Consider the following 135,951-nt stretch of genomic DNA (forward strand, 5'->3'; position numbering starts at 1 on the left):
AAGTTTCGTCTAATATATTTTAGAGGGGCGGACGTTTTCAATTTCTCTGTATATAGTCACGGTGCGAAGTACAGATTTGAGTCCTCTCCTGCCTTTGTCCTGCAGTTTCGGTGCACTATCTAAAAATTATGCTAATAATATCTGGTCTTTCAATAACTAATGACCATTTGCAAATATAAACTTAAGAAAGCCATCCAGTAATAGGGACATACCCTTTAAATTAATGGAACATTCCACATTGGAGCGCTATAGTTGATCATGTTAAGTGTACGATCGAGGATCGATACGGCGGTGCAGTCTGTTCATGAATTCCAAGTTTAATTTATGTTTTCATGTATTTTCTGACGAATCAAACACGGTCATTATTGTTGCAGCGGTTGATCAGGACACCGTGGACAAGCTCCAGAAATATGGATCAAAATCGCACCTAGTTATTGGCTGAAGATCTGAAGTGGAGTAGAGAAAAGCAAGGGGAAGGACGGTGAGAAAAGCATTCATTAATATTATTTTATCGTATCACTTGCCATTTTTGCGGTTGCAAGCAGTTCATATGCCGCTTCGTGCATGTGTCAAACAAAACCCAAATCCCAGAACCTATACTATAATCTAGGACAGGTGATACGTGCGTGAACCATGTTGATGGAGCTAAGTAGTAAGTGTCGAACCTTCCCGGCTCGGCTTTTAAAGTTTTATCCAGGAAAAAGTAAATTGTAATAATAATCCTGAATCCTGATGCCACTTTTCTGGTTGTCTTGGTCCGGTTGTGTACGAAATCTGTTAGAACTTGGAACTTGGAAGTGGTGATTTTTTTTTTCAAGTGTGCAGTCCAAAATGTATTTTTGTTTAGGCCTATCATTGCCTATATTAAATGTCAAAATTGTGTAGCTCTTTGTTTAAACTTTACTCGTTAGGCCTAGTGAACTGGTAAGGTTTTTCAACAATAATTCTTTGTATAATATAAACATGATAATTTGTATTGTTGAATGTTGTAACATGACTCGTTGTCGTTGACTGACCATTTTTGTTCCAAGTGTTTATCATTATTATTACCATGAACAGTGAAGTTGATGTGATATTCTTGAGTGAATTTTACCGACTCAACCAGAACCAGAACCGGTTGGGCATATTTTCTGTTCTTAAATGCAGGGGTGTGAAACTTCAGCTTTAAAGCTGATTTCAGCTTTTTTTGTTTTCGATTTCAGCTTTTTTCCCTCACTTGGGGTGTACAAAAGTATAGGAGATTTCCAAAGTTAAGCTTTTTTACACCTTTTTTCCCAGCTGTTTTCAGCTATTTTTATCAGTGGTCACTCACACCCCTGTAAATGGCACATTGTACAGCACCCTCAATGTGCATGTTGGCCTACACCATATGGGCCTAACATTAAATTGCCATATAAACTACAATAATACACAACCCTAAAATTCAAATCCCATTGTCTGAACTTTGTGGACTTGTGTAAATGGCAACTTTTCTGAACGTCATCTACAGTGCATTAAAATATACATAAACATGAAATCTGCTTTTGGTTTTCCATGTAGACTGGTATTTATTTTGAAAATTTCCCACAAATGGCATTCAAAACCTTTCTTTTGTTGCTGTCTGAGAAGTTACTACATGTAAGTTATTTGTAAAGTTGGTTATGGGAACCCGACCCCATAATCTAGAACCGGTTTTTGACATCAGCGGTTGGGTACTTGGGCACCCGGTTCCAATGCACGCCGGCTCCCCAAAGTTTCTCGTCCAGGCTTTTTGAAAAAAATTTTGCAAGATGGCGAAGGCAATTCTTCCATTCCCTCAACTCTCTTGCTGTCAAAAGAAGGTATCATTCTTTCTACCAGATTTTAAATATTTTGCTGGAAATAAATAGGCCTATTATAGTATAAAAAGACAAATATGATTTTAAATAAAACAATGGGCAGGGTGGGAAAATGAGGCAAATGAGGACAAGAAACTACAATGTAGTTTTTTTTTTTTTTTTTAACTTTGCTATACATTTGTACATGTGTGGCAGGCTTGACACTTCGGTGATGGTTACTCTGCTCTTAAAAAAAAAAATGGGACATAAGGCCAAAAAAAAATAAGTCACCAGTTTCTGGTATGGAGCTTGCCCAAAAAGTGGTGCGGCGACACGGCTTTTTTTTTTTTTACCTCATTTTTTTGCCTCAAATGTTGGCTGATGACTGCAAATGGTGCCCGACTAAACTTAGTGCAAAAATATATGGGAGTCCAGAGAGGCCACATAAAGCTTATTCTCGATCATAACCCCATCCAAAAACACGTTAAAATTGTACAGCAGCAGGATTCCAGTCAAACCAGTGAGTTTGGCGGTTTGAGACATCATCTTTCATTGAAAAAAAAACTTTTTCATTTTGCCGATGCGCATGGCTACGGCGACACGCGCGCATACCAGAAACCGGAGACTTTTTTTTTTGGCCTAATAGAAAAATATGAAACTGTGACTGTGACCGACAGTAGTATTTGAGGTTGTTTGGTGGAAGTTGAATCCGGATCAAAGGGCTAAAGGAAGAAGAAATCCGATATGTTTATACATGTACTGTATGTTGTTTGATTACTACTTCCTGCAAAAGGGGATGTCCACAAAAATGATCTTTTTTGTGTGTTATCCTTGAACCTGCAAGTAGAGAAAAGAAATACTGCAATTTGTTTTGTTGTAATTTAGACAGTGTTTAAAATTGTCTAATGTTTGTAATAATTACAAAATATTTGTAAATACTGCAGGTCAGGGAATAATATTTTAACCCTTTAGTAACGTTTTAGCGCTCGAAACCACCCTGCCTATTATCACTGTAGGGCCACAAAGCGCCCAATCACTGGTTCTTCAATGTAATTAATTGTTTCAAAATTCAACTGAAATACAATTGACGCAAACTGGGCATTATGAACATTTTGCATTAATGAGTTTTCTTTGTGTGTGGGTGTGTGTGTGTGGAGCTATGTGTTAGCTGCATCCATGATAGTAAATTAGAGTACTATAGTGTGCATCCATACTTTATGACTAGGGGCTATCCTTGAATTAATTATGCTAACTAGCTCTATGTCAGCTGACCATGCATGGTCAAGTATTGTAAATACCAATTAACTGCTAATTGCCCCGACAACCCGCTCGCAGCAGTACATGGAAAGGAAGTACGCAGGGAACACTGTGTCAGTGTGTGTGTAGGAAGTTGCGGTGGGGGAAAAAAAGCCCAACCCAATTACTACAAGGACCTGTTTTGTGCGTGGGATCGCAAAACCTGAAGCTGAACAACTGGCCTTCACCCTATGCCTGCATGCATGCATACAGAACCCCACGCACATGGCCAACTTGCGGTGGTGCTGCATCACACACCCAGTTTGCTCCATAGACCATAGCTCCGTGTCCAGGCTGGTTTTGTGTGTGGGGCAGGCAGAGTATAGTAAAGGGGCGTGTGCATAACAGAGCAGGGAAAGGAGCAATAAGCAGCAATTGGGGACCGTGCTGTGTGCTGTTCAAAGTACTGTGCACTGCATTGGATACTCAAGGATTGGAAGTGCTTTCTCTACGTAGTTAAACACCGTGTTTGTGTAATACCTTGTAAGTATGCTGGTACCAAAATTACGTTATTCTGGGCTTTTTCGTTTTAACTTGTTATTTATTTTCTGGTATATAAATACTGGTAACAGTTAACTGTTAAAATTTTCAGCAGCAACTGTTGCATGAGGAATTTTTTTTTGTATGAATGCAGTTGTATTATGTGCATAATTGGACTTCAATTATTTTTCTTTTATTAGTTGCTATTGAAAGCGTTCAGTGTACATTTACATGTGTGTCAATTTGTGTGTATACCTGTAAGTTGTTGTGAAAAATGGGCATGGTCTTAAATTTTTGCAGCATCAAGTAAAGTTTTAAGTATGTTGCAAGTTTACTGATTAATGTGTCAACTAATGCATCATGACCAAATTTAAAAGGCCGAAGTAAAACAATTGTGTGTTTATGGTAACACTCTAAAAAATATTCAGGTAGGAAAATAATTTCATTTTTTTTGTGTGTTTATCCGTTGGGTTTTTCTAGGATACCTTTAAACAGGTTAATGCTGTTTAATTAACCTTTTCATTACTTAAGTAACCAATTACACCTTTTTTTAATTTCCAAACTACATGAACGTACATGTACCAGAGGTTGCAGACCTCAACCTGTAAAGAGTGCCCTTTTTTACGAAGTGCCCTTTTTTCTTCTGAACAAGTGCCCTTTTCAAAAAAAAGTGGTGCCCTTTTTGTGGCATCTGTTGTTTTTGGTGCCTTTTTTTCGCACAGAATTTTGCACATGAAATGACCGTGATACGCCCCTGTTAGTTCCCACATTTTGATGAGTTTAGAACTTTTTATCCGGTACTTTAGTAGCTCCTGTGCTCAACATTTCAATATGAATGACGCCCACATCAGTTTGTCTGTGTAAGCTCAGATCTATAGGTATTGTATTCAGTGATCAAGGCACTTGGAACTAGCCAAGCATATCATCATCATGGCTAAAAAGGTCTTAAACTCAATCACCCTACATGCATGGAGTGTGCTTACAAAGTATTTCATTATAATGTGGTTAGTGCCAGTTGATGGAATGCGACAAAGGCTCTTCCCAGGGGCTAATCACAGCATGCAGCACTTTGGTACTGGATGTGCTTTCATTGTGCAAATCAGAAAATGGTTTGGCGTGCTGGGAAACTGTGCATCACACTGAAAATAAAGCAAAACCATGAAAGATCTAAAAAAAAAACCAAGGTACATAAGTGTTACATAGATCTGTACATGCTATGCTTTACTGCTACATGCACACTGCCTAGCGTCTACAGTATGTACATTATAATATGCATGTACCGCTAGTATGACCTTTTTATTTACAAGTACCGGTAACTTCTACCACAATAATAAGACTCAATCTGTCAAAAGTTGCCATTTTCACTTACCTTAAACCTTACCTTACCTAAATGCAACTCTTGAAAAAACCACTTGTCTTGTTCCACGACTGGATTGAGATTTTGTCCCCCCCCCCGCCCCCGCCCCTATGCAGCCAGTACCTCGTGCAAAATGCTGTCAAGCTGCCGCAGCAGTAGAAGTCAGTCGCTATCAACAAGATAAATCAACAGTATTGGGAATTTTGGCAGCGGTACCCAGGAACTTTTGAGCCGACCTGAATTTATAGCGCAGAAAGTGTGCCACTTTTTTTTTGACGGTAACTTTTTTGTCGACAGCTGTTCATTGTTTTCAATATCAGGTTAAGCCCTTGACAGCTATAACATACTCTGCATGCAACTATTGACTGACGTGGCACATATTTAAAGCTGGCAGTTTCGAATATCCGAATATTTGGTCAAACCCAGTTTTGAGTACTTGAACACTAAATTACTCGAAAGTGGACAGCCCTAGTGTAGGCAACATGATTGCAATGTAAAAACGCTTGTTAATTTTCTTGCAGGAAAGATTGGAAAAAACTTGTTTCCAGTTTGAAAGGCTTTTGCAATCTGATCTTGGAATTTAGCAATGTGTTAACAGTTTTAAATTGTTTTCCACTTTCCAATCAAAAAGTACATTTCATTCATAGAAACCAAATACAGTGAAATGCCACTGTAACGAACACCACTATAACAAACATTTGGCTATATAATGAACATCACCTTTGGCTCCCGAAATATTAAATTCTATTATAATGCACAAGCCCTATAACGAATGACTACTACATGGTTGTATTTAGGAACATTGTTTGTAGACCCTATCGTGTTCATTATAGTGGCGTTCGACTGCAAGTGTTACGTGTACATACATTTTATTTGTCTGTGATATGGAATACATGAATAAAAAATACATGGTTTTATACATGTAAAAAGTAAAACTCTTTACTAAAATTCTGTCCTTCCATTGTGTACTGTTTATGAATTATGCACACAGTGTTTGCACTCGACTGTAACCTGTCCTGTAACAAGTTCTGTCATTATAATTCCGTCACGCATCGTGGCATACGTGCATTCCTCAGGTCAGCCATTGATAATAGTTGACAAGTTCCTGACTCAAGGTGTTTTGAATTCCGAATTTGTTTTGGGGTCGGCGTTGTTGTGGCAAGGGACAAGCTTCAGCGGGTCCGTGGTGCACCCACGCTGGTAATCGGTGCATTTCAATGGGCCCGGTTTTGGGGAATTTGTGGGGGCTAGGGTCAGCCTGCTAAACATGGATGCCTTTCATACAGAAAAGTACAACTTTGTAATGAAAAGATAAAAAGGGAAGCCATGCAAAGAGGGTGCAATACAATTTGCCATAAAATTGTTGCTTGTTTTACCATATTTGCCTTGAAAAATGTGCTCAGTCAGTTATCAACATAAAGAACAAAACAAAAAATCTGCAGTTACTGGAGCAAACTGGGCAGACTGTTTTTAAAGAAGTTTTTGTTGTGATTGTGATGTCACCGTCTGCTATGCACGTCTGCATTGAACCATAACGGTCGCGGTTGAAAAAAAAATTACATAAATGCTCTCTTTGTTTCAACAATAGATCTTTCATTCCTAACATTTGGTGACTCATTTATTTTCAAAAAAATGTGAAAACAACAGCACTACTGCTTGATCACTGTTTACAGCAATCGAATGTTGTGTCTTCATATAAAGGATATCTCCCACAATCCTGCTTAATACTCTTTTGATTTGACGCATCTTGGTAGGGCTGTCCCGAATATTCTGAATATTTGAATATTCAATCATGAACCGAATATTTGAATAGCTTTTAACCAGTTCGAATATTCAATAGGAACAAAAACCCTATAGATGCACGTACACATCTGTGATGTTATAAATAAGTTGTGGCACTATAGTCAGATTTTGTTGATGATGACAACAAATTTTGTGTCAATGGTAATGGTGGTTCATTGTTCTCACCTGTTAAGCAGGCTAAACCCCTTGGCAGTTAAAAAAATACTTACTGCAAGGCATTCGAGCGACCCGTAACATCGATCTTTGCACACAAATTTTACCCCGGTGCACTTTGCGTGCAACATTTTACTGGCATGGCAGGCAGTTGCATCTGGCATGTGCAAACTTGATCGGCGAGTTTCGAATATTCAAATATTCGATCAAACACAGTTTCGAATAATCGAATACTAAAGTATTCGAAAATGGACAGCCCAAGATCTTTGAAGGTTTTAGGGTTAACTATCTGTGGCACGTCCTGAAAGTGTTTCTGTGATTTTCCATAGCTAAATTGCAGAAATTGGAATCAATTTAGTGACACTGATTCAAGGCATGAATTTCAAGCTTTAATTCTTGTACAATGTCAGACAAGTGCTTGAATGTTTGTGAATACTTGAGTACTTAACCGTCTTTACATTTTGTTTGAATATACAGGAGCAAGTGAAGACAAGAACATTCAAGATCTTGTGTCTTGGTTGGTACCACTTTACATTTTAGTCATCAAAGAACTTACCACAAACTGAACAATGGATAACATGACGGACGCGCCCAAGATCTGCGAAGGCCTGATCCTCCCGTTGACGGACGAGTCAGGCTGGAGCCTGTGGTTTCGAATTGTCATCTACTTAGTCGGCCTGCTCTGGAGTTTCCTTGCCGTGGCCATCATTGCCGACGTCTTCATGGTGTCCATCGAGGTCATCACGAGTCGGACTCGGGTCCTGAAGATAGCCAATCCCGACTTCCCCGGCGGGATCGAGGAGGTGGAGATCCGAATCTGGAACGACACGGTGGCCAACTTGACCCTAATGGCGCTGGGCTCCAGCGCCCCCGAGATTCTACTCTCCGTCATCGAGGTGACCGGGAAGGGTTTCAAGTCTGGCAAGCTGGGCCCCAGCACCATCGTGGGCTCGGCGGCCTTCAATCTCCTGGTCATCACGGCCGTTTGCATCATGTCTATTCCGAAGGGGGAATCCAGGGGCATCCGCATGATCAAAGTCTTCGCCACCACAACCGCCTTCTCGCTCTTCGCCTACATCTGGTTGTTTCTGGTCCTGCAGGTCATCAGCCCCAACAAGATTGAGATTTGGGAGGCGGTGGTCACGTTCATGTGTTTCCCCATCTTGGTGGTCGTCTCCTACATCTTTGACCGGGACTTCTGTGGCACCAAGAAGCACGAACCTGACATGGAACTAGGAATAGGTTGGTATATTATTATTATATATTTTCTGATTATGAAACCAAATTTAGATTCCTCAAAAAAGTACCCATGGCCCTGCAGCTTGCAAGCCTGAAGAAACCTGTTGACGATGGTTGAGAGAAGACAATAAGGAAATGTCCAGTTTGAGAGGTAGGAGGGAAAATACCCACAGAGGGGCAAAATGCACAAAATACAAGGCCAAACTCACAGAATCCGATGGGGGGCTGAAAAACCAATGCACATCTGGACCTGGGCAGGAAATCTAACTTGGGCCACAGAGGTGGAAGGCGAGGAAAAGACCAACCTGACTCCCCAGCATTTTTAGCTGGGCGAAAGCAGTTCTACAAATACTCATGTTTCTCCATTGGTTGGTTGGTTAGTAACAAACTTCACCGAATGCCTTTTTTTGGGCAATCAATCACCTTGTTTTTTAGCCCTCGCAACAACAGGTCTCCACTGACCAGAGCTGTGCCAATTTATTGCAGGTGTGGACAATTGGGTCACAAGGTCACTCATTTAGCATTGGGGCTAGCACTGTACTGCACACAAATTGGGTGTTCCACATGCAACAAAATAATGGGAATCCTTTTCAATTTACAGTCAAGACCACGTGAGTAGCTGAGCAGTATAAGAACAGACTTTTACATCATGTACATGACTTATAGGCTACAGCAGGTCTACTGTTGGGCTTCCGATATCATTTCAAGCTTGTTTCTGTGTCATATGTAGCACACTCAATCCGGTCCAATTTTTAAACAGGAAATTTTATTTAGAAAATTTTGTGTGCTAAGTAGTACAATTGGCAGAGAACCAGCCACAAGATATTTACATAAGGTAACATGAGATTTTAGCTGGTATCGGTACATGTAACCTGTTTTTGCTAAGTACTTGTAAATATTTTCCCTGCTTTTAGCAAATTTCTTCGCTCACCAGCTCCGTGAAATCATGTCTGATCATTTCATCATTGCATTTTCTTGTTTCTTTTCTTTTTCATTCATTTCATATGCTTTACATTGATACTGCTTTTGCATTTTCTCATTTCTTACAGCATACATCATTTACTGAAACTTTTATTTTCTTCTGTACGTTTGCACACAATACACTCATTGCATACGTACCTGATTTACATACCAGATTTCTCAATCCTTTCCAAAACCTTGTTAAAACATTACGTGATTTGACAACCATACGGTTGACAACCATACGGTGAACTAATTTGCATTATAAATGGGAACTTGCCTGAGTACTCCAACATACGTGTAACAATTCTTCCACAGAAACTCACTAGGAATGTTGACATCGAAGACCATTTTGGGCAAACTTACCAGCAGCTGATCTCACAAAACTTTGTGCAATGGCCTAATTAACTCCACTCGCCCAACCATTTATTGCGCAAGATATTTACAGTGTACCTGGCACATGTACAATGTACATTATGTCAATTATTTAAAATGTTGCACAGCTTCATACAATATATGCCAAGTCTCATGAAATCGATCACAAGTATATTGCGCAGCTGCGCAACATAATTGTTGCGTAATTCCTACGCTAGCGTAAGTTTTTCTATGCCAGCGCATTTTTTCGTAAAATCATCTGCAGAAGTTTGCAGTTACGTACGATATGGACCATATGGTACAGCAGGTTGCCATGGACTATCGTTATGTAGCATTTCAAAAAATATGGATTCCATAAAATTTAACGATGAATAAAGAAATATACATTAACTATCCAAAAAATATTACTATGTCACTTTTGGTGAAAATAATAATTGCACACTTATCACTAAATTCAAACAAATGTGGGTATAGATCTGTAGACCAGCTGTTACCGAAATAAGATTCCTAGACTAAATTCTCAATCATCTGGATAAAACACCTTCATGTACATGTACATAGTATGCACATGTAGGTCTACATCGTGTGAATCTGAAAGACCAAAAAGTACAAATTAACACAAAACATACATGTATGTATACATGTACAACGACGCAGAAATATTAAGGCCTATAAGTTGAGATGAGATGTTGTTAAACCAAAAACATAAAAAAATTGTATACCATTTCAATGCATGGTCAGTTTGCAATACTCTCAAGCCTACGGTAACTGTACAAATCAGTGATCAATAAAAACTTCACAGAAGGCAAAACCATCAGACTGTTAGTAATCCACAGTAATTCAATAAATGCATACAACAATACACAGCTAAAACCCATTAATATTACTGTACGTATTGATCATTCAATACAAAGAATCGATTAAATTGTGTACATTGTACACATGTTACAATAACCGTAACAGTTTGCTTTGTAAATTATGCATGTAATAGAAAAATTGTTTGGTTATCCCCCCCCCCCCAAAAAAAACAATTGCAACAACTTTCAGGGTCAATTGTTTTTGCAGTTACACATGTACTGGTATACATTCATTGTATACATAACATGTACCATATGGCAAATTCTATCCATACTACCGGTACATGTACCTACAGTGTTACATTGTGTACATGTATGCAAATTTACATGTATTTTTTTGTGATAATTTGTATGCAAATAAAAAATTGGTGACACAGACAGGATACTTCATCCAATTAGTGAAGCATAGAATTTCTTTCTTTTTTTCCCAAAGGCCTCAACATTCAGAGCGTATCAGGTGTACATAGATGCCAGTTTTTCAGCTATAGCCGGAATTCTGTTTAAAAAAAAATGGGGGGGGGGGGGAGGGGGGGGCGGGAATTGGCAGCAGCCCTTTGCAGGCCGGAAAATATATCCTCATGTTGTGCACATAGTAGACAAAAAAAGAATTTATAAGGAAACAACCATGTGTCATTTTTCATCCAAAAAAGTCTGTTACATGGTTACATACATGTACACGTGTGTTGTTTATCGTCGCTCATGAGCCAATAAGAAAATTGGTTCCATGGGATGCTGCGCATGGGATGGCGTGTGGGATGCCGCGGCCCGGGCTTGTACGCACAATCTCCGGTCAGCGTTGAAGACTTTCATGGAAGACGGTCAGAGCTTATTGTGCACTACATGTAGTTTTAAGTTAGCGCACACTGATTTTTCTGAAGATGCATTGGGGGGGGGGGGGGAATAGGTTACAACTCATCACTTGAAGAGTGACCAGAATGCATGAATGCAGTTACAGGAGAAACAACCCTGCATTAAAACAAAACAAATTCACTGACGCGGAACCAGTCAGCAAGCTGCTCCACACTTCACAATGCTTGACCGATTCTGAATTAACATAATGAGGATGGCATTTGGACCTCAACTACATGTAAAACCAGCATATTTCATCTGTATTTTATTATTTACATTGTGTAACTGATGATAAGTGATGTGGTGGTCATTCACTGTCATTCAATTCTCCTGACGGGATGACTTTAAAATGGGCATTATGCATTGATGCTTTTAAGCGGCGAGTGCTTTGTACCGTACAAATACAACTTCTGCTAAGTGCTGCAATAATTTAGATGTACTGCAGGGTGTACGTGCCGTGACATTTTCAAGCCTTCTTTTGTTGTGCGTAATCGCTTGGCTATTAGTGTGAAACAACATGTTAAATTGCACCCATGTCAAGTGTACATGTCAACAACTTTTCATAATTGTGCAAATAAACGCTTGGAGCATGGGCAATTTGTATGGTAGGCCTATACTGGAGTACTGCTAAAAATGATTTTTTTAAGCTTGAGCATAATTCTCGGTTCAAGAAATGTTTCTCTTTTCTCACGTTCTAGAATTATTTTTCTAGGAAGTGAGACTTAAGCAATGTTTTCTTGAAGGTTTTTTTTTCTAATTTTAAGAATACTATTTTTAGCAGTGTACATTTGTACAAGTACAAATCCCTTACATTTTGTACATATGTACACATGACGTAAGGGTAGTTATGATATCTAGTTGGGATAGGTAGATAAATCTAAAACATGTATGTACATGCACTCATGCAGGTCTTCATAACACTACATGTACATGTATGCATGGAGCTACTGGTATATAGCTCCACGATGTACGTGAAATACTTCTTTTTTTGTTGTCATGCATACATCAGGGCGGAGTCAGGGGGCAGTGTTTTGTATTGGTTTGATAAGCATGAGTACACCATTTGTGCATTCATTGTGACTGAATAAAAAAAAAAAAAAAAAAAACCTCCATGTAAAGGGAACACTTAATGCATGTTGGAGACCAGAGTTTATATTAACCCCTCCCCCCCCCCCTTCCCAAATTACAACCCCCCCCCCTTATCAGAAGCTATTTTGTGGTCTAATTTGTGCCTGTACTCTGGATATTTTTGGAAAAGTTGTCACAGCATTTCAAAACTCTGCTGTTAAAACATGCTGGGCAGTTTTAGTAAGTGTTGACAGACACATAGTTGAATAGGAAGTTGTTTATTAGGACAGTTAAGTCAATATGACCAGGAGACTTGGGTTGTTGAGGAAGTTTCCAATATTTTAATGTCCCGATAGGTACCTGTTTTGGCTGACTATGTACCGGTATGTATCTCAAGTTATTCATAAATATGCCAACACTTTTTCGGATGGAAACTAAAACTATGAAAGCCTTGATGAAGTCTTAATTTAGGGTTTTGTTTCGAGAATATCAGTTTTGATTAACATTTGTTTCAATTTGGGGCACTATTGGCATGCAATAAGTGGTCAATTAACAATGATTCATAAATTATACCTAAGACAAATTTTTATTACCGAAAAAATATTTATGAATGGGAATAAATATGTGCTTGGTCAGTAATGGTATTAATCACTCTGTTTAAGACTGCTTGGAGTCTGGTTGCTGATAATTACCCTCGCCTTCGGCTCAACCAAACACAATCCAACCCAACCCAGCTCAACCAAACACAATCCAACCCAACCCTTCCCATCCCGTCCCGACCCAACCCAACTCAACCCAACTCGACTCAACCCAACCCAACTGAACTCAACCCAACCCCACCCTATCCCAACCCAACCCAAACCCAGCCCAACTCAACCCAACTCGACTCAACCCAACCCAACTGAACTCAACCCAAGCCCACCCAACCCAACCCAACTCCACCCAACTCAACTTAACCCTACCCAACCCAACTCAACCCCAAGCCCAACCCTATCCCAACCCAACCCAACCCAGCCCAACTCAACCCAACCCAACTCTACTCAACCCAACCCAACTGAACTTAACCCAACCCCACCCAACCCAACCCAACTGAACTCAACCCCACCCAACTGGGCCCAACCTACCCAACCAAACCAACCAAATCCAACCCAGCCCAGCTTTTTAAAATCACAATACCCGAAATTGCATTCCGTTTTATTATTGTTGTAACATGAATTGTAGTAACATTATTCACAATGCGCTAGAAAAGGCAAATACATACTTCATCAGACATATAATAGAATTGGACAGTTTCAATTACCTCCTCATGGGAGTTATTAATCCTTACCATACCTGTTGACACTCTATCAGTCAACATGGCAACATCTTCACCAGGCACCAATCATTGTAACCTTTAATTCCCATGGATCAATCGATGGCGGTTGCTAGGAGACACTCGTCTGGCAAACTCAGACGAGACAGTGATATTTTAGAGTAGTGTGCATCGTCTGGTATTGCATGAGTCAGTAGTGGATCAAGAAGAGAAGATATTTTTGCCATGACGACAGTGCCATGACCTTTTAAAAAATTTGCCATCTTGAAGAATGTTTGTTTTAAAGCACAGGGAATTAGTGTTAAATATCAGAGATGCATGTTTCTGAATATTTTATTGTTTTTTGGCAAGGGTGTTTAGAAAAGCAGGTTTTGTGGTGTTGGATCGTTTGTTGTGAAAAAATATCAGAGGACCAAGCAGTTTTCACTGGGATGAATGTGAGAGAGATGGAATAAATTGAGAGCACCTTGCTGGGAATTTGATTTGTTTTCAAACTTATATTTAAATTATTGGGGTTCTTTTTCAGAAAAAGCAGTCGTTGGTTTTGACTCTCTAGGTACCATGCAGTCCTTGTTTTTAACTTTCCATTTGTACTATTGAAGGAAAAAAACAACAGCAGGTCTCCTGATTTCAGAGGAAACATGCAGAGGAAAAAAGCTCAACAGTGGGCATTCATGAAAACAAATTTCACCTGTGGTGTTTCTGTCTCTATCTTGGCGGGCGCGTGTGTATATTATTACAACTTGTTGGCCTCCTTGCATATTGCGTTTCATTAGGAATGCAGATGGGACTTCCCAAGAGCTGCTGCATACAGAACCCCTCTTGAGCTAGCTAATCACACCCACTCAAGTCTTTCCTGTGGGGAGTATGAATAACCATAGAGGGCCCATAAACAAGCTACATGTACTTGCAGTCCTTAAACAACCCATAAAGAGCTTTATGTGCTATTTATGGGGAGGATATTACATTAACTACTGTCCCCTTGAGATCTTGGAAGTGAAATGGCTAATTCTTCTATGAAATTTGGTACACTAGTAGAAAATGTAATATTGCCGATTATGGTACGAACGATTTAAGTGCCTGTGGAGAACAGCTGGGCAAAAAAAAAGATAGCAGAGCTGCCTCATTAAAAAAAAAGCCGAATGAAACCAAGGGAAAACTAATTATCTTACGAAAATAATGTAAATCCCTTAAGACACAAGCTCACTCTGTGATCACAGACAGTTTTAATATTAATTTTTTAATTATTAATTCCTGGCGAGCTGTCAATTTTAGGCATGAAAAAATAACGCAAGTTGCGGTAGCATCTGAAATGTACCATTTTTTTTGTTCTTGACGTTCTTCGTCTACTCCGCAATAAGAGGGGAGTGAAAATCCTGTTCATGTTTTGGTTCTCGTCATTCGAAATCCCGTTCTGGTGTTTATTCAAAACGAGAACGGGGTGTCAAATACGCCCAATGAGTCCACAAAATTAAGTCCGCAAAACTGTTGTTTGGGCGGCAAAAACGTGTGTCTGTTGGCGAATATGAAGAGCGCCCCACTATTGTCCAAAAATATCCAAAATCATCTATTTTGAGCACACCCAATTGTCAGATAGTGTCTCCCTCCCCCCCCCCCCCCCCCCACCCCTGCGGTTTTAGATTTTGCAATGGCCGGCTAGCCAGGGGAAAAAATGTCCAGGCTATCTTTTAGACTTTTGAGGGTACATGTAGAAATGTAGGTTTTCGGCAAAGTTTTTGTCAAACCCCCCCCCCCCATAAATTGGTAATTGCTTCGCCCCTGAAGATCAGTCGTCCAATTCATAAAGGCTCAGTACAATTTAATCCAATTGCATGGTTATGATATTCGATAATATGTACAGGTGTAGGGCTAACAGGGAGAGGGCATGGGACCATACTGTAGTAGGCGTTGGATGGGGAACTCCAGTTTAAAGCACATGCAGACACATGGCTCACATCTCAAATCTTCTATTTAGCAGACATTAGCTGTAGAGATAATCTAGGCTTTCCACACAGGCCTTGGGGTAATTTTTATTTTACGTTTACCGTTACCACGGTTGCATGTCGCATCCTGACTGTCGCGCCTACTCCAGTCCGGTCAATGCCTTCGGGATCTCCTTAATTGGGTTATTCACTCCAAAAACGGCTGCCGCGAAGGTCGCAAAAGGTCAAGCCCTCCAGTTCAGTCGGTTGCTCAGGAAATTACTTAACGTCACGAGCGTCCCTCGGCTTTTTTTGGTATCACTTGGGAGGTTTTTGTTTTGGCGTTGTTGCTACGAGACCATGGGTGTTGCCTTTGCCAAATGTGGTTCCATGGTTTCTTTAAATAGTAAGTTGAAGTTTAGTTCACTTCCTGATCATATGAGTCTGGACTTGGTCAATGACGTCAAGTTGTTTGCTTTGGCAAATACAGACTTTACAGGGCCAAGCTTGGCTTTAGTCACTGAGTCAGACCAAACCTACGTGGTTGTAGACATGGAAAATTAATTGGGCTTATGAAGAGTGATATATAACTATATTATAAAAAAACAGGAAAAGGTGTGCAAAGAATACAGAGTACCAAAGTGTGACGTCATTTTGAACCGGGAAGTGTAATGCAAACGAATGGTGTAGGGGTGCGTGTTGGTTCACAGGCTGAATTGCGCGCTAATGTCTTTTACACACATTATTGTGCGCGTGATGTGTTCACTTCGATACTCCATACAGATCACAAACATTTGACTAAGTTCCATTTTGCATTTAGGACACTTTATGGTTTCAACTGAATAAAAAAGTACTTATGGTTTGAATTTAGATTCATACTATATATTTTTAAGTGCTGGTACATGTATTTGTTTACATGCAAGTATTTGATTTGATTTTTTGAAATAAAGTAAGCTTTGTATCCCCTTTGAGTTATTCCTGACTAATTTGTCTATAGTTTTGTGACATAATTGTCTATTGTATTATAATTATATAATAATTGTCTATTGTATTATAATTTTTACCATACCACATTTAAATGTGGTATGTGTGTTTTTAAGGACCCCGATAGGTGTGTTTTTAAGGACCCGATGGAATTAAGCCGTCTTATAAACAGCTTTTCGGGTTTTCCTTGGCTTTGTATTTACATGAAATACGTTCGTTTTTTATATTATTGTATGTTTGTTTGTTTGTTTTTGCCAAAATAAATAAATAAATTAAATAAATAAAAATTAAATGGTCTTTTGCAATAGCCCCCCTTGAAAAAAAATCATTGCCAACTTAACGGCCTAAGTTGAGTTGGAAAGAACTGTCATTCCGGGACATGTAGATTGACGGTCCCCTGTTCAAGTCCCACCAAAACTGGATTAAAAATCAAACCTTTTAAGTTCAGCCATGTGATTTGTATAAGTGCTGAAAGTAAAGTTTACAAGAAACATCTCAATTCTATCTGTCCTTTCTTTGCTTTTATTTTCTCTCTCTTTTTTATTTAATGTCACTTCATTTGTTTTTCATTTTCAAAATGCATTCATTTTCAGCTCTGCTTGACATGCTAGAAATATCCATTGCTGCTTAATCTGCTTCCATCATTTTCTGTCACTTATTTTCTAAATTTATTTTGTTGCTTGGAATGCACCATGACTTGACGATGCCTTTCTAGAGCCTTCAAGAAATATACTCTCGACTCCCGAGCATGCCGAGAGTCCATGCTCAGATCAGTGTCAAGGTGATGGTCTTATTTTGTAAATCCCCTACCCCCCACCCACGTCATCAATTTCAGCACATGCTGCACTGCACATTTCGTCACCGTTTTCACGAAGAGATGTAAAAAAAATATTTTTTTTTATTTCATTTTTTTCTCGCTATTTTGCTTTAAAACATTGTACTTAACCGTTTGACATGTTTCTGTAAGCAAAACATCATTAGTTTCCAAATTAAATTAATGATGCAAGGGGCAGACATCTCGCTAATGGCATTTTGCGTTTTCACGAAGAGACACAAACATTTCGGCCCCTTGAACACGTACAAAACCTATTGCATGGACAGTCATAAAAGTACTGTAGGTCAACTGAGATTTTCGTTTCATCTTATTTTTATTTACACTTTAACACGAATTGTACTTAGTACACAGTTTTATCACGCACAGGTGTGATACAAATCTATGGAATTGACTTGCACTTACATGTATCCCCTTAGGGAGAATAAACATAACATTTGTGTGCTTATTAATATATGTTTATTCATTAACCCCTCATTTCTAGGCATTTTGCCAGGAGCTATCCCAAATCTGATCAAATTCACCCCACACCCCAATCCTCCGCTGCAAAGGGACTGAATGATACTTTTATTGAACATATACCTTAACTTTTCAGCTGAAACTTACTGCAAATTTGTTTGTCAAGAGCCAATACAAGTGTTATCAATTCCATGGAACAATCGCTATAAAATAAGGTTTCTGTGAGTTTGTGGCTGTCAGTGCAGCAGTTTTTGTCTTTTGTAAAGCTCTTTGATTTCCTAATTCCTACCCAATGCACTGAAGTGATATCAGTAGACTGTCTGTAATGACAAATGTAGATATATTGGATTTAAAAGTCTGCGTCTCTGATGTCACAGAATATAAAACCAAAAACACAGTACTTGCCATGGACGGACACATGTATGCACACCCAGTCGTGTTTTACTATACGCCTGAGGACAACCTATTGTGTTTCCCTTTGTCCCTGTACTTTAACACTTTCCCGTAGACTAAGCACGTAAACGTATGATCGAGGACAGTTTCGAACAAAAGCATCATCGTCGTTCGAGGACTGAAAGGATTTTTGTTCACCATTTGTGTGTCTGTCCTCGAGCGTAATACAAGACAGGAACATGTATACGTGTTCATGTATTCATATGGTGCAGACTTCCGGTACATGCGACTACATGTAATAGAGCATGCTAGTTTTGCCAGCGTTTATTTATGGTGTAAATCGAGGACACACAAGTGCAACATCATCAATGAATTGAGGACAGGAACCAAATCGAGGACTCCTCAATTAGAAAATGTGCACAAACTAATGAGAACTGTTGCATGAAAGGGAAGAGGAATCAGTCCATGATTTACACCATAAACAAACGTATATGTTTGTGTGAATGTCTTGGAACCAAACCCTGATTACACAAAGTCCAGTACGTCACAGAATCCCATTTTTTCCATAGTAATGTGCGTGATTGACTGGAAGTCAGGGCAAACTTGTTTACATTGTGTTCGTACAATTTGCAGTGCATGTATTTTCAAAATGTTTTGAAATCAGTATACACATTTTTTTGGCAGAACTTATCAGGGGTGTGAAATCTCAACTCTAAAGCTGATTTCAGCTTTTTTGTCTTGGATTTCAGTTTTTTTTATCCCTCAGTTGCTGTGTACAAAAGTATAGGAGATTTCCAAAGTTCAGCTTTTTTTAACACCTTTTTCGGCAGTTTCTGCTACTTTTATCAGTGGTCACTCACACCCCTAACTATTGCTCGTTATTGCCCAATCAGCATGCTCAGGGAACACAATAAAACAAATAAAAACTAGGACATTACACATGTTCCTCCTTAAATTAAAATATGAGGGTGAAAAACATTTTTTACGACCCGTAATATTTATCAGCCTGAGAAATAAATTCTTAATAAATGTTTAATCAGTCTTCCCGTAATTCCTCCCGACAGCCGAGGGCTCCCCGTTCCTCACCTCTGGCCATGTGGACAAGAAAGCCGTGGCCGAGTTCATGCGCGAGGTGGGCAAGCACCCGGACCTGGACGAGTCCACCATCGCCCAGCTCATCGCCTTGGAGGCCCAGAAGCACGAGGTCCACTCGCGCAGCTGGTACCGCGTCAACGCCTCCCGCGCCCTGCTGGGTCAGAAGAAGATCGAGCAGGAAGTCGAGCCTCATGTCTTGGATGTAAGAATCTTAGAGAGTTTTTCCATTTTTTTTTTTTTTTTTGGCCAGTGACAATTAATAAATGTGTGATCCGGAGGTTTTTATCACTCTGTTTAAGACCACTTAGAGTCTGGGTGCTGATAATTACCCGAGCTGGAGGCGAGGGTAATTATCAGCACCCAGACTCTAAGCGGTATTAAACAGAGTGATAAATACCGACCGAGCACATATTTATTCCCATTCATAAAAACCTTATCCGTAAAAAAATATCAAATAATTCGTTCCAAAAATCCCGATTTTGTTCAACAAGTTCACTTCATGCTTTTTGAAACATCCCTTTAGCAAAATAATGGAGTGTTCAGCTGGCGAGTAAGATGTAAACAACCCTTTTATGGAGATTGACGCGTGCGTAGCATGTTCTGCGCGATGTCACGCAGAATGCACCTCGGGCGTTGCGTTTTGAATTTAGAACTATAAAATTCTGACTCGCATGTAGTATTGCGCATGCCTATGTGAGGATTGTGAACGTTCAACCAATGAAACGGTAAGAGGCACTGGATTTTTAGGAGTCCACATTTTATTGTGACACTGGAAAAGTGTTTAAGACCAGCTAAGTAAGATTTGAGGCTTTGCATGGTGAAGATACTAAATAATGAAAGGTTTAGCCATGTCTTTATCATCCGTTTAAGACCGGCCACGTGACGGGCTCTCGACCAATAGGAATAGCTAAACTGTCTGAGGTATTTATGAATTGATATTAAAAGTGCATTCTTTTGTCGAATGTCATCCTAACACAGATTCCTTTTCTTGAATTTTTTTCAACAACACAAAAGTTATGCACTTTTGAATGCGAAATTGACTGAATAATTTCTGCCCACGCTTATTTATTGGTTTTTATCAAATACCATGCGGTGGGGTAATCTGGTTCCCTCCCTACAATCAGTATTGATATTGTACAGACGGGGAACCAGTCTCCTCGTAAGGCAGCCGTGTGGCCAAAATATAACAGTATTTTTTTCAGAGGGTTGCAGACACACAAAAAACAGCCAAGTTTTTAAAAAGGTTGGAATAAGTTGAAAGTTTTTACGAGGGAAAAAAAGTTGTTGAAGAGCGCAGGTGATGCAACTTTAAACGAAATAATTGCTGTGTCGGTTATTTGGTTGTATATAACACCGAAATAGATCCTTGTCATTTGATTGGTGGAATTTAGTCACATGACATTGAAACAATTGCCCAATTTCACTGAAAAATATTCCATTGCACCGGTATGATTTTTTTCATACATTATGCAGTTTGGTTCCATTTACTGTGCATTTTGGTTCCATTCATTTTGCTCCATTGCACGCCCTCCTCGATATCGATCGTAGAGCGTGAACTTTGCTATTGCTACTATGCAGCGTTACGCGTTGACCGTACATGACCGACCGTACCGACACTGTTGTGTGTACGACTGTTTGGATTGGAACCTTTACTACCTGTTGGATTTATAACATGCTGTGGATCGATGGCCATGGAAATGAAGTAAAATTGTAAAATTCAACTCTGCTACGCCTCTTTGAATGGAACAGTGAATCTTTCACCTCATGAAAATATTCCTTCCATTGCACTCATAAACATTCATTATTTGTATAATATTTTTCAGTTTGATTTAAAAAAAAAAAAAAATTGAAGGCTTCCTTTCTGAAGGGTTCAAGAGAAGTGCCCAAAAAAATTCCAAGGCCAAAACGTAAACAAAATAAATCCACCCACAAAACTTTTTTCCAAAGAATTGGGACAAACACAAAGAGAGACGTACATGTGTATGTACATGTATGTACTTTGTGAAAATACTGTGAAGATCAATGTTGTGAAAGGTGAGCGAAGGGTTGGTTATGGAATGTTGCATTGTTGGCATCACTGCCAAGTGACTTCAGCACAGCTGCTCAGGCTAGATAGTTAAACCATGGAGCTATAAATCCAGAAAATTATCATACATGTTCTTGCCGGTCTACCATTTCTATGTCATCAAGTTTGTGCATTCAGATAAATTGTCTAGTATGAGGAGAATCCACTGATAAAGTTCGTTCTTTGCAAACTTCAAAGAATTAATGTACCCCAAGCATTCTTGTCATAACATTACGTTTATGATTCAGAACTCAGTACTGAACTTGTGAACATCTGCACATGTATGCGTTATGCACCACTGCAACATGCTAGGGCTGTCCCAGTTATAGCGAATACTTGAATATTCAATCATCAACAGATTATTCGAATAGCTTTTGCGCGCTTGAACAAATGTTGAATATTCGGGGGAAAAAACAAATATATGCAGACACACGCAACTGTCATGTATTTTATTGTAAAGTTGTGGCCTTTTATTGTCAGGTGCCACTTTTTTGTCGATGGTAACTTTTGGCTGACGGTGGTTCATTGTTCACATGGTTGCAGCAGGCAGTTTTGAATAACCGAATATTCAGTCCAACACAGTTTTGATTAATCGTATACTAAATTATTCGAAAATGGACAGCCCTACAACCTTCATTTGTAATTCATGCATGATATTATAGTAAATGACACGGTTAATGGCGGTTGACTTGACTTGTTTAAATTTTCATTTTTTAATTTCCACTTTAAACTTTAAAGTAGTTATGGCTCGGCTCCTTAATGGGAGCTTACCGGTACGTGCCAAGGACAACACAGATTGCACTTTTTCTCTTGGAAAACATCAAGCACATTATCATGTAAAATACCAGAAGCTATTATTACCATATTATGTACATAAATGTGTAGTTGAAAATATGAAGATAAAACAGTGCGCACCCATGAAAGTTGCCTACATGTACATGTTAAAGGGAATATATATCATTTGCTTTTGCTGTAATTTTCAGAAATGGATGGAATTGGGGGGTTGGAAATATAAAGCAAATATAGTTACACTGACTTTTTGGAGGTTTTGGGTTCGAAAATGCTATAAAAACCAAGAAAAACGATCATTTTCCTGTAGTCTGGTTCCCTGACTCCATATAAGAAGAAACAGAGCAGTTTACATACATTGGGGAATTGTAAGGTCAGGGAACCAGTCTAGCTGGCTCGTAACCGTTCATAGGTTTGTAATCGATTGCAAACAAGTGCAATGGTCAATTGGGGCCAGTATTTGAAAAAAAAGCCAGTTGTTTCCAACGCTGATCGGCCGATCAGCGTTGGAAATTGATACAAAAATACCTCTTTTCTTGAAAATGACAGTATACCAGGTGCCATAATTTTACAGGATGCTTTAGACTGTCATTTACCAACATCCTGTTAAGGTATTTCGCAAAAACTTGGTAGTTTTATTTTTCGATGTTTGCAAATGTTGTATATTCCCTTTAACATGTATAGGCCTACATAAAATGGTTCTCTTCTACAACAGTTTCATGTATGTCATGCATATGAACAAAGGTCCCCCCCCCATGTACATGTACCGGTATACTTCTATCACGGAGGCCCCCATTTATGGTGAAAGCATTGTGTTAGCTATTGTTCAGGATAAATGTACCGTAACTGTCACGAAACATTTCATAAGGTTAGGTGAAGATAACATTTTGCGTCGGGGTGTAAATTCAATATTATGTTCTGCCCTTCAACGACGTAATATAAAAACTGTATACTCAGTGTGCTACCGGTACCTCCCGAGTGAAAGTTGGAAAAAAATCACTCATGAAAGTTGGAAAAAATCAACTCATGAAACAGTTGATCTTTACAATACCCGGTAGCTAGCCGAAATAGCTACAATATCTAGTGATCAGTGCTGGGATTCGTCTTCAAGGTGCTCAATCATCCGTGGCTGAAGAAATGCAATTAAGATATAAATGAAAAGCTGATGAACTACCCTTTAAGTTGGAGCCACTTTTGACAGTCTTCAAGTTCATAACTTTTACATATTAACCCATTATTTTTTTACCTTAAAAAAAATATATATACAGGTACCCTACGGTATATAGCAATTTCTACATTGTATCAGGTTTGCAGGTATACCCTACCAGACTGACACAGAACAAAATACTGACTGTGTGGCAAACTATATGGTGCATTACACTGAGCGCATCATCCTCATAAAATATTGATCATCATGGGGATAGTCTTGGCTACGGCCCTGCAAGGAATCGTAGCAGCTGAGTCAAAGTCCATCCTGGCTTACGGCACTGTCGTTGCATTTTTAATTATCGTACACTTATACATGATGTTAGGCTTGGCTATGATGTTGAAGCTCGTAAATTGTTACATCGACATTTGGGAAATTCCACACTAATGGGCCAATTAGATAAGTTTATGGATGTTGCATATATACAGGGTAAAGATGAGCCAGTGTTTTCTTTAGTTTTTTCCTGTAGCTTGCTAAGTTGACTTAGACAAGAAAATACAAGAGATGACATCTTTTTTATTTGAGAAAATAACAGGTCATTTTTCTGTGTTATACCTACGTAACTTGGACAGACACACTGCAAAGAAAAGGGTGCTTAGGACAATTCAGTTTGTAACAGGCACTTTCATTTGACATTATCAACGCATTAATTAACATTGCTGTCAAGCGAGAAAAATAACAATTTCGTGTTGGCTTCAAAGTTATGATTTGTTTAGGGTTACATACGCATATACAGCGGACAGACATTTTGTGACAAATGTCCAGTTTGTTTGTATAAAACCTGATGACAAAATATCAAATAATTCTTCACATTGACTCTGAGTTTTCTAGGTTTTGACTGATGGCAATCCTCCAGGGTACCGGTACATCTTCTTAAATCAGACAACATTAGGGGATCATTAAATGTAAATTGTAATGCTTACTTTGTGACTTTATCGAAAATGTCTGTAAACATGGTAAATGTATGTAATACTTTTAAAAACAATATCTGGACCCCATATTTTCTAAACTACAAAACCAATTATTTTCTTTTGCAGGTGAGGATATTTGTTCAAAGCTTGCAATGTTTACAGCAAAAATTGAGAGACAAAGATCCTGTTATCAATGCTCAAAAGGTCTTCTCAAATGTCACATTTTTGAGCCCATTAGTGTTGAATTGCCCATATTCCCTTTAATTAAAGTGTGGGTCTCGCTATATGTACGAGCACGCATCAGTTACCACACGTATGGTGCAGCGTATGCATGGCCAATTTCCATCTAACTGTTCACAAACCCATAGCATCTTCACAGAGGAGTGCACCTACCGTATATCATATCTCGGCAATGCATATATGTACGACATTCATTTATTGCACTCTAATTTTGCACCATAAGGTGTGTCATTTGTGTGTGCATAAGGCAACACATCAGTACCAATAATTATTTTTTTAAAGCGCTCTCTATATCAAATGTCTACCAACCACCCCCCACCTTTTTCATGTACATGTACCGGGTACTGGTATAAGTTGCAATGGCTGGCCGGTCACAGCAATCAGTCAGTCCCCTTAAGGGCATGTAGGAACATTTGCAATTACTCAGAAACTTACCTACCGATTTTAATAACAAGAAAATCCTTGCTCAATGTGGAGATCAGTTTGAGGATCAGGCATTCACGTGCGCAGAGTCACGTTCGAATGTCTGATATATCCTAACACGCAAATTGTATGCGACCGCGCGCCAGCCAATCGGAGTCGATTTTAGAAGTGGGAGAGTCATTTCGATCAGAAATGCGGACTAAGCCTTAATGTGGACTATAAGCTTGATTGGTCAATTTGGCTGTCTTGTTTTTGTAATTACAACAACGGCTTAACGCAGACCCGATACAGAAGGCGCTCGCTGAATGGTCAGAATCTCGAGGTCAAGATGCAGTCTTGTTCAAGTGCATAATTAATCGCCGAATCTGCTCACATAAATCTGATCATCGACCTTGCTGTGCAAGGGGACATTCCATTAGTGAAGAGAGGACTGGTACCAAATACCCTCTGAAATTATCCGCCTGAAATGGTATCATTCAGAAGAAAACAATCATTGAAAGTTGTTTAAGAAAATGTACCAAAGGGCACAGTTTAGTAATTTACATGCATTAGCAGCGGAATCAAGTTATCTATCCAAAAACATTGTGCACACATTTTCTCTGTTTTCTCAAAATGTGTAGTATACGTGCTTGCTGAAACTTCCCATGGTTAGTTTTTTTATGCGGCCTTCTTAAGATTTTGAGCAACTTTATTGCTTCAAACGAAACAAATACACGTTACACTACATGGACCTGGACAAATAAGAAACCAATAGGACAAAAGATTATTTAGAATATCAAAATTTGTTTCTGTTTGTCTGAATACATACCAGTAAGAATATTAAAAGCTTTGAACAGATCCGAGTTCATGGATGTATAGTTAACAGACTACATGTACATGTAAATGTACAGTGTACTGGTACATGTACCAGTCCATGCAGGAGACTCTTAAGTTGAAATTAATGCCAGAATATTTTTTGCATCACATTGAGAAAGGCAATTTGATACAGTCATTATAATGTAGAGTGCCATGGTCCAGTGGTATGTGGGTAAACCCTGACGGGAGCATGATGTTTGTGTTCTTGAGCAAGACACTTTACTACAATTGCCTCTCTCCATCCAGGAATATTAGCGGGAACCCTGTGAGGGTAGAGGCTGGGGCTAATTTCACGGCGCTCCTAAGCACACAAATTTGCTTAGCACAAGAAGAGTCTGGCTATTATTAAAGCAGTTTACCAGCCAAAACTCCATGTGATACAGAAGCAAACAGCAGAGATACCAATCACAAGCAATATGTACCGGTATACACATCACATGGACATTTGGCCGGTAACCTGCTTTTATGAGCCAGACTTTTTTTGTGCTAAGCACATTTTTGTGCTTAGCTGCTGCTGAAAACTGGTTTGATGGCCCGATTAAATTAATAGGGGTAATAATTGTGAAGCGCTGTACATACCGGTACATGTACGGGGTACATGCATGTACGTATTAAAGGGAATGTACATCATTGGCTTTTGCTGTAATTTTCAGAAATGAACTATTTGAGGGGTTAGTATCATAGATCAAATATTGTTACACTGACATGTTTGAAGTTTTGTGTTCGAAAATGCTGGAAAAACCAAGAAAAACAAAAATGTTCAAGTAGTCTGGTTCCCTGACTCCACTAAAGATAAAATGGATCAATTTACAGATGCCGGAAAATTGTAAGATATTACTAAGGGAACCAGTCTAGCTGGCCTGCACCCGTTTATGAACATGTAACCAATACCAAACAAAATTTCGACTGAAAAAAAAAAGAGGTAAATGTGGAGCAGTAGTTGACAAATAGTTAGGTTTTTCCAACGGTGGTCGGCTGACCACTGTTGGAATTTTTTACAAAAATACCATTTTCTTGAAAATGACTTCACTCCAGATGCCATAATTTTACAGGATGCTTTAAACTGTCATTTTCCAACATCCTAGTAAGGTATTTCGTAAACATTTGGCAGTTTTATTTTTCGATGTTTGCAAATGTTGTATATTCCCTTTAAGCACCACATTATTACGAGTATACTGTGCTGTGAGTCTAATCGTAGACCTGCAATTTGTTGCACTGATATGCGAAGAAGTTATGCAGTTTGCTTTCAAGCTTCAGTAGACAATGCATATTTTATTACAATTTACACTCGATAGCTACAGTGCTGTATACAGATCGATAAATACCGTTATATGTCCTTTGTAATTTGATCATGCAGTAAATCAATCATTTGGCTGAACTGCTTCTGTTTGTTTGGTTGCAATATTGGGTGTGTGCGTGAGTGTAGGCCTATGTGCGAAGGGGTGTGTGTAATTTTCACCTGTTCAATTTTAACAGATTTTGAGTGATCTTATTATTTATTGACCATGAATTTTTGTATTATTATGCAAAGGGCCCTTTTTGGGGGTGGTTTTAATACACAAATGTTATATAGCTACAATGTATGTTGCCAAAAAGTTTAATTGTAAAGTATTCAATGTTTATTTACCGGTTCATTATTAATTCAAGTCACTTTATTACAAGCCAGAAAGAATGTGATAAAACATGGCACAGATTTGCATGTTCAAAGAACTGGGCATTTATGGAACGAACATTCCGAGTCCTGCAAATGAAATGATCGGGCTGACTGATACGCTAGAAATGCAGGGGCATTGGACCCTAGAGACTTCCACAGCCTTTGGTATGTTTATAAATACCACTAATTGGACCAGCAGATGTGCAGATGCCTATCATTCTGCATGTGTGACTAGTCCTTATTGAGATTTTGGATATATCCCGTTACAGTGTACATGTAGTTTGCAGACACGCTGAGTAGCTTGGAGCATGCTTGGAGGGTGTGTCCGCTGGGTACTATAGTTATTTTTTAACTGGGGAACAACTGCACATTTTAACCTACCGGGAACCGTACGTTTTTTATGTTAATCTAATTGATAAGTTCATAGCAAATTAAAGTGAGACTTTTTTTTTTAATTTCTAGATCAAATCACTTCACATGGTCAACATGTTTTTAGTAATTAAAAAATAACCCAGCGATAAACACACTGATTTCCAAACCATAGGGTAGTTGAACATTCATTCTGAAATTACTTATAAAATATGTTGTTTCATGATTGGGTTATAATATTCATGTGAAATGACAAGCTTATTTTTTTAATTTTATTTTAAAGACACTCAGCGGCATGCCAACCCCACATTATTGACTGACATTCCATTCCATTGCTAATTATTGAAGAGAAAAGAAAAGATAAATATGTACATGTGAATATGCAAAGAGTCAAAAAAAAATTTTGATAATAATTTTCTCATAGAGACTTCCATGTGCAAGTATGTTTTCCAGTTAAAAAAAGTAGGAAAAATGTACATGTACTGGTACGGTACATGCACATGTATGCACACATACTTGTTCCCGGAAATTGGCAAATGCATCAAAGTGGGGTTTTTTTAGCCGCTTTTTTTTCTGATCAAAGTATCAAACGTTTGTTTACAGGTAAATATGCAATCGAATTTGGCCTGTTTTTGCAATGCAGTCAGTAAATGTGACATGTGCCCTCAGCTGGATGTGCCCACTGTCGTGCATTTCAGCTCAAGCACAAAGCGCAGTCTTTTTTTGGACACTATTGGTCACGCCTCCAAAACCTAGCTATTTGTTTATATTTTTTTTCTGAGCAATTTTTGCATCTAACTTCACCTTGGGGATGAATACCCATCCTTTTTTTCTCAATGAAGAAAAAAATCACAGACGGGGTCCATATTGCATTGACCATAGATACCGGTACACAGTGAGACTTCGAAACACGAAGCTTGTAAAGTTTTTTTTTATTCTCACGTTCTCATTCAACTTTACAAAGGATGGGAAAGTGATGGGAGTACATGTACCGGGTGAGTCAGAAAAAAAAAAGAAACCCAAATGGCAGGACCCATGAGTTTTTATAACATTTTTAAAAAACATTTTAGCCCTCCTATGCAAACATACACTATGTGCCAAGTTGTCCTTGAAGCAAGAAATCAACCAAGTGACTGTTTTCAACCCGTAAGAATTCCCAGCCCACATAAAGCAGGATTGTCTGCCTTGGACTGATTAAGTAACTTGATACAGCTACCCGGTTTGCTTTGACTCCGGGTGAGTGATAAAACAGCTGTGACCACAACTTGCCAGCTTTGTCTGTTGACCCAATTTGACTAGACACAGTGCTTGCTGGACACATGATCTGACTGCTGGTGACTAACCTTTGTTAAAAGTATAGCAGGGGAAGTGGACGTGAATTTTGACTGTCTGTGACTGCTTAAAGAGCAGGAGGGTTAAAGCAGCACATATAATTTTGGCCTCTATCTTCCCATTTTGTTGCACATCAGCTGTACCAGAAGATCAAGAACAAAGAGATGCCGACCAACATCCCCACGGCAGACCATTCGGCTGGAGGCACCAAGGCCGTGGTGGAGTTTCGGGCCTCGTCATGCGCCGTCTACGAGAACGAGAAGAAAGTGCACATTGTGGTGGAACGCCAAGGGCTCATGAGTGTTCAAGCAGTTGTAAGGTAAGAACACGAGCGTTGAACGGAATGTATTTGAGTCCATCACAAGTCCCCACACTGCACACTCAAGTCCTCAAAAGTCTCCTTCTTCTTCCTTGTAAAAGTGCTGCCTTCATATTGTTGAAGATAAATGCACTGCGTCCTCACCAATCCTAAAATGTCAATCAGAATCACAGGGAGCCCTCACAAGTAAAAATCAGAAGTCCTCACAAGTCCAACATACATCTTCACAAGTCCTCACAAAGCCCAACACAAGTCCATCACAAGTCCTCATGGGTCAATCACAAGTCCTGACAAGTACTCACAAGTCCATTACAAGTCCTTACAAGTCCAACACAAGTCGGCACAAGTCCAACACAAGTGTACACAAGTCCTCGCAAGTCGCCACAAGTCCTCACAAGTCCATCAGAAGTCATCACAAGTCCAACACAAGTCCTCACAAATCAATCACAAGTCCTCACATGTCGAGCCCAAGTCATTGGCTCTGCCTCAACATATTGACACTGATCAATTCCCGGGGACAATTTTGCAGGATTGAGGCAGTGATCACCCCTCCAAGGACCACATTCAAGAAATAACTAAGGATTTTGGAGGATTGATGCTGTATGCAATTTTTACATGGAGGCAGCGCAGTTGGAGGATTTTGCAGGATTGAGGTTGCATCCTAGCAAAAATGCTTGGAGAGTTTAGGGTTTATGACTCAGTCTTGTAGCTGTAGTGAGATAACGTTGTGTCAACCGCCATGCGACTGTCTGGTTTTCATTTTAGATGTGTTTACCCATCAAGCCAACGCAATCAATGCTGTCCTTGCTTTTAATTGGGTTGGCTTTGACTCGGTCGAATATGTCAGTATATGTAAATGCCATCAAAGGCATCTCCAAACATTGACAGGCCTAAAAGTAATGGAATATATAGATTGATTATATCTGCACATGTAAAAATATGCAGATAATTACAAAAACATAACAACAATGAAAATTGTATGTGTTTATATCAAGAATACTTAAAAAAATAGATGATGTCATTTGGGAATTTAGTAAGTTGTATTTAAACCATTAACACCTTTGTAAAGGCCCATAAACACATTCGCGATTTTTTTTCGCAACGACTTTGTCGCGCAGCAATGTTGTAGATGCTCATGTATGTATAAATACGCGATACTGGTATGTCGCATGATTTTTACAAACAAATCACTTTTCAGGTGCAGGGTATTTGTGAAATACACGTATGCGACGTTTTGTGTCTCACGACAAAATCACTTGGAATTTGATTCCAAAAAGTCACGCGATAAGTCGCACAATTTTGTCTCGTAAATGAGAACACACTCATTTGTTTGTGTGTATTTATAAAAACACGCAGCAGTAATTGGCCTTAACGTTGTACATGTACATTTTTTGTACATACGGTACGTAAGATAGATAGATACATGTACATGTAGATAGATAGATTGGTTTATTGATCCACAAATCGTGGCCCGAAGGCCAAATTGCATGTGAATTTACAATATTAATTTAGAATTAAAATCATTAAGTAAATCCTTCTGTTAAAACGTTGACAACAATACTTAAATAAAATTATATAATTATACACAGAAAAAAGAAACACATACGGAGATAACTGACATAAACATTTTCTAAAAAAGTGGAGGTGCATTTATGCTGTACGTACCGGTACTGCAAATTTTAAAGATTATTGACACTGTACTGACATGGTACATGTAGCAAAATGTAAATGACCACGAGTCAAGAAATGCTGGCTTACTTGTTTTATTTATCTATACATATTTACCCATGTACTTTCAAATGAAACACACACATGAAATGTAAATCCAGGGCCACTTTCCAAATCCAGACATCATTGCTTGGCTTTGCCATCATTCAGGTGCCTGAATCAATTGAAACATTCACTGCTGCAATCAAATTAAACGATTCCCATATTTGGCTACACATTTAGACATTTTGCCTTCAAATTTTTAAAGAAGCTCTGTTGTAAAGGGTAAAAAAGGCAATGGTGTTGCACGCAACTGGGTAAAAAAATAAAACGTTTGTCTTAACTGAAACGTTGTACTCTCTGTGTTCATGTGGGTACCAGGCTCAGACAAGTAGACGGTGTTCTTTATCCGATCGCATTTGGGAGCCCAGTGGCCAGGACACACTGCGTGTGTGTACTGGTTGGCGTGCGTATGGCATTACGTATTTTATTCTGAATGTGCACACTATGATCTTTGCATGAGCAGCAGGTGTTGCGGCAATGCCTTCGAATGTCTCTCCCAGTGCTCTTGCCCGACTCTCCATTTGTTACTGTCAAGGGTGTACATGTGCACAGAACCCATTGCCATAAGCAATTCATAATAACACGAGTTGACTAGTCAAGTGTACCTCACTTCCGTTGGTTGATTCATCCCCGCAGGTACGAGACGGTCAATGGCACAGCCGAGGCCGGCTCGGACTACATCGCTCAGCGCAGCACCCTGGTCTTTGAGCCCGGCGAGACGGAGAAGATCATCGAGATTGAGATCATCGACGACAACGAGTGGGAGCCGGACGAGACGTTCTTCGTCAAGCTGGCCATGGATCCCAACGAAGAGACCTGCCTGGGTCACCGTTCCGTCATGCAGGTCGTCATCATGAACGACGACGGTGAGAATCAAGTCCAGAGCCAGCTCTGGGCAGTATTGTACAAATACTGACTGACAAAGGGGATCTGTGGAAAGTAAAAAAGTGAAGAGAAAATAGACCACTTCTCAGATCACTGAGGGAGGCTATAGTTGTAATGTACCACGAGTTATAAGCAGTCAATATTTTTATAACACCTCAGCCACAAAATCTACCTGGTTTTTGGTTTTAGATATTTGTGTAATTATACCCAATTCCAATTCAAATGCACTCTTCAGATCACCAAGGAAAGCTATAGTTTTATTGTACCATGGGTAATAAGTAGTCAATACTTTTATATAACACCTCTTCCACAGAATGAACCTGGGATTTAGTTTTAGATATCTGTGTAATGATACCCAATGCCAATTCAAATGCACTCCTCGGATCACCAAGGGAGGCTATAGTTTTACGGTACCATGAGTTATAAGCAGTCAATATTTTTTATAGAACACCTCTACCTGGGTTACTTTTTGCATTGATCAATTACTCTTTAGAGCAAGGCAGCCATTGTGTAGTCCTATTTGACCGTGCACGGCAAGATGGTAAAAATATGGAGAACCAAGTGATGCCCTCTTGGCCAATCAAGAGACAGAATCTGTGGATAAGGATGATATAATATCCATTATAACTCCTCACCCACAGATTCTGTGTCTTGATTGGCCGAGAGAGAGTCACATGGTACTTTCTATTTTTGCTATCTTTCAGTGCACGGCTATACCCACAGCAACCAAAGTACTATACCCATAGCAACCAAAGTACTATACCCATAGCAACCAAAGTACTATATGGACTTTTTGTGTGCAAAATGCATAGGGGTGTGTGTGTTGCTCGTTGCCCGTATTGTTTCCAAGCGCGAGCACTACTAGAGCTGGGTTCAAACATTTCGTGAAGGGGTTGTTTGAAAAAGTGCAAGTTAATTTTCAGCTTATTTCGTATTCAAATAGAAGTAAATTTTTATTGTATTCGGATTAAATTACTCAGTTATCGCTTAAAATCAAGCAGAATCTGTGGCAGAGGTGTTATAAAACAAATATTGACTGCTTTATCTCGTGGTGTAGTAAAACTATGCTCCCTCGGTGATCCATGGAGCATTCTATTTTCCATCGGCTTCGCCTCAGGAAAAATAGAATGCTTCATGGATCACCTCGGGAGGCTAGTTTTACTACACCACTCGAAGCAGTCAATATTTGTATACTTCCATTTCCCGGTAGTATCCAAAACGAAGCCAAAAGTTATGGTAAAACCTCAGGAACTTTGTGTGTGTGTGTGTGTGTGTGTGTAATCCTCTACACAAACAAGAAGCTGACGCCCTTTGTTTTTAAGCTAATTAGAAATTCATCCATCTTTGCTTGCAGAGCCCGGAATGTTGGAGTTCACCAAGACCAGCTTCCTGGTCAAGGAGAGCGCCGGCAGCGTCTTCGTTCCCGTCAGCCGCAACCAGGGCGTGGACGGCCGCATTGAGGTCCAGTGGCGCACCAAGGACATGGAAGCACTCAACGGCTCGGACTACATCGGCGGGGAGGGCACGCTGGTCTTCGAGCACAACGAGAAGGAGAAGGAAATTGAGATTCCGATCATCGACGACCAGGAGTATGAGAAGGATGAGAGTTTCCAGATCGAGCTGTTTGAGCCGACGGGCGGGGCCCAGCTGGGCCGGCTCAAGAAGACGGTGGTGACCATCATCAACGACGATGGTGAGCCCTCTCTCTGAGTCTTATGATCCAGTTTTGTAGTTGAGTCCATCACAAGTCAGTCACAAATAAATCTAAACGGTGCAGACCAGTAAATTGACCCAAAATTGCCTAAGCAGGCCAAATCACGATTTGAATGCCCTCATTTTTTTTGCTATTAGAGCATTTTGTGGGCCAGAAACTTGAAGGTTTGTAAAAAAAAAAGATGGATGGAAGCCATGCACAGGATGTGAGCTCGTATTTCTATGAAATTCGCATGAAACTGGGCCCTAAAATTGCTCTATGTTGCAATGGAGCGCAGGCATCATTTTTCAAAATGGCGATGGGCCACAGGACTACTTTTAGGGGTGATCGTCTTTGGATGGAATTTTCTCCCAAAAGTCATTGGATGACCATCCGAAAATTTAACAGAAAAAGGAAGACGATGAAATGAGCTTTAATTTGATGGGTGTCTGAAACGCCTTGGAGAGTTTAGGAGTATTAAATAATTTTTTGAAGTGTGCGTAATTATCACTGAGGTCTACTGGTCTGCACCCACAAGTTTTCGAGCAAGTCCGGTTGTTAATTATTAAAGTTGCGTTGAACAAATTCAATTGTACTTTTTCTGGGTGTTTTTTTTTACGTCTGCAACCTTCTGAATAGGGGTTTTTGTTTTAAGCACAAACAGATCCACTTAGCGAGCAGACTGGCTCCCAGTCCGTACATTATCGACATTGATTGTGTGGCGGGAACCAGCCTAACCCACGAGGAACAGAATTATTGTCTGGCTGCCAGTAATTCAAAAATGAAAATTTAGAATTCAGAATCCAAAACATGGGCAATTTTTTTTTCAGTCAATATCTCATTCACTAGTGAATAACTTTTGTATTGATAGAAAAAAAAGCAATTTAAATATGGACCTTTTTAGGTGTGAAACTGAGAAAAAAAAGCACGGGGAACGGGGAACGGACTTTTAACACAGAGTGAACAATGGCACAGGAATGCTACTAGGGAGGTTTCGCAAGCGAACGGATACGCTTACACTTACGTTTATCTATCCGTATCCGTTTTTTACTTACGTGTAGCGAGCGAGGTATGCGTGTCGTCTGCACGTATGACGTCATACGCCATTCACTATCCGCTAAACGTGCAGACGACACGCATATCTCGCTCGCTACACGTAAGTAAAAAACGGATACGGATAGCTAAACGTAAGTGTAAGCGTATCCGTTCGCTTGCGAAACCTCCCTATTGTCACAATTCATACATGTAGGAATAGATTGTGACTTGACTTGAGATTGGAGGACTTGTGATGGACTTGTGGAAACTTTTGAAGATTTCGTGATGGACTCAACAACACTGTTGCTATCATTTGTGACAATTTCTGTCCAAACCAGGGGCCAATTTCACGCAGCTGCTCAGCACAAAAATGTGCTTAGCACAATACAAGTTTGGCTTATAAAAGCAGGTTACCAGCCAAAACTCCATGTGATGTATATACAGAGATGAAACTTTTTCGATTTTAATCGGAAATCCGACTTTTTGAATTTTCCAACGAAATTTCCGATTTTTTTACAGTGCGTCCCAAAAAATTTGATTTTCTAACGATTTTTTCACAAAATGTCATTTTATTTCAACCATAATTTTGAAGAAAAGTCGATGGAAGTGGCACGTTAAAATCATCGCGAACGTAGTTTTAATCTCTTTCACCAGTCGTTATTGGAGTGTTTCAACGGTAGAAACACAGGGCATAACACTGATCGGAGCCTTCTCCGGCTGAACAAAAGGTTAAACATTGACAGGCGACATGGAAAAATCACTGTGTCGCACGTGCGTGCGAATATGCAATGGTACCAGCGTACGTACCGCACCGTACCGTCTGCTAGCACATGGCCGGTCGGGAACGGGTAGCCTTGTGAACGATCCAGTGCCAGTGGATAAAATCATTATGTTGTGCGATTTTTGGAGGTTTCAGATTTAGTTGCACAAAATGCAATGCTTTAAAAATCATGATGATTATCTCGAGGATAGCAAAGAGAGCATTATCGAAACATTTCACTGGCATTTGTTGGAAGAGAAAGACGATAATGCCTGATTTTTTTATCCCATGTATGAATGCAAGTGGAGTAGTGGAGTTGTGTGGTTGAATCGTGGACATGATTGAAGCACTATGAAAGGTGCCCTTGTCTTTCAGACTTTTCCCTCGACTTTCTCAAGTAAGAGGTGAACTTCTTTATTGATGACTCCATTACTCTAACCGGAATTCAGGCATTTTATGCAATGAAAACACTGACCATTTTTTTTTGCATCGTAAAATTTTGTTTGAATCGAAAATAAAGCAGGAGTTGGTGTCCGGAAATTGGGCATTTAGTGTATTGTACATGCATGTACATGTGTGTAACTGCAGTGCGGCCCAGATTTCGGACACGTATTTGTTCGGCCTATTTTCTGATTTTTTTGCCATATGCCAGTTTCATCTCTGTATATAGCTCGTGATTAGTATTCAGCTGTTGTTTGCTATAGCATGAAATTTACATGGAGTTTTGGCTGGTAAACTGCTTTAATAAGCCAGGCTATTTTTGTACTAAGCAAATTTTTGTGCTGAGCTGCGCCGTGAAATTGGGCCAATACTTTTGGGCAGGGCTTGAAACGAACAAATAAAATGACATTCGTGTGATTTGGGGTGGGTCTTTTTCTTCAGGTTTTTGGGGTCAAATTCCTGCCTGTCCCCGAAACAGTCACATTGACCAATGAAGTCACAACTTTTAGTCAGGTGACCACATACACTCAGGCAAACAAGCACTCTGAGAAATGTATGCTATAAACCCAAGGTGGGCGGGGGCTAACAACAAATTTAGGGGGTACTTTTAGTCTATCTTTTTAAAATAGATTCTCTTCAAAACTGTTTTTAGACAAAACAGAATACCGGTATATAAAATGGTCATTTTTTGTGTCTGAGCACAGATTACGCTGGTATCCTGGACCGAGTGGTTGCCATCACCCATGTCAACATGGACCGACTGAAGATGGGCAACGCTTCCTACGCTGACCAATTCAAAGATGCCATGAATGTGAATGGTGGCGACTTGGAGGGAGCCGGGGCACTAGACTACTTCATGCACTTCATGACTTTTGCATTCAAGGTAATGTTACAAAAGGCCCCCTCTTTTGAATTTTATTCATGAAAAACGAAACTTTCCTGATTAAGCGGGATTCCGACTTTTTCGAAGTTTTTGATTTGAATTTCTCATTGTTATTTCCAAAAGTCCGAATTGTCTGACGATCTTTGCCCCGCAAAGTTTGATTTTATTGAATTAACTTTTAATGAATTTGATGAAAACACTACTGCGACATCTGCATTGCGAGAGCAATTTTAATCTTTTCTACCAGTCGTCTGCGCACAGAGTGTACTGTAGGCACGCATACGTAAGCCTGGATTGGAGTTGCTTAAGGCTGGAAATTTTTTTCCACGTACCTTCGACGTGAATTGTGCACTTGTCTTGGACCATTCTTGGACTTTTTTCCACAATTTTCTCAAGTAAGAAAAGTAGTGAACTTCTTGGTTGACGAGTCAGTCACTCCATAGAGCAAGGAACAGAAATGCAAACTTTTTAATTAAGGAAACACTGAACATTTGAGGGCAGATGTGTTTAGTGTGTTTGATTTGCTGTGAGCTTGAGGTGTATACTCCTTTGGGAGCTCAGATGGCTGTACATGTATGAGCCCATTGAGTAGGGGTCGTGATTATGTATCGCCTTGAGCATTAATACATGCAGAGATGTGCGTTTATGAATAGGCATTGTTGTTCTCATTGTTGCTTTAGTACATAATCTCATTAAACTTCTCTACTGCTGTTGCAATGCAGGTCATCTTCGCCCTGGTCCCGCCCCCAGGATTCCTCAACAGCGGCGGCTGGATAACGTTCTTCTGTGCGCTGGGCATGATTGGGCTTCTGACCGCCATCGTCGGGGACCTCGCCTCCATCTTTGGCTGCCTTATCAATCTGGATGACAGCATAACGGCCATCACCTTTGTAGCCCTGGGCACCAGTCTGCCCGATCTCTTCGCGAGCAAGTCGGCGGCGTTGAACGAAAAGTACGCTGATAACTCCATCGGCAACGTGACAGGCAGCAACTCGGTTAACGTCTTTCTGGGTCTCGGCTTGCCATGGTTGATGGCGTCTCTCTACTGGGCCGTTAGGGTGAGGGATTTCGCTATTATAGACTCCGTGCGTGTGCCCTTGGGCAAGGCACTTTGTCACTGATTGCTTCTCTCCACCCAGGAGTAAATGGGTACCTGTGAGGGTAGAGATGGTTACTGTGGTTGATTTAGCTGCTTTGCGCTGAAATGGCAGCATCGAGCTGAATACTCCCCTGGGAGCTGAGATGGTATTTGGAATGTTTCATGGGCCCAATGAGCAGGGGTAATAATGATGTGGGCCTTGAATACCAGTCCTGGTGGATACGTGCGCTTTATGAATACCCACTTTTATTATTATTATGCATGAAATGTAAATGGCATTGCATACCGGTACTAGCACTAGTTTGCATGCACATGGTGTGATGGACCACAATTAAAGGCACGCAGGACCATTGAATTCAGTGAGAAAAGCTTGCTCAAGGCGAAGATAGGAATGACATCAGACAAACTTCTTGTATGCTTTTCAGAAGTGATTTTGTCGGTTACTTTTTGGATAACTGCAAATGATATACTCTACCTTTTAATCTACAACGTTTTAACTCTGTGTGAATGGTGGGCCGATATATCTGCTTGAATTAAGTCATTTTACGTTGTTTTGACTTAAATTTGCAACCAGCTTGGCTTCTCATTAATGCAATGCCAGTGTTCCTTCCCTGCCCAGGTCCGACCTTCTAATATTAAAAATGTTGCGCAAGTGTCCAGAATAGTTTGGAAATAAAGAAAGAAAATGACATCATCTTGTCACAGATAGTTGCAACATTAGGAAGCAACGTTTTGTGTGTGTGAGCACAAAGTCCATATTCGATCAGCAACTCAATGGTGCAGCAAAAACTATGGCTTAGTCAATGAAGTAATTTTCAGGGTCCAATTAAAGGCTGTTTCTCTTGTTTCCTCTTCCATAGGACGATGAGTTCATCGTGCCGGCCGGTGACCTAGCCTTCAGCGTCAGTGTCTACACCATCTGTGCCGTGGTCTGCATCTGCGTGCTCATGCTGCGAAGAGTTCTGGCCGTTTTCGGCAAGAGTGAGCTGGGCGGGCCCTTCGGACCCAAGATCGGCTGCGGCGTGTTCCTGATCTTTCTCTGGATCTTGTATGTCCTGTTGTCATCCCTGAAAGTCACCCGTCTCATTTTTTAAATTTTGAATAGAAAGTTTTCAACTTAAGTTTTCAACTTAAAAGTTCAACCTAAATACCTTCTGTAGCTTTTGGGGGCCTGGAATTCCAGGGGGGGGGGGGGGGGGCAGGTTTGGGGTAGCATTGTCCAATTTCACCGAATTGCTAAGTACACGAAGTTGCTAGACACAGATAATACAAGCTTGGCAAAAACAGCGGCCATTTTCATGGAGCAAAAAAACAACAAAAACACTCACTTAGTATCTGGTTACCAGTCAAAATATCATGTGCTTCATAATGACTTAGACTGGTTCCCCGCTGATGTTTGCTTGCCTCTGTCTTCTGCTTAGCAGTCTCATGATATTTCGGCCTCGGTTACCAGCTGAAAAGTGAAACGATGTCAGTTGCTTTTGACTGGTGTCCGGTTCGTTTTTGCTCAGCACATAAACTTGCGAAGTGGCTCTATAGAATTGGGCTGTGGGTTGTGTTCTAGTAATGAAGATGTGTTTACCTTTGCGATCTAGGCCATGCGAATGGCCAAACCCCCCTCCCCCAAGTGGAAGGATAAGTCCTCCAAAAACTGTTGTCAAAATGGCGGCACCCTATATGCCAATCCTAAAAGTGTTTGGATGGCAGCTCTTAAAAATCAACAACAAAAAAATGATCAATACTGGGAAGTTTAAATTTTGCCAGTAATATATGAAATGTAATACTCAGGATGTAGAAACCGAAAATTTCGGCTCGGACAGAATCATTACATTGGGTTGGCCATTTTAGGTAAACATAGAAAATTACTTGGAAGATCGCTCGCCTTGGTTGCTGACGTCCGCCAACTTTGGTGGCAAACAGTCAGTCCCACCAGGCCCGGATTATCCAACAGACAAAGTAGGCACTGTGCCTAGGGCCTACGAAAAATTTGGGCACCTACAAAAAAAATGGGGGCATACCAAAATACCACAGTGTGCCAAAAGGCCTGTAGAGCTACCAGTGTGGCCTGGCTTGCTCAGTGCAGCTTAGCATCAACATAAAATTAACCCCTGTGCCTAGGGCAGAGTAGGGCCTACAGAACACTGGCGCCTAGGGCCTACGGAACATGTAATCCGGCCCTGAGTCGCACTTGCGCTAACTTTGCTAAATATAGTATTAATAACTTTTACTCTCTTGTAAATGTATTTATAACTGCTCCTATAACCTTATACGCCATGAAAGCACTAATTTCTTATCAGTCAATAGTCAACTTGGGAAGATTTTCCCGGCGATGGAGTTTTTGTCGTAGAATCAGTGTCAGTTGATAGTTTAATCATTTGTATCCTAACTTTTTTAATGAACTGCAACGTTAATCTCGTCCACATGTTACGCATGGTGTACACATTACATGCAAGAGTTGGTGTAGCGGGTATAATATCTGTAGGTAGTTATTAAAATTAAAAATTCGCTCATTGATAACTTCAACTTCGTTGTTTTTGTTTCTCCAAACACCTTTCCTGTAAAGGTGCCTCTCAGAAGTCAGAACAGTCTGAACATTTTTAGTGGAACAGTGGTTTTTTGTACTGGAACATTCTGCTGTTCCACTGAGAATGACGAGAGTCCATTTTTCTCAGAGCATTGTGGGTTGACAAATTTGCCATGGTCGACCAAAATCGGAACCCTTAAAATTGTTAGTTTGTCAGATCAGTGATTTCATAAGCGTATCATTCGAGTATCTCTTTTTGTTCTTGTCATTAAGATGGCTTTTTTTAAAAAGGCAGCAGAATGCTGTGCCCCAATCTATCAACAATTTCCTCATCAAGTTGTCTACTGACGTTCATTCAAATCGCGGCAGTCAGCCATATTTTTGTGGACCGTAAAGTTGAAAAATGGACTCTCCGTGGCAAACTCTCGGTGATGCACTGTATCGGGAAATGTCCATTTTACCCGGAGTTCGATACCACATGTACATACAAAAGTTAAAACCGATGCTTTTTTATTTATTTATTTATTTTTGCTGGTCCCAGAGCGCCAGCCTGCAGTCCTCTGTGTACCAATCTCACTGGCGGACCATAGAGCTTTATTAAATTACTCGAGCGCTAACTCCTCATTCTTGCGCGCGGAGACGCTTTGAAGCCGTCCTGGGCGCAGACAGTTTGAATTCATGCGCGTGCTTGTAGAACATAATGAAATTAGATGGATTGAATTTTGAAAGTGTACTCTAAATGCAACGCGCACATAGAACGTACGCACACTTCCTACACGTGTTACGGTAAAAAAAAAACACGGTTAATCAAGGCTGCAGCAGATACGCACACATGTTGCACTGTTTGCATAGAGCAAAATGACATGCTCATTTCCTGATCGTGGGTTTCTGTGTTGGGCGTATCGGCTTCGATGACTTACCGGTATGGAATACAAACGCAGATATGCAAAAAGATGTACAAAATAAGACGTACAAAATACGTACCAAAATTTCTCCATGAGGTTTGTGTACAAACTTGGATGCGCCCAGCAGGCATCACTTTGTACATGAGTTAACGCTCTTGTAATGTAATATAGCTCTATGTAGCTCTTTCATACATTTCAAACTGCACAAACTAAACGTCTTTCATTGCAAAACTTATAGAATGCTTGTTATGTTGTCTTTCTAAGCTTTTTAGAGTGAGTCAACTTTGGGTTTATGTCCTGAAATGAAGATTGAAAACTGATACATGCATTTGTATTTGTATTTTTATTTTTTCTACTTTTTGAAACTTTGCCTTGGAACTTTTTTATTTGTATAAAGCACATATAACTTCACCAACTGGAAAGTATTTAAGATTTAGAGATGAGCTTTTGCATTTTTAGTGTCAAGGTATTTAGGTACGGTATTAAGTGGTATTTAACATTCAGGATTTCAGTCTGCAATTTTTTTAATTTAAAAAAAAAACTTTTTACAGGTGGATGACAAAATACATGTATTTTTCCCCCAGAAACTTGAAACATGCCCAAATTCTATTATCTACAAGCAGAATAGAATCCTCGATCCTGATTGGTCAATTCATGGTAACAACAGTGTGATATTATACCTAATAAGCACGGTCGATATCGCACTCTGCGTATCCGTGCTATTCCAAGATGCGCGCACCAGTCCTTCTGCACACATAATGGGATAATCGCTGAAATGTCTGTATACCGCATGCATGTTTCATCTTTTCTGGGCATCAAGTTTGCTTGAAAATAAATGTGTTATTCCACTCGCGCTCTTGGAACATGGAAGATGTATTGCATCCTGTGTCCCACATACCACTCGGCCTTCGGCCTCGTGGTATGTGGGACACAGACGCACTACATTATTCCGTGTTCCTCTCGCGCTCGCAGGATAACTTATATTATACTGTTAGAATAGAGTTAAGAATAGAACTTGGCAAATTTGGGGCTTGGGTACGTAGCTCCGTTGGTAGAGCGACGGTAAAGCGTTCCAGAGTTTCCGGAGTTAAACTTTGTTCAAGTTTAAAAGTTGTGTATTTCAGTGTGATATACGGTACATGTTAATTTGAACTTTTTTAAGTGCTTTATTCACCCCTGTGACCCAAGATGACCCAGGGGTCAAGTTGGTGATACAGGGGTGGTCAACCTAAGTCATTACATATCATGTAATTACCTTTTTTTGTTAAGTAGATGTCTTTGGGGATATTTGCAATATTAGAGTAGTTGGAATGGTTTTAATACCGGTAGGAACATGCTATATATCTGTACAAGAGGGCATTGTAAGTCTATGTGCCAGCAAGGTGGTACGCGTGGTAGTATATCTAATAACAAAAATATTAAGATGTACATAAATCATGTAGCTAGCATAGAACTCATTAGGCAATCGATGAGATTTAGATTAATAGAGTAACTTTATTAAATTTCTCTCTGTAAATAGGCATGTGGGTATTTGTCTTGTGAATTATTTTATTTTTAACTGTGTGCCCAGCGCTAATATTTGTGAGGTTAATGGGTGTTTTAAAGATATTTGAAAACTTTCCTATAAAAACTGATGGATCGTTTACTGCTTTGCTGTAAAGCATGTAGGACAGAAAAAAAATCGCTTATACTTGCAAGCGAATGTTAAACTTCTGTTAGTGTTGAATGATTTCTGCATGTGGAAGGTGGGTTGGTTAAACATCATTATATAACTAACATACAGATCCTTGTCATTTGATTGGTGGAACTCACATCACGTGACTCCCATTCACACCGGGACTCAGAACGTCCCATTCGCCCATGACAAATGGATTTACTAATCAACACAGTTAGCATGGTTAGGATCATCCTTGTTCCATGGTGCGGTATTTGTATGCAAATGCATTCTGGTATGCGTGTTGAGCTTTACGCGTAGCACGTATTGTTTGTGAAGGGGTGGTTAGGACGAGAGAAATACATTTGAAATAGGAGTTCAAGGATCTGTATGTCAGTTGTATAAAACAGATATCAAGTGGCTTTAAAATTGTGGAATGGGAGGAATGTTATCGCTCAGTAAAATCTGGACTTTTCAATTTCACTCGGCTTTGCCTCATGAATTAAAAAAAAGTCCAGATTTTACCTTGCGATAATATTCCTCACATTCCACTCTGAGCTTCTCAATATTAGCATAATGAATATTCATTGTTTTTACATGTACTTGCCTTTGTTGTGTACCCTTTTTTTAGTACACATGTATACAGCGACTTTAAGGGAGTTGTACTGCAGTCAATCACAAGCCAGTTCACATATAACAGCTCACCAGAAAAACGGATTTCCTTAAATTTCTCAATGTAAGAAAATAATTTGTATTAAGAAATATTTTCTTGTCCCACTTCCTACAATGTTTTTTTCCTGGGAGAGAGATGAGAATTTTAATCGAAATAACATTTTAAAAAACAACAACTTTATTTGGGAAAAAAAAGCAGTACAGCTGTAAGGGGATGGTGACCAAAGAATGTCTTCGTCACAATTCATTAACATCTTGTCACTTTAGACACGATAACATTTGAATGACTTATGATTGACTTAAGTACCTAATGTTAAACCAGAATCAAGAACAATTGTCACCTTCCACGAGACAAATCAGATGTAATAAAAGAAGCATTTTTTCTCTTTCTGAAAATTGTGACTGAACAAAAATTGAAAACTGGACTTCTGAATTATGTCAGTGTTTTCATACTTGTTCAATGCGGTGCAATTTCAGCTGTAAATATTGAGCTATTGTCCTTGGTCGATGCAGATTTTGTGGGTTTTTTTTCAAAATAATGACTGCTGCAAAAAGCTCTTAAAAAATATTTATCACCATACATAAATATGGCGTAGTTACGGGAAGAATTGTAAAACTAATGTGTATTTATATAATACGTCTGCAAGTATTTTGTACTCAAAGCATTGTTCAGTATTACCTCTGTTGTTTTAGGCCATTAATTTTGCTATTAATTGTAAGGGCATAATTTTGTGATGAATATTCATCTGGAATTCTATCATACCATTAAGAAGCTGCATGCTTGTCTCTGATCCTGTTTGTGTATATGTTTGTTGAAAAGGTTTTGATATATAAACATTTGCATCATGTTGGGGTAATTGGATTTTTGTCTGACTGACAGAGGGCGCTTTGATTTTTGGTTGCAAACAAAAAGTGAATAAATTATTCACCCATCATGTTAAAAGGATAGATCTACGAACAGAATGTATGTTACTTTAAATTGAATACGGCGATGAAAAATGTTCTTTTGAGTTTTAATACATATCTGCTTATTATCCATTACTCTAATCTACAAATTAATGGATGGACATGTGTATGTATTGCTTGCATTTTTTGTGAAATGTGCGATGGTAATTTTGCTTTTTTTCCCCTGGACAAAACTCTAGTAATTTTGTTTGCATAAGGAGGATTATTTACTGCTCAGTGTCTGTAAAGTGTCCGTCATTTATGTAAATAATAAATTATGCATTGAGAAACCATATCAGATGTACTTTGAGTAACTTTTGGTCTCCTGTTGATTAAAATGATGTCTTTGCCCGACATATTAAGTGTCGATATTAAGTGACGAAAAGACCCGCCCCCCCAAAAAAAACCTCTTTGATATTAGGAGCAAAAAAAATCGGGCATCTTTAGACCATAGAATGTATATGGCTTTTTTAAAACAAAAATGAGTGTTGAGCTGGGAATCGAACCTCGGTCGCCTGATTGGTAATCCTGTGCCGTGCCACTCGAGCAAACCCATTCTTATTGAATCTGTCGTTCTACATAGTTATATTTGCAACTGTAGCTTTACACGTTGCCATTATGTACACTTGGACGTAATGTACAGTCTGATAATGTTAACACGAGTTTGATTCCGAGATTTTAGTAAATAATAACTGATTCACCTGATCAGAATTCGATTGCAAAAGGGTAGAGGGTTGAAATTGAATTAAAATCGTAACATACTACGCACTCAAACAGATTCAATACGTGTTTTCTACACGAAACACACGTGTTCAACGGATGCAGGGAAGCCCATTTCTTTTGTCAATTTCCTTTGTTGAATCTGGCGTTAACAATAAAATGTTTCCATTGAGGCGAAAGGATTAAACGCCGCGATCTTTTTTCACGCTTGAGTGCCTCTGAATGGGGAATATTGAAGCGGAAAATCACGAAATACAGCACTTAGAAAGCATTTTAACCCACATAATGATACTTTTTGAAGAGGAAATTGCATACTGAATCCAACTGTAGTTTCAAAATGCAAAAATTCGCCGTATTTACAAAGTCGAGGAAAGTTTTTTGGAAAAATTTGGCCCAAACTTTCCTCTTTCCAACGTAGGTGGCGCTATATATATTTCATTCTCGCATGTGCCGTTGGTTAGCGCCATGGCGCTATATATGATTTTATTTCTCAGTGCGTGCTAGCCACCTGATCTTACTTCCAAGCATATTTTATAAGAAAACTTAAGAATAAGTTGAATGGGTCTTCAACTAAAACAATAGCATGAGGTCAGCGAGAAAATGCGATCCGAATAGAAGTCAACTTTAAACGGAACAAAACAGGCGCGTATACAAAGGCTTATTTATAATTTAGCCAATTGGGCTAGAAGCGACCAATAACGGTCGCCCCTACAGGAAATTCCGCTAGAGGCGACCACTATTGTCGCCCCTAGCGGTATAACGCTTGTATCGCTGGGGGCGCCCTTTGTCGCCTCTAGCGGTATATATTAACGCGCGTACCGCTGGGGGCGACCACTATATTGTCGCCCGTAGCGGTATACCGCTGGGGGCGACCGATATTGATCGCCCCCAGAGGAACTTCCGCTAGGGGCGACCTTTCTTGTCGCCCCTAGCGGTATATAATAACGCACGTACCGCTGGGGGCGACCACCATTGTCGCCCCTAGCGGTACCCGTACCGCTAGGGGCGACGTCGCCTCTAGCGGTACGTCGCCTCTAGCGGTACGTCGCCTCTAGCGGTACGTCGCCTCTAGCGGTACCCGTACCGCTAGGGGCGACGTCGCCTCTAGCGGTATACCGCTGGGGGCGACCGATATTGATCGCCCCCAGAGGAACTTCCGCTAGGGGCGACCTTTCTTGTCGCCCCTAGCGGTATATATTAACGCGCGTACCGCTGGGGGCGACCACTATTGTCGCCCCTAGCGGTATAACGCTTGTACCGCTGGGGGCGCCCTTTGTCGCCTCTAGCGGTTTATATTAACGCGCGTACCGCTGAGGGCGACCACTATTGTCGCTCCTAGCGGTATACCGCTGGGGGCGACCGATATTGTCGCCCATAGCGGTATATATTAACGCACGTACCGCTGGGGGCGACCGTTATTGTCGCCCCTAGCGGTATATTGCTGGGGGCGACCGATATTGATCGCCCCCAGGGGAACTTCCGCTAGGGGCGACCAATAATTGTCGCCCCTAGAGGAACGAGCGTTTCTGTATAGAATTGAAGGATGGAATATATATAGCGCCACCTACGTTGGAAACAGGAAAGTTTGGGTCAAATTTTTCCAAAAATTTTACCTCGACTTTTTAAATAGGGCGAATTTTTGCATTTTGAAACTATAGTTGTTTTCAGTATGCAATTTCCTCTTCAAAAAGTATCATTATGTGGGTTAAAATGCTTCCTAAGTGCTGTAATTCGTGATTTTCCGCTTCAATATTCCCCATTCAGAGGCACTCAAGCGTGAAAAAAGATAGCGGCGTTTAATCCTTTCGCCTCAATGGAAACATTTTATTGTTAACGCAAGATTCAACAAAGGAAATTGACAAAAGAAATGGGCTTCCCTGCATCCGTTGAACACGTGTGTTTCGTGTACAAAACACGTATTAAATCTGTTTGAGTGCGTACAATTTCACGATTTTAATTCAATTTAGACCCTCGACCCTTTTGCAATCAAATTCTGAATAAGTAAATCAGTAATTATTTACTGAAATCTCGGAATCAAACTCGTGTTAACATTATCAGACTGAACGTTACGTCTAAGCGTGGATAATGGCAACGTGTACAGCTAGAGTTACATATATAATTATGCAGAACAACGAATTAAACAAGGATGGGTTTGCTCGAGTGGTAAGGCTCCGGATTCCCAATCAAGCGACCGAGGTTCGATTCCCAGTCCCAGCAGTGACAGTCACTTTTGTTAAAAAAAATAAAATAAAATTTGGAATTGTTTAACTAAGATGCCTGATTTGTTATGTTCCCGAAATCAAAGAGGTTTTTTTTTTTCGGGAGGAGGGGAGGGGTCTTTTCGACACTCTTAAAGGCATAGACATGTTGGGCAAAGACATCATTTTAATCAACAGGAGACCAAAAGATACTCAAAGTACATCTGATATGGTTTCTCAATGCATAATTTATTATTTACATAAATGACGGATACTTTACAGACACTGAGCAGTAAATAATATACAAAAATCAAGCCAGCCCCACCCCCATGATGCATACCCGCCCATATTGCCGTACACACACGCTATAGCTAATGCGCTAACATACTTAGTGCACTGAATCCGGTGCGAGAATGAAATATTATATAGCGCCACCTACGTTGGAAAGAGGAAAGTTTTGGCAAAATTTTTCCAAAAATCTTACATCGACTTTTTAAATAGGGCGAATTTTTGCATTTTGAAACTACAGTTGTTTTCAGTATGTAATTTCCTCTTCAAAAAGTATCATTATGTGGGATAAAACGCTGCCTAAGTGCTGTATTTTGTGATTTTCCGCTTCAATATTCCCCATTCAGAGGCACTCAAACGTGAAAAAAGATAGCGGCGTTTAATCCTTTCGCCTCAATTGAAACATTTTATTGTTAACGCAAGATTCAACAAAGGAAATTGACAAAAGAAATGGGCTTCCCTGCATCCGTTGAACACGTGTGTTTCGTGTTGAAAACACGTATTGAACCTGTTTGAGTGCGTAGACAATCACGATTTTAATTCAATGTACACCCTCTACCATTTTGCGAGCAAATTCTGATCAGGTGAATCAGTTATTATTTACTGAAATCTCGGAATCAAACTCGTGTTAACGTTATCAGACTGTATGTTACGTCTAAGCGTACATAATGGGCAACGTGCGCAGCTACAGAAGCCTATATCTTACAGTTATAATTATGTACAACAACGAAATAAGTAAGAATGGTTTTGCTTGAGTGGTACGGCACTGGATTCTTAATCAGACAACCAGGGATCGAATCCCAGCTGGAAAATTTTTTTTCTTCAAAAAAACCAACCCACTACACATTGAAATTTTGAAATTGTCTAACTCTGATTTGTTTTGCTCCCGAAATCAAAGAGGTTTTTTTTGTTTTGTTTTTTTGTTTTTGTTTTTGTTTTTGTTTTGTTTTGTTTGTTGTTGTTGTTTTTTGTTTTGTTTTTTTGGGAGGGGGTTCTTTTCGACACTCTTAATGGGAGAGAATAGGGCAAAGACATCAATGCAATAAACAGGAGACCAAAAGTTACTCAAAGTACATGTGAAATGGTTTCTCAATGCATAATTTATTATTTACATAAATGACGGATATTTTACAGACACTGAACAGTAAATAATCCTCAAACAAAATTCCCAGAGTTTTGTCCAGGAAAAAAGGGCAAAATTACCATCGCACATTTCACAAAAATTCAAGCAATACATATCCATCCATTAATGTGTGTATTTGGAGTAGACATTATACAGAATAAAGCATGTTGGATATGTAATCAGGAGATATATGTCATCAAACTCAAAAGAATATTTTTTGTTCATCGCCGTATCCAATTTAAGGCAACATACATTCTGTTCGTAGATCTATCTTTTTAACATGACGGGTGTATTTTATTCACTTTTTGTTTGCACCCAAAAGTCACAGCGCCCTCTGTCGGTCAGACAAAAATCCAATTACCCCAACATGATGCAGATTTTATCAAAACCTTTTCAACAAACATACACACTAACTGGATAACGACAACAAAGTGTGTCAGAAAAAGACTCAAATTCGGAATGAAGTTTTTGTGATTAATTAAACGCTTAGGCCTATTTTGTTTAAATAATATTAAATGTATTCTTTCTTGGTTCACGTCAATTTTCAAATGGGTTGTGTCACATTTTATAGTTAATAATATGACGCAATTTCAATCCGAAACAATATGTTGTTCTTGAGTTATCGTCTCAACAAAAAGTGTCAAAAGAGACTAAAATTCAGAATGAAGTTTTTGTGATTAAGTTAAACGCTTAGGCCTATTTTTTTAAAATCATATTAAATGTATTCTTTCTTGGTTCTTGGGTGTCGGGGGTTTCGCCTTTTTTTCAAGATTTTCTATGGCAAAATTTTCTTTGACAGGGCTCCCCCTATGGATCCGGGCCTGTTCTGGTTTCAAGCATTCCTGGCTGGGATATATTCTTTCACTGCCGGTATTTCAAAAGAAATTTCGGGGCCACCGATATGACTAAAGAAAGCACCTTACAACACAACGTTCCCCTTGTTCGGAAAGAATTAAAGAAAACTAATCAATCAACATCAGTTTGGCCTGCTCTTTTGCTTGGAAGATATTTGATTTATTGACGCTCTCAATACTAAAAGTTCACAAACGCAAGCTGAAAAGTATGCATCAACGTATTATGGTTTTTAGATATATCCCCAAACCTCTATTATTATATGTATACCCAGATAGTAATAACCGATTACAAGAATTATATACGAAGAACCAGTTAAGGTAGAGATTAAAAAACCAGGAATCAGAAAAATTGAAATGATGTATTTGATCTTAAGTGAGGTGTTTGTAGATATCGAATACTGCAGTCTGGCACATTAAAGAATCCTTTCGTATCAAATAACAAAAACCCTGAAAAAGTACACAATGTTTAGCCTTTGCTTAACCTGTTTTGACATATTACGTCTCATAGAATACGTATTCTTTAATTAAATCAACGTCGTTGCAATAATTATGACTCGATGTATCTCCAAAGTCAATGTCAATATTGGTACGAATAATTCAATGACATGTGATCAACGATCCACCCATCAGATGACGGGGATTTATTCAGGTGTTGTATAATATAGAATATACATAATTCGCGCGTTTTATAAGCAGCAGCATAGAAACGGAGGTTTTGGCCTGGTGTGAAACCTCACTGAATTGTGCTATTTTTGATGAAATATAACTATCCGACGCACAGAGGTTGTCTTAGAAGAGGATTACAAGAATATAGACTAAAGGTACAAATTACTGCAAATCCTTGAGTTCGATTTGGGATCTTGTACTCCACGGTAGATCGGTGGATCCCAATCTGAAAACGAAAACCAGGAGAGAATGCTTTGAAATGAGTATATTTTGCAGAAAGTAAATTAGAAGGCTGTATTTGATGTTTGGTATTGTTTCAAGGTTTGTTTATCTGTTCATCTATTAGGTTTTGACGATGTTGACGATTAACAACTGATAAACAAGACAATTTGTGACCTGCATTAACGAATTGAGAGTGAATCAATTATCACTTGTTGTAAAACAGGGTTTTTTTTAAAACGTTTTACTAAATGAGCCATTGTACTCGAAATTTTTGAAAGAGTTGAATTGACACCAACTATACATGTAATCACAGATAATATTTATAGCCTACCTAAGAACTAATAAGGGTAGACCCAAGTTCAATCGGCCTTTTGGTATGGACGCGATCCGCCTTAAGAATAAAAAAAAATGTAATAATTTTAATACACATCAGCTGCCAGATTATGAATAGAAAGCTTGCAAAGAACGCCCTTACTGTGGACAGGCTTTGTTACTGAAATTCAGTGACATGAGACTACAAAGCGTCGACTCCAGCGTAGTATCAAAGAGGCACATATAAACCTGTCATATTTATCTTCGTTCGTCCCCACGTCCGCTCTAACCCTTTCCAGGTGCCAGACTGCAGACCAGTAAATAGGCCCAAAATTGCCCACGCAGGCCAAATCACGATTTGTGTGCCCTCAATTTTTGCTATTCGAGCATTTTAAGGCCATGAACTTGAAGATTTGTAAAAAAAAAAAAGGATGGGTGGAAGCCGTGCACAGGGCTGTGAGCTCTAGCTTATACTTCTGGGAAATTCGGAGGAAATTGATCCCTACAAGTGCTCTATTTTGCAATGGAGCGCAGGCTCGGATTACGATAAATATTAACAAAAAATGACAGATGATGGAAAAAAACCTCACTGTCTCAAACACCTGGGAGAGTTGTGAGTATTTGTAAATAATTTTTGGAAGTGTACGCAATTACCACTGAGGTCTATGGCAGTCTATTTATTTGTCTGCACCCTAAAAATTTCAAAATGGACGCGGCCACGCACACCTCGGCAGTGTTTTTTTTTTCAGTGGGCGGGACCTTTTGGGGGCACTAGCATTTCAACAGTCACCAGGGGGCGGATCCACAACAAATGCCCCTCACCAATTTCGCCTTGATGGAAGCGCTTTATCCTCAGCACAGCCTGGGAAAGCGCATATTTTTATACAAGCTGCACATGCATGTTTAGGTCTGATATCGATCTCTAATAATTTTTTTCTACCGAAATATCAATTAAGGATCCTTCCTCTTGACGTGAAAGTGTTTTTCTTTAGGGGATAGCAAAATGTCGGGTATATTTCACACAAAAACATGTGGAGGAAACGCAGATGCCGCAAAGCATGTTGGGTAGGTCACTTCCCACGTTCGACGTACATACAATCTGTGCGCACGGGTCATGCTCCCCCGGAACTTGCCCGGGTCAACTCATAATGGTAAAGAAAAGCTGTCAAAAAAGTTCGAATGTGGTTTTTCCCTGGTGAAGGGACTGATGAACAACAACTGTCCAAAATATTTTTGAGGTTTTTATGGCCCTTGCAATTCGGGGTTTGTAAAAGTCGAGGGGCCGGCTCAAAGCATGAAGTACGTCGATATCGAGCTGGTATTTTTTTCGAAAAAGATTCTCCTCCTTTAATTCTTACCTGGGTCACGCCTATCCAAGCCGCGTTCGTAGCCTTTAAAAAAAGAGAAAATTACAAATAAATATTCAGTAAAAATATTCTTCAAACATTATCTTATAATAGTGATGAATCCAGTCTACTTCAAACACCAGGGACGTGTATTGTAAATGCCTTTGACAAAGCTGACAGCTTATGATTTGAATTGGGACCGGAGGATTATAAATAGACTTGCAGGGACGTACTTGTAAGGGTCTTGAGATAGATTCGACTACATCCCTGGTATCTTATAATTATGGTACAGGCCTATACTGTAAACAATTTGCCCGTAATTTTACGATTAAAGCACTGTCAAACGGGTTGGCAACGTAACAAAAAAAACCCGTAAAATTACGGTCAGTTATAGGTTTCCTAAAATGACGGTGACCGCAATTTCAACACGAATTTCCCGTGAATTTATCGGCCGTTTCTAATTTGTAAAACAGATCGAACAACCATTGCTATTTCACAGACTTGCACCAATACTAACTCTGATTACGAAGAATCTTACCTGCCTTGCGCTCCTCCATTTTTTCCAGTTACTCACTCAGCAAGGCACGAACAGTCTCATCTAAAAACAATTCAAGAGGGAAAATGTACGTGAAAATGGGCTGACATCATGCTTTTGTTGTAGGTCTTTAGCGTTCAGTGTATCTGCTGTTGGAGACACCCACTTGGCCTACACTTTTTAGCCTCAATAAAATCTAAAAGCGGGGGGGGGGGGGGGGGGGGTACTCTTCCAAATTGGGGCGCTCTTGACCATTATTATGCATACTGGAAAATATGTGCCGAATGTAACGGCGCATTGTATTGCTTTTGGAACTTGATTTTTGTTTCATGTCAGAACTTTCTAACCATTTATGAAAATAGTTACTGGAATTTTTATTTTTTTTTACAAACATCTGCCGGGGGGGGGGGGGGAGATCCCCCCACACTGGTTTGGTGGCTGGAGGCAACATGTGCAGATCTTCAATAAGTCACCCGAATATATATATTTTTGGGGTAAAAGAAATTATGAAACGGCAATAATAGTGTAAATAATTATTTATATTCGAATGGAACTTTGGACGGTTGTATTGACCGATATCACATAATCCGTCCTCGATAATGCGTTCCACAACCATCTTAAAAAGAAAGTTACAAAGAAAGTAACCGAATTAGAATGTAGTCTTTTTTTAATTATGTGTCTCTCTCCATTTTATAAAAAAAAGCCTACAGATAAAGTACATGTTATTGACTGGTTACTTTGAAAATTTCATGTAATTTGCATTGTTTTCCCCAAGTTAGGCCTATGTGTATTTTAATAAAAAAAGATCATACCATTCGGCTGTCCACCACCGTTCTACGAACTGATGACTACCCATTATTGAATACAATGAAACTTTGGACGTTTTCGTAGCTCCATGAATGAACGAAAAGTTGCAAAGGAAAACGACCAAAATCGCCACCATATTTCAGAGAAAACAAGTTGACTTGTTCCTCATATTCAAACACGACATCTGACAGTAAGAAGAATGTTTTAGTCTTGACTCAAATTATTAAAATCTCAATTGTAATTTATCAGTGCCTGTGTGCAGTCTGCAATTCTCACTCAGCTCGATAACTTCCAATGGAATTGCATAGACAGCTATAAGGACAGCTTCTATAAACAGGCATAACTTCTAATAGCGTGGATCAATTTCAGTAATTATTTTTTTTTTATCCAGGTGCCAGTGGAAGAACCTGCTCTTTTATGAAATACAGTAGCCTACAGCGGTGTATCAAATCTGACTGCTTCCTAAGAAAAAACATTAATCCGGGTCACTTTCTTTTTGATTCACCCTGTATATATGCGTTTACTAAGAACATATTTATTGTGGAAACATCGACTAAACCCTCTCACCTTTCTCCTCCATGTAGCCATGGACCTGGGCCAGGGCAAGGCACATCACACAAAGAACAGCAACAATCCAAACCTTCATCTTGAAGCCGTAGATTCAACTGCGAAGAAAAACAAACAAAATGTATCTCGACTTGTTCTGTGTACTTGAACTGATTTCCATTATTCGCCGGAAACGCTAGTACGCTATTAATGAAAAGCTTGTTTTGATCGTTGTATTAAAGCTTTTGACATTATATTTTTTGCAATAATTTATTAAACCTTTACCTGTTGATTTGTTTCAGTTCGTAAAAAGAGATACAGTGACTGTTGCACCAAGCTGCTTTCGATGAAGTCCGAACACAAACTTTCAGAAATTGCTGCAGCCCCCGGTTTATATAGGCCCTTTTTCGCATAGAATTAGGCGGTACACAGGGGTCAACTATCTATATGCCATCCATGGTCAAGTACAAAAAGTAAGAATCTGTCTCGATTATTATTTAAATCACACCTGAGCATAAAATAGGGGTCCTAGTATATTATGATGGGTGGGGACAATGGAGTGGCGTGACTTTCATCCAGGTCAGAGGTTCTATTATCATGGGATGGAGCAGTGGCTACGCCGGCCACTGGGATGGAGGGGTCGGCACAGAGAACAGTAGCATCCAGTAATAAAATCGCAGCTTTGTCAGACTTTGTGTGAGTTTTGAGGACAATGGGAACTTTCAACGAATACGCTTCCACCGCTCAGGCATAAAGGGTCTATAAATTATAAGTGAACTTCTTTCACTGCCGGTATTTCAAAAGAAATTCCTGGGCGATATGACAAAAGAAAGATTTCCATTATTCGCCGGAAACGCTAGTACGATATTAATGAAATTAGCTTGTTTTGATCTACGTATTCAAGCTTTTGACATTATATTTTTTTGCAATAATTTATTAAACCTTTACCTGTTGATTTGTTTCAGTTCGTAAAAAGAGATACAGTGACTGTTGCACCAAGCTGCTTTCGATGAAATCCGAACACAAACTTTCAGAAATTGCTGCAGCCCCCGGTTTATATAGGCCCCTTTTCGCATAGAATTAGGCGGTACACAGGGGGCAACTATCTATAATATGCCATCCATGGACAAGCCTACAAAAAGTAAGAATCTGTCTCGATTACTATTTAAATCACGCCTGAGCATAAAATAGGGGTCCTACTATATTATAATGGATGGGGCCAATGGAGTGGCGCGACTTTCCTCCAGGTCAAAACCAAAATCAAAATCAAACAATCAAAATCAAACAATGGCCACTTCAGATTCTATTAAAATACTTTTCTGATACGTTTCATGCCAGTTTGACACACTCCCCAAATATGCACCCGCTGTAATGAAATATTTAAATTCATGTTAGTTATGTAACCGAACGCGGAACAATTACACATTATGTGCATGTTCTCAACTTTAGGCTTTGAATACAGAAAAAACTTCATAGGAGCAAGAGTGTATAGGCCTATATGCATTTGAAACAAATGAAACAAAATATCCCCTCATAATTTTAAAAGCTTTTGCTAAAAAATAATCAGGGGAAAGTGGCCAGGAAACGCCTCAGACTGCACCACAGAGCATCTACGATCCAAAATTTCCCGGGGCCCTTAAGCGGGCCCCGGACCCCACGCCGTAAGGGCTTCGCGCTCCGGGCTCGCATTAGTCCTCCGGCCAAATTTCCTCTATGCTATTATTTCACCCTAGCGGTGCATGCCCCCACCTTTTTGGTACCTTCAGCAGCGAATGGCTGAGGCTCGGACCATGGGCGTCGCCAGGATTTTTTCTAGAGGGGGGCAACATTTTTTTTTGCCAAAAAATGCTTGTATTTCTCAACACATTCTCGATTTATCAGTTTCAGAGGGGGGCAGGGACATTTTGCCCCCCCCCCAAACTCATTAAATGTACACCACTTTGTCTTCGCGCCTCTTTTTCTTTTCTTTTTTCCCCTTTTTTTTCTTCCTTTTTTTTCTTCTTTTTTTGCTTTTCCAGGGGGGGGGGGCAAGTGCCCCCCCCCCTTGCCCCCCCCCCCTCGCGACGCCCATGGCTCGGACTACAAGTGGCCCGAATCCCATTCCAAAATAAAAAGTTGTGAAAAAATACGAACATGGCCCATGGTTCTCAACTTTGAGTACATAACAAACTTTATAAAGAACAAAAAAATAACAAATTCCAATGGAATTTTCGATGTTTAAAACATTTTCTAAACGGTGGAAAGTGGCAAGTAATCGCCTCAGATTGCACCACACAGCATCTATAATCCAAATTTTTCCGGGGCCCTAATGCGGGCCCCGGACCCCACGCCGTAAGGGCTTCGCGCTGCGCGCTCGCAGGTCCTGGACCCTTCATTACAATTCGAATACGCTTCCACCGCCCAGGCATAAAGGGTCTATAAATTGTAAGTGGACTTCTTTCACTGCCGGTATTTCAAAAGAAATTCCTGGGCGATATGACAAAAAGAAAGCACCTGACTAAAGGGGCACTGGGTACCGGAATGCATTAATTAACGACAACTAATCAATCAACATCAGTTTGGCCTGCTCTTTTGCTTGGAAGATATTTGATTTATTGACGCTCTCGATACTAAAAGTCCAAAAGTAAATTAAGCTGAAAGTATGCATCAACGTATAATGGTTTTTAGATATACATGTATCCCCCAAGACCTCTATTATTATCATATGTATAGGCTATACCCAGACAGTAAAAGCCGATAACAACACCTATATACCTAGAACCAGTTAAGGTAGAGACAGAAAATACAGGAACAGACAAATCGAAATGATGTCTTTGATCTTAAGTGAGGTGTTTGTAGATTTCGAGTACTGCAGTCTGGCACATTAATAAGAAATAAGAATCCTTTCGTATCGAATGAAACCATAGCCTTTGCTTAACCTGTTTTGACAGAGTATTACGCATTCTTTAATAGAATCAACGTCGTTGCAATAATTATGACTCGCTGTATCTCCAAAGTCAATGTCAATATAAACGAATACCAACTAATAAACTATATACTATAGTATAGAATATCCATAATTCGCGCGTTTTATAAGAAGCAGCATAGAAACGGAGGTTTTGGCCTAGTGTGAAACCTCACCGTCCAGAATTGTGGTATTTTTGATGGAATTTAAAACGTGTGTTTTTATACTATCCGACGCATAGAGGTTGTCTCAGAAGAGGATTACAAAAATATAGACTAAAAGTACAAATCACTGCAAATCCGTGAGTTCGGTTTGGGATCTTGTATTCCACGGTAGATCGGTGGGTCCCAATCTGAAAACGAAAACCAGGAGAGAATGCTTTGAAAATTGATTTATTTTGCCGAATGTAAATTAGAAGGTTGTATTTCATGTTTGGTATCACGGTTCCAAGGTTTGTTGATCTGTTCATCTATTACGGTAGGTTTTGACGATGTTGATGATCAACAACGAGATGAGAGTGAAGTAATCGTTACTTAGCTTAAACATGGGTGTAAATATTTTAATAACAGTGTTTAAACTTTTTTTCACAATGAGTGATTGAACTCGAAATTTTTGACAAGATTTCAATTGACGTTCCATCCTAAATGATATTTTATAGCTTACCTAAACAGGGTAGACCTCAACTCCATCTGCGTTTATGTATGGACGCTGTCCGCCTTAAACAAAACAAAACACATAAGCCGTCAAAAACGAGTAGAAAGCTTGCACAGGGCGCCCTCATTGTTGACAAGCTTTGTTACTGAATTCAGTGACATGAAATACAATGTGTCGACTCATGCGTACTCCACAGTGATGGCGTGCTATGCAAACTTAATATTTTCGTTCGACCTAACAGTATAACTATCTTTTCAAAGAAACATGTGGACGAAACGCACACACCGTTATCATTGTGGGTAGGTCACTTATTATGCGATCGATGATACAATCCGCGCGCACGGGTCATGCGCACGCGGAAGTGTTGACCAGGGTCAACTGGTCAAGACAATCTGTCCAATGAGAGCTCGAATGTGGTTCGCCCCCCCCCCCCCGGTGAAGAGATATGATGAACAAAATCTGTCCAAAGATTTCTGAGGGTTTTTTTGGCCCTTGCATTTCGGGGTTTGTAAAAAATCAAGGGGCCGGCTCAAAGCATGTGACGTCGAGCTTATATTTTTTTCGAAAAAAATTAAAAATCTCGTTTGATTCTTACCTCGGTCACGTCTATCGAATAAGCCGCGTTCATGGGCTTTAAAAAAAGGAGAAAATTATAAATAAACATTAATACAAATATTCTTCACGCTATATATCTTGGGATGTATGGTACGTCCACACCACCAATTCACCATGCATGTGTCCAAGAACGTGCGGTACTATTGTAATGTTTGTCAAAGCTGACAGCTTATGATTTGAATTGGGACCGGAGGACTTGTAACGGACTTGCAGGGACGTACTTGTAAGGAAGGGTCTTGTGATAGATTCGACTACATCCCTGATATCTTATTATAGATAGGCCTATACAATCTATTTCAAAAGGTAAAATTCGTATAAAGCTTCACTCCGTCCGACTGAATCGTTTGAGAAGAGAGGGAGTTACAATGATTCAATCGGGAAGATGGAATTAACGCTCGAGTTTTGACTGAAGTAAGTGCGAATAAATAAAAGTGATTTTCAATCTCAATATTCTAGTTATAGTGTTATTCTTAATTGCGAAATTCTTGGGGCTTCGATCCAGGTTGTTTTTTGTTCTCATTAGGACCCTGATATAGAATAACTCTCTTACTTTTTAAATTTGCATCAATTCAGTAACTCAGTTTACAGTAAGTAATAGTGTTGTTATCTCCCGAGTCAGAAAGGTTTCTGTTGAGGTTATACTACTGGAATTGGGGCAAATGATGTTTAAACATAATAGGAAAAACGTTCTAATTTGAAAAACAGATCGAATAACCATTGCAGACTTGCACCAATATTAACGTTGATTATGAGGGATCTTACCTTCCTTGCGCTCCTCCATTTTTTCCAGCAATTCACTCATCAAGGCACGGACAGTCTCATCTAAAGACAATTCAAGAGGGGAAATGTACCTGAAATTGATGAGCTTATATGCTTTTGTCAAGAACTCAATCCCATTGATGTGTATTTACTCCGAAACCCGAACGTGTTCAGTCCATCTGCTTTGGTTGGGTGACGGAAGGTAAAGTTGTGCAGAGCGCTTCTTCATTAAGTCACCCGAATAAATAGTTTGTTTGTAAAAGAAATAATGAAACGGCTGATAGTGAAAATAATAATTAATATTCGAATGGAACTTTGGACGGTTGTATTGACCCATATCACATACTCCGTATAGAAAAAGTTGGATAAAACACCGCTGGGCACTGTAATTTACCCGGCATTGGTATGAAATTACCTATTGGGTTGAACTTGGGTAAAATCTGTCAAAATATTCGGAAGAATTTGCCCAAGAGTTTCGGCAGAGACAAAGTACATGTTATAGTAACTGTGAAAAGTTCATGTAATTTGCATACTATATTCCCATGCACGTAAAAAGATTCCAGCTGTCCACCACTGATCATTTACCCCTTAATACAATGATGAAACATAGACGGTTTCCTTCCTTCCTAACACCATGAATGAACGAAAACTTGCAAAGGAAAACAGCGAAAACCACTACCAATATAATATATCAGAGAAATAAAAGTTGACTTGTTCCTCATACTTGAACTAAGAACGTATTTTTGTGTGTGGAAACATCGAATGCTTTAATTGCGACTAAAACCCTCTCACCTTTCTCCTCCATGTAGCCATGGACCTGGGCCAGGGCAAGGCACATCACACAAAGAACGGCAACAACCCAAACCTTCATCTTGAAGCCGTAGATTCAACTGCGAAGAAAAGCAAACACAAAGTTCCTTGACTTGTTGATTTCCGTTATTCTTTCGAAACGCCAATTTAATACAGACATAATAATGCAAGCCTGTTGTGATCATTGTATTAACCTTTTGACATCGTACTTTTGCAATAACTTATCAAACCTACCTGTTGACTTTTCAGTTGGTGAAGAGAGATTCAGTGACTGTTGCGCCGAGCTGCTTTGGATGTAGACCAACCCAAACTTCCAGAAATCGCTGCATCCCCCTGTTTTTATAGGCCTTGTCCCCATAGAAATGAGCGCGGCACATGGGACAACTATCTATTGTGCCCTCCATAGACACGTACAAAAACCCAAATGTCTCGATTATTATTCAAATCAAGTTTGATCACAAAACAGCGTCGCTACCTAGTCCATTATGATGATGGATCCATGATCCACCATAACAGACTATGTTTCAACCATAGAGCAAGGACCCAAGGAGTCAGAACTCTTGGGCGATTTACATTTTGACCATTAACATACCAATCCCTCGGGAATGTCTATAGCTACAGCACTGTGACCGCAAGCCTCGACCATTCAAAGCGTGAATGCCAGCGGCCTTTGAACACGATGATCGTCGCCGCCTTTTTAGTTGGTAACCAACAACCTCCCTGTATGCTGCATAATAAGTCATGTCACGTCGCTGCTCTTTTTTGAAAAATATATTTTACGACAAGATAGGTTTTTACAACTGCGCAGTTGTTAGATGTGAGTTATGAACTCAAGTTAGCAATGTGCAGTTGTTGGTGCTTAAAAGCGTTATCTGTCCCTGTAATTTGGAGATAAATTGGATTTCTTTCAGATAAGCTTTCATGTATTTTCAGACATTTTAATTGGCAATATATCATTGATGAAATGTGTTTTCACACTAAAGGTACAGAGCATTTTGTTCTTCATGAAATGATTGTTCCAGTGATGTTGACCACATTTATATACAGTATCATCCAACTGCGAACAAACACTTCAAAATCATTCATTTTTAGCGATGTATGACAACTGCGCATGCGTATTTACCATGGTACTGTCTACGAAGCCATGCAAACTCCTTTTTTTTGGCATTAGTGAGCGCGGATCTCTATTGTGTCGAGATTAGCGTAGTGAGCAACTGAGCAAGCTGGCGCCAGGTGCTTTCTATTGTAGCTTTCGAGCGCGGCGACCATCATTTTACTTTTGAAGTCTTGGAGTACGAACTCCTTGGGTCCTTGCTCTATGGTAGGACCCCTGTTGGAGTATTGGGGGGGGGGGGGGGAGAGTGGTGTGGCATTTCATCCAGGGGTAACCAAGATTCTATTATTATGGGATGGACAGGGTGCTGATGTGAGCACAGGGAACAGAAGCATCCAGCTTTTTATTGCGAGGGTGGGGGCAAAATTAAGGCGTTGTTATCGATGTCTGAACCGTCTTAAACCCACCAAAGTTCTGTCGAGGGGAGGGGCGACGGACCCCCCCCCCCCCAACTGGATACGCCACAAAATATTTTCGTTGGTTATATGGTTCCGGGTCCCCACATTATCGATACCAAATTGTAGGCGGGAACCAGTCTGCCCTCACCTGCGATAACTCAATAAGGGCCGCAAAAAATGTAATTTGTGAAGTAATTACTCCATTAAACTAAATATTAGCTAACCGATGTTTTTTGCGTTCAAATATCTCATTCAAACTGAATAAAACTGGGTTTTGCTAGTAAAAAACTAGCACCTGAATGTATATCTTTTGTGGTGAAACTCGGAAAAAGCACGGATCATTTTAGTACAACTTTCAAGTCAGCCTCCCTCCATTTTGATTTCTGCAGTAAAGTAGCACGTGCCTGCTGCCCCCCCCCCCTCGGCAAAGCTGGCTCCGCCCCAGTTCTAAATCCACCCGTGGGTGCACCACGCTAGTATAGGGCATACAGCAAGGAAAAGATAGGCCATAATCCGACAAAAACAAATATGAGAGAAATACATATCTAAATCAACGTCTGATTGGAATACGACTCAGTGTGCTTCCAAAGCCGATATGTCAATGAAAGCGAATATCAGCTAACAAGACGACGATTAACCTTGCAATTACCTAAACTACTACAGTATCAACCTCGTCCCCAGTGCTTACTTTATTTCCAACCTCATTTCCAATAGTAAGCCCTGGATAGGACACTTTTTATACACTTTAATTGTTTTCTTGTGTAAAGCGTTGTGATACCAGTTTGTGTAAGAACGCTATATAAGTGCCCTGATTATTATTATTATTATTATTATTTCTTCCTGTATCCTGATTCGATGCTGCAATCGGCTAGTAATGGATTTATACCATGTACTTGGTGTTATTATTTTCAACGTGCAGTGTGTGTTTTCACAATCATTGTAATTAAAAACGTCCACGCCTTCTCAAAAATACTCCTCTCCTTTTCCAATGTGCTCATATTAATATGAAATGTGATACTGCATAATTGGCGGGATAAGATTGTAACATTTTAACTTCGAAAACAATCGTGTTTTCGTAACTCACGGCGCGAATTGGTACGGTTAAAAACCGTTTTTATCCCAGACACCGCATACAAAAAACAAACGCTAATGTAACGCACAGGCAGGCACCGGAATATTCCTCATTTGCATACGTGTTCAAAAATCTTGCACATGCAATACCAGGGTAAGAGAGCAGGTAGTGGTGGGCGCGTACTGCTCGACACCCTGTGGACGAGGTTGCTACAGTATAGACTACATAAAGTTTGTTGATCGGTTCATCAACAGATGCCCCCCCCCCAAACTGAAATCCAGTGCAATTCAATTAGGACTTTTCCCCCCAAAAGGTAGTGGCTAATAAGATGGGGGTGTTCATGCGTTGAAGTCAACACTCTTTCTTATGAAACTCAGGAATAATGGACACAAATACTTGCTGGAGACTATGCGACATTAAGGTACTATTAGAATACACAGATTTCAGTAAAGTCTTTTGCGCGCCTGTCGCAATTACTGCACGGTCTGCAGAATCCACTCAGGAGAAGCAGCAGGCGGCTTATCAGCAAGGAACGAAAGATCAGGTAAACGACCTGCATCTACAAAAGGCTGCCTCTATAGCCTACACCTTTCATATAATAAACAAACCACTGCCCTGGATAACATACTAGGGCTTTGTCAAGACTGGATTTTTTATTCTCCTATTTTGCAGCCGGTTCCGTGAAGAACGCGATAATGAAGTTGCTGCGGGGTGGTTCCACCAACAAGATTAATCAAATCCAGTTTTGGCAATTTTGGCAGTTCTACTATTCCTGCCTCCATGGCTCTACTCGGTAAATTCCGAGCATATACAGCGCGCGTGAGAAATTTCCTGGGTAGCGCTGCCAATATTGCCAAGACCGCATAGTGATTCATCTTGTTGAGACCTCGCCTGTCACGGACCGGCTGTATAATAAGGGTAATAAAATTCAAATCCATTCTTGGACCAACTATGGATGACCCTGCTCACGGACATTATAAGCCCCACCAATAACTCAAAGGAACAACCCATGGATCAAAATGTCCAGCAAAAATTACACGGCCTATAGAAAGACCCACACACTGTTGTATAATTCAGGTTGCCCATGCAAGGAAATCAAGAGCAAAGTGACGTTTGCAGACACACAGTACTTACAAAATAGTTGAACCTTCGAAGAGAAATATTTTAGTTTGTTACACAATTTTTTAAATGGATTTATTTCTACAAATCACTAAAATTTAATCACTTTTGCAAGTTGATTAGGCCTATACTGTTTTGTTAATAAGTTTACAAGAATTTAATGTATATAAATTACACTCTCTTGTTATACGTACATGACATAAAATAGATGTAATATATGTTTTTTTTCTTCAATTCTCTGGAGAATATTTTAAGGAGTAAATATCGTGATGTCAATCATAAACAAAAGGGGCACTTGCTCAGAAAAGGGGGCAGCTTCTGTCAGTGTGAAAGTGAGAGCCTTTTGGCTTCCGCAATGGCGGATCCAGAAGACACCACCCAAACAAATTTGGTCCCCAAAAAGTGGGTTCACAAATTCTAGGCCCGCTTAGGGGCCCTGGAAAAAAAGGATTCTAGATGCTCTGTGGTGCGAATCGTACCGAGGCAATTTCTGACAGCTATAACCAATGTATTTTTAGGAAAAGATGGTGGTGTACGTTTGGCACACCGCACATGCAAACCTTCCGCCCCCGGAGGTGACCTCTCTGGGTCCGCCCATTTTGATGGCCAGCTCAGTGATCATTCTATTCGCGTGAGGAGGAGCACTATAATATTTAAGAGGGTCACAATTTTAATGTTAGGAGCGGGGAACTAATAAAATTGTGCTTTCGAGGGGCAGTTGCACATCTCGAGAAAATGCACAATCTTATTAATGCGAGAGGGGCACTTGTGTTTTTGAGGGGCAGTTTTCCATTACTTACAAGAGAGGAAACAATTTTATTTGTCGCGCGAACATATGCTTTCATGACTTTGTGTGCATTTTAGGAGCAGTTTTGTTTTCATCTCGAGGGGGCACATTTATAAACGCGAGAGGGGCACTTTTGTTGGCCTGGGATTATCTGCCCCCCCCCGGTTCCGCCGCCCCGGCCCTGTTTGTGACTGATTCTCAACTGATTTGTGCTCATCAATTTGCTAAGCGATAGTTTCTGATTGCTATTTAGTCAACAAATCTCTCAAACTTTGCTGCTCAGGGCTAATCCGGCTGCAATCGGTAAACAGATATTTTCAAGACTTCAAGGACATGAATACTTGCTGGATGCTATGCAGCAAGGTCCTACATACAATACACAGATTTCAATTACAAAAGTCTTCCGAAAACCTCGTAATTACTAGCAGTATCCATTCTGTATAGAAGCAAATACTAGACGGCTTATCAACGAAGGACGAACGATCAGGTAAATAAGGACTTTCTTGAAAGGCAGTAACTAAAATTTTGGAATCCAAGACTTTTCAAGGGGTAGGGTATTGGTGAGGTGGGAGTGGGGGTGAGGTGGGAGTGGGGGTGAGGTGGGAGTGGGGGTGAGGTGGGAGTGGGGGTGGGTGGGGGTTCGGGTGAAGTTCGGGGAGGGGTGGGAGAAGTGCTTATGTGTTTTAAGTCCACACGCTTTCTTACGAAATTCCAAATTAATAGACAAATACTTGCTGGAGGCAATGTGGCATTAATAAGGTCCTACAATACACAGATTTCAATTACAAAAGTCTTTTGCAACCCTGTCGCAATTACTGCAGTATCCAGGCGTAAGATCAGGTAAACAACATGTATCTACAAAAGGCTGCCTCTATTTGCCTATCCTTTACAATGAAAACAAAACGCTACCCTGGATAACCTCCTAGTCTTCATCCAAGACTGGAATTGTATTCCCCTATTTTGCAGCCGGTTCCGTGATGAATGCGGTTAATTAAGTTGCCGCAGGTTGGTGGAGCTCTCTACCAACAAGATGAGTCAAATCTAGTCCTGGCACTATTGGCAGCTTTACCCAGGGAATCCTGAGCATACCTCACGCACATGCATTAGCTTGAATACAGCGCGCGTGAGGAATTTCCTGGGTAGCGCTGCCAATATTGCCAAGACTGCATTTGATTCATCTTGTTGAGAACTCGCTTGACACGGACCGGTTGTGTAATTTATAAGGAGAATAAATTCAAATCCAGTCTTTGAACAAGGCTATGGATGACCCTGCTTACGGACATATAAGCCCCAAATAACTCAAAAGAAAGAACTCATGGATTTTAAGATGAATCAAAATGTCCAGCAAAAATGATAAGATCTAGAAAGACCCACACACTGTTGTGGAATTTAGGAGGCCCATGCTTTGAAACCAAAAGCAAATGATGTGTGCTGACACACAGTGCATACAAAATAGTTGAACTTTTGAATAGAAATATTTCAGTTTGTTATAAAAATGTTTTTTTGCATGGATATATTCTTACAAATCATTAACAATTAATTACTTTTGCAAGTTGATATTTTATCTACTTTTTTTGTTAATAAGTTGACAAGAATTAAATTTCATGAAAGAAGTTTTATCAGGCTGGTAAAATTTCAACTTTGTAAATGAATTTTCTATAAACACAGCCAATTAATTACGTAGTTTCGTTTACGTTTCGACTAGTTTCACTAGGATGAGGATGACTAGTGAAACTAGTTGAAACGTAAACGAAACTACTTAAGAAATTGGCTGTGTTTATAGAAAATTCATTTACAAAGTATCACACTCTTTTGTAACACGTACATTATAAATGAAATATCTGTAGCTGTAATAGTATTTCTAATTCTCTGCAAAATCTTTTTGAGGTGTAAATATCGTGATGTCTAAGCTTTGAACAAAATTAACTACAGAAACTCCATGCAGGCAAAAAGTGACAGCAAATACATGTATGAAGCATAATCACGTATTGGTTAAATGCAAGATTCCAAGACTTTTCCAGGACCTTTTGTTCTTGGAATATCATCCACAACTTCCACAACTCCTTGTAAAATAACAAAGTTCCATGCTTGTCTATGATAGCTTTAAAGCCCGCGGGATTTTGCAGTATTTTGTCCCTGGCTGTGAGAATTACACTGGCATGCAGGTGCCCTGTGGTGCCATCTTACCAGTAGTAGCTTCTGATTGTGGTCAACATATTAGTCTCCTAATAACCTAATAGTAAAGGATTCATTATTGTTTTCTTTGCAAGCACTGGCCTTCATGAAACTTGGTCTTGTGACGGGCTGCAACAGCACCCTCTGTAATTCTCGCATGGATACAATAGGTTCTTGTATCGTTCTGTGCCTTATGTGCATAAGGAAAGCGTTGCAAGTACATGTACGTATTTGTACATTAACCAGAATCAAGACCCCTCAATGTTTTTTTCTTCTTTTTCATCTTCTTTGTTTTGATATTCTTCGAGCATCTTTTTCATCCTGCGCAAACACCCTACGTTGTATGGGTCAAATGGGTCTCAATCTTCTTCATCTTCTTCATCTTCTTCATCCTCTTCATCCTCTTCATCTTCTTCTTCATCCTCTTCATCTTCTTCTTCATCTTCTTCATCTTCTACATCTTCTTCATCTACTTCATCTGATTCTGTCTGCTGTTCGGTGTTTTCGTGTGGATTGTGCCGCCCTCCACCGATCAAAGCGGCCAGCGTTTCTACGTCACGGCTGTATTGCATGCACAGACCATACGCTGAAAGGCCAGCCTTTCCGGAAAACACACAAGTTGTGTGAAAGGTTAATATGCAAGTTGCCTAATTAAACTGTTTTCCCGCTCATTTTATGAACTTGGGTTTTCTTGTATTTTCCGTGTATAGACCGAGCACACTAAAAACGGTGCACCCATGGAGGACTCAGATCCCTTTTAATGGTGGAAGTATTGTGCCAGCTATGCTTATCAAACTTGGAGGGGGGGGGGGGGTGTCACCAAAACGGTGCACTTGCTCAGAAAAAACAGGCACCTTCCATCGGTGTGAAAGAGGAGACAATTTTAAAACTATTTTCGTTCACACTGCAAGGAATACATGTAACCAGGTACACAATTCACTAACAACATTGATATATATGTGTTTTAAAAAAAATAAAATTCTTAATTCCCTTACTCAAAATATTACAGTGTAGGCCTATTCCTGAAAAAGTTTCAATATAGCCAGATTGTTCTCAAATAAGATAATTTTTTTTTCACTTGAGAGAGCCCTTCGGCCTCCTGTACAGCCCAGGCAGTAACCTCTCTGGGTTGGCCTTTGAGTTTGACTAGTTAGGCCTATGCGAAAGGACCATTTTTTTTTAAAATGAGAGGGGCACTGTTGCTTTTGATGACCAGTTCAGTGACCATTTTTTCGCGTGAGGGCCCATTTCCCATCTCGAGAGGGGCACAAGTGCGAGAGGGGTATTTGTGCTTTCGAGGGATAGATTACCATCTCGTGAATGTTCACAATCTTGTTAATGTGCGAGGGGTATTTGTATTTTTGAGGGGCACTTTTGCATCACAAGAGAGGAGAAAATTTGTAAGTGCGATCACATTGTTTTCACGTGTGCGTTTTATGGGCAGTTTTGTTTTCACATCGAGGGGGCACATTTATGACCGCGAGAGGGGCACTTTTGTTGGCCTGGGAATATCTGAGGGGATGGGGTTTGTTTTCCATCAGTAAATGTGGGCCGATTTTTTTTCATCAGATGTCTCATTCAAAAGTGAATAACTTTGGAATTGCTGGAGAAATTGACTTTAAGTTTCTGGGTGAATTTTCAAGTGCTGCATCAGAACCAATTTTTTACTGGTTAATAATAGCGCTTTTAACAAAGATCAAAGCGCTTTACATGATTATTACCCCATATCATTGGGCCAATGGGCCATGGGAGTACACAGCTTGATGCTGTCTGTTAACCCTAATCAAGCTGGGTTATTTTGACCAACTCTCAGCCGGGGGGGGGGGGGGGGGGGGCATCGGCCATCGAGTGACAAACAATTTTGAAACTCGGTACATGCATAGAGCAACTCATCATGAACATACCCAAGAAATTTCATGACTACAGATCAAAGGGTATTGGAATTATGGCTAATTAATTATTCATATGTACGAATGGTAATTGTGCTCTGTGTACATGACGTATATGAGAAAATTAAGTTTTCCTGGCGCATAGCGCCGGAAAGTTTTTCACTACGCGGAAACCCCTAGTCCAATATTTATGTTTTTAGTATCAAAAGATGCACAACGCTCGAGGCTAAAAAGTCATAACAGCTCGGGTCGCAGAAAAAATTCTTTTAAAGGCTATCGCGGAAAAAGTTGAAGGGGGGGGGTGTTGATTCTGACCCCCCACGACCCTTTTAGGGTTAAGCGCAATGAAGCTAATTCAATCACAATGGCCATCTCTACCCTCGCAGGTACCCATTTTACTCCTGGGTGGGGAGAAGCAATGAGTGACAAGGTACCTTGCCCAAGGGCACACGCACCATCAACCCAGGCTGGACTCGAACCCACAACCTGCAGAATTACCCGCAGACCACAAAATCAATGCCCCATACCACGAGGCCACGGCACTCCGCATTCCAGTTAATTATTATTTTTTTTGCAAAATGACAATTTACAGTCATTTCTTTTCGCAACTCTTCTTACATACACAAGAAGACGAAGAAGAAGAAGAAAAAAGGAAAGATAAAGAAGCATTCGCATTTTTTTGGCAAAAAGAAATAACTATAAAAAAGAAGAAATGAGTGTTTTGAGTACCTTCATTTTAATTTCTGCATTTGCACCCGCTCTGAGTAGACGTCGGACACACTCTGCATCTTTCATGACGGCATAATGGACAGCAGTCCAACCATCCTGAATAATCCCAACAAAATAAAGCATTAACTTCGGATTCATCTCAATAAATGAGTTGAATGTATACAAAGTAGTATTTGCTTGTACATGTGTACTACTTATTTTTAAGCATTACTTGCATTTATCTGACTAAAATGAAGCAAATGCTTTTACTGGAAAGCATTTGTTCAAAACAAACATATCCAGCTCCTGATTTTTTTTCGTTGCAGCATGCACCTAAAATAAAAACCAAATCTTTGGATAAACTTGTCCAGTCCACCAGAAGAATATTATGGTTCAATGTCGCTCGTTCACTTTGCTTGCAATTTGCTACAATTGTAAATACATTAGTGGACAACTTTCTTTTGTACATCAAGATGCATTAATTTATAAACATTCTCCTGTTCCGCATCGTGGACATCGTGAAAATTAAACATTTTCGCGTACCATGCAACCATCTCTTTGTGGGAAGCTGACTTGGGCGATGTTAGCGCGTGCATACTACACCCCTGCGTCAGTTCCAAGACTGCTTTGTAAAGCGCATGCGTAGTAGACTGTTGCACGGGTAACCCGTGTCACAGTCTACTACGCATGCGCATTTACCCTGTGCGTGACTCCTCACGCGTGCTTGGTAAACAGCACAAATAACGTCTGGCACGTAATTGTGAATTGACCAGTAAAAGTTCGGCTGTCGATCATGAATATGTATGAGGTATAATAATATACAAATTAAGAATGTCTACGAGTGTTCACCTCATGGAATGAAACATTCCATCTGTCACCAAATGAAATTCTTCTTTCCATTGCACTCACAAACTTTCACTATTTGTTTTACACAACACCTGAATAATCCTTGTCATCTGATTGGTCAGAGCTGCCAAAAGTGTACCCGTGCATTGGAACTTCCATTTACCGTGGAATGGACCTTCCGTTTTTACCGTGCAGCTGCGCCGTGCGTTGGGACAAATAATGCAATGACACATGATCAATGACCCACCAATCAGATGACAGAGATTTAATCAGGCGTTGTATAATGATATATATTCTCCTATACTTTAGTCTTCTGTTTAGTCTAATATTTTTTTAATGAAATGTGAGTCTTCACAAAACTTCCAAATGATTCCACTAGCTTTTGTATCTGGCCTTTAAATGTTTGAATCAAAATCTGGAAATATATTTCAACTTGAAAACAAAAACAAAAACAGAATAAGCACAAATTATTAAGTTCTAATTTAGACATATATACTCACGTCATCAACAGCATCAAGAGGAGCACCTTTGTTAATGAGATACTGCAGCGACTTGACATTGGATGATTGGGCAGCATTATGCAGGGGCAATTTACCGTTCTACAAAAAGAAAAAAAAAATGATTAACCCCTGTATTGTACCATTATTGCATTGTATTATTTCCTGATTAAAGGCACAGTCCATCATTTGCAACTATCCAAAATGTAACTGACATAATTATTGAGACTAAACTCCCTGTGAAATTATTCTGTTGGGCAAGCTGTCATTTTGCAAAAATCTATGAAAGACACATTGTTGGAAACGTCCGTTAGGCCAAAAGAAAAAAAAAGGCTCCGGTTTCTGGTATGCGCCCACGTCGCCTTATATCGGCAAATTTAAAAAGTTTTTTTTTTAATGAAATGATGATGTCTCAAAACCGCCAAACTCACTGGTTTGACTGGAATCCTGCTGCTGCACAATTTTACCATGTTTTTAGACGGGGTAACGATCGGGAATAAGCTTTATGTGGCCTCTCTGGGCTCCCATTTATTTTGCACTAAATTTAGTGGGGCACCACTTGCAGTCATCAGCCCACATTTGAAGGGAAAAAAAGGAAAAAAGAAAAAAAAAAAGGAAAAAAGCCGCATTGCCGCACCAATTTTGGGGCAAGCTCCATACCAGAAACTGAAGTGGGTTTTTTGGCCTTAGTAGTTCCTTTTTTTAAAAATTTGGCGAAGCGCGTGCAAGCATTGACACAACGCTCACGGTTGCTATAATTCGTCAGTTCAGTGCACTACATCGCGTAGCTGCAATCAGCTCAGTGAGAACATGTCTCGGACGCTGAATTCAGGCCCAATTCAAAACATAAATCAGCAACTTTGGATTTGAAATGGAGATCCTAGAATATTGTTTTCTCTGAATATGCAGCATTCACTGAGCTGAAACTTCATCAGGTTAGTTGCACAGCACCCTTTTTTAGATTTTGAAAACTTTTGTAGCTTCAAATGAACATAATGTGTACACTACAAATGCTGGACGCTACCTTTAACCCAATAAAACATATGGCATTGGGCGTTTTGGGGCGGTAAAGGCAGCAATATACAGGGGCAGTTTGAGCAGGTACACAGACTAAATCAGCCAACTAGCTTATCTGATTGGTCAAATTTGTCCATGGTGGTAACCAGTCAGAATTCACAAGACGTGGGGGAGGGGGAAATTCTTGAGTCAAGGGCCATCAAATCAGCCATCATCGTTAACAGTAATCATTTGGAACCTCTCAACTCTGTAGCAAAATGTCTTATTTGCGGGGACACTGAAAGTCAAATACCTTAGCTGCAATGTCCATTCTAGCTCCAGCGTCCAGCAGAACTTTGCACGCACGGGCGTTGTGCTGGGCGGCCACGTGCAGCGCCGTCTCTCCATCCTGCCCAAGGGCAAACAAAAGCACAGTTAGACAAGCACTGGACCCCCTGCGAGATGCCTCCTCAACGAATGCCAATAGTGCTACACTCATGTCAAGCTGCCAAAGGTTAGTGCACGTTCAGAATGAACTACGAGTAGTTGTGCATACTTTAATAGCTATCCCACGAGCCTGAGTGGAACACGGAATAATGTAGAGCCATATTAAAGTTACTAGACCGCTGACTCATGTACAAAGTGATGCCTACTGGGCGCATCCATGTTTGTACACAAACCTATGAGAAATTGAAATTTTGTACGGGCTTTGTACGGCTATTTGCATATCTGCATTTGTATTCTATACAGGTGCGTTATCAAAGCCGAAACCGAAATGCACAATTAGTAATTGAGAGCATTTTTATTTTGTGTAAGCAATGCAAACATTTGCACGTATTCGCTGCAGATAATTTTTGCTGTGATGTTTTTTTAACCGTCCTGAAGCGCTTACAATTGTTTGCGTATGTTGTTCTTGCGTGTTGCATTTAGAATACACTTTAAAAATTCACTTCATCTAATGTATGTTCTACAGACACGCACATTAATTCAAAATGTCTGTGCGCAGGACGCCTTTAAAGTATCTCTGCACATAATGAGGAGTTTAGCGCTCTAGTGATTTAATATAGCCCTATGAGTAGTGCATATTTGTGTCCCATATTTAGAAGTGCATATTTGTGTCCCATATTCAGCCTAGTGGTATGTGGGATGCAAGACATTTTCCATGTTCCACAAACGTGACTGGGATAACAAATTTATCTCCAAACAAACTGGACGCATGTTAAAGACACGCACACAATACACAAACTTTTCAGCATTTTTTTTCTATTACAAGTGTGTGCAGAAGGAACGTCGCGCGCATCTTGGAATAGCCAATACGCACAGCGTGATACAGACCGTGCTATAAGTATAATATTACACTGCTGTTGTCATGGATCGAACCAATCAGGATCCAGGATTCAAGTCGCTTGAATGTAATGTGTCATACGTGTATGAATCAATACATGCGAAAGCAAGGAGATCATGACCACAGGGTCCATACAAAAGGGTAAGACATTAAACACAAAAAATTACTTTACTCTTTATGATATGTGGACAATCTTTCATGGCGCGCAGCCGTGCACCTGAGCTCTCATCTTGCACAGAAACATGCACTGCTTCTGCACAGTGCCCACTAGCACTAATGATGAACGCTTCTTTTTCATGCAAGATTGCATTTCAGGTTCATCTTGGATTTGTACATAGACTCTGACAGTTTTGCCTAAAATTGGCTAACAATTTGAGGGGGAAAATAACCTGAAATCAGGCAATTGCAGGACTGACATCCCTGAGATACAAACCTTATCTTGAGTGTCCAGTTCACAGCCAGCCTCAATGAGAATCTTGGAATTAGTTCTGTTGATGTCTTTCTCGGCGGCTATGAAAAGTGGCGTAGCTCCATCCTGATCAACAATTAAAAAGAGAAAAAAATAAATAAATACAACATAGCTTTAGCGGCATACATTTCATAAAACGACCCATTATCACTTCCCTACTGAGCACGAGCCATGTGCACTAAATGTACATACATAGTTTCTGGCAAGGAACCCACCCACAATGCTTTGCATTTTCTTTAAAATGTTTTTTAATAAGGGAACAGGTAGCTACAAGCAGCACCCTTGTACAGGGTGGTAGGGGTGACCAACTAAAATTATCCCAAAAACCTGTTTAAATCTTGAAATTCCTGGACTTACATCTGCCTGAATTTGAACGGTGGCACCAGCTTTAATAAGCAGCTTCAGGCCCTGTGGATTGGCTTTAGATGCATTGAAGATTGGCGTCATTCCATTCTGAACACGGGAAACAAGACCGAGTCTTCAGCAATTTGATCATTGGGAAACAGAAATAGGAGAGACACTGCCTTGTCATAAGCTTGTGTTGGTAAATCTGCTAAGTGATCTGCTAAGGGCTATCATTTGTTCAGCACAACCATCGTAAATGTTTTCAGGAGAAATATAGGAGCATCTTGAATGTGCACTATTGGGATCTCAAATGCATTTCTGAATAATAATAATAGTTGGAAAGATTGCCAAGAAGTAGAATATAAATGTTCACACAACCATGACAACTATAGCTTCAAATATCCGTTTTTTTTATACTGCAGATGAATTTTGGGATGTGAACTTTTGGTTCTGGGTCATTACATAGATTAGGGGTCAAAAGTTTAGACTTTTTTGTGTCCCTGTTAAACCTTGCATTCAAACTGACTTCAGAGTAAACTGTCTCATTTCCTTGGCAGGTAATTTGCTTTACATAATCACTCTTGGAGATCAAATGCATTAAAGAGTGTATTGTGGAGTACTGTGGCCTCGTGGTTAAGGGCACTGATTCGTGGTCTGCGGGTAAAGCTGCAGGTTGTGGGTTTGAATCCTGGCGGGGTCATGGTGCGTGTGCCCTTGGGCAAGGCACTTTGTCACTCATTGCTTCTCTCCACCAAGGAGTGAATGGGTACCTGTGAGGGCAGAGATGGTTATTGTGATTGAATTAGATTCCTTGCGCTTAACAGGCTGCATCGAGCTGTATACTCCCCAGGGAGCTGAGATGGTATTTGGAATATTTCATGTGCCCAATGAGCAGGGGTAATAATGATGTAGCGCCTTGAGCACCAAACCTGGTGGATACGTGCGCTTTATAAATATCCACTATTATTATTACTATTATCATCACAAACACATAAAATATCATCAGATGTAAACAGGGTCAAAAAGAAAACTGGACCCTAAATTTGTGGAATGAGTGAACCACATTGAAAATCAACCACATATTTCTATTAATTTGTTTGAAATTGGCGTGAAAACCTCTGTGTGTTGTCATTTATTAAATGCTTCATCTGTCTTGTGTTGACAATTTGCCTCAAACTTCAAGGCTTTTTTTAGTGCAGGACGTACAAGTGGGCAAGGCAAAAAAAAACAAAACCAAAAACAAACCCTGCTATGTTAGATGTAAACAAAAAGGGTTTTGCAACTTTTCCCCCACAAATGTTCATTTTATGGATTGTCTGTGTCCTAAACTTGCAGAGAACAATAGGGCTCTTTCAATGACAGCCATTTCTGTAGGAGAACTGCAACTGCTTATTTTTACGCAATCAAGCACGCATTGCGCAGTGTGGACAAATGTTCCAAACATGCGTGCTTGTTTCTCGAAATGTGTTCAAAATACGACGCAGCTGATGCGCGTTATGGAAGTTGACGCTCAAAATGCTGATGCACGTGGCTGGTCTGTAGGAAATGACGTCATTTGAACGAGACCTATTTGAAGCCTTTAACCTGTTAACAATTGTTGCACTTGTTTAACTGCAGAATGTTTGTGCAACCTTTTGATCGCTGTAAGCCTTCCTGCCAGAAATGAGATTTAAAGGTTGCAGTTCTCTGTTGCGAGGCGCACAGGCCCTACACATGTTTCACGTACATTACAGTGTCCAATACATGATTTTCAATACATTTTGGTGGTCTCTGGATGAAAGCAAACCTTTAGTCATGACAGATGACAACTCACAATCGTTTTGGCTTCCACATCTGCTCCTTTGGCGATCAGCAACTTCATGGCAGCAGGGTGTTTCATATTGGCTGCTGAGTGCAGAGGCGTCCAGCCATGCTGTGAAGGGGGAATCATCAACACCATTTTTTGATCAAATTCTAATGTAGATGATTAGTTTCAGCTGTTTAGGCAAGTCAGCTGAAACAGCTCTTGTAAGATTCCCCCCCCCCCCCCGCAAATTTCTCAATTTCTCATTCCTGGAATGCTTCCAATTGGGATACAAAACGTCTTTTAAACAAAATGATGTTAATTGGAAAGAAAATTTAAAAGTAGGATATAAATGTCCACACAACCATTGTGTTATTCATGTTATTCGCGTTCTTGTGTTATTCATGGGAGAACATGAGAGAACAAATTTTGGGCATCAAAATTTTGACTAAAAAATCGAGCTGTTGAGTACTAGTTGTAAATCCTTGCGAACGATGCATCGCATTCTGCGGACGTGCGAGGGACAACATTTGTGTATTGGTGCTCTGTGTATTATGTGACAAAAACACAACGTAAACTGAACATTGAATGGACATGTATGGAAATGTGTATGCCACAAATGTCCGCCGCGTCCGATGTATACAACCTGGGTTTTGTCATCTTTTTTTTGGAACGGTAAGACATTAGGTTAGTTTCCTTTCAAGCAGACCTTTGAAATAGGACAATCCACAACCTATTTTGAGGGGGATTTCAGGCCGTAATAAGCTCCGTGCGCCAACGAAAGAGGGCGCCCTTTTACCTAACAACGTTCCTTGTGTGTGACGCACGTGCGCCAGGGGATTTGTACTATGTACACGCAGTGGTACGGCCACGCGTCGCGGCAAAATTGCAGTCAGGCAAGATGGCGTCGGTCGGTCACCCCAAACTGTACTTTGTTTGCCGGTGAGGGGGTACTTGTGAACGGAGCAGATACCCCTTTAAAGTCTCAGCATATGGACCGATCCAGTAAGCACCACCCCATGGTGTTCCGACCAATCACAGCCGTGATTTATGTCCGACATGCGTGCACAAAAAGTCCGACATGCGTGCACGCTCGTATGTTGCGCGCGGCAGGAAAATGCAGTGTGGCATTGGAGAGGAGCACGTGTTAATTTGCCCAGTGCGCAGTGGGCGGGGATTACTGGATCGGTCCATTATTGGCTGCCGCTTACCATATTCCTTGCATGGATGTCAGCTCCCCTTTCAATCAAAATCTTGATGACTTTTGTGCTGTTCATCACGGCTGCCATATGCAGTGGGGTTTCCCCTGTCTAACATTTAAAAGGTATAAAACAGATGTTTGTAAACAATTATAAAAATTATAATATAGTGCTTATATAGCGCTTTATACCAAAAGGTCTCAAAGCGCTTCACAATTATTCCCCCTGTTCATCAGGCCATGAGACCAGTTTCTGCAGCAGCTCAAGATCAGCACAATCTGGTCTCTACCTTCACAGGTACCCATTTATACTCCTGGGTGGAGAGAGGCAATTGTAGTAAAGGGTCTTGCCCAAGAACACACGCACCATGTTCCCCATCCGGGTTTGAATCCAGGTACCTTGGCAAGTGAGCTAAACACCATAACCATTGCACCACGGCGCTCCACGAAAAAAACAGAGTATATATATATATAAAAAAAAAAATTACGCTCAAGTCTTAACTTCTTGACTGTCATCCTGTTGCGAAGCAGCTAAAAGCAACCATAATAACCATCTCTGCCCTCACAGGTATTAAACCAGTTACCTCTGGGTTGGGAAGAATTTAGTGACTAAAGCCGTGTCTGCACTGGACTTTTTTTTGGACGGTTTTACCGAGACGATGGTCAAGTGAAAAATAGTCAAATGTGACCATTGTCTGCACTTGGACACAGGAAATTTTACCCCGTCGCGTGGGCGAAGTAACCGAGCTGTCACTGGGTCAGTATAATGACTCACCGTACCCAGAAAACAAAATGCTGATCACATTCTTCAGCCCCTGATACACACAGTAGACATGCACATGCCATTTACATGCACAATATAATTGTTACACACGATATGATTTCATCATGACACGCTAAATATTGCTTTTCCCCCAAAAAAGTCCAGTGTGGACAGGGCTAAAGTGTCTTGCCCAAATACATTCACTAAAACAGGTTTCGAATTCCCCGCTTGACTGGCACTTAATTAAGATCTTAAGTTCAATGCAGCAGACCACGAGGCTTGGAAAGGAAGGGGGAAAGTTGGGGTTGTTGAGCCAGTCACTCCATTCCACGGGGGAAGAGAAAAAGGGGGGGGGGGTTAAATCCTTTAAACCCAACTTTATCAGCCGTGGTGGTTACATGTATGCGCTTACCTCACTTGTGTCCCCAAAGTTTGCACCTTTGTCCAAGAGATGTTGAATCGCTTTGTCATTGTCCCCCAAGGCTGCAAAAAACATTGGAACTTTCCCATTCTGTTGGGAAAAAAACACCCCAACTTAATCAATTCAAATGTTAATCAGGAGTTCTTCAGGATGACGTTACAAACTAAAATACAAACAATCCTCCATCGTTGTTTCGCATTGGTGGTTACCAAGAAGTTTATGTTTTGAAACAGTTTTTCTTTTGTAACCAACAATTACTGCACCAATTGTGTCATCCCTGGGCCAAGGTCAATGTTCTATGTAGTCTTCGTCCAAGACTCGATCTGGATCATAGTTTTTGAGTAAAATCCATTTATCTATTTCGTGAAAACCTTGTGGAGACTTATTCATCTATAGAAATTACCCTGTGGAGACATATACAATTTTTTGTTCCCTGTTGTGTGCATGTCTCCAGAGGGCACGGTGTATCAGATCAAACATGTCAGTGTAACAATAGTTGCTAATAAACACAAACCCCAAATCCATCAATTTCTGAATACAAAGCAAAAGCATGTTGTATATATTCCCTTGAAAATAAACACAGATTGCTATCCTTGCCACTTACGTTATCTTTGCAGTCGTACTTGGCCCCAGCATCCAGTAGCACTTTGCACACTGCTGCATCATCCTTGACTGCATGATGCAGTGCTGTTTTACCATCCTGCATAAAAAAGTCCACTGATATACCAAGTTTGGTCTAAATACTTCAGAATGTTTAAAAAATATCTGTATATTTTTTATATATTTAGGGTTAATTCACTGTAAATCAAGAAGTCTAGATAAGTCATGTATTGCAAATCTGTACCAGCTTGAGGTGATCCACGAATCATGCATTTCGCTTTTTTTTTTCGCAGTCGATCCCTATATGTTTGGTCTTCTCAATTTTTCTGAACCTCTTCATTTTCAGTTCAGGAAATGATTGGCTCCTGGGTGTATTTGTTTTTAATACACCTCACCCACAGATTCTGTATCTTGATTGGCCGAGAGTGAGTCACATTTTGTTCGCTATTTTTGCTATCTTGCTGTGCACGACAAAAAGTACTAGACCCATAGCAACCAAAGTACTGTACGATGAGAACCGGGATTGTGTGCAAAAGCATTATGGGTGTGCGCGTTGCGCGTATTAGTCCCAAGCACGCGCTGTACTACAGAGCTGGGTTTAAACATTTTGTGAAGTGGTAGTTTGGAAAAGTACAAGTAAACTTTCACCTATTTTCGTATTCAATTTGAAGTACATTTTAATTGAATTTAGATTCAATTTTTCAGTCATCACTTAACAAGCAGAATCTGTGAGAGAGGTGATAAAAACAAATATTGACTGCTTGATCTTGTGGTGTAGTCAAAATAGCCTCCTTCAATGATCTATGGAGCATTCTATTTTCCCTCAGCTTCGCCTCAGGAAAAATTGAATGCGTCATGGATCACCCCCGCAGGCTAGTTTTACTACATCACGAGATAGAGCAGTCAACATTTGTATACTATGAAACAATAGCATTTTACATCACAAGATAGAGCAGTCAATATATGTATACTATGAAACAATAGCATTTTACATCAAGAGATAGAGCAGTCAATATTTGTATACTATGAAACAATAGCATTTTACATCAAGAGATAGAGCAGTCAATATTTGTATACTATGAAACAATAGCATTTTACATCATGAGATAGAGCAGTCAATATATGTATACTACTATGAAACAATAGCATTTTTCACATTTTTTTCCATCATGAGTTACACCTCAATTGACCCCTGCATGGCCTTTGACATTATATTGTCAAAGCAACACATTCAGCAGCCCTAAACCTTTACTCTCAGTAACGTCACTGAATGCTCATTCGTTTCTGTCGTAAACAAGTCTTTGTACACAATGACCTCAAATGATCCCTGTTGGCTTATTTGACTGTGTCTTGACCATGTTGTACATGTTTAGTATACCTCACACATTTAATTTCATTCTCAAAAGTGGAGCAAGTTCCTTGGAAAATCCATAAGAATCGTTCTTCCCTGGGACTATCAACCAGCTGGACATGTGTCGGGCACGCATGTGCAAGTTTATAGCTACTTTTACTTCCCTGATGCTTTAGAACTTTGACCAATGAAAGGAGGGCATTTGATTCAAAATGTGAATGTGGCTTGATATACTCACTTCATCAACAGCATCAATAGAAGCCCCCTTCTCAATGAGATACTGCACTGACTCAACGTTAGAAGATTGGACGGCGCGATGCAGGGGGGTCGTTCCATCCTATTTAGCAAATGTAAAAAACAAACAGCAGGTTTTATGGGTAAATCGCTGACACCTTAAAAAGAGATATGCTATTTGGGGTTCGCGGCTAGTTGGAACTGCAATAATCCAGTTCTCGCAAGACAGACTGGTCATCAAAACTGATTTGGGGGATAAGGCCATGTAGTGCCCTATCTAGCTTCACAGTCGATCACATTTCACTCTCAAGCATAATCATAAACACTTGCAGGGTTCAACTAGTTGGAACTGCAATCATCCAGTTCTTGCAAGATAGACTGGTTCCGGCCCCCTTATCAGAACTGATTTGGGGGTTTAGGCCATGTAGTGCCCTATCTAGCTGTTCTTATACACAGAGCAGTCACAGTCGACATGTCACTCTCAAGTATAATAATAAACAATTGCAGGGTTTCTTGGCCTACCTCTGAGTGAACGTTGACATTAGCACCAGCCTCAATAAGCAGCTTTAAGCACTCAACACTGGCATGGGCTGCAGGGAAGATTGGCGTCATTCCATCCTGTGTGTACACACACAAAAATACTGCAAGTAAAACTTGCGCGATCCCCCTGGCATCCTGGCAGTTTGTATACATGCACAGGCAGTTAGTAAGGACAATTTTCAGTGACGGCCTTGATTGTCCACCCGGCAGGTATCAGAGTTCTCAGTTGAATGGGGAGTTTGGGTTGAATGGGGAGTTTGGGTGAGACACGGGACTCCGTGCAGCCTAATGTCAGTGAGTCTTGGTATGTTCCCCTTGCCACTGCAGCATGTGGAGTCATTAACAGTAGACCTACTACTGACACATATTAGAGTCATTAGTAGTACTGAGCTGAGCTCTCCAGAGAACTTGTAAATATCCATATTGGAAAGAATTTTTTGTGACATCGGCCTTCTCACCACAGACCACTTTTCAAGTTTAGTTGAGATTGATGACAGAACTTACAGTGAAAAAAACAAAATGGAGCACACACACAGACACACAGAAGGAATATACGATTGCAAAATCCCCCTGTCTGGCTTGAAAGCCAGGGGGATAAAAAACAAGACAAAACTTTAATCCTCATTTTTGAAATGGCTTCTACCTGTTTGTTACAAAGTCACGACCAAATTTATTTATTGGAAGAAAGTAAGTATCAAGGAGGCCCCTATTGGCCTTATTCACAATTTGGCCATTATAATATTGAGAGTGAGGTAAAATCTTCACTTTTTGGAACTTGTGTAGAGAAATGAAAGCAATGACATTACAAATTAATACCAGTCTGCTCTGATGAATAATTTAAAATTTGTGATTAAACATACCCTAATGTTTTAAGCCACATGAAAAAAAATTGAAAGTGAGGCAAGAATGAATAAATAGTCTGGCACCATCCAATTCAACAGTTCACAATTTATTAAACGCATTCAGGGAACACAACAAAAATGGGTTCCCTGTTAATGCGGTCCATGCATGGTAGGTGCAGAGACCTTCATCGTAAAGTCTCATCAATTCCGGAGTTCAAAAGCCTTTTTTAAAAGTCATGAAATAAAGGAAAAAAGTCCTGACAAATCTTATCCCTGTATGGAGAAATTTACTCACGGTCATTTTGGCCTCGATATCAGCTCCTTTAGCCAGCAGTATCTTTGTGGCTTCGGGATGTTCAATGGCCGCGTAATGAAGAGGGGACAACCCATCCTGTGAGGGAGTAAAAAGGTCCACAAAATGCTTATTGTTCCACGTCACCTAGCCTTTGGTCAAGGCGCACAGACACGTGACGCTTCCTGGATGCTTACACAAAAAAATCTAGCACGAGCACGTCAAAATTTAGTTTAAGTTTAGTGTCATGGCCTTGCGGTTAAGAGCACTGGTCTCATGATCTGGTGTTTCAGGGGCAACAGCGGCGTGGGTCCAGCCGATGTCTGGACACTTGTGCCCTTAAGCAAGGCAATTACCATTATTGCTTCATCCTTCGGATGGCACATAAAGCCATAGGTCCCATGTGTTGTGTAATGCAATGCATGTAAAAGAACCCAGTGACATTTATCGCTAAGAGAGGGGGTTTGCCTGGGTGTTTCTGGCAAGTGCGTTTATCCTCATACATATGAGGCTTCACTTTCAAGGAAGGAAAGAAGGAAGGAGCCGAAAGCACCTTTACCATCTCGTGGAAAATGCTACTTTTTTTTTTTTTTTACATTTATCTACCAGTTTAATAGAGAAATTTCTCGTGCATAATGCATTATATGTTGTGAATACTAACCAAAAATGTAGAATTACTATAAAAGAAATATCGAAAGAAATATCACAAGAAATATTGGAGCAAAGCAAGGTGGCGACTTCAACAGCGACAGTATCATTGAAGGTTGGTCCAGAAAAGCTTAGATTCTGAACATATCTCGCAAAATTCGGGGGAAATTTCAACCTTAACAACGCCATGCAATCAAAGGCATGTTGGAAGGTAAAGATATCAGGCTCACAGCACAACGGCTGTTTGATGTCGCATTATGAGCGGTCCTCAAAAAGGCAAAGCCGAGTGGAGAATGCATGGACCTCGCTCACAGTGCCTCATCAATCAGCCGTCGTCTGGCGCGCGTGGTGTCGCTGGTAACCGCAAACCACCATTAGATTGGTTCATCCCTAATTCCCTAGTTCCTTTTACTAGGAACTGGACCAAGTCCATCACAATCCATCAATCACTGTACTTCCAATACAAAACTGTACATTCATGACATAATGGAATCCACCACTGACACACTGGTTGACATTCATGGACTTGCTACACATGGCTTTTAATACAATAGCAGTACAGCAAGCTAGAGGTAAAATCGATCCAATACCCCTAGCCAGTACTGCTTCAGGTTATTTGGCCCAAGTCCATCATACTCCATCAATATTTAGTCACGCCAGGCCTCCTCCACCAAAATGGGGGGATGGATTTTGATGGAGTTGGGGTGGTTAGGGTTAAAGACAAAACAGCCCTCCATGAAATTAGCCCCAGGAACGTGGAAACGGCTTACCTGATTTTTTGCCTGGAGGTCAGCTCCTTTATCAATCAATAATTCAATGGCTTTTGTGCTGTTCTTCATGGCTGCACAATGCAGTGGACTGTTCCCCTTCTGCAATTTCAAAATATACAAAATATGTAGGTCAGAGCTCCGAAGTCTTTCCAAAATGAAAAATAAATTCTACGTCCCGAGCAGGAGTGAACTTTGTCAATGATCGTCAGAGAAATTGCTGACTAAAGGCCCCCCCAAAAAAGTCTCCGGTTTCTGGTATAGAGCTTGCCCCAAAAGAGGTGTGGCGATGCAAATTTGTTGTTTTCCCCCTACTTTTTTCCCTTCAAATGTCCGCTGATGTTGCAGATGATGCTTCGATCTCCTTAAAACTCTAAAAAATATCCTTCAGAGCGGAGCTTGAGGTGACCTCAGTTAGGCCATTAGGCTTGAGAATTCTGCACCCACTTATGATCTCGACTGACAAGAACATTCTTCAGATAGTCAAAGACAAAAATCAGAGAAAAGGCGACGTCAGACCATACAGTGACTTTGACATCGTGCATAAGCTGCCAGGCTGGTCATTAGTCTGCTCCCTTACATATTGCGCTTATTAAAAAGCGTTTTCAGGTTGTAGATACACGACCATTGCTTCCAGATGCACAATTACAAAATTACAACACAAGCTGCAAATGGTGCCCGACTTAATTTAGTGCAAAATATATGGGAGCCCAGAGATATATACTCGATCATAACCCCATCTAAAAACACGTTAAAATTGTGCAGAAGCTGGATTCCAGTCAAACCAGTGAGTTTGGCGATTTTGAGACATCATCTTACATTGAAATTTGTTTTTTCCTTATTTTGCCGACGCACATGGCTATGGCGCACTGACAAGAAACCGGAGACTTTTTTTGGTCTAATGGTCAAGAAAGCAAATTCCAAACGAATCTGATGTAATTGGACTATCACTTTTTTTGTGAAATGTGTTAACTTTATCATGAATTTGCAGGACGGAATGCTTCACAAACCGTCTCCATATTCGCTTTGACACTGACCTTAAGAATATCTCAAAACTCTTCGAAAGTTTGGTCAAATGCAAGTACTTCCAAAACGGAATCAAGGAGCATGCTTCCCACAAATATTTGGAAAGCAAGATGACATTCTGCTTCTGACATTCTGGCCCCTCTTTTGATTATTTTTTTGGTTTGGCTGGAGAGGATCTTTACCTGAGTGACCTCATCAAGGCGTGCGCCTTTGTCCAAGAGATGTTGAATGGCCTCCACATTATCTCCCACAGCTGCCAAAATCATGGGAACATTCCCATCCTAACACAACACAAACACACTTGTAATCAAGCTATTCAATGTCATCACATGTTAATCACAAGTCATCACATGGGAATAATCACAAGTCTCTGATAATTAAGTACTGAACCCTTACTTTCAGAATCCATTTAATCACTCTGATTTTCAGAGGAATCAAGCCCCATGTCAAATAAATTGGGGGGAGTCAGGTTGGCGTAGCGGTACTTTCCTCGCCTTGCACCGCTGTGACCTGGGTTCAAATTCTGCCTGGGCCAATATGTGGATTGGGTTTTTGGTTCCTGCCTGATTCCATGGGTTTTCCCGGGAATATTCTTCTGGGGTTTTCCTCCCACCTCTAAAACTGTAATTTACTTTCAATGCCTTCCCCCTACAGGTTTCTGCAGGCTTGCGAGTTACAGTGCCGTGGACACTTTTGAGCATAATTAGAAATAAATAACAATAAAAAATTGGATTAGACTCTACCGTCCTTTATTGTCAATTCTGCAAAATCCTTGATTCTACAAAATCCTTAACCTTCAGTTACTGTTAAGTCTCAAGTGAATTACGTCACGTTACGCAAAAGACCTGCGACATTCAAACAATTATTTGTCACTCTTTATTCCCTGTTGCTATGGACACGAGATCTGAATTTTCTTGGGACAGTCTTGATGTACATGTATAATGATAGAACTTACGTCATCTTTGCAGTCATACTTGGCCCCAGCATCCAGTAGTGCTTTGCAGACTGGTGCATTTGACCTGGCTGCATAGTGTAATGCCGTGCTGCCTGTCTAAATTTGTGATAAGTCCACAGAAACCAGAAATTTCAGTCTGGAGAATCTCTGAGAATCTCTTAATGTACATCCGCCCATTTGAGTGGGATCTGAACCGCTCATACACTGCATACACCTTACCAAAAAGAGCTTGAATTCAGAAATGAATTGCCATTTTGCAGTAGAGTGGGGAAAAGCCACATTTGAGGTTTTTTTTTTTTTTTTAAAGAAACTCAATCTACAGGGTGAGTAAAAAAAACAACGAAACCCAAATGTCAGGACTATTGCTTTAGTGAAGTTCTGTAGCACTTTCAAAATCTAGGCTATGAAAGCCCAATTCATAAGCTTTCCTTTAGTACAAGAATCAATCAAATCACTTATGTACTTTTCAAGTTACGGAATTTTAAACATGTTTTACACAACCACCATTATAAAGTACTGTCCACGGATCACAAAAAAAGTGTGCGTTCTTCCAGCAAACGAAAACAATTCACAAACATCCTTATGTGATTTGTTTTCGTTTTGCTGAAAGAACACTTGCCTTTTTGTGATTCGTGGACAGAACTTTATAACGGTGGTTGCGTTTAAAATTTTGTAAGTTGATGTGAATGTGAATGATTCTTGAACAAAAAGAAAGTTTATGAACTGGGCTTTCATATCCTAGATTTTGAAAGTGCTACATGTAGAACTTCACTTAAAAAATAGTCCTGACATTTGAGTTGCATTTTTTCTTTACTCACCCTGTATAAGTCCTGTTTTATCTTTCTTTGGTTTTTTGGTTCTGTCAAACATCTCTAAAATCTATTTCATCCCGTCTATGACACAACTGCCGGATATTTAAATGCTGTTTTCTAAAGAATCAGTTTACAACTTGAAGTGAGATAGTAGTCTATATAACCGTTCCTGAACTCAGTATCCCTTACAATTGTTGTATACCATTGGAAAGCTGCAGTTCTGCAGAATTCTGATCTAAATATCTCAATTCTTAACCACTTAAGGACGGGTTTAGTTTTGCCGAAAAATTTCGAAAATTGTTAACAGCAAAATTGTCAATGGCAAAATTTTCGACGGCAAAATTTTCCAGCCAACTTCTGATACACAGCCAAACGCCACAAATATTGATTCCCAAGAGTGATTTTAACAGTATCAAGTGGCGGCCAAAACATGCTCGTTACCACATATAATTCATCTGGTAACAAGCATATTGACGGCCAATTTGAAAAAGAAATTAAAAGTAATAACACCCCAAAAATTGCCACCGCTCACACTGCAAAGCTATCACACATTTTCCAACTCTAGATGTGCATACCTTGCCAAAAATCGCTATGAGCATTGCTCCATCGATCAATTGATACCGGTGGCCCAATTTTTGGACCAAAACTGATAGCCTAAGCGTTTAGTTTGGTGCAGGTTCTTTCTGTACATACGTACATGATCTGTGGCTTCCACGTCAGCTCCAGCTTTGAGCAAAGCTTGGCAATAGCTGACATCCACTCCGGGGTCCGTGACCTCATGCAGAGGAGAACCCCCGGTTGACTGCAGGAAAAAATAAAACCCAAATAAAATTATCCCTTCACGTGCACAAATGTGAAATATTCAGTGTTTGTTTTATACAGGGTGTGTAAAAACAAGGCCCCAAAAATATTTCATCATATTTAAAAAAAAAAGAGGCACCAAAAATAATGACTGGAAAGCTAACTTCATAAACTACTTTTAGATGAAAAAATTACTAAAATTGCTCAATCCCTTCAAAGAATATCACCATTTAAATGCAATGAACCTAAAACCTGTTTCGTCCCCCCCCCCCATTATTGTGTGTTCTGACTGTTTGGAACAACAAGAATATGAAACAGAAATCTTGTTTCAGCAACTGTCAACAGCTGTAGTACACAATATCTTTATTAACAACCGTGCTTAGGCACACGGTATGATTTATAACAGCAACTTTTTTAAAAGGCGGTCCTTCAAAAGGACTTTGTTTGATATTTTTAACTTTTAAACCGAGGTTTTATAGCTGGTAATGTTTGAAGACAATTTTTACGAAGATTCTTGAAACTGCATTTTTCCAGTGCAGTAATTGCAACATTTCCATAGCAACTTATTTTTTTTTGGATAAAATACATGCCACTCACGTTGAACTGTACATTGACATTTGCTCCCGCATCGATGAGTACCTGACAGCACTGCGGAGCCTTTGAGGCAGCAACAAGTATCGCTGTTTCTGCCTCCTCACTCTAAAAAGATTACGACAGAACAAACTCAGGGTTTATAAGGGAAACACCATGTTTAAGACTGGTTGGAGTATGGATAATGACCCGAAGCAAAGGTAATTATCAGCATCCAGACTCCAACCAATCTTACACATAGTGTTTAATACCGACCAAGTACATATTTATTCCAATTCATAAATACCATTTCAGTCAAAAAACAAGTCAGGTGTGTTTACAAACACAAATGCCCCGCAACCGTGACTGTTTCCATGACATAACACCACTCTAACATCAAATTACATGTACCTTGGTCAAATGGAACGTTCATTGACAGCATTAGTGTCTTCTGTAGGTTTTATATGAATTAATCCCTAATCCCTATGATCTCAGAATAAATACAAGATTTCTATTGTTTTAGCCACTGTGACCTTGACCCTTGACCTTTCGACCCCCAATGCGATAGGCTCCTTAGGATTGCCAAGGACAATCCACAAACCAAATTTGAAGTTCATATGTAAAGTATATCTCAAGTTATCTCGCTGACAAAATTTCTTTTGTTTTTGCCACTGTGACCTTGACCCTTGACCTTTTGGCCCCAAATGCAAAAGGCTTCTTAGGATTGCCAAGGACAATCCACAAACCAAATTTGAAGTTCATATGTAAAGTATATCTCAAGTTATCGCGCTGACAAAATTTCTATTGTTTCAGCCACTGTGACCTTGACCCTTGACCTTTCGGCCCCAAATGCAATAGGCTTCTCAGGATTACCAAGAACAATACACAAACCAAATTTGAAATTCATATGTAAAGTATTTCTCAAGTTATCGCGCTGACAAAATTTCTATTGTTTCAGCCACTGTGACCTTGACCCTTGACCTTTCGGCCCCAAATGCAAAAGGCTTCTAAGGATTACCAAGGACAATCCACAAACCAAATTTGAAGTTCATATGTTAAGTATTTTTCAAGTTATCGCGCTGACAAAATTTCTATTGTTTCAGCCACTGTGACCTTGACCCTTGACCTTTCGGCCCCAAATGCAAAAGGCTTCTTAGGATTACCAAGGACAATCCACAAACCAAATTTGAAGTTCATATGTTAAGTATTTCTCAAGTTATCGCGCTGACAAGATTTGTCCGGACACACACACCCACACACCCACCCATACTTGTTTCACATGACTAGTGTGGACTTTCCATTGCTTTCGTGTAGTTAAGAAAAACCAGTGAAAAAACTCATTTTTCTCAAACTGTGAAAACTCTTTCAACCCAATTTTTTTTCTATGATTCCCTTTAGTGTTTCTCTTCATTCTGCTACAAATAAACCTAACCCAAAAATGCCTCTAAACCTGTTTTCCAGAAATGGGGAAACACTGTGTGGACGTGGGGTAAGTCCACACAACGTCGGTGCTACCTACATTATGTGGACGTCTTTTGTTCGGAAGTCCACACTGCGTATGTAAGACAAACTCACCCACCCACACACACACCCACACACCCACCCACCCACCCACCCACGGAAGGACAAGGCGGAAACAGTATGCCCCTTCGGCTTCGCCGCGGGGCATAAAAAATCTAAAGAAGGGTACTGAACAACTAACCTGATGAACTTTCAGCTCAGCTTCAGCTGTATATTCCGAGAAAAACAGCGTTCTATGATCTCGATTTCAAATCAAAAGTTGCTGAATCATGTTTTGAATTGGGTCTGAATTCAGCGTCCAAGACACGCTCTCACTGAGCCAATTGCAGCTAGGCGATGTTGCGCACTGATCTGACAAATTATAGCAACTGCGCGCGTGTGTGCGTCGTGCCAATGCTTGCGCGCTTTGCTGCGAAACGAAATTAACTACTAACTTAAATTTCCCACGGTGTGCCTTAAGAAGCACCGTTGTAAAGGCCTTCTTTTGTCAATTTCTTTAAAGTGACAGCTTTCCAGAAAGAATAATTTCACAGGGAGTTTAGTTCCCTTACTATCTTTCAACCAAGTATGTTTTTCAACAAGAATTACGTCAGTTACTTTTTGGATAGCTGCAAATGATGGACTCTAGCTTTAAAACATTCCAAAGGGATCCTTTGATGTACACTGCTTGGGACTGAATGGAAACCCTTTCAGTTCAGCAACCTTCATGGTTAGAGTAGTCCTTGGCCAATGGCAAGTGCAACAAGCCAGGGCGAAAAGAGGGTGCAATCAAAAGCATGAATGATCCAAAATCTACTTACTGAACAAGATCTTTCTTTTCCCTTCGTTGAACTGTCTTACAAATTATACCCAAGTCTTTGCAAATATTTTAAGATACTGGCTTCTTGATTTCTTATCATGTGGTCACCACCTTGGCTGGCCCTTTTTGACGGAGATTCTTGTAAAAGAAAAGCGGAGTAAGGTTGGACTCACATTGAGCGGTGCGTTGACATCGGCCCCAGCATCCAGCAGGAGTTTACAGGCCTCTGGGCTCTTCTGAGCTGCATAGTGCAGGGGCTGTCTGCCTCCCTACAACATAAACAACAGCACATATGCATGAATCATTAGACCTTTGGCATCCAGTGACCATCTTTGGGGTCACGCTGTCCACATCCCACGAGAAAGTTTCTGAGTTAGGAAGCTCGAAACACTGCTTGTTTGGGTGTCCTTTTGTTTACATTATTTATCTTGTGTCTAAAACCCTACGATATACCAGCTATGTGGTTGTGAAGGTCAACATGCACATGGACATGTGGATGTTCGCAGGCGAAATCTTTGAAAATCAATTTCTCCTGTTTGGAAGACCGTATCGTCACGCAACTTTCAGGGTTTATTTCCCTTATAAATGATCCAACTATGTGCTTAATATCGTTTTGATATGTCGCTGAAATTGGAAAAATAGGCTTGGGTACATCAATTTTTCAAAGCTATAACACATGGCACTTGCAATATCTGTCAATCTTTTCAAACCTCATGAATATTAATAAGGTTCCTATCCATTATGGTGAGCAGTAAACATTTGCAGTAGCGCCTCCTTCACAAGTTATTAATAAATATCACCCTTTTTGCCGGCTTCCATTGGTCGATACCGAGACCCACGCGAAGACATGCCGAGTCACGCTATGAATATGCCCCAAAATCGGCCAACCTGAAAACCATGCATCTATATATGAATTTGGTCGGAAAAAAGTTGAAATTTGGAATATACTTACATATGTAGATGATAGCTAGCGTTCAATTATTCGTGAAATAAATAGTTAGTTTTGGGGACCTTTAAGAACGATTTTATAATTTAACCTTTTAATTAAGACTGAACTATTTTCTGAAAAACACAGCATCCAAAAGCCATGTTTTTGGGGGTTGCATGAATTTCACTGCTCTGATGGTAGCGCACATTTACGTAATCGGATTAACTTTTTTGAACAATGGTGATGCATAGGCTTTCGCAACCACAAGGCTGTATTCCAGTGGTTTAATGGTTTAATCCTTTGTTGATTTGAATTCCAGTGTTGGAGTCGAGTTCTCAAATCTGAGTATAGAGTACTTTAGTGGCTGACTCCTGCATGGCCAACCCTTCCAGTGCACGAAAGATATCAGAGAATGAGTTTCTTCTTTGCCCCAGATTATTGACCAATGACGTGAGACGATCGGCTCATCAATATGCATGAGATGCAAATGATTGTACTACTCACTAAGTCCCGAGACTCCACTGCAGACACATCAGCTTTTGCGGCCAATAACACTGGGATGGCTGTTGGGTTTGCCATAGCCGCAGCATGCAGAGGCGTTGAACCATTCTGGAATCAAACGAAAAACAAGTGATTCACACCAACCGTAATAAGAAGATCCTTCCAAATTCAGCTGGAGGTTTGTAAGGTTCTGGATGATACAGACAACCACTTGTACAAGTCCAGGGGCTCAATTTCGCCCCTTGAAAGTTCAAGTCGAGTAAAAAGACGTGCCATTTGGTTCCTGCAGCGGAAGATTTTAAGGTATAGTAGATCATTTTGCAGCTATCTAGAAAGTGACTGACCAAATTGTTCAAAAGATTACTATGTTACAAAAAAAAGTAATGGCAATAATTAAACATGCTGTCATTTTGATGAATTTTTTTTAAAAGAAGATCATTGCCAAAGATGAGACAAGTGATGCATTTTTAGAAATTTGCATGGTTGCTTTGTAATTAGGCCAATCTGTGAATGGGTCACGCAAGCGTTGACATGATGCACGCACGCGTATGGTTGCTATTATTTGTGAGTTCAGTGTGTGACATCATGCAGCTGAAATCAGCTGAGTGAGAATATGTTCCAGAAGCTGCTTTCATGGCAAATTCAAAATATGACTTGGCAACTTTTGTAGTGCGCCCGGAACATTATAATTCTTGGAATATACAAACTTCATCAGGTAAGTTGTTAAAGCGCCTATCTTTAGATTTTGAGCACTTCTGACACTTTGAATGAGAGCATTAAATGCACAAAAAGAGAAATGATACAATAATAATACCATAGTCTTTATATGGCGCACGTATCTACCAACAATTAGGTACTCATATTATATTTTTTTGAAGACAGCTAAATGAAGTTTATGGGAAAAAAATAATTGAGATCCATTATGTAGCACGTTTTATAGAGGGTATACAAGGCTGGAATTTAAAAAAAAAACCAGTCAATTGATTGATTTTAACTGCAAGGATAACTTGGCACAGTATGCATGTTTGCATAGCCCTGGGTTCACAAGATCTTTATTGCAAACACAAAGTCCGGAGACTTCACATGCAAAATCGAGTGATGATTTAGAAATATGTCTGGGACCTACGTCATCGGCCTGGTTGACATTTGCACCCGCTTCAAGGAGAATCTTGCAGGATTCAGTGTTCCGTTCAGCAGCGGCGATCAACGCGGTGGCACCATTCTGGAAGTTGGACATAAAAATTTAAGAATTTTCAGGAGGAAAAAAAAATATAGGCAAGTTATCTGATGCTTCTGTCACACATGAGGATTTGAGGGAAAAAAGGCTCCGAGAGTGCATCTGTTTCTGTGAGGTTCCGGTGTTGTAGTCAAGAGTAACGAGTACAGCCGAGTTCTTAGACTGCAGAGAAAGATTACAAGTGCGAGTACTTCTGAAAACAAGAACAGGTCTCCGCATACAAGTCCTTGGACCACCGAATACGAGTACGAGTACTTGTATTTTCGAGTACTGGTACGAGTCCTATAACATTGTGCTTGAAGCCAAAAATTATGTGTTAAGTACTTGTGATAAAAACTACGGACAGTCTTTGTAAGCATTTTTCAATAATTTGAAATTCATTTTCTTTAATCTCCAATAGCAGTCCCAAATCAAAGTGTTTTCAAAGGAAATGAGACTAGAAAATTTAGGTCATTTAATAAAATTAAGAAGTTGAAGTTGAGTACTTTTTCCGGGTACATGGAGTTAGGTTGCCGGGTACGAGTAGGAGTACAAGCATAGGTCTCCGAGAACAAGTACTTCCGAGTACAAGAATGAGTACGAGTACTCTAGAAAAGGTACTCGAGTAGTACTCAAGTATTAGTACCAAGTACGAGTACTACAACACTGTGAGGTACAAAGTACATGTACTGACCAAATGTCATTGGTGGATTACGCAAAACGCGTAAGAGGTTAGGATAAAAGGTTGCCATAGTAACCTCGCTAAATGTCAAGTTGATGTCGGCTCCTTTGTCCAGAAGGATTCTGCACATCCCTGGGGAACTGAAAGCTGCTCGCATCAGCAATGTAAAGCCTTCAAACAGGAGCTGCCAGTGGGAAAACAAAACATACACGATTTAATATGATGGGATATTGCAATTAGAAGATGTACAGCATCAGTAAAAAAAAAACGAAACCCAAATGTCGGGACCACTGTTTAAGCGAAGTTCTGCATGTAGCACTTTCAAAATCTAGGATATGAAATCCCAATTCATAAGCTTTCTTTTAGTACAAGAATCATTCACATCACTCATGTACTTTTCAAACGGTTCTGTCCACGGATCACAAAAACGTAAGTGTTCTTTCAGCAAAACGAAAACAAATCACACAGGAATGTGTGTGAATCGTTTGGGTTTTGCTGAAAGAACGCACACCTTTTTGTGATCCGTGGACAGAACTTTAAAAATGTAGTGGTGTTTAACTTCAGTTACTTAAAGTGATTTGAATGATTCTTGTACTACAAGAAAGTGTATGAATTGGGCTTTCATATTCTAAATTTTGAAAGTGCTACATGCAGAACTTCACTAAAACAAAAGTCCCAACATTTGGGGTTTGTTTTTTTTACTTACCCCGTACATGTAAATGTAAATTTACATGTAAATTCAGAACTGGGCTTTTACCCATTACTACCATTATAACAGTGGTGTCAGTCAGCTTGTTAAAGAAAAAGAAGGGGAAAAAATATGCATCTGCCTTCCACTTCGAAATAAAATATTTAAAAAACTGTCAAATGAAAGACATATATGCACAACTAGCTATAGGGCCACGAGAATGTCCAACATGGCTTCTTCACGGAAGCAGTGCTCTACATGGGTAACATTCCCACCTGGTCAGGACCTGGGTTTACCCAGGAAGAAAATCCAAAAATGTACACCGACCCGTTTCAGTCACAAAGAAGTGTGAATGGTGGGCCTTGCTAACCTGAACCTATATTAAAATAGATCCAGTTCTGTTCATGACATCATGGTTGACTTCAATATGGGCAGGCGAAACGATAGGGTCTATTACGCATGAACAGATTTGCTGATTAATTAGGCAAGACCTCGTCTCTTGACTTCCTAGATTTTGTCCAATCAGCGAGCGCTTTCTATATCGGGTCTTCGGTCATTCACCCGTTGCACGTCATAGACAATGGATACACAAAAAAAAGTGTCACGCGCTCTGCATCATGTTACGGAATATCTTGCCCGGCTGTTGTTGTATTACAAAACACTGCATTCGAATTGACCAATCAAACCATTCAGTCCTGATTTAGGAATGGAATGACATCACAATTTAGCAAAATTGACTTTGATTGGCTGGCGCGCTGCTTGCATATATCTGCGTGTCAAGATATATCAGATGTTATACAGGAGATTGGCTCTGTGGATAAAGGGTGAAATACTCAGACGATAGCTGAATCACAAATTCAAATAAAAAAAAAACACATTACGAATCAATTTTGTACTAGACGCAAGTTTGTAAAGACAATTATCAGAAAATCTCTCCCACATGCCGCTAATTCACCTCGCCTCTGAAATTCACATCAATATCATAATTCGCCAACAGTTGTGTTCCCACGGCGACGTTGTCTTCATGGATAGCTTTCAGAAGCATGTATGGCGCCTTCTCTGCTGGTGATAATGCATTGTATTGTGCAGCCATTCTGAGACGATACCTGCAAGATACATTGAGAAAACATTATGAACTTTGTGATTATTAGAAATGAAACCAACTATGCAACAGCTAAAGTTATAACACACCTGTTGCTTGTTCTTTATCACATGTGATTCACTATTCATAAATACCCAAGACCGTTTACGCATTCCTATTGGTCAAGAGCTCGTCACGTGGCCAGTCTTAAGACGGATGATAAAGACATGCCTAGCTGGCCTTAAATACTTTTCCAGTGTCACATGGAATTTGGGCTCGGGAAAAGTTCCATACTCGGACGTCAATTTATCTGCTGCCAAACATATTAATTGTCACCTCACCTTGTCATTTGAACCAAGAGAAATCCAGGAAGCTGTGTAAAGGTGAGAAAAATTTACTCAAAATGTGTTTTTAGAGCACATTTTGGATGCATACGTCGTGCAGAACTAACTTGAAGCAGCCGGTCAAAACTGATTGTAGTGGCTGAAAGACAGCGGTACGTTATACACATGACATCAACAACCATGACGTCGCATGAGCCTGCCAATGATAGTGCAATACGTCATTATGAATATTTATTTTCTCATGAATATTTAGTTTGTTTCAATGGATACTTCAAATACGTCCAAAGATTGATTATTGCAACAGCGATCGTGCGCGGCCTAGCGGTTAAGAGTCTCGTGTATCAAGCAAGCGTCAGAGGTTCGAATCCCGATGAAGTAACTGACTGATTAATAAATAGAAATTAAGGAAAGGAGAGGGTGAGAGTAGAGGAGGGAAAGTGGAGGAATAACCATAAAAGATGTAACTTTTGGCGCTAGAAAATTAATTGAAAAAAGTGGCGCTCGAGTATGGAACTTTTTCCGTCTGATATTCACACTACACCAGCCCAGCTGCGTTTTGTGCGACATCGCGCAGTACGCGCGACCATGGAGGTGGAATGCGCAACGTGCACGCAATTGTGGAGGGGCATTCCATATTAATAGTCAGAGAGAGAGGGGTGTTTCGTAAAACATGAAGTAAAATTGTTGAACAAAATGGTTAACAACGTTTTTGAGTAATAAAAAACGGAGTAATTGCAGAATACCCCGCCACTCGGAAATACACCCCTAAATTCTCTGGCTACGAGGTGCGCTGAGAATGTTTATTGAGGTCAACCAACCGTGACCTCGTCGTAGCCGGCTACGACGTGGATAGATCGAGTGGCGGGGTATTCTGCAATTGTGCCTAAAAAACACCCTTGACTCTTATGTGATCGAAACTAAACAGGCCGGGGCCCTACATAAACAGTCGATCGAGTCATTGACAGTACACTACCTGACTACACTACATAATCGCCCATGTTGCAAGTTGCCCAATTTCCGGACACTAGCTTTAGCACACTCAGCACTGTGAGTGTCAGCATAGGCCCTAGTAAGTATTTTGTTTCCACTACTCACTAGATGTGGTTTCAGTCATTTCCCAGTTTATAAATAAGAGGGTGATCTTAACTGACTTACGGTACGGTTCTGAAAGAAGGCCGGATATGGCGGAGCTTCTTCTAACTAATAATATGTGTGGAACTGCAGCAGCCTCAGCTCAGCTCAGAACTCAGGCCCAAATTTCCGGTCATACTAAAAAGCGTCAACACAGCGTAGTATGTAACCCATAAAGTATGGACAGAAACAAGATTTTGGCTTAAAATCAAAAGGTTAAACGTCTGAAAATTGCGATTTTCAGTTCAAGAAAATTGGCTCTCCGTGCCGCTCCGAAATCGGCTGCCTTAGGGACCTGTTCGCATTGCATAATTGCATGCAATTAACACGTGTAGCTGGCAGCTGGCCGTTCAAAACATAAACAACGCTGGAGCCACGTTAACGGTGGCCCTGAAAGGACGTGAAGGATGCAATTCTGAAGTCCCCTACCTAGCGTAATCCGATACAGTGACGCTAAAAACCGTAGTAAAATCAATGCACACAAAAAACAAACAAACAAACAACCCAACAACCCACCAAACACAAATGTTTTTTTTTTCATGTTCTGTTTGTAAACATGAAAACATGCTCAGTTTGATTGAAATCATTAAACCAGTAACAGAAGATGAAATTATAAACTTCCAAAATCGCCGAATATATAAACGAAACGATATATGGTCACTGACAGCTAAAGCTAAAAATCGTGGTAAAATCGTACAAAAGGTCCCCAAATCTGTTCTCAGTTCCCTGGAATCCTCACACGGTTGTTACCGGTATTTCACGAGTATAGTTGATCGAACAATATTCCAAATTTCAGTTCAATCTGTTTTTGCCTACACGGAACTGTTCTGCCGACCAAAACAACACGTGGTTTTCATCAGTTGGCCGATTTTCCCCGCAACCGAATAACGTACGAGGTGCTCATCTATGGTTGGCCCGTGACTCGTACAATCTGTGACATCATACTAGAAACGCGCGCAAAGTTCCCTTGCCAACTGTCATTATTAGACAAGTTGCGCGTACACGGCGTACCAAACCGTAACGAGGTTTCATTGAAGCACAAACACAAACAGTGCGGTACCATTTGAAGGTAAGTCCTTTATCTTATGAAAATGATGATTTCCGATAAGAAAATATTCAAAACAAAGTTATAGAGTACGGTGGTAATCGGTTACCTTTTGTTTAGTCTAGTTTTTCATTGTTCAAGATACTGAATAAGACAGTTTTCAATTCGTAAGTTTTTTAATGCAAATTTAATAGCTATTACTAGTTCATATGGTATTATCGCCATATATCGGCCGGGCGTCTGCGAGCTGCATGCAACCCTCTCGAAAACTTTTTTAAATTCGTGTTCTTTTTGCGTATGTACGAAAAAACATTGTCCAACAGCAAATAATCGCCTACACCGTGGGTTTGTGTAGAAAATATTAGACGATTATTTATTACTCCCGTCACGCTCAACTTAAATTCAGTAGCGGCCACAAGCCCCACATTTTAAAGAATAAAGTTAAGACAGGATCAAGGTAACAAGAATACAAACGCACGTTTTGTGATGTACCCACTGAGCTAGTGGAAACCTCATCAGGTATAAAATATCTGATTGGTGTTATTATCGGAAATGAGGGAAATGCACGAAAACAAATGATCCTTAAAAGTATGGTATGCCAATTATGATTAATACCAAACGACGATACATCCCATATGATATCAGGTTTTAGTTCCAAATCCAAAGTACAAGATGCCAATACAGAGACACAGAAGTGGCAGCCAACAAATGACGTATGACGTCGAGGACGAGTATAGCGATGAATGGGAGGACAGTTTTCAAGACACAGGTAAGGTTAGGCCCAAAAAAGTCTCCGGTTTCTGGTTTGGTGGTGGATAATTATCGAGACCACTATTTATGTGGCGCGCCCTCTATTAAATAAAAGAATATTGGTGCGGATGCTGCACTGTTGAAAATAACAACTCGTTTTCCGAAACACAACTCAAGAAATACAAGATGTTTTTAACCGAAATTTCGTGCAATTATTTTCCACGATGTGTAACAGAGGGGTATTGAATATCATGAGAAACAGTCCAACGATAACAATAATATGATCGTAACAATGTAGGGTTTTAAGCACGAAAAATACACCTTGATTTTCATTCGGATTGCATTTGTCGCACTTGAAACACTGTATTGTTACGGTCAATGTTGCTTCTTTGGCGGTTTCTTATGAAATTAAATCTCGTAATGTTAAACATAATGACAAATCACTAGACGGAAATTCAATTTCAAACATCTTGTATTTCTGGAGTTGTGTAACATGTTTATTTATTTATATTTATTGTATTCCTCTCTGGTAATGAAATCAAGGATTCCTGAAAAGTACCCTAGGCGCTGTAGCTCAAAAGCCTGAAGAAACATGTAGAGAGGGGATAATGAGAGGAGTGATATGTCCATTTTCAATTGGCAGATATTATTTGCAACACTCCTCCCATTGTGAGTTCCAAAATAGTTTTAAGAACGGTTATATTCATGAGGACATGCCTATAAGCCGTTTCATCACACGACTTGACTGTTTGCTTATTAGCAGATGTTATTTGCATCACTCCTCCCGTTGGCTACAAGCCCAAGGCCAGAGATGGACACCAGCAAGTGTACCTGTCCAAAATGATCCTGCAAAGGATGAAACGGGCATCGGGCGCAAGTGAGACTCGACGGGCGAGGGAGGTCTTCAGGCGATATGAAGAGCGCCGCCACTTGGCCAGACAGATGCTGAAGCAATCTCCGGAAGAACCATCATCACCGCCTCTTCCTGGCAGCGTCATTGGGAGTCGCCTCCAAGACGATGTTGAGTACTACTCCAGTGATTTCACCGAGGATGAGGATGATGCCAAGTGGGTAGGGGATGCTGGTCGGCATATTGTCACCATAGAGACCAGCTCTGGGGGTGAAGAGGTGTTGACATCTTCCGAGGATGAGGAGATCCAGTTACTGATGGGCAAGAGTGATAAGCACACCAGGAGGAGGACTTCCTCTGTGGTTGACTTCGGGAAGCAGTGTCGCGGGGATCGTAGTCACAAAGGAAAGAATGCCTCTTCTTCTGCTACGAATAACGCAGCGAAAGATAACCTTCCAGATACAGATGGCAGGAGGTTTAATCTTCCCCACGACAGGCCCCTGGACCCCTGGAGGCTGCCACCGATTGAAAACCTGACCAAGAAGGGACCCGTAAATTTGGTCCTGAATCCAGCGACAAGCCAAGATACAGCTTGGGAAGGCCCATCAACTGCCTCCATCCCCGACCAGATGCTGATGAAATCTCTCCGGGCAAAGGCAAGAAAACTCAAGAAGCATGAGCGACAAAAGAGAAAGAGGAAACAAATGAGTGAAAAGAAATAAGTATTGGTAAAAACAAATCCTAATTTTTAAACCAGCTGCTTTATAATCAGGTGGTTATTTCCACAAGCATGGCAAGTCCAAGGGGCATTTTGGATTCCCTTCTTGTTTTTTTGAAGGGGAGATTTTTTTTTTTTTTTTAACCATGTCCTGTATTAAAGCCTGCATGATTTTCAGTTGTGTGTGTGTGTGTGTGTGTGTGTGTGTGTGTGTGGGGGGGGGGGGGGGGGGGGGGGGGTTAACACATTTTCACAGAAGTTGAGACAAGTTTATGGACCCTCTGGTTTGTATTACGATCTACTTGGATGAATCAAAATGTACACTTTCATACACTTCACTTGCCATTTAAGTTGTGGTGTCATTAAGCAAAGTGTATTCATCAAGGCAAAACATACAACTTGAATGCTCCCCACCCTTAAAGGTAGCGTCCATCATTTGTAATTTGTGCATTATGTTCATTTGAAGCAACAAAAGTGATCAAAATCTAAAGAAGGGTGCTGAACAACTAACCTGATGAAGATTCAGCTCAGTGAATGCTGTCTATTCCGAGAAAACAGTATTCTAGGATCTTCATTTCAATTCAAAAGTTGCCGAGTCAAGTTTTGAATTGGGCCTGAATTAAGCTTCCGAGACACGTTCTCACTGAGCCGATTGCGGCTATGTGATGTAGTGCACTGAACTGACAAATTATAACAACCGCGGCATGTGGGTGTCATGTCAATGCTTGCGCACGTTTCGCTGAAGTAAAAATGAACTACTAACGGAAATTTCCAAGAATACATCTTTAGAGGCATCGTTGGAAATGGCCTTCTTTCATTGATTTCTTCAAAATGACAGCTTGCCAGAAAGAACAATTTCACAGGGAGTTTATATAGTCCCATTACTGTCTCTAAACCAAGTATGCTTGTCAACAATAATTACGTCAGTTACTTTTTGGATAGCTGCAAATGATGGAATGTACCTTTAACAGTGCTGAATCCTCTAATGTAATATGCCTTTTTCACACACCGGGGGTGGGGGGGGGGGGGGGGCTGTAGGGTTAATGTATTTCAATATTTCTTTGCTGTCTTGCAGTGCTTGCACAAAGAATTCCTTGCCCAGTGTTTCGGCAGCTCATCAACCTTAGGTATATGTTTGCAATTCACTGAACAGTGATGTACTCTACAAAATCAAGAACAGTGGCAAGGATTTCAAAATACCATTTGTATAAAACCAAAAATTCCAAATTTCAGAAATTGATTTCAGTGTTTTTAATGTAGTCACTTTAGCAAATAACAAACAATGCAAATTCCCGCCTCTCTATCTTGCCATTTTTCCATAGATTCAATTTAATTCATTTAAGTAATGAAACCTGAGGTCATCATCAATGATCATTGTTATTAGTTTTTAATACAGTGGAACGTCACTATATCGAACACCGCTATACCGAACATTCGGCTACACCGAACAATTGGCTCACAATGTTTGTGTACAAAACGTACCGAAAATTGTTGGAAATGTCAACAGAAGAGCCACAAATGGCTATTATTTCCACAACGAAATGTAGGAAAAACCAGCCATGTAAACTCAAAAACTGTGTAATTACATGATTCAATAGTCGCACATGTTCGAAGTCGTCTTTCAGTTACTACTATGGCATACTTGGTGAAGTTCTGCTATGGAATTGAAAATATCAATGGACACGTTTGGCGACTAAGCGCGTGGTTTGTAAATGCAACCACACAATAACAATGATCAAAAGAGGGCGCCACTAATGTGTGAAAATCGCTATACCGAGCAATCGCTATTACGAACAATTTCTGTGGATCCCACGATGTTCGTTATAGCGACGTTCCACTGTAAAGGAACGAAGGTAAATGTATTACCTTTTTATTAAAATAAAAAAGAGTTGTAGAAAATGTCTATCACATCATTTGGCATAGATCCATGCAACTTCATGACAACCAACTAATACATGTACATTGCAAACCGGAATAAAAACTGAACAATACTATAAGTGATGTACTGTTTCATCCGTCATAATGTCTTGCCAATAAATCTTTGAAAGAAGAGTTAATCACAAGTTTTGGTTGTTTAGATATCAACTGTATATGTTAATAAAACATATCTTAGGTTTGACCTCACACAGGTCCAAACAACATGAAGGCTGGTACTGACCACAAAATCAAGAACATGATTACAGTGTATGTACACGTTTGTCAAAAAGAATTGCCATAATAGGACATCTCTAGTGATATTCTACCATTCCATTAACTTTACCTTCTTCAATTTCATCTTCACTGAAATTTCCTGTTGATAAACAGAAATCAAAAATGCAAAATAAACGCAAGCACCCCCACCGAGAAACGTTTACAGGTTAAAAATGGTGCATTAATGTTTCTTTAAATGTTTGCCAAATGAAATGTGGAATCTCATCCTTAGTTTCTTGTAACCATGCATGCCCTCTTAGGCTTTTTACAAACAACGAGATTGGGCTTTGAGGCGCCCTGTTATTGTGCCCCTTTCACATTAATTTTTGCGACCTAGATTCCCGAGGCTACAAAACCACCGTCGATTGGTAATGTGACTCCGTTGACCATGGCGCTGCGATCACTCAACAGAAACAGGATCACGTTGACCACATCGGATGGGTCTGCATTTGGTAAAAAAAAGAAAGAAGTAAAGCCATATATCAAGGGTAATACTGAATAAACGTAACCTTACAAAATGCAAAAGGCCAGTGCTGCAAAAGGCCAGTTCTGTATTTCATCTGCACAATGATATGGGTCCCAGTTTATTCGGGATAATTTATTCATACGTTCATACGTTCACATGACACTTGTGCGTTCATCACGAGCAGAATGTGCGTTCACGTAACATCGCGGTTACTAGACGCTTGATGCTGAAGTTTGGCCTGGACTATTTCATCGAGATACCAAACTGGCTTACTGTTCACGGTGATATTGTTCAACATGACAGGTTTCAATAACGCTATCCAACACAACTTTTTCCATTCATTTTATCACTTAATTGCTTGTTGAAGACTTGGCCTAATAAATTATCGTTCTTCAGAGAGTTTCACTATAAATTACAATTGGTGGTGCATTTTCTCCAAATTTTTGGATAATCCAAAATGGACCTGCACCCTTAGCCTTAAGGATTCTCTGAGAGGTCTTTCGTCTAGGGAAGAGCCTTGGTTTGGAAAGACTCCACCCCAATATGAGGAGCCAGACTTGATCCTAACAAACTTAGGCCTGGGATGTCGGCCACACTTTGCAATGGCTTGCAATTTTATGCCCCCATCTGCATTGCATGTTTTCACTTTGTTAAGTTTTGGGATTTTAAATACAAAAGCACAGGGAGTTCAAAATTTCCAGGTTAGGGTTTACATGGTCTAGCCACCAGGCAATGCTGGTAATTTTGTTGGCATACCTGCAAAGCGGCCGAGAGGGATGCGAGCTCTCATTGGGTCAGCTTTCTTTGGATCAGCCCAGCCAACCAACCCCATAGCGGTGTTGACGACGGTGGGGTTCACAGCATTCACTCGGATCTGACAAGAAAAAACAGAACAGAAGGAGGCTCACGTCAGTGTTGTAGTCCAAGTGTTGAAGTCCCCCAGGGTCATTCCACATGACCTCAATTCCTGAGATCCCATGGCAACCAACTCATTTGGATTTATAACAAGTGCCAGTGCACAATAAGCTTTGGCGAAAAATGCGATGCTAAATGGTACATATGGAACACCATACTTTTGGTCAATTTTAATTTTTTCAATCTGGATACCATCCAACCAATACACAAAATACCATGTGACTATAACATTACTGCACATATCTTGCCTCCGTTTACAAAATTCCATAAACAACTTGATGAATTGTTATGAACAATTTTTAGAGTGCATTTACTGACAACGGCATGGTATTTGGTCAATTTTTGGTCATCTATTTTTGGTCAGTTTTCCGGGGACAGATATATGCAAAATCGATCGCTCGTGCATTATCCCGATAACTTTCTGAGAGTGCATTTAAAGTTATCGGGATAATGCACAGTGACACGTCATGGCATTTGCTCAATTTGCAGGGACAGACAGACAAACCAACCGATTGACCGACCACCAAGTGATGTAACTTAAACCCTCCAGAAATAGGGTACCATACCCACTTTTTGTACCCATGAGTCGCTAACGTTTATTTATAGGGTGTGGAGGCCAATTTCTTGCAAATGAATTAAGGATTTGTTCTGAAATTTGCAACCCAGGGTAATCTGGCACCAGGCTCTCAAAATCTGCCATCAGAATCTTTTCTCATTTCAGAGTTACTGGCCCCATCTTGTCATAGGCGAAAATCTAAAATTCATTTTTCAAGGGGCTCCTGTCAGTAAACAGATCTGTCACAGAGGATTCATGATACATGTACTGGATTCCTTTTGGATTTAGGTACTGTGAGTTACCGATAATAACATATTGCCAAACCAACAGAATATAAATTTGTGTGCTTCTTTTTTGTAGTTTAGTCACTTAATTATCGGGGATCTTCTACGAACACGCTAAATGCTTTGGCTTTAAGAACAGCACAGAGTTGAAGGAAGACCCCATCTAAATGTAATGTAAGTTACCATGCAATTGCCCAGTAATATATTGAATTGAGCATCAATATCCGATGGCCCCTAGTTTTTCCTTATCAGTTGATACAATGAATGCAATTTTTTGGCAGTGCTGCTTTGGTTAAACCACACGTTGAGAAGGGCATGTGTGCTTTTGAAAATATAAATATAGCATGTCTGTTTTTTACAGTGATTAGGCCTAAAAAAACAGACATAGTTCTGCTTCTGGTTACCCTACCTACCCTACTTTTAAAGCTTTAATCCTAAATTTTTATCGACAAGTTAAAAATAAAATTATAAATAAAAAAAATAAAAAAATCCTCTTGTCTTTTTTTGTCTTCGCAAAACACCTCTCAACAACCTATTACGTCAAATACGCTTGTATTCATTTGTTTGCCTACTTACATTCACTACTTTTGAGAAAAAAACTCAATTGTTTTTATAAGTTCCCTTCGCGATTACAAGTTCCCTTCACGATTCGCTATGCTGTACTGGTTCCCGCCCTGCAGCGCACTAAAATGGGCCAAAGAAGGCATGATGGAAATGCGACAACCAGTCTATGCATATGTCCGGCCAACATATATCGTAGCACTACAGTGCATGCACTGCAGTTGCAGGTCGGATTTGACATGGTACAAATGCCAACTAAACATCAATGGAGAAAGAAGATTTCTGCAAGTTAATTCACAGAACTTGATCTCTCTTGTCTGTGTATGCATTTTCCGTGTTCATGAATTTATTTTGAGGTTTCAACCCTTGTACTTGAGTGCAGTGTATTTCCCCGAAATTTCCTGCCGCAACGCAAGCTCGTTGCCCGCCACACTGTGCATCACGCACGCCCTTACCACGCAATATACCGACGTGTTGGCCCGTTTCCCGTCGTGACTAGCGCTGTGCATATGGTGTGCAAGACTTGCATTCTCCATTATTCTTAGGAAGTTTCTTAAGAGTTATCGCCCGTAAATATTTTCGACATTAATTAAGGCAATTTTGTATCATTTTTTGTGGCCATTTAAAAACAAACTTTTGTAGCGCAAATGGCAATACTTCATGCTGAAATTCACATATAATTGAATACCCCATTCAATTAGCACAAAAAAAAATAGGCCCAAAAAAAATTTCCGACCTACCTACCCTATTTTTTGAAAGGCATGTAATCGGAAGCAGCACTATTTTTTTTTGTTCGGCCTTATCAATTCTTTTGACTTTTGACCTACCTGATGAGGTCCCAGTTCCATGGCCATGCTCCTAGTCACTGAATCTACAGCTGCTTTGGTCGCACCTGAAGAAAATCAGCACATAGCCAAAATGTGTCAGACATGCATCAAAAAGACTGCTGAGAGAATGCAGGGGTGGCGAGGGCGATCCAACCAACCTCCAACCCCAGTCTAAGTAATAGAACCCTGCGAAGCTGATTCGGCAATTAATTATGCAAAAAAAGACTGCGTCTTGACCCCGACATTCTGACCATTCAGCAGGCGCTTTCTTTATCGGGTCTTGCCATGGATATCTATGAATAAAACCTAGACACAACATCTGCTATTTTTTTTTTCACGCTGTGAATTGAGCAAAATAGTCTGCAGTCTCGCGCTCTGTAACGATATGTTTCGCAATACGGCAAGCAATAATAGAGCCATCCAATCACGGTCGTGTCTAGGTTCTGTAGATCGATGCGCCCCCGGCCGTTGTATTAAAAAACACTGCATCTGAATCGACCAATCACAATCTTTGTCCAGATTTGGGAATGGAACGACATCACGATTTAGTAAAGTTGACTTTGATTGGATGGCGCGCGGGGTCGCATAAATTTGCATTTTTAGAAATATCAGACGTTAGACCGGAGATACGGCTCCGTGAACAATGGCTGATACTCAGACTCAACCCCCCCCCCCCACTTAAAAGAGAAATCAATGCAAGTCCAAATGGAAATCTACTCACAGTACACCGTGTGGTTGGCCAGAGCAACGAGAGATGCTTGACTAGACAGGTTCACGATGGCGCCCCCACATTTCCTGGCTACCATGGTACGAGCCGCAATCTGGAGGAATCATACAAGAAAGGAAAACTAGTCTGCCTTTCATTGTCTTCAAAACCTGGACAGTTGTGTCTTTGTCAAACTTGGCATCTCATATTTAACAACGGGTGACTTTTGAGACGTTGGTGGCAGCAAACACATTGGTCTTTTTCCTTTGTTAGCATCATACTGAGCATGAGCGCTTTAGATTTAACATGACGTAAACAATTGAAAAGGACCGGTATGTTTGCTGCCTTAAACGTCTCAAAAGTCTCCCACTGTTGACTGCTATGACGCAGGATATACTGTTTTTAACACCCAAGGGGTAAATAGCACCAAAGGTGAAGCCGATGGTGCCATGTGCCCCGAAGGGGGTTAAAAATGGCATATGCCACATCGAAGCAGCCAACAATTGTTTTTCTTACATCGTGCCAATAAAATATCAAAATGATCAATGGTTGTAGCTTACAATGCAAGAAATAAATTAAATCAATGCGGTGTAACCCTTGATAACTGCAGGCTTCCCTGCCGGACATAAGACTGAGAGGTGGCGTATTGCATGCAGTTCACAGTCGCGGTGGCGTATTGCATGCAGTTCACAGTCGCACTCGTGCATTGCAGGTTCTGCAATCGTGCGTGCAAGTTCTACACGTGCGCAACGCTCATTGTATGTGGGGTTAACCATTGTATATGCATATGTACAGACTGGATACGTGACTGCTCTGAACCAATGAAATAACAATATCCAAGCAAACAATATGACAAATTTATTTCAGAACTGAACTCATCAGGGCCTTTTAACACTGAACATATTACCAAAAAAATTAGATTTTCCACTTTCGGTTTTCAATAGCACGTGCTAATTGCAAAGGTAGGCTCTCTGCAGCTCATGTGCTCGAGGGGAAAATGAATAATTTGGTCCTTATCACATGCAAAAGTCTCCCGGAAGTTACCTGTCGGCATGACATTACAGCACCATTGTCTATTACAAAACATTTTCCACAAAATATCTAGGCTTTTGTTCACACTAGATGTTTTCAGATCTCAACTTTGAACATTCTTTTCCACTTACAACTGGTTAAACCTCTCAACGATACAAACTTTACGACTCCACCCAGCTTGCAGGTGCCGCGCAAAGTGCGGCATCCTGCTAGAAATAATAAATGTTCATAAAAGAAAGTACCTACCTGAGATACTTCAATGACTGCTCGTACATTAACATCCATCATGCTAAGAAAAAATATAAGCAAATGAATGATTACTTATCGATTACTTACAAGCACCATAATGTTTGCTGGTCCCAGAGGGGAAAGCCTACAGTCCTCTTTGGAGCTGACTGACTGACCGACCCCCACCCCCCTCGACTCCCCAACTGACTGACTCCCCGACCACTGACTGACTGACTGACTTGCTGATTAATTATTAATGCAAGACAACCCCATCTTGACCTCTAGATTTTGACCAATCAGTAGGCGCTTTCTATGTCAGGTCTTCGGTCATTCACCCGATGTTGCATCTAGACTTTATAAAAACTCGCCAGACACAGAACAAAGGCTGTGGTCACCGGCTCTGATTTATGTTAACATAAGACTTTATCATTCTTATGCTCAGATACGCGGGGTATTATGTACATGTATGTATTTAATACTTTCCCAGGACAGAGCTAGCACTCGGGCACTCCTTGTGACCCATGGGTTCTATGCACAACAGATCCCACGAACTGAAACACTCTGCAATTTGACAATGGAAAATTTGAATATTTTTGTTCATGTTTATCCAGCACCAATGGACACAAAAGGTTGAACCGCTCAGTGGATGTGTGCCATAATTTAATAGTTCTTAAATTGGTCCATTTTATGAAATTTCAACAAATGCAAACAGTGTACCTTACAATTATACAAGCATGGCAGTAACTTGAGGTTGTACCTGAGGTACCCGTAAAAAACAAAAACATTGCAAAACCTCGAGGTAAACCTCAAGCTATATGTACTGCATGTTTAATTTCACATTCGCCCCTTACCATGCCAGAGGTGGGTTTACAAATACAATGAATCTGTATGATGTCGATTTCTTAATACATTTGGATCAAATGCGGTCTGTGAAGTGTCACACGCAAGACGGCCCCAAAATGGTCCATCATCACGCCTCTTTCTATTACACCGCTGAGGAGGTACTGGTGTACAGAGACTTTCCTCACCTTGTAAACTGATCATGAGAAACTTCCAGGAATGGTTGCAAGGCAGCGATAGCAGCGTTGTTGACCAGAAGGTCGATGGCTCCGATGTTCTCTATGGCTACCTTGGACGCTTGGCGATCTCCCAAATCCACACACAGTGTATGAATGGATGGCACCTGAATTACAGAATTTCAAATGTCGAATTACAGAATTTCAAATGTAAAGCCAAATACTTCACCCAAAAAACTATGTCTCATCCCCACTGGCTTTCTTTTTCTCACCTGCCTCCATTAAAAAAAAAAAATCATTAATTTACAATATATTTTGTCTTTTTAATTGGTTCCAGCTAGGCCTGGGCGAGTAATGGATTTTTTTTAAACTTAAGTACTCACAAAGAAATTACTCACGAGAGTTTGAGCTTCTCATACAAGCAGACAAATGATATACGTTAGTATGACGTGAAATAACTTACAAGCAATTAGAGTGCAAATCACACCACATTCTTCAGCACTGAGATAATATGAATACTGTTTTGGGTCAAAAACTTTTTGGACGAATGGAATCCTAACAAGAGTGAGAGGTGGATGGAGTGATTCCTTGTTTGAAGGGGAATGTATTAAGCAATGAACCCTGAACCCTAAAATTGCTACTTGCTAGCACCTGCTTCTACTCGCACCAGGACAAGTACTCGATTAGAGCAGCTTAAACTACTCACAAGTATTTCTGATACAAAAGGATAAAACAATTCTGAAAAATAAAGCTCTAGGCCACTTGAACATTTTTAAAAAATTGCAAACTGAGTACCATATGAAAATGACCTCAACTTTCAGTCCAGGGATGGGTAAAGACAAAGGCAAATCAGTTTTTAGAAGCAAGACATTCACTACTGTAACTCCTTACTATACATGCGTGCATGTACCTCTTTCTTCAAGCTGTCAAGGTCTTCTTGAGTTCTACTGAGTGCAAAGACTTCGGCCCCACACTGGGCAAGCATCTTGGCTGTATCTCTCCCAATACCTGTCAAATACAGAGGTCGACATTTAAAACAATGTAGATGAAACATTTTTTATATATATTGGCCTAGATGTCACCTAATGAAAGAACCCCTATTTTAGGGAACGTTTCTAAAGTCGGAATGCTTGGAACATTCCCCTAGGGAATGTTGCCTGTTCCAATGGGGAACATGCGTTGTTTCATTTGGGAACAGCCTGCAGGGAATGTCAGGTGTTCCTGTGTGGCAACGTTGGCCTGTGCGTGTGAACAAAAACTCAGGAACGGCATGTTCCAGTTGGGAGCATGATGGGAACACAGCTCCGTCCCGATGGGAAAACACATGTTTTTAAGAAAGTTCCATACAGAGCGGAAACTTTCCCACTTTTGAGATGTTCCTTTTATAATTCAAGATACGTGGACACAAACGACCACACAAGGATATCAATGGATCTTTCTCATGGCAGCTATCTAGGAGGCACATGAACTTCGTATATGGAAATCTTTCCAAGCTCATCATATATGTTCGAGTTTACTTGGGACCATTGACATTAACTATGGGTGGGGCCTATCTATAGTTGGGCCATGCCAATCTTTGAATTTTGCATAAAAATGTTGCTGGACTATAAAACCCAGCTGGACAACTCATCAACAAGGCAGTGCCACGTGGCCAGCCAGCCCTGCGGCGCGGCATGCATGCACGACGAATACATGGTGCCAGCGCTGCGGAACATTAACACCCTGTATCAAGCGTCCAGTTCAACTCTAGTCCTAACCATAGCTTGGCCTACCCAACTGCTGCACTATAGTTGGGACAGTCCCAACAATAGTTGGGACAGTCCCAACAATAGTTGGGACAGATAGTTGGGGCGTAACAACATCACACTCACAGGCCTATTGGAAATCCTGATGAGCATAGATAAATGACAATTGACATAGTAAGAATCATTTGTTTGAACGATAATCACACCTTTTCCTGCTCCTGTAACCAACGCTCTTTTGCCATCAAACTTGACATCCATGCTTGACTATTGGCTGAAAACGAACTTTCCTCAGCTCAGGTCGAGCCCCTTCTCTCGACTAGTAGTAGTAGTACTATTTACCAGTAGTAGTAGTAATGTTGTGCCCATTCTTGAAAATCACGCATTCTCGAGAATGGGCGCGCATTCTTAAGAATGAGCGCCCATTCTTAAGAACGAGCACGCGTTCTTAAGAATGAGCGCTCATTCTTAAGATTGGGTGGGAATATCACGTGCACAATTTATGAATTTTGCCCAATCTTAACAAACATTGCACGACATAATTATGTTAAATGAATTGTATAGCGGTTAAAAGGGAAACAATTCATATAAAGAGGAAAGAAAATGTTCTATGCTTCTGTACTCGTATAACTACGATAATTTGAATCATATTAAACCTGTTATTATTGCTTTTTCCTGCCTACTTATGGGAAGTTTTGTAATAACGGAGGACTGGGAACTAGTCTGGGAAGTGCTTTGTTTAGGCTAGACAAGTACAAGTCCCTGTATGTATCATATGCGTGCCACGAAAAAAAACGATGTCCAGAAGCTGCCAAAATTGCTCTTTTGACTAGATAGAATCCAGCTCTGCGACGTTATGGTGGGGTGTGAACAATAAATTGGTGGCAATTTAAATGGGAAATAGCATTAGCACTATGGTATGTCGCAGTATTCATTCTCATTCTTCACATTCTTCATTCTTACGTCCCCCCCCCTCTTTTATTATCCCAAAAATCTGAATTCTTTCTTATTTATTCTTATTTTTTTCCCCTGCCCCTCCCCCAATACGCGTATACTTTTCATATCCACTCTACATGTACTTTTCAGCGCCTTGCGTTGCAACAGTATAATTATTAAGAATCAGTGAACGAGGATTCAGCTAGACTTGCCAAGCGCAGCCGGTGCTCGGCATCGACAAGACCGTTATCTTGTCGCGCATTCTCAAGAATGTGCGCTCAATCTGGAAGAGTTATTTTTTGCCAAGATTGAGCAAGGATCCAGTTGCACATTCTCAAGAATGTGCATACCCATTCTCGAGAATGCGTGATTTTCAAGAATGGGCACAACAGTAATAGTAATGATACTAGGCCTAAGGCCCTAGATCCGTACGTACGTCCGTACACAAACGTTCACTGCACTATACGCGGCGCGGTGCGGACCAGGGTGACCGTAAGGTCAGAGAGCCAAATTCTGCTAAATGCACATCAAAAATCTGTCAGATTTATCAAAAATCTGCCAAATTCCCATTACTCGAAATACGCTATAAACACTTAAAATCACATGCAGATTTATAGTCGCATAAAGATGTTATGAAATTATTAACATAGGTAAATTTCGGGCAAAACGTACGTTGATCCGGCCACGACAAATTCCGTTTCCCAGTGATATAGATCGATCTATTTAGAAGTAGAACCTCTCCCATTACGCAAGGGTTTGTTTGAAAGGATTGAAGCTTTTTTTAAACAAATGTACGATTTTTGGTTCAAATTAGCTGTTTTACTGTCAGAACCATTTTTGCAGAATTCTGCCTGAAACAATTGTACCTCCATATGCTGAAACCATGGAGGAAACCTTCCAAAAAAATCCATTCTGTCAAATTTTCTGTGAAACTAATTTTTGTAAACAAAAATTCTGTCAAAGTTAGCCGAGAATCGGCTAAAACGGTCGCCCTAGCGCGGACCTTGGTTCACAGACAGCAGGTTCCCACGGATCCTGGGACCAGGGAAGTGTAGCGCGCGCCCATTGATCTCCATATACACAGACTGGATAGGACATCGCGTACGAACGTGCGTCCGCGCGCGCGTATTTTGAAAAGGGTAAAGAACACAATTTCGCATTCGAGTTGTGTACACTTTCGAACGGAGGATTAAAAATGAAGTTGGGTTTTCTTCGGTTTCGTTGTCATTTTTGAAAGAATAAAAGAAACAGAGATCTAAATTGATCAAACTCGATGAGGAGTATAGTCAAGGTGTGCGCAGCATTAGATTGCTGGAGTCGGGAAGTAAGGAGCGTTGAAGAATAGGACAATTATTCGCAAGTAAGTTGTTTTTTAACGAGGCCTATACAACATGGCATGGAGGAATATGAACATGGGAATGACAAAGCGAATTATGTCGCTCTGAGTTTGAGGGGACGGGCCTGTGTGGTAGCTAGCGAGATATTCTGTTCAAATTCCATGCGATCTAGGCCTGTCATGCTCAACGGTCGGCATCATTTTTCTTTAAAAGACATAGGCTAGGCATAAACGTGCATGATTGACCCGGCAATGGCAATGAACAAAAGTTGACTTGTTTAAGATAGTTTATTCGAATAACTTTTATATGCAAAATCTGATTGAATTATGTCTGCCTTGGCTTAACGCCTACCGAAATGTTTCTATTCTTTTCTTTATAAAGAGAAACCGAGGAGATGGTTTATGCTAACTTACTGCACAACTGGCCGATTGACCTTCATATCAAACAAAGAACTTCAGCAAAGCCATATAGCAAAAACCACCAGCTGCAGGACCGAGCCGGACGAAAATGGAGAACTTCACGGAGGGATGGAATCGACTGTATTATCCACTGAATGGAACATGCGATGTGATAAGCATCTGAGCGTTTGACTTAATCAATTTTTACGATGTGGAACTGTTAACATTGATTGATTTTTGGTTTTGGAAAGAAGCTGTGGAGTTCAACGCAAGTATTTTTATAAGCTCCCAAGATGACTGTCACATTATTGACAATTTGTATGGTGAAGAAAGCAATGAGTACTTTTACGGTTTGAAATTATGTTGTGTACGCTGTTATATAAGATTACTAGCTATAGCCATAAACACCGTCATATTCGCTCACAAAAACGATTCCCATTACACTTACAAGTAATTATATTTATTTTCAGAAGTATAGCTAAACATTTAATTGCAAGACCGTGCGTAGCTTGAATTTTTCTTTGACAAAATTAGTATAGTACTATTTTGGTTTGTGATTCATCTCCTTTCACACAATATCACAAAGAGGTAAACGATGTCATTCCCTGATCAATCTAGGGACGGGAAGAAGTTTTTACTGATTACTTTGTAAAATTAAGGGTTTTTTTTCCTTTTAGATTGTAACTGGTTTATGTTCAGGTTTTTTAATAAATATATCAATCATTTGAATGAATCTCCATACAATTTCTCGTGTGAGTGTTCAGTTAAAAAAATATGATGTCATTCCAGCATATTATTAATACAATTATTCATTTCGTTGATGGAGTAATTCAGTGTGCTCTAATGACCAATGTGCCAAAAATGAAATGGCAATTTACTTACAATCATTTTTGGGAGGGGAAGGGATTTAAAAAAAAAATAAGGGAAAAGGAAATGGGGGGTTCTTGAATTTCGAAAATGCATAATAAGAAAGTGTATATCAAGAAAGTGTGGAAAAGCTGTTTGGAGGGTAACTCTTCATCGTTCAGTGTTTTTTTAAGATTGTTTTGGAGGAGCGCTTGAACTCCCTCCTGTTTGAAAAATTTCACTAAACAATCCATTTTCCAAAGTAAACAAAGTGAAAGCACAATGCGCGTTTACCCGTCTGACAGTAAACGCGCCGCCATTGTTCGGCCGCGCATTCGTGCACAAACACGGCGCGATGTCCTATCCAGTCTGTGTATATGGAGATCAATGCGCGCGCCGGCCGTGCACATGCTGTAGGCCCACCGTACGCGTACCACCCGGCTCTTGTGGGGTCGTATCATCAGTCCGACACCGCCATAGAGTAAGGTTGCAGACCAGTAAATAGGTCCGAAATTGCCTACGCCGGCCAAATCACGATTTGCATGCCCTCAAAATCTTCAGTATTTGAGCATGCTGTGGGCCATGAACTTGAGGGTTTGTAAAAATATGGGTGGAAGCCGTGCACAGGACTGTGAGCTTGTAGTTCCGTTCAATTTTAATGAAATTGGAGCCCTTTAAAGCGCTCTATTTTACCATAACGTGTAGGCATCGTTTTTCAAAATGGAGATGGGCTTCAGGACAATTTTCAGGGGTGATCATCTTCGAATGGAAATTTCTCCTGGAAGTCATCAGTTGACCCCCCCCCAAAATAAAATGAATAGAAAATTAAAGATGACAAAATAAGCCTTAATTTGATACCGAGACTATCGTGGCCCTGAAGGGACATCGCATATCGCAAACGTGTGCGCATACGTATGCGATGTCGCGAAATTTATCGCGAATATGTGCGCACACGTATGCGATGTCGCAAAATTTATCGCGAATATGTGCGCACACGTATGCGATGTCGCGAAATTTATCGCGAATATGTGCGCACACGTATGCGATGTTGTGAAATTGATCGCGAATATGTGCGCACACGTATGCGATGTCGTGAAACAATTCGCGAATATGTGCGCACACGTATGCGAATTTGTTTGCAATGTCGTGAATTTTATTGCATACCTTGTCGCATACCTTTCAGTAAAATTCCTAATAAACTGGGGAGTTGTAGCAGCTAGTCTTGAATCTAGACGTACTGTTAGATATAAATAGGGTCTGACTAATAAACCTTCGCGCGCACGCTGTTCCGCGTGCAATCGTTACTACTAGTACTGTCGAGCGCAAACTTGCTACTTGCGCAACTTTGAAACTTGCGCGCGCAAATTTCAAACTTGCGTGCGCGCGAAGGTTTATTAGTCAGACCCTATTTATATCTAACAGTACGTCTTGATTCCAGACTAGCTGCTACAACTCCCCAGTTCATTAGGAATTTTACTGAAAGGTATGCGACAAGGTATGCAATAAAATTAACGACATTGCAAACAAATTCGCATACGTGTGCGCACATATTCGCGAATTGTTTCACGACATCGCATACGTGTGCGCACATATTCGCGATTAATTTCACGACATCGCATACGTGTGCGCATATATTCGCGATAAATTTCGCGACATCGCATACGTGTGCGCACATATTCGCGATAAATTTTGCGACATCGCATACGTGTGCGCACACATTCGCGATAAATTTCGCGACTTCGCATACGTATGCGCACAAGTTTGCGATATGCGATGTCCCTTCAGGGCCACCATACGAGACACATGAGAGCCATGTCGGCTGGCGCTGACAGCCCTTGCTATGCTATGGGACTTACTGCACAAAAACGAAACTGGGGGCATCATGTGCCTACATCTGGAGCTCACTCCAAAACTTTCAGGTCTGAAGCCTTGACGATTTGTGGGCTTGTTGGCCCATTCATCCGCTATCCAACAAGATATAGTTTGTCAAAATCCATCCATGTTAAGGTACATTTAGACCGAGACACATGAGAGCCATGTCGGCTGGCGCTGACAGCCCTTGCTATGGGACTTACTGCACAAAAACGAAACTGGGGGCATCATGTGCCTACATCTGGGGCTCACTCCAAAAGTTTCAGGTCTGAAGCCTTGACGATTTGTGGGCTTGTTGGCCCATTCATCCGCTATCCAACAAGATATAGTTTGTCAAAATCCATCCATGTTAAGGTACATTTAGACCGAGACACATGAGAGCCATGTCGGCTGGCGCTGACAGCCCTTGCTATGGGACTTACTGCACAAAAACGAAACTGGGGGCATCATGTGCCTACATCTGGGGCTCACTCCAAAAGTTTCAGGTCTGAAGCCTTGACGATTTGTGGGCTTGTTGGCCCATTCATCCGCTATCCAAAAAGATATAGTTTGTCAAAATCCATCCATGTTAAGGTACATTTAGACGGAGACACATGAGAGCCATGTCGGCTGGCGCTGACAGCCCTTGCTATGGGACTTACTGCACAAAAACGAAACTGGGGGCATCATGTGCCTACATCTGGGGCTCACTCCAAAAGTTTCAGGTCTGAAGCCTTGACGATTTGTGGGCTTGTTGGCCCATTCATCCGCTATCCAAAAAGATATAGTTTGTCAAAATCCATCCATGTTAAGGTACATTTAGACGGAGACACATGAGAGCCATGTCGGCTGGCGCTGACAGCCCTTGCTATGGGACTTACTGCACAAAAACGAAACTGGGGGCATCATGTGCCTACATCTGGAGCTCACTCCAAAACTTTCAGGTCTGAAGCCTTGACGATTTGTGGGCTTGTTGGCCCATTCATCCGCTATCCAACAAGATATAGTTTGTCAAAATCCATCCATGTTAAGGTACATTTAGACCGAGACACAAGAGAGCCATGTCGGCTGGCGCTGACAGCCCTTGCTATGGGACTTACTGCACAAAAACGAAACTGGGGGCATCATGTGCCTACATCTGGGGCTCACTCCAAAACTTTCAGGTCTGAGGCCTTGACGATTTGTGGGCTTGTTGGCCCATTCATCCGCTATCCAAAAAGATATAGTTTGTCAAAATCCATCTATGTTAAGGTACATTTAGACGGAGACACATGAGAGCCATGTCGGCTGGCGCTGACAGCCCTTGCTATGGGACTTACTGCACAAAAACGAAACTGGGGGCATCATGTGCCTACATCTGGAGCTCACTCCAAAACTTTCAGGTCTGAAGCCTTGACGATTTGTGGGCTTGTTGGCCCATTCATCCGCTATCCAACAAGATATAGTTTGTCAAAATCCATCCATGTTAAGGTACATTTAGACGGAGACACATGAGAGCCATGTCGGCTGGCGCTGACAGCCCTTGCTATGGGACTTACTGCACAAAAACGAAACTGGGGGCATCATGTGCCTACATCTGGGGCTCACTCCAAAAGTTTCAGGTCTGAAGCCTTGACGATTTGTGGGCTTGTTGGCCCATTCATCCGCTATCCAAAAAGATATAGTTTGTCAAAATCCATCCATGTTAAGGTACATTTAGACGGAGACACATGAGAGCCATGTCGGCTGGCGCTGACAGCCCTTGCTATGGGACTTACTGCACAAAAACGAAACTGGGGGCATCATGTGCCTACATCTGGGGCTCACTCCAAAAGTTTCAGGTCTGAAGCCTTGACGATTTGTGGGCTTGTTGGCCCATTCATCCGCTATCCAAAAAGATATAGTTTGTCAAAATCCATCCATGTTAAGGTACATTTAGACGGAGACACATGAGAGCCATGTCGGCTGGCGCTGACAGCCCTTGCTATGGGACTTACTGCACAAAAACGAAACTGGGGGCATCATGTGCCTACATCTGGAGCTCACTCCAAAACTTTCAGGTCTGAAGCCTTGACGATTTGTGGGCTTGTTGGCCCATTCATCCGCTATCCAACAAGATATAGTTTGTCAAAATCCATCCATGTTAAGGTACATTTAGACCGAGATACATGAGAGCCATGTCGGCTGGCGCTGACAGCCCTTGCTATGGGACTTACTGCACAAAAACGAAACTGGGGGCATCATGTGCCTACATCTGGGGCTCACTCCAAAAGTTTCAGGTCTGAAGCCTTGACGATTTGTGGGCTTGTTGGCCCATTCATCCGCTATCCAACAAGATATAGTTTGTCAAAATCCATCCATGTTAAGGTACATTTAGACCGAGACACATGAGAGCCATGTCGGCTGGCGCTGACAGCCCTTGCTATGGGACTTACTGCACAAAAACGAAACTGGGGGCATCATGTGCCTACATCTGGGGCTCACTCCAAAAGTTTCAGGTCTGAAGCCTTGACGATTTGTGGGCTTGTTGGCCCATTCATCCGCTATCCAAAAAGATATAGTTTGTCAAAATCCATCCATGTTAAGGTACATTTAGACGGAGACACATGAGAGCCATGTCGGCTGGCGCTGACAGCCCTTGCTATGGGACTTACTGCACAAAAACGAAACTGGGGGCATCATGTGCCTACATCTGGGGCTCACTCCAAAAGTTTCAGGTCTGAAGCCTTGACGATTTGTGGGCTTGTTGGCCCATTCATCCGCTATCCAAAAAGATATAGTTTGTCAAAATCCATCCATGTTAAGGTACATTTAGACGGAGACACATGAGAGCCATGTCGGCTGGCGCTGACAGCCCTTGCTATGGGACTTACTGCACAAAAACGAAACTGGGGGCATCATGTGCCTACATCTGGAGCTCACTCCAAAACTTTCAGGTCTGAAGCCTTGACGATTTGTGGGCTTGTTGGCCCATTCATCCGCTATCCAACAAGATATAGTTTGTCAAAATCCATCCATGTTAAGGTACATTTAGACCGAGACACATGAGAGCCATGTCGGCTGGCGCTGACAGCCCTTGCTATGGGACTTACTGCACAAAAACGAAACTGGGGGCATCATGTGCCTACATCTGGGGCTCACTCCAAAAGTTTCAGGTCTGAAGCCTTGACGATTTGTGGGCTTGTTGGCCCATTCATCCGCTATCCAAAAAGATATAGTTTGTCAAAATCCATCCATGTTAAGGTACATTTAGACGGAGACACATGAGAGCCATGTCGGCTGGCGCTGACAGCCGTTGCTATGGGACTTACTGCACAAAAACGAAACTGGGGGCATCATGTGCCTACATCTGGGGCTCACTCCAAAACTTTCAGGTCTGAAGCCTTGACGATTTGTGGGCTTGTTGGCCCATTCATCCGCTATCCAAAAAGATATAGTTTGTCAAAATCCATCCATGTTAAGGTACATTTAGACGGAGACACATGAGAGCCATGTCGGCTGGCGCTGACAGCCCTTGCTATGGGACTTACTGCACAAAAACGAAACTGGGGGCATCATGTGCCTACATCTGGAGCTCACTCCAAAACTTTCAGGTCTGAAGCCTTGACGATTTGTGGGCTTGTTGGCCCATTCATCCGCTATCCAACAAGATATAGTTTGTCAAAATCCATCCATGTTAAGGTACATTTAGACCGAGACACATGAGAGCCATGTCGGCTGGCGCTGACAGCCCTTGCTATGGGACTTACTGCACAAAAACGAAACTGGGGGCATCATGTGCCTACATCTGGAGCTCACTCCAAAACTTTCAGGTCTGAAGCCTTGACGATTTGTGGGCTTGTTGGCCTATTCATCCGCTATCCAAAAAGATATAGTTTGTCAAAATCCATCCATGTTAAGGTACATTTAGACGGAGACACATGAGAGCCATGTCGGCTGGCGCTGACAGCCCTTGCTATGGGACTTACTGCACAAAAACGAAACTGGGGGCATCATGTGCCTACATCTGGAGCTCACTCCAAAACTTTCAGGTCTGAAGCCTTGACGATTTGTGGGCTTGTTGGCCCATTCATCCGCTATCCAACAAGATATAGTTTGTCAAAATCCATCCATGTTAAGGTACATTTAGACCGAGACACATGAGAGCCATGTCGGCTGGCGCTGACAGCCCTTGCTATGGGACTTACTGCACAAAAACGAAACTGGGGGCATCATGTGCCTACATCTGGGGCTCACTCCAAAACTTTCAGATCTGAAGCCTTGACGATTTGTGGGCTTGTTGACCCATTCATCCGCTATCCAAAAGATATAGTTTGTCAAAATCCATCCATGTTAAGGTACATTTAGACCGAGACACATGAGAGCCATGTCGGCTGGCGCTGACAGCCCTTGCTATGGGACTTACTGCACAAAAACGAAACTGGGGGCATCATGTGCCTACATCTGGGGCTCACTCCAAAACTTTCAAGTCTGAAGCCCTGACGATTTGTGGGCTTGTTGGCCCATTCATCCGCTATCCAACAAGATATAGTTTGTCAAAATCCATCCATGTTAAGGTACATTTAGACCGAGACACATGAGAGCCATGTCGGCTGGCGCTGACAGCCCTTGCTATGGGACTTACTGCACAAAAACGAAACTGGGGGCATCATGTGCCTACATCTGGGGCTCACTCCAAAAGTTTCAGGTCTGAAGCCTTGACGATTTGTGGGCTTGTTGGCCCATTCATCCGCTATCCAAAAAGATATAGTTTGTCAAAATCCATCCATGTTAAGGTACATTTAGACCGAGACACATGAGAGCCATGTCGGCTGGCGCTGACAGCCCTTGCTATGGGACTTACTGCACAAAAACGAAACTGGGGCATCATGTGCCTACTTCTGGGGCTCACTCCAAAAGTTTCAGGCCTGAGGCCTTGACGATTTGTGGGCTTGTTGGCCCATTCATCCGCTATCCAAAAAGATATAGTTTGTCAAAATCCATCCATGTTAAGGTACATTTAGACGGAGACACATGAGAGCCATGTCGGCTGGCGCTGACAGCCCTTGCTATGGGACTTACTGCACAAAAACGAAACTGGGGGCATCATGTGCCTACATCTGGAGCTCACTCCAAAACTTTCAGGTCTGAAGCCTTGACGATTTGTGGGCTTGTTGGCCCATTCATCCGCTATCCAACAAGATATAGTTTGTCAAAATCCATCCATGTTAAGGTACATTTAGACCGAGACACATGAGAGCCATGTCGGCTGGCGCTGACAGCCCTTGCTATGGGACTTACTGCACAAAAACGAAACTGGGGGCATCATGTGCCTACATCTGGGGCTCACTCCAAAACTTTCAGATCTGAAGCCTTGACGATTTGTGGGCTTGTTGACCCATTCATCCGCTATCCAAAAAGATATAGTTTGTCAAAATCCATCCATGTTAAGGTACATTTAGACCGAGACACATGAGAGCCATGTCGGCTGGCGCTGACAGCCCTTGCTATGGGACTTACTGCACAAAAACGAAACTGGGGGCATCATGTGCCTACATCTGGGGCTCACTCCAAAACTTTCAAGTCTGAAGCCCTGACGATTTGTGGGCTTGTTGGCCCATTCATCCGCTATCCAACAAGATATAGTTTGTCAAAATCCATCCATGTTAAGGTACATTTAGACCGAGACACATGAGAGCCATGTCGGCTGGCGCTGACAGCCCTTGCTATGGGACTTACTGCACAAAAACGAAACTGGGGGCATCATGTGCCTACATCTGGGGCTCACTCCAAAAGTTTCAGGTCTGAAGCCTTGACGATTTGTGGGCTTGTTGGCCCATTCATCCGCTATCCAAAAAGATATAGTTTGTCAAAATCCATCCATGTTAAGGTACATTTAGACCGAGACACATGAGAGCCATGTCGGCTGGCGCTGACAGCCCTTGCTATGGGACTTACTGCACAAAAACGAAACTGGGGGCATCATGTGCCTACATCTGCAGCTCACTCCAAAAGTTTCAGGTCTGAAGCCTTGACGATTTGTGGGCTTGTTGGCCCATTCATCCGCTATCCAACAAGATATAGTTTGTCAAAATCCATCCATGTTAAGGTACATTTAGACCGAGACACATGAGAGCCATGTCGGCTGGCGCTGACAGCCCTTGCTATGGGACTTACTGCACAAAAACGAAACTGGGGGCATCATGTGCCTACATCTGGAGCTCACTCCAAAAGTTTCAGGTCTGAAGCCTTGACGATTTGTGGGCTTGTTGGCCCATTCATCCGATATCCAAAAAGATATAGTTTGTCAAAATCCATCTATGTTAAGGTACATTTAGACGGAGACACATGAGAGCCATGTCGGCTGGCGCTGACAGCCCTTGCTATGGGAATTACTGCACAAAAACGAAACTGGGGGCATCATGTGCCTACATCTGGGGCTCACTCCAAAACTTTCAAGTCTGAAGCCTTGACGATTTGTGGGCTTGTTGGCCCATTCATCCGCTATCCAACAAGATATAGTTTGTCAAAATCCATCCATGTTAAGGTACATTTAGACGGAGACACATGAGAGCCATGTCGGCTGGCGCTGACAGCCCTTGCTATGGGACTTACTGCACAAAAACGAAACTGGGGGCATCATGTGCCTACATCTGGAGCTCACTCCAACAGTTTCAGGTCTGAAGCCTTGACGATTTGTGGGCTTGTTGGCCCATTCATCCGCTATCCAACAAGATATAGTTTGTCAAAATCCATCCATGTTAAGGTACATTTAGACGGAGACACATGAGAGCCATGTCGGCTGGCGCTGACAGCCCTTGCTATGGGACTTACTGCACAAAAACGAAACTGGGGGCATCATGTGCCTACATCTGGAGCTCACTCCAAAACTTTCAGGTCTGAAGCCTTGACGATTTGTGGGCTTGTTGGCCCATTCATCCGCTATCCAACAAGATATAGTTTGTCAAAATCCATCCATGTTAAGGTACATTTAGACCGAGACACATGAGAGCCATGTCGGCTGGCGCTGACAGCCCTTGCTATGGGACTTACTGCACAAAAACGAAACTGGGGGCATCATGTGCCTACATCTGGAGCTCACTCCAAAAGTTTCAGGTCTGAAGCCTTGACGATTTGTGGGCTTGTTGGCCCATTCATCCGCTATCCAAAAAGATATAGTTTGTCAAAATCCATCCATGTTAAGGTACATTTAGACCGAGACACATGAGAGCCATGTCGGCTGGCGCTGACAGCCCTTGCTATGGGACTTACTGCACAAAAACGAAACTGGGGGCATCATGTGCCTACATCTGGAGCTCACTCCAAAAGTTTCAGGTCTGAAGCCTTGACGATTTGTGGGCTTGTTGGCCCATTCATCCGCTATCCAAAAAGATATAGTTTGTCAAAATCCATCTATGTTAAGGTACATTTAGACGGAGACACATGAGAGCCATGTCGGCTGGCGCTGACAGCCCTTGCTATGGGAATTACTGCACAAAAACGAAACTGGGGGCATCATGTGCCTACATCTGGGGCTCACTCCAAAACTTTCAAGTCTGAAGCCTTGACGATTTGTGGGCTTGTTGGCCCATTCATCCGCTATCCAACAAGATATAGTTTGTCAAAATCCATCCATGTTAAGGTACATTTAGACGGAGACACATGAGAGCCATGTCGGCTGGCGCTGACAGCCCTTGCTATGGGACTTACTGCACAAAAACGAAACTGGGGGCATCATGTGCCTACATCTGAAGCTCACTCCAAAAGTTTCAGGTCTGAAGCCTTGACGATTTGTGGGCTTGTTGGCCCATTCATCCGCTATCCAACAAGATATAGTTTGTCAAAATCCATCCATGTTAAGGTACATTTAGACCGAGACACATGAGAGCCATGTCGGCTGGCGCTGACAGCCCTTGCTATGGGACTTACTGCACAAAAACGAAACTGGGGGCATCATGTGCCTACATCTGGAGCTCACTCCAAAAGTTTCAGGTCTGAAGCCTTGACGATTTGTGGGCTTGTTGGCCCATTCATCCGCTATCCAAAAAGATATAGTTTGTCAAAATCCATCCATGTTAAGGTACATTTAGACCGAGACACATGAGAGCCATGTCGGCTGGCGCTGACAGCCCTTGCTATGGGACTTACTGCACAAAAACGAAACTGGGGGCATCGTGTGCCTACATCTGGGGCTCACTCCAAAAGTTTCAAGTCTGAAGCCTTGACGATTTGTGGGCTTGTTGGCCCATTCATCCGCTATCCAAAAAGATAGAGTTTGTCAAAATCCATCCATGTTAAGGTACATTTAGACGGAGACACATGAGAGCCATGTCGGCTGGCGCTGACAGCCCTTGCTATGGGACTTACTGCACAAAAAACGAAACTGGGGGCATCATGTGCCTACATCTGGGGCTCACTCCAAAAGTTTCAGGTCTGAAGCCTTGACGATTTGTGGGCTTGTTGGCCCATTCATCCGCTATCCAAAAAGATATAGTTTGTCAAAATCCATCCATGTTAAGGTACATTTAGACCGAGACACATGAGAGCCATGTCGGCTGGCGCTGACAGCCCTTGCTATGGGACTTACTGCACAAAAACGAAACTGGGGGCATCATGTGCCTACATCTGGAGCTCACTCCAAAAGTTTCAGGTCTGAAGCCTTGACGATTTGTGGGCTTGTTGGCCCATTCATCCGCTATCCAACAAGATATAGTTTGTCAAAATCCATCCATGTTAAGGTACATTTAGACGGAGACACATGAGAGCCATGTCGGCTGGCGCTGACAGCCTTGCTATGGGACTTACTGCACAAAAACGAAACTGGGGGCATCATGTGCCTACATCTGGGGCTCACTCCAAAACTTTCAGGTCTGAAGCCTTGACGATTTGTGGGCTTGTTGGCCCATTCATCCGCTATCCAAAAAGATATAGTTTGTCAAAATCCATCAATGTTAAGGTACATTTAGACGGAGACACATGAGAGCCATGTCGGCTGGCGCTGACAGCCCTTGCTATGGGACTTACTGCACAAAAACGAAACTGGGGGCATCATGTGCCTACATCTGGAGCTCACTCCAAAAGTTTCAGGTCTGAAGCCTTGACGATTTGTGGGCTTGTTGGCCCATTCATCCGCTATCCAACAAGATATAGTTTGTCAAAATCCATCCATGTTAAGGTACATTTAGACCGAGACACATGAGAGCCATGTCGGCTGGCGCTGACAGCCCTTGCTATGGGACTTACTGCACAAAAACGAAACTGGGGGCATCATGTGCCTACATCTGGAGCTCACTCCAAAAGTTTCAGGTCTGAAGCCTTGACGATTTGTGGGCTGTTGGCCCATTCATCCGCTATCCAAAAAGATATAGTTTGTCAAAATCCATCCATGTTAAGGTACATTTAGACGGAGACACATGAGAGCCATGTCGGCTGGCGCTGACAGCCCTTGCTATGGGACTTACTGCACAAAAACGAAACTGGGGGCATCATGTGCCTACATCTGGGGCTCACTCCAAAACTTTCAAGTCTGAAGCCTTGACGATTTGTGGGCTTGTTGGCCCATTCATCCGCTATCCAACAAGATATAGTTTGTCAAAATCCATCCATGTTAAGGTACATTTAGACCGAGACACATGAGAGCCATGTCGGCTGGCGCTGACAGCCCTTGCTATGGGACTTACTGCACAAAAACGAAACTGGGGGCATCATGTGCCTACATCTGGAGCTCACTCCAAATGTTTCAGGTCTGAAGCCTTGACGATTTGTGGGCTTGTTGGCCCATTCATCCGCTATCCAACAAGATATAGTTTGTCAAAATCCATCCATGTTAAGGTACATTTAGACCGAGACACATGAGAGCCATGTCGGCTGGCGCTGACAGCCCTTGCTATGGGACTTACTGCACAAAAACGAAACTGGGGGCATCATGTGCCTACATCTGGGGCTCACTCCAAAAGTTTCAGGTCTGAAGCCTTGACGATTTGTGGGCTTGTTGGCCCATTCATCCGCTATCCAAAAAGATAGAGTTTGTCAAAATCCATCCATGTTAAGGTACATTTAGACGGAGACACATGAGAGCCATGTCGGCTGGCGCTGACAGCCCTTGCTATGGGACTTACTGCACAAAAACGAAACTGGGGGCATCATGTGCCTACATCTGGGGCTCACTCCAAAACTTTCAGGTCTGAAGCCTTGACGATTTGTGGGCTTGTTGGCCCATTCATCCGCTATCCAAAAAGATATAGTTTGTCAAAATCCATCCATGTTAAGGTACATTTAGACCGAGACACATGAGAGCCATGTCGGCTGGCGCTGACAGCCCTTGCTATGGGACTTACTGCACAAAAACGAAACTGGGGGCATCATGTGCCTACATCTGGGGCTCACTCCAAAACTTTCAGGTCTGAAGCCCTGACGATTTGTGGGCTTGTTGGCCCATTCATCCGCTATCCAAAAAGATATAGTTTGTCAAAATCCATCCATGTTAAGGTACATTTAGACGGAGACACATGAGAGCCATGTCGGCTGGCGCTGACAGCCCTTGCTATGGGACTTACTGCACAAAAAACGAAACTGGGGGCATCATGTGCCTACATCTGGGGCTCACTCCAAAACTTTCAGGTCTGAAGCCTTGACGATTTGTGGGCTTGTTGGCCCATTCATCCGCTATCCAAAAAGATATAGTTTGTCAAAATCCATCCATGTTAAGGTACATTTAGACCGAGACACATGAGAGCCATGTCGGCTGGCGCTGACAGCCCTTGCTATGGGACTTACTGCACAAAAACGAAACTGGGGGCATCATGTGCCTACATCTGGAGCTCACTCCAAAAGTTTCAGGTCTGAAGCCTTGACGATTTGTGGGCTTGTTGGCCCATTCATCCGCTATCCAAAAAGATATAGTTTGTCAAAATCCATCCATGTTAAGGTACATTTAGACGGAGACACATGAGAGCCATGTCGGCTGGCGCTGACAGCCCTTGCTATGGGACTTACTGCACAAAAACGAAACTGGGGGGCATCATGTGCCTACATCTGGGGCTCACTCCAAAAGTTTCAGGTCTGAAGCCTTGACGATTTGTGGGCTTGTTGGCCCATTCATACGCTATCCAACAAGATATAGTTTGTCAAAATCCATCCATGTTAAGGTACATTTAGACCGAGACACATGAGAGCCATGTCGGCTGGCGCTGACAGCCCTTGCTATGGGACTTACTGCACAAAAACGAAACTGGGGGCATCATGTGCCTACATCTGGAGCTCACTCCAAAAGTTTCAGGTCTGAAGCCTTGACGATTTGTGGGCTTGTTGGCCCATTCATCCGCTATCCAAAAAGATATAGTTTGTCAAAATCCATCCATGTTAAGGTACATTTAGACCGAGACACATGAGAGCCATGTCGGCTGGCGCTGACAGCCCTTGCTATGGGACTTACTGCACAAAAACGAAACTGGGGGCATCATGTGCCTACATCTGGGGCTCACTCCAAAACTTTCAGGTCTGAAGCCTTGACGATTTGTGGGCTTGTTGGCCCATTCATCCGCTATCCAAAAAGATATAGTTTGTCAAAATCCATCCATGTTAAGGTACATTTAGACGGAGACACATGAGAGCCATGTCGGCTGGCGCTGACAGCCCTTGCTATGGGACTTACTGCACAAAAACGAAACTGGGGGCATCATGTGCCTACATCTGGGGCTCACTCCAAAAGTTCAGGTCTGAAGCCTTGACGATTTGTGGGCTTGTTGGCCCATTCATCCGCTATCCAAAAAGATATAGTTTGTCAAAATCCATCCATATTAAGGTACATTTAGACCGAGACACATGAGAGCCATGTCGGCTGGCGCTGACAGCCCTTGCTATGGGACTTACTGCACAAAAACGAAACTGGGGGCATCATGTGCCTACATCTGGAGCTCACTCCAAAACTTTCAGGTCTGAAGCCTTGACGATTTGTGGGCTTGTTGGCCCATTCATCCGCTATCCAACAAGATATAGTTTGTCAAAATCCATCCATGTTAAGGTACATTTAGACGGAGACACATGAGAGCCATGTCGGCTGGCGCTGACAGCCTTTGCTATGGGACTTACTGCACAAAAACGAAACTGGGGCATCATGTGCCTACATCTGGGGCTCACTCCAAAAGTTTCAGGTCTGAAGCCTTGACGATTTGTGGGCTTGTTGGCCCATTCATCCGCTATCCAAAAAGATATAGTTTGTCAAAATCCATCCATGTTAAGGTACATTTAGACGGAGACACATGAGAGCCATGTCGGCTGGCGCTGACAGCCCTTGCTATGGGACTTACTGCACAAAAACGAAACTGGGGGCATCATGTGCCTACATCTGGAGCTCACTCCAAAAGTTTCAGGTCTGAAGCCTTGACGATTTGTGGGCTTGTTGGCCCATTCATCCGCTATCCAACAAGATATAGTTTGTCAAAATCCATCCATGTTAAGGTACATTTAGACCGAGACACATGAGAGCCATGTCGGCTGGCGCTGACAGCCCTTGCTATGGGACTTACTGCACAAAAACGAAACTGGGGGCATCATGTGCCTACATCTGGGGCTCACTCCAAAAGTTTCAGGTCTGAAGCCTTGACGATTTGTGGGCTTGTTGGCCCATTCATCCGCTATCCAAAAAGATATAGTTTGTCAAAATCCATCCATGTTAAGGTACATTTAGACGGAGACACATGAGAGCCATGTCGGCTGGCGCTGACAGCCCTTGCTATGGGACTTACTGCACAAAAACGAAACTGGGGGCATCATGTGCCTACATCTGGGGCTCACTCCAAAACTTTCAGGTCTGAAGCCTTGACGATTTGTGGGCTTGTTGGCCCATTCATCCGCTATCCAAAAGATATAGTTTGTCAAAATCCATCCATGTTAAGGTACATTTAGACCGAGACACATGAGAGCCATGTCGGCTGGCGCTGACAGCCCTTGCTATGGGACTTACTGCACAAAAACGAAACTGGGGGCATCATGTGCCTACATCTGGAGCTCACTCCAAAAAGTTTCAGGTCTGAAGCCTTGACGATTTGTGGGCTTGTTGGCCCATTCATCCGCTATCCAACAAGATATAGTTGTCAAAATCCATCCATGTTAAGGTACATTTAGACGGAGACACATGAGAGCCATGTCGGCTGGCGCTGACAGCCCTTGCTATGGGACTTACTGCACAAAAACGAAACTGGGGGCATCATGTGCCTACATCTGGGGCTCACTCCAAAAGTTTCAGGTCTGAAGCCTTGACGATTTGTGGGCTTGTTGGCCCATTCATCCGCTATCCAAAAAGATATAGTTTGTCAAAATCCATCCATGTTAAGGTACATTTAGACGAGACACATGAGAGCCATGTCGGCTGGCGCTGACAGCCCTTGCTATGGGACTTACTGCACAAAAACGAAACTGGGGGCATCATGTGCCTACATCTGGAGCTCACTCCAAAGTTTCAGGTCTGAAGCCTTGACGATTTGTGGGCTTGTTGGCCCATTCATCCGCTATCCAACAAGATATAGTTTGTCAAAATCCATCCATGTTAAGGTACATTTAGACCGAGACACATGAGAGCCATGTCGGCTGGCGCTGACAGCCCTTGCTATGGGACTTACTGCACAAAAACGAAACTGGGGGCATCATGTGCCTACATCTGGAGCTCACTCCAAAAGTTTCAGGTCTGAAGCCTTGACGATTTGTGGGCTTGTTGGCCCATTCATCCGCTATCCAAAAAGATATAGTTTGTCAAAATCCATCCATGTTAAGGTACATTTAGACGAGACACATGAGAGCCATGTCGGCTGGCGCTGACAGCCCTTGCTATGGGACTTACTGCACAAAAACGAAACTGGGGGCATCATGTGCCTACATCTGGACTCACTCCAAAATTTCAGGTCTGAAGCCTTGACGATTTGTGGGCTTGTTGGCCCATTCATCCGCTATCCAAAAAGATATAGTTTGTCAAAATCCATCCATGTTAAGGTACATTTAGACCGAGACACATGAGAGCCATGTCGGCTGGCGCTGACAGCCCTTGCTATGGGACTTACTGCACAAAAACGAAACTGGGGGCATCATGTGCCTACATCTGGGGCTCACTCCAAAAGTTTCAGGTCTGAAGCCCTGACGATTTGTGGGCTTGTTGGCCCATTCATCCGCTATCCAAAAAGATATAGTTTGTCAAAATCCATCCATGTTAAGGTACATTTAGACGGAGACACATGAGAGCCATGTCGGCTGGCGCTGACAGCCCTTGCTATGGGACTTACTGCACAAAAACGAAACTGGGGGCATCATGTGCCTACATCTGGGGCTCACTCCAAAAGTTTCAGGTCTGAAGCCTTGACGATTTGTGGGCTTGTTGGCCCATTCATCCGTATCCAAAAAGATATAGTTGTCAAAATCCATCCATGTAAGGTACATTTAGACCGAGACACATGAGAGCCATGTCGGCTGGCGCTGACAGCCCTTGCTATGGGACTTACTGCACAAAAACGAAACTGGGGGCATCATGTGCCTACATCTGGAGCTCACTCCAAAAGTTCAGGTCTGAAGCCTTGACGATTTGTGGGCTTGTTGGCCCATTCATCCGCTATCCAACAAGATATAGTTTGTCAAAATCCATCCATGTTAAGGTACATTTAGACCGAGACACATGAGAGCCATGTCGGCTGGCGCTGACAGCCCTTGCTATGGGACTTACTGCACAAAAAACGAAACTGGGGGCATCATGTGCCTACATCTGGAGCTCACTCCAAAAGTTTCAGGTCTGAAGCCTTGACGATTTGTGGGCTTGTTGGCCCATTCATCCGCTATCCAACAAGATATAGTTTGTCAAAATCCATCCATGTTAAGGTACATTTAGACCGAGACACATGAGAGCCATGTCGGCTGGCGCTGACAGCCCTTGCTATGGGACTTACTGCACAAAAACGAAACTGGGGGCATCATGTGCCTACATCTGGGGCTCACTCCAAAAGTTTCAGGTCTGAAGCCTTGACGATTTGTGGGCTTGTTGGCCCATTCATCCGCTATCCAAAAAGATATAGTTTGTCAAAATCCATCCATGTTAAGGTACATTTAGACCGAGACACATGAGAGCCATGTCGGCTGGCGCTGACAGCCCTTGCTATGGGACTTACTGCACAAAAACGAAACTGGGGGCATCATGTGCCTACATCTGGGGCTCACTCCAAAACTTTCAGGTCTGAAGCCTTGACGATTTGTGGGCTTGTTGGCCCATTCATCGCTATCCAACAAGATATAGTTTGTCAAAATCATCCATGTTAAGGTACATTTAGACCGAGACACATGAGAGCCATGTCGGCTGGCGCTGACAGCCCTTGCTATGGGACTTACTGCACAAAAACGAAACTGGGGGCATCATGTGCCTACATCTGGAGCTCACTCCAAAAGTTTCAGGTCTGAAGCCCTTGACGATTTGTGGGCTTGTTGGCCCATTCATCCGCTATCCAAAGATAGATATAGTTTGTCAAAATCCATCCATGTTAAGGTACATTTAGACGGAGACACATGAGAGCCATGTCGGCTGGCGCTGACAGCCCTTGCTATGGGACTTACTGCACAAAAACGAAACTGGGGGCATCATGTGCCTACATCTGGGCTCACTCCAAAAGTTTCAGGTCTGAAGCCTTGACGATTTGTGGGCTTGTTGGCCCATTCATCCGCTATCCAAAAAGATATAGTTTGTCAAAATCCATCCATGTTAAGGTACATTTAGACCGAGACACATGAGAGCCATGTCGGCTGGCGCTGACAGCCCTTGCTATGGGACTTACTGCACAAAAACGAAACTGGGGGCATCATGTGCCTACATCTGGGGCTCACTCCAAAACTTTCAGGTCTGAAGCCTTGACGATTTGTGGGCTTGTTGGCCCATTCATCCGCTATCCAAAAAGATATAGTTTGTCAAAATTCCATGTTAAGGTACATTTAGACCGAGACACATGAGAGCCATGTCGGCTGGCGCTGACAGCCCTTGCTATGGGACTTACTGCACAAAAACGAAACTGGGGGCATCATGTGCCTACATCTGGAGCTCACTCCAAAACTTTCAGGTCTGAAGCCCTGACGATTTGTGGGCTTGTTGGCCCATTCATCCGCTATCCAAAAAGATATAGTTTGTCAAAATCCATCCATGTTAAGGTACATTTAGACCGAGACACATGAGAGCCATGTCGGCTGGCGCTGACAGCCCTTGCTATGGGACTTACTGCACAAAAACGAAACTGGGGGCATCATGTGCCTACATCTGGGCTCACTCCAAAACTTTCAGGTCTGAAGCCTTGACGATTTGTGGGCTTGTTGGCCCATTCATCCGCTATCCAAAAAGATAGAGTTTGTCAAAATCCATCCATGTTAAGGTACATTTAGACCGAGACACATGAGAGCCATGTCGGCTGGCGCTGACAGCCCTTGCTATGGACTTACTGCACAAAAACGAAAACTGGGGGCATCATGTGCCTACATCTGGGGCTCACTCCAAAACTTTCAGGTCTGAAGCCTTGACGATTTGTGGGCTTGTTGGCCCATTCATCCGCTATCCAAAAGATATAGTTTGTCAAAATCCATCCATGTTAAGGTACATTTAGACCGAGACACATGAGAGCCATGTCGGCTGGCGCTGACAGCCCTTGCTATGGGACTTACTGCACAAAAACGAAACTGGGGGCATCATGTGCCTACATCTGGAGCTCACTCCAAAACTTTCAGGTCTGAAGCCTTGACGATTTGTGGGCTTGTTGGCCCATTCATCCGCTATCCAAAAAGATATAGTTTGTCAAAATCCATCCATGTTAAGGTACATTTAGACCGAGACACATGAGAGCCATGTCGGCTGGCGCTGACAGCCTTGCTATGGGACTTACTGCACAAAAAACGAAACTGGGGGCATCATGTGCCTACATCTGGAGCTCACTCCAAAAGATTCAGGTCTGAAGCCTTGACGATTTGTGGGCTTGTTGGCCCATTCATCCGCTATCCAACAAGATATAGTTTGTCAAAATCCATCCATGTTAAGGTACATTTAGACCGGGACACATGAGAGCCATGTCGGCTGGCGCTGACAGCCCTTGCTATGGGACTTACTGCACAAAAACGAAACTGGGGGCATCATGTGCCTACATCTGGAGCTCACTCCAAAAGTTTCAGGTCTGAAGCCTTGACGATTTGTGGGCTTGTTGGCCCATTCATCCGCTATCCAAAAGATATAGTTTGTCAAAATCCATCCATGTTAAGGTACATTTAGACGGAGACACATGAGAGCCATGTCGGCTGGCGCTGACAGCCCTTGCTATGGGACTTACTGCACAAAAACGAAACTGGGGGCATCATGTGCCTACATCTGGGGCTCACTCCAAAAGTTTCAAGTCTGAAGCCTTGACGATTTGTGGGCTTGTTGGCCCATTCATCCGCTATCCAAAAGATATAGTTTGTCAAAATCCATCCATGTTAAGGTACATTTAGACCGAGACACATGAGAGCCATGTCGGCTGGCGCTGACAGCCCTTGCTATTGGACTTACTGCACAAAAACGAAAACTGGGGGCATCATGTGCCTACATCTGGGGCTCACTCCAAAACTTTCAGGTCTGAAGCCTTGACGATTTGTGGGCTTGTTGGGCCCATTCATCCGCTATCCAAAAGATATAGTTTGTCAAAATCCATCCATATTAAGGTACATTTAGACCGAGACACATGAGAGCCATGTCGGCTGGCGCTGACAGCCCTTGCTATGGGACTTACTGCACAAAAACGAAACTGGGGGCATCATGCCTACATCTGGAGCTCACTCCAAAACTTTCAGGTCTGAAGCCTTGACGATTTGTGGGCTTGTTGGCCCATTCATCCGCTATCCAACAAGATATAGTTTGTCAAAATCCATCCATGTTAAGGTACATTTAGACGGGACACATGAGAGCCATGTCGGCTGGCGCTGACAGGCCCTGCTATGGGACTTACTGCACAAAAACGAAACTGGGGGCATCATGTGCCTACATCTGGGGCTCACTCCAAAAGTTTCAGGTCTGAAGCCTTGACGATTTGTGGGCTTGTTGGCCCATTCATCCGCTATCCAAAAAGATATAGTTTGTCAAAATCCATCCATGGTAAGGTACATTTAGACGGAGACACATGAGAGCCATGTCGGCTGGCGCTGACAGCCCTTGCTATGGGACTTACTGCACAAAAACGAAACTGGGGCATCATGTGCCTACATCTGGGGCTCACTCCAAAAGTTTCAGGTCTGAAGCCTTGACGATTTGTGGGCTTGTTGGCCCATTCATCCGCTATCCAAAAAGATATAGTTTGTCAAAATCCATCCATGTTAAGGTACATTTAGACGGAGACACATGAGAGCCATGTCGGCTGGCGCTGACAGCCCTTGCTATGGGACTTACTGCACAAAAACGAAACTGGGGCATCATGTGCCTACATCTGGAGCTCACTCCAAAATTTCAGGTCTGAAGCCTTGACGATTTGTGGGCTTGTTGGCCATTCATCCGCTATCCAACAAGATATAGTTGTCAAAAATCCATCCATGTTAAGGTACATTTAGACCGAGACACATGAGAGCCATGTCGGCTGGCGCTGACAGCCCTTGCTATGGGACTTACTGCACAAAAACGAAACTGGGGGCATCATGTGCCTACATCTGGAGCTCACTCCAAAAGTTTCAGGTCTGAAGCCTTGACGATTTGTGGCTTGTTGGCCCATTCATCCGCTATCCAAAAAGATATAGTTTGTCAAAATCCATCCATGTTAAGGTACATTTAGACGGAAACACATGAGAGCCATGTCGGCTGGCGCTGACAGCCCTTGCTATGGGACTTACTGCACAAAAACGAAACTGGGGGCATCATGTGCCTACATCTGGGGCTCACTCCAAAAGTTTCAGGTCTGAAGCCTTGACGATTTGTGGGCTTGTTGGCCCATTCATCCGCTATCCAAAAAGATATAGTTTGTCAAAATCCATCCATGTTAAGGTACATTTTAGACGGAGACACATGAGAGCCATGTCGGCTGGCGCTGACAGCCCTTGCTATGGGACTTACTGCACAAAAACGAAACTGGGGGCATCATGTGCCTACATCTGGAGCTCACTCCAAAAGTTTCAGGTCTGAAGCCTTGACGATTTGTGGGCTTGTTGGCCCATTCATCCGCTATCCAAAAAGATATAGTTTGTCAAAATCCATCCATGTTAAGGTACATTTAGACCGAGACACATGAGAGCCATGTCGGCTGGCGCTGACAGCCCTTGCTATGGGACCTTACTGCACAAAAACGAAACTGGGGGCATCATGTGCCTACATCTGGAGCTCACTCCAAATGTTTCAGGTCTGAAGCCTTGACGATTTGTGGGCTTGTTGGCCCATTCATCCGCTATCAAACAAGATATAGTTTGTCAAAATCCATCCATGTTAAGGTACATTTAGACCGAGACACATGAGAGCCATGTCGGCTGGCGCTGACAGCCCTTGCTATGGGACTTACTGCACAAAAACGAAACTGGGGGCATCATGTGCCTACATCTGGGGCATCATCCAAAACTTTCAGGTCTGAAGCCTCCTTGACGATTGTGGGCTTGTTGGCCCATTCATCCGCTATCCAAAAAGATATAGTTTGTCAAAATCCATCCATGTTAAGGTACATTTAGACCGAGACACATGAGAGCCATGTCGGCTGGCGCTGACAGCCCTTGCTATGGGAATTCTTAATGCACAAAAACGAAAACTGGGGGGCATCATGTGCCTACATCTGGGGCTCACTCCAAAACTTGTCAGGTCTGAAGCCTTGACGATTTGTGGGCTTGTTGGCCCATTCATCCGCTATCCAAAAAGATATAGTTTGTCAAAATCCATCCATGTTAAGGTCACATTTAGACCGAGACACATGAGAGCCATGTCGGCTGGCGCTGACAGCCCTTTGCTATGGGACTTACTGCACAAAAAACGAAACTGGGGGCATCATTGTGCCTACATCTGGGGCCCTCACTCCCAAAACTTCAGGTCTGAAGCCTTGACGATTTCTGGGCTTGTTGGCCATTCATCCGCTATCCAAAAAAGATATAGTTTGTCAAAATCCATCTATGTTAAGGTACATTTAGACGGAGACACATGAGAGCCATGTCGGCTGGCGCTCGACAGCCCTTGCTATGGGACTATTACTGCACAAAAACGAAACTGGGGGCATCATGTGCCTACATCTGGAGCTCACTCCAAAAGTTTCAGGTCTGAATCCCTTGACGATTGTGGGCTTGTTGGCCCATTCATCGCTATCCAACACGATATAGTTTGTCAAAATCCATCCATGTAAGGTACATTTAGACCGAGACACATGAGAGCCATGTCGGCTGGCGCTGACAGCCCTTGCTATGGGACTTACTGCACAAAAAACGAAACTGGG

General features: G+C 41.4%; 4 protein-coding genes and 3 long non-coding RNA genes across 11 annotated transcripts; 2 read left to right on the top strand and 5 right to left on the bottom strand.

Moving 5' to 3' along the window:
- Positions 1 to 247: 247 nt before the first annotated feature.
- Positions 248 to 44,955, top strand: LOC119735437 (sodium/calcium exchanger 3-like). Of its 3 annotated transcripts, none has more exons than XM_038209136.1 (10): positions 248 to 481; positions 7,363 to 8,127; positions 17,167 to 17,232; positions 19,200 to 19,432; positions 29,213 to 29,394; positions 31,801 to 32,030; positions 33,404 to 33,742; positions 36,683 to 36,861; positions 37,584 to 37,919; positions 38,821 to 44,955. In XM_038209136.1, the coding sequence occupies exons 2-10, from the start codon at positions 7,455 to 7,457 to the stop codon at positions 39,052 to 39,054; spliced, it is 2,472 nt and encodes an 823-aa protein (XP_038065064.1). In that variant the 5' UTR covers positions 248 to 481; positions 7,363 to 7,454; the 3' UTR covers positions 39,055 to 44,955. The 3 variants fall into 3 exon arrangements, with proteins under 3 accessions (XP_038065064.1, XP_038065066.1, XP_038065065.1); XM_038209137.1 differs by lacking the exon at positions 248 to 481 and adding an exon at positions 3,081 to 3,575; XM_038209138.1 differs by lacking the exon at positions 17,167 to 17,232 and having other exon boundaries at positions 249 to 481.
- Positions 44,956 to 50,331: 5,376 nt separating this feature from the next.
- On the bottom strand, positions 50,332 to 52,992 carry LOC119735439. Its single transcript, XR_005272172.1, has 4 exons — positions 52,928 to 52,992; positions 52,402 to 52,434; positions 51,063 to 51,122; positions 50,332 to 50,735 (listed from the first exon to the last, which is right to left on the bottom strand). It is a non-coding gene; the product is annotated as an uncharacterized LOC119735439 (long non-coding RNA).
- Positions 52,993 to 54,298: 1,306 nt separating this feature from the next.
- On the bottom strand, positions 54,299 to 55,214 carry LOC119735441. The gene is made up of 2 exons (XR_005272173.1): positions 54,563 to 55,214; positions 54,299 to 54,396 (listed from the first exon to the last, which is right to left on the bottom strand). It is a non-coding gene; the product is annotated as an uncharacterized LOC119735441 (long non-coding RNA).
- A 1,541-nt stretch (positions 55,215 to 56,755) lies between these two features.
- LOC119735438 lies at positions 56,756 to 60,451 on the bottom strand. The gene is made up of 6 exons (XR_005272171.1): positions 60,294 to 60,451; positions 60,042 to 60,139; positions 59,253 to 59,312; positions 58,471 to 58,506; positions 57,885 to 57,937; positions 56,756 to 57,573 (listed from the first exon to the last, which is right to left on the bottom strand). It is a non-coding gene; the product is annotated as an uncharacterized LOC119735438 (long non-coding RNA).
- Positions 60,452 to 65,164: 4,713 nt separating this feature from the next.
- On the bottom strand, positions 65,165 to 97,172 carry LOC119735442 (serine/threonine-protein phosphatase 6 regulatory ankyrin repeat subunit A-like). 2 transcript variants are annotated; one of them, XM_038209140.1, is made up of 24 exons: positions 97,011 to 97,172; positions 94,713 to 94,863; positions 93,146 to 93,253; positions 92,298 to 92,393; positions 91,175 to 91,279; positions 89,916 to 90,011; positions 87,450 to 87,551; positions 86,749 to 86,853; positions 85,240 to 85,335; positions 84,467 to 84,565; positions 83,262 to 83,360; positions 81,847 to 81,942; positions 80,692 to 80,787; positions 80,174 to 80,272; positions 78,589 to 78,684; positions 77,976 to 78,074; positions 76,814 to 76,912; positions 75,633 to 75,731; positions 73,832 to 73,927; positions 73,439 to 73,540; positions 71,974 to 72,069; positions 70,668 to 70,766; positions 69,343 to 69,438; positions 65,165 to 67,323 (listed from the first exon to the last, which is right to left on the bottom strand). In XM_038209140.1, exons 2-24 carry the CDS (start codon positions 94,848 to 94,850, stop codon positions 67,084 to 67,086), a joined length of 2,457 nt encoding a protein of 818 aa, XP_038065068.1. In that variant the 5' UTR covers positions 94,851 to 94,863; positions 97,011 to 97,172; the 3' UTR covers positions 65,165 to 67,083. The 2 variants fall into 2 exon arrangements, with proteins under 2 accessions (XP_038065068.1, XP_038065067.1); XM_038209139.1 differs by lacking the exon at positions 97,011 to 97,172 and adding an exon at positions 96,338 to 96,474.
- An 826-nt stretch (positions 97,173 to 97,998) lies between these two features.
- Positions 97,999 to 99,713, top strand: LOC119735476. 2 transcript variants are annotated; one of them, XM_038209177.1, is made up of 2 exons: positions 97,999 to 98,127; positions 98,869 to 99,713. In XM_038209177.1, exons 1-2 carry the CDS (start codon positions 98,031 to 98,033, stop codon positions 99,678 to 99,680), a joined length of 909 nt encoding a protein of 302 aa, XP_038065105.1. In that variant the 5' UTR covers positions 97,999 to 98,030; the 3' UTR covers positions 99,681 to 99,713. The 2 variants fall into 2 exon arrangements, with proteins under 2 accessions (XP_038065105.1, XP_038065107.1); XM_038209179.1 differs by having other exon boundaries at positions 98,003 to 98,127; positions 98,872 to 99,713.
- A 1,190-nt stretch (positions 99,714 to 100,903) lies between these two features.
- LOC119736017 (L-xylulose reductase-like) lies at positions 100,904 to 111,618 on the bottom strand. The gene is made up of 9 exons (XM_038210000.1): positions 111,532 to 111,618; positions 110,409 to 110,557; positions 109,368 to 109,465; positions 108,470 to 108,624; positions 107,460 to 107,502; positions 106,197 to 106,296; positions 105,476 to 105,540; positions 103,089 to 103,206; positions 100,904 to 102,309 (listed from the first exon to the last, which is right to left on the bottom strand). Exons 2-9 carry the CDS (start codon positions 110,458 to 110,460, stop codon positions 102,200 to 102,202), a joined length of 741 nt encoding a protein of 246 aa, XP_038065928.1. The 5' UTR covers positions 110,461 to 110,557; positions 111,532 to 111,618; the 3' UTR covers positions 100,904 to 102,199.
- Between the last annotated feature and the right edge of the window lie 24,333 nt (positions 111,619 to 135,951).

This window comes from Patiria miniata, unplaced genomic scaffold (assembly GCF_015706575.1).
Source record: "Patiria miniata isolate m_02_andy unplaced genomic scaffold, ASM1570657v1 HiC_scaffold_29, whole genome shotgun sequence".
NCBI lineage: Eukaryota > Metazoa > Echinodermata > Asteroidea > Valvatida > Asterinidae > Patiria > Patiria miniata.

Bases quoted from the DNA above. Each gene is read 5' to 3' on its own strand.
- LOC119735437 (XM_038209136.1), top strand. From the start codon at position 7,455: ATGGATAACATGACGGACGCGCCCAAGATCTGCGAAGGCCTGATCCTC. The intron at 32,031-33,403 runs GTGAGAATCAAG...CTTTGCTTGCAG, and splicing joins CGTCATCATGAACGACGACG to AGCCCGGAATGTTGGAGTTC. The intron at 37,920-38,820 runs GTGAGGGATTTC...CCTCTTCCATAG, and splicing joins CTCTCTACTGGGCCGTTAGG to GACGATGAGTTCATCGTGCC.
- LOC119735442 (XM_038209140.1), bottom strand. From the start codon at position 94,850: ATGGCTGCACAATACAATGCATTATCACCAGCAGAGAAGGCGCCATAC. The intron at 92,394-93,145 runs GTTACTATGGCA...TCCAACTTCCAG, and splicing joins TCAACTTGACATTTAGCGAG to AATGGTGCCACCGCGTTGAT. The intron at 78,685-80,173 runs GTGAGTATATCA...TTTTTTATGCAG, and splicing joins CTATTGATGCTGTTGATGAA to GATGGTAAAACAGCACTGCA.
- LOC119735476 (XM_038209177.1), top strand. From the start codon at position 98,031: ATGCCAATACAGAGACACAGAAGTGGCAGCCAACAAATGACGTATGAC. The intron at 98,128-98,868 runs GTAAGGTTAGGC...TTTGCTTATTAG, and splicing joins GGACAGTTTTCAAGACACAG to CAGATGTTATTTGCATCACT.
- LOC119736017 (XM_038210000.1), bottom strand. From the start codon at position 110,460: ATGGATGTCAAGTTTGATGGCAAAAGAGCGTTGGTTACAGGAGCAGGA. The intron at 108,625-109,367 runs GTACATGCACGC...TCTGTAATTCAG, and splicing joins TTGACAGCTTGAAGAAAGAG to GTGCCATCCATTCATACACT. The intron at 102,310-103,088 runs GTATGCCAACAA...TACCAAATGCAG, and splicing joins CCCTCTCGGCCGCTTTGCAG to ACCCATCCGATGTGGTCAAC.